Source organism: Polyodon spathula, chromosome 16 (genome assembly GCF_017654505.1).
Source record: "Polyodon spathula isolate WHYD16114869_AA chromosome 16, ASM1765450v1, whole genome shotgun sequence".
Classification (NCBI taxonomy): domain Eukaryota; kingdom Metazoa; phylum Chordata; class Actinopteri; order Acipenseriformes; family Polyodontidae; genus Polyodon; species Polyodon spathula.
In genome coordinates this window covers 14,997,780-15,141,958 of record NC_054549.1, presented here as the reverse complement: position 1 = coordinate 15,141,958, position 144,179 = coordinate 14,997,780, and the positions used below count along the sequence as shown (strand labels likewise).

The 144,179-nt window shown below is 39.8% G+C and overlaps 3 protein-coding genes across 9 annotated transcripts; 1 reads left to right on the top strand and 2 right to left on the bottom strand.

The window, feature by feature from the left end:
* Positions 1-44,161: 44,161 nt before the first annotated feature.
* On the bottom strand, positions 44,162-115,956 carry LOC121328522 (rho guanine nucleotide exchange factor 10-like protein). 5 transcript variants are annotated; one of them, XM_041273218.1, is made up of 27 exons: positions 115,664-115,956; positions 102,211-102,546; positions 101,810-101,837; positions 96,589-96,695; positions 94,865-94,957; positions 93,627-93,760; positions 91,805-91,921; positions 90,622-90,730; positions 89,453-89,556; positions 88,673-88,750; positions 87,945-88,124; positions 86,870-86,986; positions 86,545-86,637; positions 84,406-84,576; positions 83,017-83,162; positions 81,878-82,053; positions 78,152-78,267; positions 77,558-77,685; positions 74,013-74,113; positions 66,729-66,850; positions 56,223-56,309; positions 52,653-52,867; positions 52,224-52,381; positions 51,519-51,661; positions 47,298-47,469; positions 45,915-46,037; positions 44,162-45,391 (listed from the first exon to the last, which is right to left on the bottom strand). In XM_041273218.1, the coding sequence occupies exons 2-27, from the start codon at positions 102,539-102,541 to the stop codon at positions 44,853-44,855; spliced, it is 3,888 nt and encodes a 1,295-aa protein (XP_041129152.1). In that variant the 5' UTR covers positions 102,542-102,546; positions 115,664-115,956; the 3' UTR covers positions 44,162-44,852. The 5 variants fall into 5 exon arrangements, with proteins under 5 accessions (XP_041129152.1, XP_041129151.1, XP_041129153.1 ...); XM_041273217.1 differs by having other exon boundaries at positions 115,668-115,956; XM_041273219.1 differs by lacking the exon at positions 91,805-91,921 and having other exon boundaries at positions 115,668-115,955.
* LOC121328525 (protein RCC2 homolog) lies at positions 113,304-126,572 on the top strand. Of its 3 annotated transcripts, none has more exons than XM_041273225.1 (13): positions 113,304-113,668; positions 120,813-121,021; positions 121,357-121,450; positions 121,619-121,762; positions 122,448-122,579; positions 122,713-122,801; positions 122,901-123,015; positions 124,024-124,190; positions 124,422-124,602; positions 124,927-125,032; positions 125,149-125,221; positions 125,510-125,587; positions 125,971-126,572. In XM_041273225.1, the coding sequence occupies exons 2-13, from the start codon at positions 120,818-120,820 to the stop codon at positions 126,073-126,075; spliced, it is 1,488 nt and encodes a 495-aa protein (XP_041129159.1). In that variant the 5' UTR covers positions 113,304-113,668; positions 120,813-120,817; the 3' UTR covers positions 126,076-126,572. The 3 variants fall into 3 exon arrangements, with proteins under 3 accessions (XP_041129159.1, XP_041129160.1, XP_041129157.1); XM_041273226.1 differs by lacking the exon at positions 113,304-113,668 and adding an exon at positions 118,449-118,633; XM_041273223.1 differs by lacking the exon at positions 113,304-113,668 and adding an exon at positions 118,449-118,974.
* On the bottom strand, positions 126,401-143,727 carry LOC121328524 (protein-arginine deiminase type-2-like). Its single transcript, XM_041273222.1, has 16 exons — positions 143,535-143,727; positions 138,361-138,529; positions 137,569-137,638; positions 136,679-136,740; positions 135,649-135,766; positions 134,861-134,986; positions 134,330-134,508; positions 134,004-134,107; positions 133,671-133,782; positions 133,409-133,516; positions 132,855-133,006; positions 132,405-132,552; positions 132,182-132,275; positions 131,992-132,068; positions 129,952-130,080; positions 126,401-129,646 (listed from the first exon to the last, which is right to left on the bottom strand). The coding sequence occupies exons 1-16, from the start codon at positions 143,624-143,626 to the stop codon at positions 129,413-129,415; spliced, it is 1,974 nt and encodes a 657-aa protein (XP_041129156.1). The 5' UTR covers positions 143,627-143,727; the 3' UTR covers positions 126,401-129,412.
* Between the last annotated feature and the right edge of the window lie 452 nt (positions 143,728-144,179).

Here is a 144,179-nt window from a genome sequence, read left to right as displayed (position 1 = left end):
TAAAATGACCCTTAAAAACATCTGTAAATTATTCATATCAATAAATTATTGAACAGTGCCTCTAATCCTATTCAGTGTGCAAGGACTCCAGCTCTGCACCCTGCAGCCTAACTATATCAATAGTGGGGAATTAATAATGTTACCATCCAGCTTTATTAAAAGTGGACTTTGATTGCTAATGCAATTTATGAACCATATAGTGAGATCCCTTGCTAGATATGACAAATACAAATAAGCAAACCATTCTAGGGCCAGAGCCCTAGACAATTACATTGTTCTGTAATTTATTCCAGCAATGGTGTGAATAGTATTAAAGGGCTTTTCATATGATAAATATAGAGTTCTTTAATTGCTGGTAATGCTGTGGTCTTATAATAGCTCAGCTGGGCTTTACTTTGGCTTGTACACTGTAACCAAATATATTTCTGAACAATAATCAAGGCACCACTTCCTATGTGATGTATAGCATTGATATAGCAGCATAAAAAAAAAAAACAGCACTTCCTTTTTTTGTCATAACCGCAACCACGCACGCACACACACGCTGCAGTCACAACTCTCAACAGGGTGGTAGAAACTGGGAAACGATGGCACTGAACTGTACCTGCACAGAAACTTACGGCTGCCTGTTTTCATTGAAGTACATTGAGTTTCTGTACAGTTTTTAAGCAGGTTGATTTACATACTGCTGAAATTCTCACGGTGCTACAGACAGAGCATTCCGCATCACACAACACACAATGAGACACTTGCAGCTGCAAGGGTGTCATTTGTGTGCTTAATAATCCACATACGCAGTGCATGTGTTCACACTAAGCACAGTGTAAAATATTCAAAAAGATCTGTTCCTTTTGCTTTTGTCCATAATAAGTGGATGCACACATTACCTGTGTGAGGAGCTCAGTATAATCCCATTATAAGCTTCCTGTAAGGAAATACTTGCTATTTCTGCTATTAAGACAGGCTTCCCTGGAAGTATGGTTCTTGTTTAGTATTGAGTAGCACTGCAGAACAGCAAGTCTAAAAAGCTGTTCCACAGGTTATTTACAACCCCCCTGAGCGAGCTGTAAATATAGTTAAAGGTGAACTGTTGGGAGACGGAACCCTGACTGTATATTTCTGAATTAGCTTACTTTTTAAAAAGCGTTAACTGGTGAACTATTCAACTGCTTTAACAGCATCATTAAAGGACTAAAAGCTGATAAATAACTTAGGAAACCTGAAATGCAGGGCAATTTGCTAAGATTTATTGAAAGAAACTTTTCTTTGGAAAGTATGTTATGGAAATTATTTTGTGATGAAATATAAAAAAGAAATATTATATAAGCTCTCTCTTCTCTAGATATATATATATTATATGATATATATATTATATATATATATATATAATATATATATATATATATATATATATATAATAATATATATATTAAAAAATTTTGTTTTGAAATTTTCAATTTGCACTGTACGCCGAACTAAAAGCATTTGCTTTAATTGCAAGATTGTAAAAAGGTAAATAGTGTATTGTTCACAAAATACAAAGCCAGCACTTCACACTGAAAGCTTTTTAAGAGATGTATAATTAAATACTGTAGTTGAAACAAAGTTTGTTTTGGAGTGACACAAAAGCCTGTAGCTATAAAATCACAAACTTAATGGATCGCAAACACATAAGGAAAAAGGTTTGGTAAATGGATTCGAATCTGTTTGCTTTGGTCTGCAAATTAAATCTGTGTTCCCCTGTCTATAGCAGAGCCTTGAACATATTTGGTCAGTCAATGCATTCTGCTGCCCTAGGGTAACAGCTAAGTAACTTGCATGGGGACTGGGCTGGATGTTGAAATATGACGATTATACCATAGCTCTATTATTAATTTAAGAGCAATGATCTGTTTTAAATAATGTATAAAATATTGATGAATGTTTTATAGTACACAGTGATCCTTAATTCATCATGTTAACTGCCTGGTGTCATTTACTTATGTTAGTGTTCTAAACTGTTTTAATTCCACTTGTATAAAGGTACAGTACTATGCAACAATTATTCCATGATTGAGCAACATAGCTTTTATTTTGAAAGCCTTTGTGATGGTGACTTAGTTGGAGCATCATAATCATTATCTCTATACGTTTCAGAGGAAGATGACACTGTGGATCCATTGTGCTCTAGTACGCTTAACCATGAGCTTTCCCCCCACCTGTCTCACCAAGCAGGTTTTTGCATTACTGTGCTTTTTAAAACTTCTGTGCTGCCTGGGTTTTATTATTCTTGAAAACATGACAGTATATTATTGCCTCATTATTTAGCTTCTGTAAACTGATTACAATTTGCCCAAAGCTTGTTTCCTCAGCAATGTGTTGTTTTGTTTTTTCTCTCTCAGCTCCCACATTGAAAGTTCTCATTACAGTCTGACACTCGAATTTAATTCTGCCTGGGATTTGAAAACATGGATTTGATAACTATATATATATATATATATATATATATATAATATATATATATATAGATATATTATTTCTCTTATATATATTTTTTATTTTTTCTGTCAGTCATCGAAGCAGCATAACCATTCTTCTCTTGCATTTTAAAACAAATGCTTTATTTTGAGTGGCATAAATTAATTAATATGCATGTAACAAATTTAGTTGAAGTTTAGTTACATGTTAATAACCAGTCAATAGATTTAATACAACATTGTTTATATTTTATCCAATATAAATAGGCATTTAATGGTATGTTAACAGCATTATAAAACATGTAATAAAGGCATTATAACTAATTGCACGGTCTGCTTGATAGATTGCCCACAACCTCCCTTCATTTCATGACTGGGTTGCTGTCTATATGGATTGACACCTTTCAGATGTGACTGTCCTCTGCAGCCATCACCTTCCCCTTTCAGTCACAAGTCGATTCACACCACACCCAATGTGGTCAGTTGTTGTCTTCAAAGATGTTTTTTCATTACTTAAATGCTTGCCCATTTTAAATCTTGCTTACTGCTCTAGGTTACATGGTACAGGTACAAAAAAATGCCTTGTGATTACTTTCAAACAGTTCATAATAAAAGCTACAGTGAATTTGTCTTTATATACAGTATTAAATCAACACACATTACTCTTCTAACAAACTCTAACTGTTGTTTTTTTATATAAATTTCAATTAGAGTCACTGTGTTTCTTATCCTGAACTGAGCCCAGGGAGGGTGCATTTAAAGAAGCTTTGACAACCACAACAACACTGCGGCAGTACCTGCCCTTCCAAGACTATATAAAACAAGCATACAGTATAAAGCCACTGCTCCAGTCTCTTTGCTTACAACAAGGCACATTTGCTATGCTAATCCAGAAAAAAAGCTCTTTGAAAGGGATACATAGTCTGCAGACAGCTGCATCACATGCTCCGATGACTGAGCTGTGTGAGGGAATATATAATCAAACCTCCATCTGAACACCCCGCTTCTCTGCTGTCTTTCTTTGAAGAGCTCTTTTTTGTGTCGACAGGCAGTGCTGAGGGATTCATTACTGAACGCTCCTCTTAAAAGTATTCTCAGACTTTAAAAAATATTTTAATTTTGTTTATAAATATACATTTTATTTTCATACCAAAAACAAAACAAACCTATCCTGCAGGATTTTGATAAGTCTGAAAGTGTTATCTCTCAGAGGCTTGTATCTTTGCAGTGAGGTCCCCCGGAGACTGAAAAGAAAGAGCTCAGAAGAAAATAAAGATCCTGCTCAGAATAGGAATGGCTTTCGTGTAGCCAGGAGGCATGGCTGCTGGTACAGTACAAGCATCACATCAGAGCACTCACTGTTGCAGATCCCAGATAGCAGGAAAATAAATAGACTGCATGCACAAATTAAGCACTGTTTGTTTTATGCGTATGCAATATTATATAGGTGTGACTAGGTATTGCATGGGCGTGGAATATTAGTTACCTGAAATAAAGTATTCCTGTTGTTTTAGATTCATTTTTTAAAATAAAAAGAAGACATTTAAACATCCCTGTTGCCTCAGTTGAGCAAAGAATCATATCCAAGTAAATGTGATACACTAGAAATGTTATGTAGAACAAACAAGTTATTGCTTACTAGGGGCAGTGTTGCAGGGGACAGGTTAAAGCTGAACAACTCAAATCCACTGCCCATGCTGAAGCCCAGGACTATGTGTAACCACTGAGCTCTCAAGCCCACACTGTGGCCCAGCACTTTCTGCTGGTTATCCCTAGGGTCAACAAAAGCAACACGAGAGGAAGGGCTTTTTCTTGTAGAGCTCCTAATTTCATGTAATGCTCTGCCTTCATTTGTAAGGGAAACTGGGACCATTACAGTTTTAAGGACAAGACTAAAAACCCACTTTTATAAAATGGCTTTCTTATCTTAGTGAGTTTTAATGTAACTTTAAAATTGCTGCTTTTGTATTATTATGCGTATAGTGTTATTTAAATGGTCTGACTGCTTTGCGATACTTTTGTATAAAAAGCACTATTAAATGATATAAATATAAATATACAACTAACCACTGAGCTACTCAAATACAGTACCATCTACACTGTATCTCAACACTTCATCCATCTACTGAGCTACTCAAATACAGTACCATCTACATTGTATCTCAACACTTCATCCATCTACTGAGCTACTCAAATACAGTACCATCTACACTGTATCTCAACACTTCATCCATCTACTGAGCTACTCAAATACAGTACCATCTACACTGTATCTCAACACTTCATCCATCTACTGAGCTACTCAAACCCACTACCTTCCACACTACATGTACTCCAGCAGTAAGCTCACTAAAGTACCCGTGTATCATTAGCAAAGATAAGCTTCTCTTTGTGTTCTGAGAAATGTAAGTAATGTTTCTTTCATTATATATAAAAGCAGCTTTTTCCTTTATGTACTCCTCAGGGTCTAAGCCTCACACATACAAACAGACGAACACCAACCTTTAGCAGAAGCACTGGGGCCCCGAGGTTTCACTTTGTAAAGGCACATCCGAGTGGTGTGTTGGATGAGTCATGCAGTCGGGGGATGCAGCTTCTCATCCTGGCTGGGTCAAGTTCTCAATTGGCTGGGGATTCAATATGTTCTTGTTTGTGAGTTTATTTTGCTTTAAAAATGTACTGTATTGTATGTCTACATTACATCAACAGTAGTATATTCAAAATATTAGATATTAAGTGGGGAAGGACGTAGGATTTAAACAGTAAGCCAGGTGGTTTGATAACGTGAAAAGGCAATGTTGCATGAACAGCATTGAACATGTATATATATCATATACTTGGTTTAGATATGTAAACTAAAGATGTGTGATGGCAGGGGTGAAATGCTACCGGTACTCACAGGTACCAGGACTTATTTTAATGCCGGTACTGGGTACCAGGACTTATTTAATCTGCTTTTCATCCAAAGTGGATGCAGTCATCCACTCAAACAGTCCACTAGTGCAACGTTTCTCAAATGCCCTTTCATTCAGCTCAGTTCATGCTGCTTCTGTTTCTGTTAGCTGCTATTGGCCACCATGAACGTCAGTATAATCACTGCATGTTGATTGGCTGAGCTTTCATTCTGATCAGATTTAATTTTGGCATGCGTAACAGTTTTTTTGGAGGAAGGTTCTCAAGGCTATTCGATCTGTGGTTGGGATAAAAGTTAACGCTGAGTTAAGATCATTTTGAAGGAAGGGTGAGAGGGTAAACTGTTTGATTGGATTGTGCTGGCAGTTATTTTGCGTCACTGGAAAGATCAAACCCCAATCCCATATGAGGAATAGTACAATACCTTAGCTGAGACATCATCCCATGAAAGACTGATATATAAAATACAAAACAGAATGCAGGCTGAAGAGGTGTGGAACCCCTTTGTAGTCGGAGTGCAGAGTACAGAGACCACAAACAGAACCTAGAAGTGGTTCGATTAAGTTAGATTACTAGGGACCTATTCTCTTGTACCACTGCATCCAGTACAAGTTCAAGATAGGTTTCACTACTGGTATACTTAAGAGATAGATATAGATAAGAGACAGATATAATGATGCCATAGCACTGGGGGGTGGGAGGGTGAAAGTGTTAATTTTTTTTCTTTTCTTTCCTTTTATTGCTGTGGGGTTGATGGGGGGGGGGGACAACAATACATGTGAAAACATACAGCGCTGTATATTTGCAAATGTTCCGTTTGATGTATATCAGTACAGCAATTAAAAAGATGATTAAAAAATTATCACGTTTTACCATGCACCAATTTCCTTGCCAGAATTGGTGCGAAAGTTTCTAAAAAAGCAAGTGATGTGTGGCACAGTTGGGATTAACATAAAACAGGATCAAAGTGCTGCTTTAGATTTAGCAACGAGTCAGAATTGGGATATAGAGGGAGTGAGGTGTGGTTCACGCTTTGCAAACACTGGCCCAACTTGCAAGGTGCATGTCAAGCATAGCAATCCACGTTTTGTTTTGTTGTGATCCTAGTATTTTCGTTTATGAGGACTGTAAACAAAACCCAAAATGGTGAGTTTTTTCTTTGTACAATGCCCCCATTTCTACATTTTTTAAGAGTATATTTAAGTTAAATATGAGTTTTTATTGGGTGTACATCTAAAAGCAGATGGTATTACTTTATGAAAATGTGTCTTTTGCCACTTTGCTTGTTTTGTAGGAACCACAGAGCCAGGGATTTCAAAATTAAAAACAACAGAAAAAAAACAGGTTACTTTTATACTGTTTCTAGCTGAAATACTTTCTGGAATAGATCATGGTAATTAATCTACACAGAAACACAACAGAGAAGCGCACAGAATATATTATTGTAGATAAGTAGTTAGTACAAAATAAAAATAAAAATAACAGGGATCTATGTTCTAATGCAAGGTTGTCATTGTAGCATGGCCAGGTCCTGCTGTAGGTGAGTACCCAGGGTCTGGAAAGTATTGTACAATAAAAATTAGAGGGGTATTTTAGCTCAAATTGTACCTTGTTTGTCAGATAACTTTTTCGTAGCAGAATTGCTTTTATATACCATCATCCCTTTTTAAGGATATCTAATAAGAAACCTCACGCTCTAGAGCAATTATTGCAAGGTGTAATATGTCTTAATCCTTATCATTTCAGGTTTAATTTAAGTGTTATATCACAGTACATGTCATGAGTGATACATGCAGAGGGTACAACGCTTTCAGTATTTTCAACTTCCTTGTTTATGGTGAATTGGTTATATTTTATCAGTTATTTTTTTAAGGCTTATTATGTATTCATAAATGTATCGTGTACCAATAAGTATACCTTTTAAAACTATTTATTAATTGTCAGTCGAAATGTCTTAATTTTTGTAATGTTTACACACCATGAATGCACGCAGAACAGATTCCAAGGTGAAATCAGGTAAATAAATAAATCCAAACTTCGGGTTGTAACATTTAATATGTAAAAGATAGGTAACAAGATATATTTAATCACTTGTCATAGAAGTGATTAAATATAAACTATATCAGAAACATAACCAAATACATGTGCAGTGTGTATATTTAAAAAGAAGGAAAAAAAACTAATGTAAGTACACAAAAATATGAATAATTGATTTGAAAAATCTATTACATCAAGACATTTCAGACTGCAAGCAAGTAAATATATATATATATATATATATATATATATATATATATATATATATATATATATATATATATATATATTTTTTTTTTTTTTTTTTTTTTTTTTTTTTTTTTAATAACATAATATTTTAAATAGCATATTGCTCACATTTATGGTCTTGCTAGCATGATCCCTGTGTGTATATGAGACTATAAATTATTTAATTTACTATTATTTTCAGTACAAACACATAGTTCTTTTAAGGAGAAACTCCCAAAATGCATGAGCTAGTTTACTTCCCTGAGGGGATCCAACATTGCCAATTTCCAGAACTTATCAAGCGTATCACAATTTGTTTGTTGTCTGTCTATCATTCCTAGAGATGACATCCTCGAAAGCATTTCTTTATCCCTCGAGAGACGTCTCCTTTGTCATTTGTAATTAAGCAGCACAAATCCGACGCAGTGAGTTACATCATTTCATTCTTAATAAGACATGTGTTCAAAAGTATTAGCAAGCATCATACTTCTAGTATTTTTTTTACAGTAAGCTCATTACTTCAATCTGTGGTCTTGATTTATAATTGAAACCAGCAATGCAAGTATCTGGAGTTATGTTGTGTTGTTTGTAAGTGTTTTAAATGGTAGACACAGACATTCATTTGCATGTGTTAAAATATCAAACCACTGGATTTACAGGTCTCAATCAGAGCAAGAACAAGTTTTGATTAACCTTTAAGTGTCATTCAGGGAGCAGGTGCTAGTTTATCAAGCCAATCTATCAATTAAACTAATCTATAATGACCCTCCCTATTTAAGCCCTGGGTTGAACACTCATTCTCTGTTTGTTTTATTGTATTTCCTTATTGTCACGCAACGCTGCAGACCCCACTTGTCGTTTCATTTCTGCCATCTGTGCTTCCCTATGCATCCCGGTCTTTCGCTTGCGTTGTTGTTTCTCTGTGCATGTGTTTTTGTTTGATATATGTGTTTATTTGTTTACATAGCTTATTTTTTCTGTGCTCTGGTTGTGAATTTTTTTTTTTTTTTTTTTTTTTGAGGAATGGTTACCACTGGTTTGTTTTAATTTATATGCGTTATTTGGAGGGCTCCGATTGCGCTCCGCCCTGCCCTGTGTTCTGTCAGTAGTGCTCTGTGTTTACATTATCATCACGACTGCAATGGTTCTGTCTACATTCATCATGGTGGCATGTATTTAAAACACCTTCTCGTTCTGGCTTCCAGTGATTCCCTATGAGATTTTGGTAGTTGGTTTCTTTCAACACTAAAAATGAAAAGGTCAGTTTGTGCTTGTTTTGATACCATTCGTGGTGGTGTGCACACTGAATCATGGGATAGCAGGATTGTCCTATCCTGTTCTGTTTACTTGTTTGTACAATCCCATTCAGGCTCCTAAATTAGTGGCAACGCATTCATTAATGTTAAAATATTTCATTACCTCTTACGCTCACAACTGTGTTTGTTCTGTCTACATTAATTATGGAGTGGCAATGCTTGTTACCCACACCTCTGAGTGGGCTCCAGTAAAGGCGCTTGTAGTGTTACACTCATTGAATCATGGATACCCCATTGAATCATGGGATTGCACAATCAAACGGTTCAGACGTCTGTTTTGTCCTATCCTTCATTTGGCCTCTCTCGTCCCGGCACTGCAGCTGCCAATATTTCACGCTCATGTCATCTTGTTCTATCTTATAATGCTCCCTATGCAATTTGCTGCACCTTGACCAGGCAATCCATTCCACATTATTCTTTCTTTCCTTCAGCAGCAGCCATAAGCACCCAACTGAAGCCCACTGTAAGCTACAAGCTCATTGTCACAAATCGAGCTCACTGTGGCGCAGTCAAACAGTTGTCAGTTTCTGCCGTTAGAGATCTCCCTTTTCCCAAGAGTGAAATTCTCCAGTTCTCTAGTCATATCAGATTAATATCACTGGTGATTAGTTAATTTAAATATATTTATTTTATCTATTTTTGGTGTCTTATTCAGTTAATATCTTATATGTCCCCTATTGGGGTGGACCATATATATTAAATAATTCATTTTTCACTTTCCTCTGCATCGGGATCACCAGAGGTTTCCTTCCAATTAAAGGGTTTTTAACTCTCCACTGAGCTGGTGAGTATGTTCCTTTACTAACCCTTATTTTTAATTCTTTATTTTTTTACATTGGTGGCGCAGATGCGGGGAGCTGGGGGTCCTTTTTTGGGGGCAAGAGACGTCACTTCCCAACCTTAGGCCCAGTCGAGCTGGCCTTGACCTCCGAGAGGATGGTTCTCCGAGTCAGAGTGGACCCCCTGCCAAATCTTACCAATCTCTCTATCATTCCAGGTTTCTCCCCCAGGGCAGCATACGTGCTCCCCAGGCTTGGAGGCCAATCGGTTCGGTCTCACCTCCTCGAAGGCAGTATCTCTCTGAGCCAGAGGGCAACCCTGCACTTTTCTCAAATCTGTTTTCAATCACTTGTTCCCCATGGGGTCAGCATACATGTTCTCCAGAGCCTTGATCAATGCAGTTTCTCCTCTGAGAGGGCAGCTCACTGAGCCAGGCGAAAACCCTGTATTCTTTGGTAACAAACTTGCTTTCATCTATGCTAGCGTTCCTCTCTAGCCCCATTGCATGTTCTCTCTTTCAGAATTCCTGTCCCCCGGCGTGCTTCTGTCTCAGAAGTCTGGCCGTGCCGATCTCCTGAAGTGTAGGCATTCCTTGTTAGTCAGAGTGACTTCATCTAGTCTTCTCAAATATATCCTCTATCCTTTGCCTCCTTTCCGCTTGGTGGAAGTAATGTTTGCTTCCCAGCCTTGGATGGGTTCAGCCTCATCTCCGCGAGGGCGGCTCCCAGCTAGCCAAAGGGAAAGCATATCATCTTCCAAAGAATGTCATCTTCCTAAAGTCACAAGTACATAATTTCTATTCCCAGGGCTTATTCCTTGCAGCCCTTGCTCCTGTTCTGTGAATTACACTACAATCATATGTTTCACATGTAGTATTGTACAGTGACATACCTGGAGTATGGCAGGGTAGTCTTTTACGTTGAGGTATAAAGGGTTACATTTTGAAAGAGAGTTGGGGGCTTGTTACAGTATAGAGAGGTACAGATTGAGAGAGAGTTGGGGGCTTGTTACAGTATAAAGGGGTAGAGAGTGAGAGATAGTTGAGGGCTCTGTTACAGTACAGAGGAGTACAGGTTGAGGGAGGGTTGGGGACTCTGTTACAGTGACAGGTATAGCGGGCAATGCATTAACTGAGAGTTGGGGGGCTGGATTAAATCCAATGACTAAAGAATCTGAGGGTCACTCCCTACACTGTACTAAGAATGCGATGTTTAAGGTTGACTAAATAATAAACAACTGGCAGCTAACTCAGTTGGAAGATAATTAATACAGCTTTGAACAGGCAGAGTGACTAAATGCTTATTTGGAGAAAACAAATCAATAGCGATTCTGCAAAGTCAACAGAGCAGTAAATGGAAATAACTCCTTATTAGGAATACAGGGTGTGGCAGAGCAAAGCTCTGCCCTTTTTAAATTGGCAGGGATGGGGTTCATTTCCCCTACCTGCCTGGGTTTATTATGTTCAGGTGGCTGGGGTTGATTAGTTGATTAGGTTAATTAGCGATCAATCAGCGCCCAGCCACCTGACATAAAAGGAGGCCTCTGCTTCTCATTTGGGAAGAGGGAGTTGAGGAAGCAGGTTGGTTTTTTGGTTGTTTGGAAAGTTTGAATCCAGTGAAGGCATTGCCCAGCCTGGAAATTGTTATTTTTGTAAGTTTTGCTTTTTGTCTTTCTTTTTGTGTTTAAATCGCTTTGTTTTGGCCCTTGTGCCCTTTCATTTTTGTGTTTATTTATAATAAAATAGTTATTTTTGAACTGCAGTCTGTCTCTGGGCCTCTATCCACTCGCCAGCCTGCCACACAGGGTCTTAGACCATATAGTTCCAAATAAGAAATTCCAGTGACTTGAGTTGAGGTTTGTGGATATATAAAAAGGTAACTGTAGTACTCGTGTCCAGTCCTGTCGGTCAATTCATCCCTGTGGAAGATTGACCAGGGTAACTCAACCTCTTACATCAATGACTTGTTATCATTATTGGAAAGTTGGTGAAACAAGATTTGAAATGACAATAACGTTATTTGTCATCTATACATGCAAATCAATTAAGTCGAAGGTCATAAAATTGGCATCCTTTCCACATGCGCTGGAGAGCCCCCATAGTGGGACAAACAGGCCGAGGGTCTCCGTCTCCAGTCCTGTCATTCCCAGGCACTTATGAATGTCTTCTCCCCATAATCAAAGAAACGCTTTTGTGAGAAGATGCTCTATAAAAGCAAGCTGTTTTTGATTGACTGGAAGATGACACGTTGGAATGAAAAAATGTTGTCCCTGTACAGTAACTGGATGCATTTCCCCTAATGAGATACAGCTTTCAATGCTTAAAGAATGCTACAGTAGCATTGGTACAATAGTATAATAACAGTATGAATAGATCCATCAGAAATTTCATATATATATATATATATATATATATATATATATATATATATATATATATATATATATATATATATATATATATATAGTAGACCCTTGATGGAATTGGTGCCTTTCTGGCTGCCAGTGATGTCCTTACACCCCATTGACAGTGCTATGGCAAGTGGTTCTAATATTTTTCACTAAATATTTAGTAAACGCAACACTTTTTCATCCACTATTCAGTAAAAATTCTCAGCTCAAGAACAGACATAAGCCTCCTCATGAATTCCTATGCTACAACAAGACCTATGAAACATCCCTTCTGCTTTTGTACTCTTAGGTTACTACACAAGTCATTTTTAAGGCTCTTTGTGGAAACTCTGTTTGATGCTTCCATAGGTGCACCATTCTCATTTTAAGGCCCAATATTATGAGTCTGATGTAAAGATGGAAGCCCTATTCCCCCATGGCCATGTTCCACACGTGGAGTGAATCTCTAATAGAGGAGAGCCATACTCTGCCTCCTAAGTGCAGTGATTCGCAGTACCTTTCAAGTAGCTTTAGACTGCAGTGCTGTGATTCTGTAATGAGATTAAAATAGGATGACTGCCATATCCCAGGGGCTATGCTTTATTAAGGGTGCTGGAGGGTATCTATGAGATAGGGCTGTTGTCTTTCATCTGGTTGAGGTCTATTGCTCTTACCTGCAAGTCTTCAGCACTTTTGGTCTTGAATATGTGTTGAATGTCTTGGTTTCCTTTTTAGAATAGCAGCAGAAACAATCCAGACAGTTACCATAAGGTTCAATATCCGCAGTTACTTTGAAGTTGGTGTGAGTGTGAATGTTAGTTAACTTAGCTAGAGCATTTGTAACTTACTGTTTAGAGTCACTTTGTATAATTTTCTCCTTCAGTCATCTCATCCTGAGGATTTATTAAAACACAAAATGATGAAGGTATCCACATGGCCTCAACAGAGCTCTTAGAATCATGTGTACCGTAAAACTTCAAATAATCACCAGGTCTTAAATATTACGTCTGCTGGCAAATACATCTGCTGGCAAATATTGTAAAGAAACGCCGGATCTCTATTAAACGCCAGGTCTCCGTCATTGCCATTGAAGCTGAGGAAGAGTTTAGGATTAATAATAATAATAATAATAATAATAATAATAATAATAATAATAATAATAATAATAATAATAGAAAAGGTAATTTAAGATAGGCCTACATGTAATCCATATTTGTTTAATGCAGTTATCACGTTATTAAAAGTTTTGTTAATTTTAAGTGTGCTGAAAGTAGGCCAGATACAAACCTCTTGGTGTGTTTTAACATGTTTTGTTGTATTAACAATGTACAAGTTTGAGATTAAACAATAAATAATTTTTTGACAGTGATACTTATTGCTTTTATTGTTCATGTTTAAAAACATTTTAGAAGTTTGTATTATTATTATTATTATTATTATTATTATTATTATTATTATTATTATTATTATTATTATTATTATTATTATTAACAATGGTAGATCTAATTCAGTTTTTAAATATAAATTCATACTTCATTTTCCAAGCGTTTTGCATACCGTGTCCTTGTTAACCAAGGCATATAAAGAGATTATTCTTGTTAACCAGGGCATATATTTTCGCTTTATACTTGAGGGTGTACAATACAATGGAATTTTGTTGTAAAACAACACTGTTACTTGGTTCCCACAGACACACAACCTTTTAACAAAGTTGCTGGAATGTTTAAATTAAGTTACGATGTTGCTACAAGGTTGTGTGTTCGTGGCTTCTCAATGACAACATGAAGCATGTGAAGCATGTGATCTAATATAAATGCCGGTCTCCAATATTCGCCGGGTCTGCTGGCAAATATTGTAAATTAACATCAGAAGTTTAATTGAAGTTTTACTGTATGTAAATCTAGTGCACTAGAGTGTAGCCTATTTCATGGCAACACGCTAGTGTATGTAAGAGATGCTTAGAACACATGTGGTATCTCTTAACATAACAAACTCAAGTTTGTTATATTCCCCCAGTTCCCTTTGTATGGATTGCCTGGGATCAGTATTCTTAACAAATACAGTATAGAAGGTAATGTTTGAGGATCAACTCGAAACAGCTCAGCAAATTCAAAAAAGCCTAACGACCAGAAAGTGCCCATTTATTTTAAAAATCCTATCGGAAATTCAGCAATGTTACAGCAAGAACTAGAGCATGGAATAGTGCAATTTTATTGGTGAATTGAACCCTATACATTTTGAATAATACCTTTATCAGCCATTTCTTCAGTATATATTATTGAGTGTTTGAAGTCGAGTATGATATTTTAACTTCTATATTCAACGTATATTCGGCCGTGCCCTCTATCAATAAATGTTGATTTCAAGCACTGGTGGAACTGAGATCCAAGCATGGCAATCTTGTTAAACAGAATGTGCTTTTCCATTTGAAAGGAATTGTTGATTTATTGTTGTCACTACTGAAGCCTGATTCTGAGCTGCATCTGTTGGCCCTCTGGCAGCCATTAGTACCCCAAACAGCTGTAATTTCGAGCCAGAAGCGCTTGTTATTATTTGAAGATAATAATGGAGGACAGGCCATGTATGCTCGCTTTTCACAGAGTACTTGACGTGTTAATGGCATACCCTTCCAACTCATTTTAGTGTGGGATCAGCAAGGGAGAATTTCTCCCAAAAAAACTCTCTCTTTACCAAATGATCTCCAAACAAAATGCAGGTTGCAATGGTAATGCAACGGTTATTTTCTAAACGGAAAAAAAATGTGTGGAAAAATTATCAGCAATGGCAACACAATCCTGATGCTGTCTGGAAATAATATGGCACAATAATTGATTACCAGTGTGTATCTTACAGTACTATTGTGATAAGGTGTTCACATTTTAATATAGTTGCACGTTCTACCAATAACATAGTGCCATAAGTTCAATGTTGTCCTTGAGCTGTCATTGCCCTTTAGTAAAACAACATTGATTGTCTGCATCTCTATAGAGGAAAATAGATCATAAAGGTTAGCTCTTTGAAAGTGTGTCTCTACTCACATGCCTCTACCCACGGACATTCCACAAAGAATAAATGTGGCAAGGTCACTGGCTTTAGCAACCCTTCTACTTCCAAAGAGTAATGTGGATAATTCAGTGCCCTGCAAGGCAGAGTTAGCGTCCCGAGCAGCAAAAGGAATAACTTGTGTGACCTTTCCAGGATCGCATTTCCTTTTCCATTTGCAATCGAAAGCATTTTCAGCCTCCATAATTAATCCAATTTAAAAAACTGAAAAAGGTAAAATACAGGCCAATGTAATAAAAAAAAACTGCTTTCAATATTAATTTAATGACAGGTCCATGAGGGACTGTGGGATTGCCTTTTCGTAAAGATTGCCATGGCTCCATTGCATTAGGAGCACAGAGGAAGTTGCTTCAGGGTGGTGCATGACACTGCATTGCACTGCAGATCATTGTCACTGTGGTTAGGAGCACAGAGGAAGCTGCATCAGGGTAGTGCATGACATTTCATTGCACTGCAGATCATTGTCCCAGCTGGGCTTCAGTGAAACTGATGTTTGTTTGTTTGCCATGACCTTGCAATACTGAACCATGCTGTGAAGTTTTTGAATTTCCAAATGCTGTATACTACTCAAATAGCCTCACAAGCCACTTTCTAAACAAAACACCCTGGTGATGGAAAACATAAAGAAAAGCAATTACTTTTCTTTCATCTTTAAGAAAGTTGTTACCACTTGGAAAAAAAAAACCCAAACCATCACACTAGCTCAGGTTCCCTTCCGCTCCATATTTTTCATTTCTGCATTTTTTTAAAAACAGGATGTGAATGATAAACACCTGTCATACGCAGGCCATACTTGTGTGTAACTGTTCCCCATATCCTTTGTTATTCAAATGCAATCCTTTAGAGTATTCTGTATTATATAAAAGCTGCATCTCCCTGTTTCAAGAGGTTTGTTTCAGAAGCTTTATACAACTCAGAGGATGGAAGAATTTTTGTCTTTTTAACCCTTTGCGGTCCTATGTCGGACCAAGTCCGACATTACGATTTTCCCTTTCCTGTACAATGTAGGACCCTGACCGACATCATCAAAAAGACGTAAAGCAGAGATCTCTAGTCATTTTTTCTCTGGAAAAACCAGAAAAAACCTTTCAATAGCCGAGTGAGACCGATTGGAGCCAAAAAAAAAGGGTGTATCTCATAGCCCCATGCACTACAGAGATAAAACGGACATAAACAAAGGAGATAGCTGCTTCTACATCCAGCGCTCAAAGAATATCACAGACATTTGCAGAGCTTTTTGAGATGTTATAGTAATAAAATAATGACTTGAATCACATTATTGAGGATTTTGGTGATAAAACGAATGATCGGGAGAGGATTTATCAGTATGCACGTCTATAAAGATATGTGAAAAATACAGCGAACAAGCGGTGGTGGTTGGCTGGAGATATAGTATTGAGTACGGTACTACGGTACTGCCCTTTTGCGATTCAGTGCCTTTTAAACCTGTTTTTCAGTGCATGCAATAATAAACAGCGCATATGAAAATAAACTGGACCTGACGCGCCTGACAAGCGCTGAATAAATGGAGCACTAAGAGTTAATACATTGTAATAAAATGTATCAAAGCCTCAAATGTAACTTCTTGTGATAAATTTCATTTGAATTTATTTTACAAATATAGCCTATAATTTGAGACTGTGTCATCTAATTTCCAGCTGTGCCTCATATGAATCATTCATGCATTGCTCCACAATAGAGAAACTTGTAAAGTCTTTGCTAACTTAACTTGGAATAAGTTAGCTAATAGTCTTTCAAGTTCTACTTAAAAACAAGTTGATTCACCAGGGAGCTGGGTCTGTACTTATATGAGAGGCAGTGGCAGCTCTGCTGAGGTTACTCTATCAGCAGTATTAAAAAATGAAGAGGCTTTGAAGTTTTTAGACGCATTAAATGTTATGGATCAGCATCTAAACTACCTCACTAGGCACAGCAGTAGGTTGCCTTTAACATCTACTTCGGTTGATGATGTGAAACAAAATGAGAAACAATGTGATACTAGGACTAGAGCCACATTCTATAGAGCTGAGGTGTCCAGTCACGGTCCTGGAGGGTCATTCCACACTTTAACAGGTAAAATCAGATGATGAACTACTTCAGGGTCTGGATGGAGGTTTAATTGGTTCGATTAAACAATTTAGAACAGGGTTGGAACAAAGAAGCTGCCTGCAGAAGAGTTTCAGGGGGTTGTTGTGAAACAACTGCATCACAAGCGACCACCTCAGTTCTTTATTTTACATTTTTTTTATATACCTACAGTGAATATTTTGTAGATAGTCGTGTTAGGAAAGTCCATTAGATTGAAGAATTCTACACTGTTATTGTTCACTTATGTGCCGGTATAGATGTATTTCTATAATGTATTAATAGTATTAGTTGGGTTGCAACAAAACCAAGTCACTTCTAAGGGAGTCACAGTGAGAACAATTTGGAGAAGCACTGGCTGAAACGAATATGTTTATATCACCTGCATTTTCCTAATATTGAATTTAAGCACCAATTTAGTATCATATCATGTATGTTCTGTACCTATTGCTTACTAGCTCTCAAGGCTAATTTTCTGAATTGAGGTGGGAAGCATATCAGTGTTACACAGGCTTCAGAGCACAATGCTTCACCTAAGGGCTTTGATGCACAATGCTAATATGCAATCCCCCACCCACCCACCGTCAATATTTTTTTGTCCAGATCAAAAATAAGCAAAGCAAATATTGACCTAAGCAGAAACAAAAGCTGAAAAGCAAATAGGTCACACATAACAGGCAATTAAACAGGAAAACAGGAATTCTGTAAAGTATATTATTCCTGCTGCAAAAAAAATAACAGTGATAGCATTGATCTTAACCTGATCATTCTGTAAAGTTTAACAAGGGGGCATTAGAATGGTTTGTTTCCTATGCTACTGTTAATTTACAATCCACAATGAAGTCACACAATACTGTTTAAGGTCTAAAGTGACAGATATTGGGCTTTGATGTTGGGCCAAGTCTATGTGTGGACCATGTCCTCAGTGTAGCAGCATCCTAAGCACTAGTTAGTAAACCTGTCACTTTTGTATTTAATTAGAATTTTCCATTTCACTGTCTGAGTGGCTGCAGCATCACATGCAAGAGCAGAGTGACTTCAAACATCTCATTATGCCCGCCTTTGCAGAAGCAACAGTGTTAAAACAAAACAGCTCAGTAATTACCTTTCAGGAATCATTTTGGGGGAGTATTTAATATCTATGGAATTAAATACTGTGAAGCGAGCAGACGTGGGAGCTAGCAATCTCTGTAGCACACAAGAGGCTTATTCAAACCCAATACTCATTTTGAACTCCCCCATGGCACTCCCTCCTGCCAACTGGAAGCTAGTCCATGTACAAAAAGGGGTCTTCTTGGTAATGCTAAATTTCCAACACATGTTTACTAATCAGGAGTCAATGTCAAATAGTTATTAGTACCTCATACTTAAGTAGTCTGGTGTATCTAAGCACTGCTAAAGTGTAATAACCATGACTTTAAAAACCAGCGCACACACATACGATGGGCCCTCGTAATCTACATTAATCTACAGGTTAAAAAAATTATAAAATCAACAGTTTATCTGTCCATTTTTAAAGAGGACCCAAAACTAGATGAGTGGTTAGCTGGTAACACTTTATATTAAGATGCTGCTTATTAATGTTTTATAAATGCTTTATAAATATATAATATATGCTTAATAACTATATTATAAAGTATTAATAAAGCATTATATCTGGTTTATAACCATGCACTAGCCATAGCTGGAATTACAGTTTTTTAAAGGGGATTGTTTTTAGCCACCTATTGTACTTTGGGATGTTTAAACATAATTCCGTCTATGGTTAGTGCATGGTTATAAACCATATATAGTGCTTTATTAACATTCTTTAACATAGTTATTACGCATCTATCATACATTTATAAAACATTAATAAGCAGCACCTTAATCTAAAGTGTTACCAGTTAGCTTAACAAGTATCTTTGCTGTTGGTCAATTGGTTTTCAAGCACTAATTACACAAAAAATTTAAAAAGTTTAAGCAGCTGTTCCCTGGTAGGGCCTATGTAATCACGTATTCTGCTGTATCACATGTCTGATTGCATGTTGACTATATTATACCAGTATATAATATATAGCAAAGCCTTATATTGATGTAATACAGCCATTTGAAATCTTTGTATCAGATTGATCTCATTTACATTCGGAAAAGCCCATTGTGGACAACTGCTCTGATCTCTGAGGTAGTGGATATCTGCTTGAGTTTATCCATATTTATCCATAATACAGTGATTTTTACTGGGGTTTATGGGTCTTGCCTAGACAGGTGAATACTGCATATTCTCAAACCATAGTTCCACACATGCCAACAGTCCCTATATGGTCGGGACAGTCATGATTTCCTAGTTAATGTCCCGTATTGAGATGCATAGGAGGAAAGTACAGATATTTATTTATAAAAATCATTTATTCTGCACAGTAGAGTTAAAACCACACGCTGTGCTCTTCATGCTGCTGACTCATCTGCTAATCATTAACTTATACAAAGGGAAGAACACTTCATTATGCCTATTTTTACTGTCATGGTGGTTGAGTTAGGGGGATACGTCTATTATATGATAATAAGTGTTTTTTGCATATGAACGTAATGACAACACCACCCCCCCCCCCCCCACACACATACACACACACACACACCCCCGGGGGAAGGCGGACTGAGATGAGCAGTATTCTGGCGCTGAAGAGTTTTTAGTTTAATGATGGCCGGTATGTAGTTCCCTGACTTCAGGTCAGATAATTTCTAAGTGCAGCAACTGAATATGTTGAACTTATCATGTGCACAAGTTCAGATATGAGTTACATCCAGTCTTAACCGTCTTTAACTGCAGCAAACCACCTCCAGCTACAGAATCTACATGTGCACAGTTTCTATCATGGGCTAAGCAGCTTTGCCATTACAGGGATGAAAGACATTCATAACCTTTCTCTAACAGTCCTGCACATCTCCTCCTGCTGTTCATAAACACAATCACTGTTTGTTCAACGCAAATACAAAGACAGTATACGAATATCGCACTTCTTTTAAAGCCTTTTCTTTATCTGATGAAGGTTTGTTACAAGAAAAAACATCTGTTAATGCAACCTAGAAAAAAAAAAAAACAGATGGTTCATTTAAGAATTGTAATATTTCTCACATGTCTTGTAACTGATTCAGAACCATATGGGAGACATGGGTGTGAATGTTGTTTTTAGAACTAGCCGCCAGCTAAGTCTGGTGGAACTTGTTAATAGATTTCTTGCACTCTTTTGAAAGCTATTGCAAACTATACTATTAGAGTAAATAGCTTACCATTGTGCGATGCTTGGATTGTCATTGTGATGAATGGTTCTGAACTTTATCCAAGTTTCTTTGGCTTCAGCTAAATTGACTTAGTATCAGTATACTAGCTAAGTCCCTCATTGCTCTATTCCAGAAAAGCATGTTGTGACCTCTGCTATAGAAGAGTCAAAGTGTTTTTCTGGAAGGAGGAATGACTATACAGAATGCAGGCAGCTGACATGCTTAATGTTCAGTGAATTTAAATGAAATGTAAGGTTGAGATTCAATCACAAAATGCAATATATCAAAAGATATAACGTTCCGCGTCCCCATGTGTTGCTACTACTGTTGAAATCACTTTTTAAAAAGAGCTCAACCTTCGGTCACGTAATTTATGACGTCACAGAAAACCTAGATAAAATTATTTTCCTGGAACTCACTGAAGCTCATCTATTATATATATATATATATGAGTGTGCATGCTGTTTAGACCACTGAATGGAATAATGCACTGACCTTTTCATCTCTTTTCAGAAGAACCCACATTCTTATCACCACTGTTCTTTAACCAGCATAGTCAGTATAATTCCTTTTTCTCCTATTCTACTAAATGTTTTAAGCAATAATTGTGTCTGAGTGGCCTTCTACTGTGCTGGAACATGGGGTTCTATTTTCTAATGGCACTTACATGTAGATACAGTGAGAAGAGATCAGTGAGCAACCACTTACATTTCTGACGCTTTGTAAACGCAGCTGTAAAATCAACAAGCCATTGTGTTCATCCTTGATTTGCTGCCTCCTGGTTGCATTTGCAGTGTAATTAGGGTCCCAATAAGATTAATCTGTCAGTGTCACAAGCTAAACTGCTCACAAAGAATGATGTGCAATTTCGCTTTTAACACTATTCAAAAAGGTAAGACAGCACTACAAACTTCAGTACTGAAGGGAATGTGATGATAGGCAAGGCACCCATGTTCTGTCTTTATCTCCAAAAGTTTATTGTAGCATTTTAAATTTGAATGAAGCGCTCGCTACTGAACTGACACAGTGTTTCATCTTTTGCTTGCGGATTAGTAATAAGTGATTCATGGAGCTAGCTCGGGTGCACCAGCTCAGATTGACATCAATACAAGCTTTCAGAACAAAAAAGGAATAATCGCAGCTGTCTTTGTCATCGTGTCTGGCCACCCAGGTTCTAACAGGCTTGACAGCATCATTGCAGGACAGCAGGACAGTTTCCAGGCAATGGAAGCACCACGTAGAATGACTGCGGCAATAGATCATCTTCCCCTGTGTACCCTACTTTCTTTCAGCTCTCTGTGATGCTGCAATCGATGAGAGGAATGTAAGAGAAATTATAAAGCAATGTGAGAACATTTTACTGCTGCTTCAGTTAGTATATTATTTTATTCTCTAAAAACCCATTTAGAAAACACCTTATACACAGTTCACATTTGGTGGCCAGAGTTTAAATCCAGCTTAATTGAATTAAGTTTGGTAGAGAAGAAGAATGTATATCCCTGCTGATGGAGATATATTGCATATAGAACTATGCATGCAGGTTTTTCAAAGCATATGTATTTTTCATTTCAATGGCAAGCTTGTGGGGGTGGATAACAAGTCACAATCAATAGCCATGATCATAGATATCTGGGAACCTGTCCATCACGTCCATTTTTGAATGTCCATGGACGCACCGCAATGGCCGAAAGTTGTGAATGAAACCTGCTGAATAATCTTGCGTTAACATATTGAATTAGATAAGGCATTGTAGTTTTCCATATACTCAACAAAAATGTTTCGAAATCCAACATGAAATACTATACTACAAGTATGGCTTCCGATGATACAAAACTTTTGGCCGCAACTGAGCTACTGTTTTCATGATAGCTGTAATCTTATATTTACAGCCGTCGTATGGAATGCTCGTTACTGGTCCAGATGCTTGTGGACCAGGGATTCATTTGTAAATAAAAAGGTACCCTATATCATAATTCTGGAATAGCATGTTTGTTTCTAGACCTAATATACTGATGATCTGCAGAGGCTTCCATAGATGCTTGTTGATTTCGTGTCATATTGTTGATGTCGGTAGCTGAAAGCGACCATTGCCTAGCTGTGCTTTAACATAATCTTCAGGTTTAAATAATACCAGCGGAGGGCTGACTAATCTGATGAGCAGGAGTGACAAGCACTGGTTTTTGGCTTTTTGCTATTTGAGTAAATAAAAATTAATTTTCTTACTCGCAGATGTTGCATCCTGAAATACATGGAACAGAGAAGCTTATTTTGTTGTTGCACATGTTATGTGTTAGAGTTATTTTTTTGGAACAGCTACCGTAACTGCTCCTAATCAGAAAGTCCTGTCAGGTGGGGTCATGTAAGGTCAGAACAAACTGAATGGAACTGCTGCTAGGCTGATGGAGCATTTAGATTGATTTTTCATTTTCATGATTGCACAGTAAATTCATAATTCATGGTTTAAATTCATAATTGATATTTTATTATTGCGTTATCAGTAAAGATGTCAAGCCAGGGTCAAATGACTGAGCTGGTGAATCATTTTAAAGCTACACTAAAGCAGTAAGGAAGATCTAACTTAATTTGAGGCTGTAAGTGCCTCGGGGGGAAAAGCTGTTGTCGAGCTGCTAAATTCTTCCATCATTTAACTTATGGTTCATTCAGTCGGACTGCAGGTCTGTTTGTTAACTCTTTTGAAACCTCATGACAAAAAAAAAGAAATGAATTGAGGGGAAAAATAACAAGTAGAGGGACCGTGGTGCACACGGGAAGGCTTCACCTATCTTGATCATTGGACCACATTCTACAATGAGGACTATCTGTATAGACGGGATGGACTGCATTTAAATAACAAGGGAACCAGTCTATTCGGAGAAAAGATCCTCAAGCAGGTTCAGAAGCATTTAAACTAGAAAGGAAGGGGGGAGAAATCAACAACAAAACAGAAGGGAGACCGCATCAAAACAAGAACAACAACTCAGGTAAGACAATGTCACAAAGACGGCCAAGTGGGCGGCGTCAGAACCAGGAAAAGGAATGAAATACACACAACACAGGACGGATGAAATGAAATGATGAAGACGCCTGTTGGCGCCGGTTTAATACAAAATAAAAGGTTTAAACAAACACGAAAAACACAGGACACGGCACTCTACGCCAAAATAAATAGACAAACAAAAACAGACTACACTTAACAAAACGGTACACGGACAGACACTGACAAACACGGTGAGCAGATACTTTCTGTTATTATTATTATTATTACTACTATTCTTATTTCCTCCGTCTCCAATCCCGTTCTCCGCTCACCGAACACCCAACCGCCAGTATGTGACAACGTGCATCTATATATACTATTGTGCTGGGATTCAATTACCAATTAATTATTCACTTGAATCCCAGCACGTGAATTAATAAAGTGCAATTCCCCGTGCTCACATATTACTACATTTTACTTGCACGTGAAGTGCTGTGCAATCCTCGTGCCTAAATACACATATACATTTTTAAACACTCGTGTTACACAAACCCGTTTATATCCCGTGTACCAATGTCTATACACCAACATTTAAACACACCACACGCAACACATAACAGATAATATACACAGGGGCGGGCACTTTGTTACATATACCCCCCCCTGTGCAAAGCACACATGGCCTCAATGGCCACCTCCCCCCTTAAAAGCCCAAAAGTCCCGCCCAAAGTCCTTGGCCAGGACCAGAGGCTTCCAGGGGCCCACAGGTCGTAATGCTGTCAGCGGGGTAGCATTCTCCTGCCAGGGTAGTCCTAGCAGCGGAAAGGCTGCTTGGGGTGTGGTCTCCTGACCTTCCCCCTTCTTCGGCGCCGGCAGCTCCCCTTGGTGGGGCTTCAACCACCGTTCTTCCTGCAGGGAAGAAACTGCAGAGGGAGCAGGTCTCCGGACCTCCCCCACGATCTCCGGCGGCGAAACTGCTGCTGGGGTTGGCGGTCTCCAGACCTCCTCCCCCTTCTCCGGCAGTGAAACTGCTGCTGGGGTTGGCGGTCTCCAGACCTCCTCCCCCTTCTCCAGCAGCAAAACTGCTGCTGGGGTTGGCGGTCTCCAGACCTCCTCCCCCTCCTCCGGCAGCGAAACTGCTGCTGGGGTTGGCGGTCTCCAGACCTCCTCCCCCTTCTTCGTGGCCGGCAGCTCCCCTTCGTGGGGTTCCGGCCACAGTACTTCCGGCTGTGATGCGGAGCGGCGGGCAACCCCAGGCTATGCGGAGCGGCGGGCAACCCCAGGCGATGCGGAGCGGCGGGCAACCCCAGGCGATGCAGAGCTGCATCCTTGGGCGAAGCGAGGCTGGCATCCTTGGGCGAAGCGAGGCTGGCATCCTTGGGCGAAGCGAGGCTGGCATCCTTGGGCGAAGCGAGGCTGGCATCCTTGGGCGAAGCGAGGCTGGCATCCTTGGGCGAAGCGAGGCTGGCAGTCAGGACAAGCTGGGGTGAGGGTGTTGGCCCTCTTCTCGGCCACTGCAGCCGGGAGGTTCTTCCCCGTGCTTCCCTCAGCAGCCTATGCAAGGGCTGCTGAGGACCACCAGCATCTAGTCCTGGCCCTTCTGGTGCAGGGAGAGGCAGCTCCTGCTCCTCTCCCCCTGATGGAGGTGGAGGCAGAGGAAGCTCCAGCTTCTCTCCTCGTGATGGTGGGGGAAGTGATACCAACAGGCTTTCACCCTTTGCTGGTGGACAGGGACCCAGCAGGCATTCACCCTCTGCTGGTGGACAAGGACCCAGCAGGCATTCACCCTCTGCTGGTGGACGGGGACCCAGCAGGCATTCACCCTCTGCTGGTGGAGGAGGCAGAGGCAGCTCCTGCTGCTCTGCTCCTGCCGGTGGAGGTGGCGGAGGCAGAGGCAGCTCCTGCTGCTCTGCTCCTGCCGGTGGAGGTGGCGGAGGCAGAGGCAGCTCCTGCTGCTCTGCTCCTGCCGGTGGAGGTGGCGGAGGCGGAGGCAGCTCCTGCTGCTCTGCTCCTGCCGGTGGAGGTGGCGGAGGCAGAGGCAGCTCCTGCTGCTCTGCTCCTGCCGGTGGAGGTGGCGGAGGCAGAGGCAGCTCCTGCTGCTCTGCTCCTGCCGGTGGAGGTGGCGGAGGCAGAGGCAGCTCCTGCTGCTCTGCTCCTGCCGGTGGAGGTGGCGGAGGCAGAGGCAGCTCCTGCTGCTCTGCTCCTGCCGGTGGAGGTGGCGGAGGCAGAGGCAGCTCCTGCTGCTCTGCTCCTGCCCATGGAGGTGGGAGCGGCGTGTAGTCTCCTGGTGGTGGAGGTGGGAGCGGCATGTAGTCTCCCCTTGTTACAGGGGACTGGTGCGGCTCTCCCTCGCTTGCAGGAGACTGGTGCGGCTCTGGAGACAGCGGTGGGACCTCTGCCTTCCTCTTCTGTGGCAGTTCCTCCTCTCCCTCTTGGTAGGGGCAGCGGAAGGGACAATTGGCAAAGAGATGGTCCTGGTTGCAGAGGAGGCACCCCGGCAAGGACTGGTTACATCGCCGGGGATGTCTGGCCCTTAGGCGGCACTCCTCCTCCCTGTCCCTCACCTCTTTATCCTCTTTCCTGCTTCTCCCCATTTCTTTCTTTTTTTTTTTTTTTTTTTTTAATCCAAAGACGCCCCTTTTTTTTTTTTTTTTTCCCACACAAAAAAAAAAAACTCTCCTGGTCTGACGCTTGGAGGCGCTGTTAAATCCCACGCAGGACACCACGTGTCACAGAGACGGCCGAAGTGGGCGGCGTCAGAACCAGGAAAAGGAATGAAATACACACAACACAGGACGGATGAAATGAAATGATGAAGACGCCTGTTGGCGCCGGTTTAATACAAAATAAAAGGTTTAAACAAACACGAAAAACACAGGACACGGCACTCTACGCCAAAATAAATAGACAAACAAAAACAGACTACACTTAACAAAACGGTACACGGACAGACACTGACAAACACGGTGAGCAGATACTTTCTGTTATTATTATTATTATTACTACTATACTTATTTCCTCCGTCTCCAATCCCGTTCTCCGCTCACCGAACACCCAACCCCCAGTATGTGACAACGTGCATCTATATATACTATTGTGCTGGGATTCAATTACCAATTAATTATTCACTTGAATCCCAGCACGTGAATTAATAAAGTGCAATTCCCCGTGCTCACATATTACTACATTTTACTTGCACGTGAAGTGCTGTGCAATCCTCGTGCCTAAATACACATATACATTTTTAAACACTCGTGTTACACAAACCCGTTTATATCCCGTGTACCAATGTCTATACACCAACATTTAAACACACCACACGCAACACATAACAGATAATATACACAGGGGCGGGCACTTTGTTACAGACAACCATTAAATGTATTTATCTAAATGCTAGAAGTATCAGAAACAAAATTCTAGAACTTGAAGCTACTGCACTAACAGGTAACTATGATGTGATAGGTGTTACAGAAACGTGGTTGTCTGAGAGTGATGGGGACGAATATAATATTTGTGGGTATACACTGTATAGGAAAGACAGGCAGGACAGAAGAGGAGGAGGGGTAGCGCTATACATAAGAAACAGTCTTGAAGCCCAGGTGTTAAAACTGGACAAAGAAAATAAAACCGAATCAATATGGGTCAGAATAACGGACAAAAATTCAAAGGGCATAATAATAGGAGCATGCTATAGACCGCCAGATTCAGACGGTGAGCACAATAATCTGTTATACAATGACATTAGAAATGCATGTAGCAAAGGAGAAGCCATACTAATGGGGGATTTCAACTTCCCCCAAATAAAATGGGAAAACCCGGTGGGTAGCGCAAAGGATGAAATAGAAATGGTGGAAATGACAAATGACTGCTTCCTAACACAATTTGTCAAGGCACCGACTAGAGGGGAGGCATGCCTTGATTTAGTCTTTTCAAATAACGAAGATAGAATAACTAAAACAGAGGTCAGAGAACCACTGGCAAACTCAGACCACAACATGGTCTCATTTGAAGTGTTTTTTAAATCCCCAAAAGTAATGACTAAAGCTAAGGTTTACAATTTTAGAAAAGCAAACTATGAAGGTATGAAACAGAGACTAACAGAAGTAGATTGGAGTAAAATAGAGAAAACACCCACAGAAGAAGGATGGTTGTTCTTCAAAAATGTAGTACTAGAGGCGCAAAACAATTATATCCCTAAAGTAGACAAATCTAAATGTAAAACTAAATTGCCAAAATGGTTTAATAGATCAATTTAAAAAAAATATTCAGCGAAAAAAGGCACTTTACAGAGCATTAAAAAAGGACCAAAAAGAAAGTACGCAGAAAGAGTACACAGAACTGCAAACGCAAGTCAAAAAGGAAGTTAGAAAGGCCAAGAGAGAAATAGAAATGAACATTGCTAAGGGAGCTAAAACCAATTCCAAAATGTTTTTCCAATATTACAACAGCAAGCGAACATTCAAAGAGGAGATTAAATGTTTAAGAGATACAAATGGCAAAATCGTAGATGAAGAAAAAAATAGCAAATATATTAAATGATTACTTTTCACAAGTTTTTACAAAGGAAGATACTGACAACATGCCCCACATGTCATCCAGTTCCTATCCAGTTTTAAATAACTTTAGCATAACTGAGGCAGAAGTGTTAAAGGGACTAGGAGCTCTTAAAATAAACAAATCCCCTGGGCCGGATGAGATCCTCCCAGTAGTACTCAAAGAAATGAAAGAAGTAATTTACAAACCGCTAACCAAGATCATGCAGCAGTCTCTTGACACAGGGGTGGTACCGACAGACTGGAAAATTGCAAACGTAATACCGATCCACAAAAAGGGAAACAAAACTGAACCAGGTAACTACAGACCAGTAAGCCTGACTTCTATTATATGCAAACTTATGGAAACTATAATAAGATCCAAAATGGAAAATTACCTATATGGTAACAGGGTCCTGGGAGACAGTCAACATGGTTTTAGGAAAGGGAGATCGTGTCTAACTAACTTGCTTGATTTTTTTTGAGGATGCAACATCGATAATGGATAATTGCAAAGCATATGACATGGTTTATTTAGATTTCCAGAAAGCTTTTGACAAAGTCCCGCACAAAAGATTAATTCTCAAACTGAACGCAGTTGGGATTCAAGGAAACACATGTACATGGATTAGGGAGTGGTTAACATGTAGAAAACAGAAAGTACTGATTAGAGGAAAAACCTCAGAATGGAGTGTGGTAACCAGCGGTGTACCACAGGGATCAGTATTAGGTCCTCTGCTATTCCTAATCTACATTAATGATTTAGATTCTGGTATAGTAAGCAAACTTGTTAAATTTGCAGACGACACAAAAATAGGAGGAGTGGCAAACACTGTTGCAGCAGCAAAGGTCATTCAAAATGATCTAGACAAGATTCAGAACTGGGCAGACACATGGCAAATGACATTTAATAGAGAAAAGTGTAAGGTACTGCATGCAGGAAATAAAAATGTACATTATAAATATCATATGGGAGATACTAAAATTGGAGAAGGAATCTATGAAAAAGACCTAGGAGTTTTTGTTGACTCAGAAATGTCTTCATCTAGACAATGTGGGGAAGCGATAAAAAAGGCTAACAAGATACTCGGATACATTGTGAAAAGTGTTGAATTTAAATCAAGGGAAGTAATGTTAAAACTGTGCAATGCACTAGTAAGACCTCATCTTGAATATTGTGTGCAGTTCTGGTCACCTCGCTATAAAAAAGATATTGCTGCTCTAGAAAGAGTGCAAAGAAGAGCGACCAGAATTATTCTGGGCTTAAAAGGCATGTCATATGCAGACAGGCTAAAAGAATTGAATCTGTTCAGTCTTGAACAAAGAGGACTACGTGGCGACCTAATTCAAGCATTCAAAATTCTAAAAGGTATTGACAGTGTCGACCCAAGGGACTTTTTCAGCCTGAAAAAAGAAACAAGGACCAGGGGTCACAAATGGAGTTTAGACAAAGGGGCATTCAGAACAGAAAATAGGAGGCACTTTTTTACACAGAGAATTGTGAGGGTCTGGAATCAACTCCCCAGTAATGTTGTTGAAGCTGACACCCTGGGATCCTTCAAGAAGCTGCTTGATGAGATTTTGGGATCAATAAGCTACTAACAACCAAAAGAGCAAGATGGGCCAAATGGCCTCCTCTCATTTGTAAACTTTCTTATGTTCTTATGTTCTTATGTATCTTTATTATTGGGAAGTCTATGATGGACTTCCTTATAAATGACTAGTCTTTAAATAATAAAAAAAATAGAGGTTCTGTAAATCTTGTATATTACAAACAGATTTTCATAGAAATTGTAAAGGATTGTGTGTTATAATTTTTAAAAGACCATAGCTGCTTATTCCAGTTAAAATCGCTCAAATATAGAAAAATTGTCAAAATGAAGACACCGCCCCCAGCTTATAACTCATTTAAACAAAAGCTTTACAAATAGTAGAATTTCATCTTGTGAAAGAAAGAATGTAGGGTGTTTTTATAATCATATTCAGATCACTGTTTGCTGTATTAGTTACATGTTTTTACTAAAATTGCTAATAATTACATATAGTAGCCTCCAATATTTCCCAGTTGAAATGGTTCAGTCAAAGTACCATACAGACACAGTACTCTAAAAATTTCCTTCACTTGTTCTCTGGAATTTTGACAAATAGCCAAGTAAAGTGCTTTTATAGAATGTTTTACACAATAATGACATGCCAAGTACAGCACACTCAACAATGTAAGTGTAGTTTAGGTGACTTGTAATCTGAAAACAATATGAAACACTTCTTTATCCAAACACAATCTGTCTCGCCTTATAAAGTAAAAAATATATGAAATGCAGCCTTTCCCTCAAAAAAAGATTATCGGAATGAGGTGTATACCCCTTAGTGTTCTGTATTAGTAACTGTAAAAACCTTTGTACAAGTCATTTTTCTAGGTACTTCTAGGGGATCCTAAAAAGGGGGGGGGGGGGGGCGACCTATACACCGATGTAACCTATAGACTTTTTCCTGAAATTGTTGTCTCAAAAAAGGGAGGGGGGGGGGTTCCACCCCAACTGATATACTGGTGCAACTTATGCACTGGCTTGACTTATGCACTGGTTTTTACAGTGTATTTTGTGTAGCTTAGGACACTGTGGTGCTGGATAAGTACGGAATCAGCTGTCATATTCTGTATATCCCATTGTGAAATGAACTAACAACCACACTATTCAAATAATATACACAGGATTTTAACAGAAAGGGGAAAATAAATTACAGTATTTAAACATATAAAAAGCCATCAATGTTTTGGCATAATAAGGGGGTTCTGTCGGTTTATGTATGAAAGGATGTACTAACATTCAAACCAAGGCTGCTCTTTACTGTCTGCATAGCAGAATGCAGAATAGCTTTGGCGTATATATACGGTATATATATAAGAAAAAAAAACAATATGCCACATCTGTCAAGAGAGCAGCGCCTTTGTGCAATCGGCATGTTGGAGGCTGGACTAGGGCAGCGTATTGTGGCTCGCAGTCTTGGGTGCTCACAGCTAGCAATTTAAAACCTGGCGAGACAGTATAACCAGATACTCTCTGTCAATGACATGCCACAAACTGGGAGACCAAGAGTCACAGCACCTGCCCAAGATCAACAAATCATTTTGCAGCATCTTTGTGATGTCAATTGTTAATTAGCACAATAAAAAGTCACTGCACCTGCTCAATGTTTTGGGTTTTTTATAAATTTTATTTTTCGGTGCTTATTTTTAGCTATTTTCTAGTTTTATGTAAATCCTTTTTTTTTTTTTTTTTTTTTTCAGGGTTTTCTTTTTTGATATACTGTATGAAATGAGTGTTTTCGGTTACTTTCCAAAATGCTTGAGCATTTTTTTGTGTGTCAAAAATATATAGCAGTAATTCGACAGTACTTGTACACTTAAGTTGTACCTTCTTTCCTTTGCTGTCTTCCGTAAAGAAATCCCTATGATCACGGATACATTCTCCTAGGGTTTGTGTGAAAGCATTTTTGTACATTTCACCACAATTCTGTTTTAAATTCCTCCGTATCTTAACTGTAATATAGCTTTAAATCCCGTTAAGGGATGATCAGGAAGATGTGACATTGCCCAGAAGCACTGGGAATTTTTTTTATTAATGGGAAAAGGGTAAAGTCAACGTGAATAGATTAACCATTTCCACAGTTTTTCCGGTGTTTTCTGGTGTTTATTGGCTGTCCACCAATTAAAATTCTGATTTAAATATGTGCCAATCAGCTTAGTGATGTAAGTGAGGATGTTTTCATTCCATTTTTGCAGTCTCTATGCAACACATGAAAACAGCAACATGCATGTATAGATTTTCACTACCTACAGAGACCTGGAATAAACACTCAAGTTATTGTGCTATACATTAGTTTACATGATGCCATCACGAAAAGAAAAAGCATTGAATTTAACTGAAACAGTGACTTCTGGAAAAGGTTATTAATTCTCATGTTGGTGAAACAGAAATCAGTCAGAACCACTCAAATGACCGTAAATCAATGTGCTTTTAATGCAGATTTTAACATATTACAATTACAATTTGAAATTGAAATGTACAAGGATAAAACTAGCAGTGAAAAACAGTATAGAAAATAAACAAACAGATAAATAAGAAAAGTACACCTTTAAGAAATGTAACTGCTGGTAGCTGTCTTTTCAGGTCTACATAGGTTTGAATGTTATTGAGATGGAGGTGGGTGTTACCTAATCTGAATAACACTACAGCAATTATTTCCAATTTCTTGTAGTCTTTCTCCTGCTGGGGATTCCACGGGGAGTGTCACATTGGCTGTGGTGCTACTGTGGGTTAGGGAAGCAAAATCAGCAGGCACTGTTTCACCTCACCGCTCTACAGCGGATCCTACTGGTCAGACGCCTGATTAGCTCAAAATGAACACCTGTAGGGCTGGCCTTTGTCTTTGACTGTAGAGCTCCAGCGTGTGGCGAGGTAATTGGCTTGATCATGAGACCAGAGGATACTCACTGACCTTCAGCTGTTCTGAGCTGTTGTGCTGCAGTGAGGGGGAAATAATTGGGCCAAAAAGAAAATGTTGAAGAAAGAAGTAAACAACCACACAGAAAACACATTTTACCATAATAAAACTGAACATGATTATACAGTAAGATATAAAGGTTGAAATCAAATGCAAAGTACTAAGCAAATGCCATATGTGATTAATGCAATTCGTAGTCATAGAAAACGGTTGTGTGATTATATTAAGCGTATAAAAGCAGAACATTATAAAACATTCATTCAATTAGGATAATGGACCTGTTTCGCAGGTTTCAAAAGTTGATATATATATAATAGATATATATATATATAGTATATATATATATATATATATTAATTATGTACAGTTAAATTGTAGTAAGTGTACAGTCTGGCATTTTTCAATTTACTGGTAAACCAAAACCAGTCAACAAATTACTGTTAACTGCTGTCATCTGCTGCATTTCCTGTTAAACATTGCTTGTAATTAAATGTAATTAAACTCTAAATAATTGAAAGCCGTTTCATATTGGTTTATCGTGTTAGGAATGGGATAGGCGGGTCATCCCAGAAGCCTTCCTTCCCTGACGATAAAGCTATTTCAAGGCTTTTAATTGGAGGCCTGTACAATGATGGATTTTTTAAAGGTATAGTCAACTATTACTCAAAAAGTAATTAATTCAAATATTGCTTAGTTACCTTTCTCGAAAGCTCTCTGAAATGATCATTGGAGGCAAATGCGCTGGCTGGAGTCGAATCCACATGTTTTGGAATTAAAAATAGAAGAAGGATCTGCTTATAAACCATTTTCTATGAAACAAAGGCTGTATGTAGTCCAAATCGACTGTTCAAAAGAAAAAAGTAAGAGCAAACCATGGATAGACTTACCAGTGAGGAGAAATATTTTTTAAAAATATGATGCTTACTAGCCGATGTAGTGTCCTTAAAAATCTTAATTGCCTTCTCTCCTTTACAGACTTGTATCTATTGTGTCACCTTCCCTTTACTCTACAGTAATTGGATTATTTGAAATGTATTCATTACATCAAAATGAATAGCTTTTCTTATTAATTGTTTTTATTAAGATTAATTAGGATTGATGTGAGGAAAATGAATGACTGAATATAATTTATCATTTTACTAATACAGATGGTTGGACTCTATCTGTGTTTTGATTTCCCCTCCTTTTTCAATCCCTCCCCTCTACAGACTCGTCTGCAGACTAGGTTTAAGGTTTAAGAACTCTGTATAAACAATGAATGGCAAATAGTCTTTGGAAATTTAAAAGCGATTCTTGATTAGATTAAGTAACAGACATAGGAACAGATACGCATCTGGTCCTGGAAGATACAAGTTATTTGAAGTTAAGTGTCTCCTAAAAGATAACAATGGTCTGGAGAGATCCGAGTAATTTATGGTTCAGTTCTGAGCAGGGGGAACAATGGGATTGCAAGGCAAGCATGCTCTGAAGATTAAAGCATTTCTCTTAAGAGAAATTAAGAATTATATGAGAACACGTGACATTGATGCAAGATCTTATTAATCAATAAAGTTTGATGAATCTATTACAAATAAACCTGTTGGTATTTTGAGGGATTATAATGATGTAACTGTTTATATGGAGAAAATACTGAAAACAGTGATTTAAAATATTATAAAACATTTTTTACATTAAACTAAATAGATATATGTATTGTATATAGACTGTTAGTAAAATGTTTTCCTAAAATGTTATAGTACAGTTAAAAGGGTAAAACAGTGTATTGAGGTGACAGATTTGGTTGTGTAGCTCCAATCTGGTATCAAAATACTGGTATTGGGCTGGGCAACACAAATCCAAGTCAGATTAAGGAAGTTATGAGAAAAACAAGTTTTACCTCATTCATTTAAAAATTAGGTAATTAACTTAAAAAAAAAAACCTTTGAAGTTAAAATAAACCTCTTTCTGATATCAGCCACCAATCAAAGAACTTCTTTTGAGAAAGACAGTGATTGGCTGAGAGTGCAAACACACTCCTTTGGCGAAAGTTTAAGAAAAGGTTTTTGTGCACCAGAAAAAGGATCTAGAAAATTCCATCTACCTGTGACCGTTTGATTTGAGGATCAACCTACCCTTTCGTGTGGATGCTCAATTTTTTTTAAAACTCTTGGAAGAAATCTTGAACTATTAAAGGAAACTTTGAAAGCCCTGGAAACTGAAAAGGTAAAACAAATTTTGTTTAATTTAGTATTGTCAGCGGAGGTAACTTTGTGGGGTAGCATAAGCTCCACAATTATTATATTTATTCACCATACCTTACAATAAAGAACGTTGTTATTAAAAACTTGAAGAGCAACGTGAGATATTCAAGAACTTTGATTCTAAGAGAACACGACCTCCTTCTTCAAAGACGCTCCGACAAAACCTGGCACAGGTTCGAAACTTTTGGCTAACCATTGGGATTTTTGCTACGCAAGTGGAATTCTTCATTGACTGAGTTTAGACCTGAGTTGTTGCAACCAGACCTTTTCAACCTTTTGTATTTCATCAATGGTAACTTTACTTTTCATTCTGTTAGTTAAATGTATGTTTCTGTTTGAAATATTATCTAGAGATCTGTTTTGTGTAATAAAATAATAAAATTCACATTGTCTGTGGTTTGTTTTGTTTGAAAGTGGGCACTTTTGTAAGCTTTAATCAAAGCTTTAATCATTAAAAATGTAGCCAGAACTGCAAGTTATTATTGGTATAGGAAGTTTACAGTGGTTAATTAATATTGATCTATGGTAATGCATGCTTAAATAATAACATGTGAGGCTACTGGGCTGTGTATAACCCTCTAGACATACAGAACGTATTTATGCACGACAAAAACTGACCTTGAAAATATTCCCAGTTGAAAACACAAAGGAATATAAGAAAGCACCTCCACCACAATGACTTTCCTTATTTTCATTTGTTCCTGTTGGTATTGCGGAAGGTTGGATCTAAAATGAATGCAGAGTACGTTAATAATTTACTTTCTCTAGAGGAGCACTCTTCCTGCAGGGCTGAGCTAAGGGAGTCTCATAGACTTGCTGTTCGGCAAAGAGCAAATGTTTTTTTTGGTTTGTTTGTTTTGTTTTGTTGTTTTTCTTTTTATGTAAAGCTTTCTAAAGTTTCAGGCAGGAAACTCTTAATACATCTGCAAATGTGATCATTTGATTGACAGAACTTTCCTTGGTACCATCCCCAAAAACGATGACAACACTGGAATTGATGCAATCACGTCAACCATCAACGGCAGCTACCGAACACATTGCAGTCAGGTCAATTTAACCCTACCTGTTTTTTTTTATTATATTGTTTTTTTTTCCTGTCTGAAATACTCAACAACATGGTAAAATGCTACTTATAAGAAAAGAGAAAGATTGAACTTCAGCTGCAGCCCAAGAACATCTGCACCTACAACTGCTGTAGAGCTCTTGGGTCTGAAGAGGAGACGCATTGACCTTCAGATCAGCACCATTAACAGAGCATTACCAGCAATGGCCACACAATCAAAATCTTGCACAGTAGTCCTGATGACGCTGATACTGGTATTGTAACTTTTGATTCCTACCATTGTGATACCAGAGATTATTCAAAACGCTACCTGTAATATCGGGCCAGTATTCCAATATCATTATGGCTGCCCTTGTCCTACCATAGTCCTTTTGTGCTGTACATAATTGCACTGTCATTCAAGATGTGGTGTTGGCACTACAGAAACAGTATAATTCAGTTGTAACCACTAAACATTCCCTCGCCTACAATTTAAATAACCCTGAATACATTGTGTTGTGTAAGATTGCATGGCAATGAGCACTAAAGGACTCTATTCTCAGCTCCCTAGCGCTTTGCCACACTCATATTTACACATACTGCTTTGTGTTAAATTGTCGCGGCAGCTCTGCGTGTCACTTTTAATACAGAAGTCTCACCTCACGAGGCCTGTGCAGATTTAATTAACACACTGCTGAAACTCGAAATGAATTTAATCTCGCTTGCCGAGGACCTGTAAAGCAATTGTGCTGACTAGCAGATGGGCTTGTTACAACACGAAATGATTTGGAAATTGCATCATTTTTCCTTTATGGAAATCAGCTACTTCAAAATGCACTGCGGCTGTCAATCATGCAGAGCGTGGAATTTTTAAGCTGGTGTTTACTCTGTTTAACCAGTTACTGTTCTACCTTTGAATAGCGAGTATGGAGTAAATAGGGTAAGCTGAGCTGACAATCAAGAGTTAATAAAAAAAACTGGAAAAATAAGCTTTAAAACACAGAAGAAATGTTGCTGTAGGAGTAAAATATAGATATTGAATTTATTACAGTTGTGTTCAATTATAAAAACATCAAAATACAATACAGCGACCTCCTTGTTATCTTATCTTATATTTTCCATAGTGATATTAAGCAGGGTAAAAACACTATGTAACACAATTTTTGTTCCTGGGTAGTAAGTGTTATTTCCTAATTGCTTATGCCTCAAAAGTATAGAAAATGGCTAATATTCCCCACAAACTTTGCTTTTGTGACCAGGACAGTGATATTTTGAAATTTACCTATTTACAATGAGAAAACGGGTGAATTTGTGTCTTTTCGTTCACATAAAGTCAGAAAAAAACAACATATGAATCCAAATTAACATGTATTTATACTAAAGTAATACAAAAATGACTACAAAAGATTTAGAAGTGAGTGGTTTTTCGAGATTTACGATTATACTGTAAATCAATTTCACGAATCAGCCCCCAAATGTAGTCTCCCATCATGTTCTCGTTATACTGTCCTTGGTAGCGGCGTTCAAAGTCCAGTATATCCTGGTGAAAGCGCTCGCCTTGCTCCTCCGAGTATGCTCCCATGTTCTCCTTGAATTTATCAAGATGAGCATCAAGGATATGGACTTTGAGGGACATCCTACAGCCCATTGTGCCGTAGTTCTTCACCAGAGTCTCAACCAGCTCCACATAGTTTTCGGCCTTGTGATTGCCCAGGAAGCCCTGAACCACTGCGACAAAGCTGTTCCAAGCCGCTTTCTCCTTACTAGTGAGCTTCTTGGGGAATTCATTGCACTCCAGGATCTTCTTTATCTGTGGTCCGACGAAGACACCGGCTTTGACCTTTGCCTCAGACAGCTTAGGGAAGAAGTTTTGAAGGTACTTGAAGGCTGCCGACTCCTTATCTAGAGCTCTGACAAATTGTTTCATAAGGCCCAATTTGATGTGCAGTGGTGGCACCAGCACCTTCCGGGGGTCCACCAGTGGCTCCCACTTGACGTTGATCCTCCCCACAGAGAACTCGGTCCACTGTGGCCAGTCTGCAACAAGTTCCATTGCTTGAGCCTAGACGTCAAAAGCTCAACATTGGACTTGGTGAGACCAATATCTCTAATCAAGACATTGAGGTCTTTTTGGTTGGGATATTATGGGTTTCTCTCCTCAGCTCCACCTCTGAAATTGTCATCTGGATCTACAACGTCTTCCTCGCTCTCTGACTTGCTGCTCTTTTCTAAAGACGGCTGCTCTCTCTCCGGAGGAGTGGGTATGGGGAGCTCATGGCAGTGTGGCACCGGGGCGATGGATGAAGGAAGGTCTGGATACATGATAGCAGGTGCATTCTTGCCAGTCCAACCTTTGGAAGGGTCCACCATGCAGAAGTAGCAGTTGCTTGAGTGGTCAGTGGGTTCCCGCCAAATTCTTGGGATAGCGAACTTCATGGCTCTCTTTTCCCCTCTGTACCATCCTACAAAAATACATTTATTTCACCCATGACTAATGTGTAAGAGATTCTCGCAACATTTTTCATATACGATATATTTTTTCAATAACATTGAAAATTGTAAAACATTTTAAAATTAAAAACTTTTACAATTTTAAAAATGTTAACAAATTTTATACATAAAATTCCGAGCAACAATTGTCCATCTTACCTTCCAGAGTTTTTTGCAGTGCTCGCAGGTGAAATGAGGTGCCCGGGGTTTGTCTTGATCCCCGACAGTCATGCCGAAATATGCCTTGTAGGCCTCACACATCTTAGCAGATGCTTCCACCGAGTACTTTTTCGCTCTTGACTTGATAAACTGGCCGCAGACATAGCAAAATGCATCTGCCGGATTCTTGCAGCCTCTTGATGCCATCTCAGAAAAATGCAGATATGTATCCATTTAGGCAACTGGAACTAAACTGAACTGGTGGGCTTAAGGCCCCTGTATTTATACTACTATTTATATTACTGGAAAGTTCTAGAAGTTACTCAGCACTGAAATTCACTAATTCTGGAAAATAGGTAAATTTCAAAATATCACTGTCCTGGTCACAAAAGCAAAGTTTGTGGGGAATAATAGCCATTTTCTATACTTTTGAGGCATAAGCAATTAGGAAATAACACTCACTACCCAGGAACCAAAAATAAATAAAAATTGTTACACGGTGAAATCAGTTGTACGACTGTTAACTGTGAGTGATATTAACAGTGATAAAGTGATACTATCAGGAGCTTCTCCCCATTGACTCCCATTATAGTCTGGCTGGGACATACTGTAGTGTAATGTGATATTAAATGTAGGTTGACATTAAGGAGTGATATTAAGCAGGTTTGACTGTAGTTATTTTTCAGCTATGCAGCTATGACTTCCACTGTAATATAAATTAGTTTTTTTAAGAACCTGTATCCCATCCAGATAATACCATTGTAATCTGAGTGCATTACCCTGAAGAAAGCCCGGCAAATATTGTACAGTGGTATGGTGCACAGTTTTGTTCCAGATAAGCATCTCCTGTAATATAAACAGAATGGGACAGTGCATGATCTCTTTGCAAGTGCTGCAGATTTGCTTCTGTTTTATGTATTTAACTTTGCTTTGTCTAGCTTTGCTGAATCCCAAAGGACTCCAGACCACTGCCTGTGCGCCTCTCTTACCAGCGAGCTCTCACTGTCTACTCCTGTTCTTCCAGCTCAGACAGTTGCTAAATCACATCCCATTCAATGGTTTGTCCAACTTGTTGAATCCTAAACCGGCTTCAACAGTATTTTTGTGTAAATGTGATCATTTAAGCCAAAAGATAAAAAGAGAACTGTTGATTTTGTTTGAAAATCTTAGGAGATGATTTCTTGAGCAGTTGTGATGGATGCCAGCGATTACTGAAGCGGATTGCATCCCACTGCATCTCAGCAATTTGAAGATGGAAGGAAAAAGGTAGCTCCGTGACTTAGTATAAAATAATTACACACAAAGCGAGCAGCTCAGTGCTTAGGCTTACAGGGAAAGCTATTAAACTGGAAGGTCACAAGTCCAAATCCCACACTGAACCGACTCAATGAATTGTAAATCTCACCACACATTTGCTACAGTGCAGGTGTAAAATTGAGTACTTGGTGGCTTTATATTAGTAAGCACCTGTGCCATCTAGTGCACAGCAGTGTATTGCCAGGACAACAAAAGAAAACTTGATTCAAAGTGGATTACTCCTGTAAAGCCCCTTTGGATTATCTAGCTTGTGTTACATACAAGTGTATTTAAAGCAGGCGCCTGGAACTGAAGAGCAGATCCTAAACTCAGCTGAAAGCATCTGAACACAGACATATAAATAATCATTTAAAAAAGTACTTGAGGAGCTCCCGAGTGGCACATCCAGTAAAAGCACTCGCGTGCAGTGCAGGATGAGTCCTATAGTCTGGACATCGCCGGTTCGAGTCCAGGCTTTTCCTTTGTTGACCGAGGACAGGAGCTCCCAGGAGGTGGCGCACAATTGGCCGAGCACCACCCGGTCAGCCAGGGTGCTCTCGGCTCACCGCGCACCAGTGACCCCTGTGGTCTGGCAGGAAGCCTGCAGGCTTGCCTGTAAGCTGCCCAGGGCAGTGTTGTCCTCTGATGCTGGAGCTCTGGGTGGCTGCACGGTGAGTCTGCAGTGTGTAAAAAAGCAGGCAACTAATGGCACGCGCTTCGGAGGACAGAGTGTGTTCGTCTTCGCCCCTCCCGAGTCAACGCAGGGTTGGTAGCGGTGACAAAAATAATTGATCACTGCTAAATTGGGGAGAAAATAATGCAGTAGGAATCACTCAAAATGACTGAACACATAACATAAAAGGGTAAGTAAAAAAATATGTTTAAATCTATATACACGTTAAAGTTTAATGTGCTCACACATCTAGCACCATTAAAAATACACAGCTAGACTGAACATCTGTTAATCACACTTACTGTAAATCCATTAAAATCCAGACTGGGTGAGATAACCTTGCTATATACCTACCACATACCTGTCAACATGAGTTTTCAAAATAACAGTGCTTTTATGAAATGAAATCTTAGTGAATACCTACATAAGACAAAGGCATACTGTTCAACTTTATTATTTGGTAGAATGGTAGACACACAGTGATCCTTCTAATTACTGTTAAAAAGGAAAAATATCAAAACAGAAACGCAACCATGAGAAGCTTCACAATCAAATGAATCTCTTGCTCCCTGTGGTTCTCATTTTGCTGCAGCTGTAGATGGATGATTTGGCAGCAGCCAATACTTTGTAAACAGGTCCATTATAGTTGATTTTCAAAGCAAAGCATACAGTTAGCACAGTTGCTTCTACTGCACATTGAAAGGTCAAGCTATGGCACCTACTTATAACAAGAAAAAACTTCTGAATTCAATAAGTCATAAAAAAGATTAAAAGCCAAATACGCTACAATGTTGTATTGCAACATTATCCATTGCACTCCACATATATGGTGGATCAATATTACCACAGGCACTGTCATTAACTTTTCATTGTCAACTAAGATACAGTTGTAGAACTTCCAAGGCTGCATTACATATGCTGTTTGTGCCCACAGCACAGAAAATAAGTTGGGTGTATCAAAGCTATTTTTACACTGAGACAATGACAGGGCGTCAGTGTTAGGTCATAAGGTTTCTGTATTGTAAGGATGTAAGAGAAATATTAGATCTGATGCATTGTTATACAAGAGAGTACAAACATGTTTTGATGTTTAAGGCCAAGGATTCCTCAGAGTACAAAATATACACTGCTGTGCAAAAGTCTTACACATTTTTTTTTGGGGGGGGGGGTTTATACAATATAGAATCAACCTGCTTTAATACTACCATAGAATCAACCAGTGCTACCTACAGAATGTCATGTCACCTGTACATTTTAAATAATACAAAACATTTTTTACTTTATTTGTATTTATTTTTTGGACACTTCTCGCACCCCCTTGCTCGAGAACGACTGGGTAAATGTGATGGATTCGCTACTATAACACTTCTTGTTAGCTGCTCATGTATAGCTTACTTTAAGTTGTTGTGATCACAAGTTTTTTTTTAAGATTCTGATCAATGTGAATTAAAGATTGTTAAATGACAAGCTTGGTTTGTTCTCACCCAAACTAAGCTGTATTAATAACAATCAAAGTTGTTATAATAGTGGAAAACACTAGTGGAGGCTTTGAGTAAATTGTTGATGCTCATAACATCAATATATACTGTAACTCCTGAATGTGTCTAAGATTTTTGCACTGCAGTGTATGTAAAAATGTTTGTCCTGTTCTCAGCCTGAAAAAAGAAACAAGGACCAGGGGTCACAAATGGAGTTTAGAAAAAGGGGCATTCAGAACAGAAAATAGGAGACACTTTTTTACACAGAGAATTGTGAGGGTCTGGAATCAACTCCCCAGTAATGTTGTTGAAGCTGACACCCTGGGATCCTTCAAGAAGCTGCTTGATGAGATTTTGGGATCAATAAGCTACTAACAACCAAACGAGCAAGATGGGCCGAATGGCCTCCTCTCGTTTGTAAACTTTCTTATGTTCTTATGTTCTTATATAAACCCAGTAAAGGACTTCCCTTTTTTAATAACTTAATTTCCCATTCTTCAGCTCGACAAAACTCAGGACTGAAAGAGTTAAAGGCCAGTGTGGATCTTATGAGATCTCAGCTTGATTGACTGTTTTAAATTGTGGAAATGTTGGTGCTTCTTTTCATCCATCACTAGCAGGAGAAAATATTCAGGAAGTTTTCCTTCTTATAACATATACTGACAGTAAAGACTTGACACAGATTCCTGTACATCTTTATTGAGTGTTTTTACAGTCAAAGGTTTGTCACAGAAAGAGTGACAATTGTTTCAGGTTCTAAACCTGGGGTATATACACTATTACACAATTGTGTGGCATTGCTGTACAGCCCTTATTCAGGATGCACGTGACAGCAGTTGTAGATTCAGCCTAGGTTAAACAACCTAGGTTCTAGACGAGTTTCATAGTTTGATACAGTACATGTGTGGTCTCTGTGTGAGAGAAAAAATGACTACACGGGTACAGAACAGTTTGTTTGTGTTAAACAGTTGCTAGGGGACGTACCGCGTTGCCCGTCAAGGCAGCATCTGCAAACTTCATGCACAATTACGGGAGTAAGGGATTATATACAAATGACCAATTTGAGGGAAAAAAAACTAAATATTAGTAACACTTAAATATTGTAAATAATGTTTACAATTGTATTGTTTGTTTTTTACAACCCTTAGCAGTGCAAATAGAAGACGCTCATCCTTCCTTCCCTTTTTTTGATCCTTTGTTTCTTGTCAAAGCAAATGTATAGTAATCAATATCAGATGATCACTCACCAGCCATGATCTTTGTTAATTCAAACCACTTTAATATTATTAAAAAACGGCTTGACAAGGGTGAGATTCATTACATTTTAAAATAACCTATTCATAAATTGTAGAATGGGATTACTTTGAGCTTTGATTACTGATCATTATTTTGATAGGGCTCAACCGTCACATCCCAGTCTTTGATGACGTGTACATAAACGCACAGCACACGTATTCATACTGGCGAGGAGATACCGAGCTTTAGAATGAGTACAAGGCAGCGTCGTATAGCAGCTCCAGGAAAGAATAGACAGAACAGGAAGGAATGCATGGCAATCTGGATACAGAAAGCCTTACAGCAAGTCATAAATTCAGTTCAATTAGCTATGAAATTCAGCAGCACTAATAACAACACCACAGTCCACTTGTGTGTTAAACATGCCCTTTGAATGCAGCATGTTTACCAACCTGAAACAGGTTCTGACCAGGGCCCTCTCCTGTGGTCTTGCCATGACAACCACTGCCAGGCCAGCAGGTGAAGGCAACAGGGAGTGGTTGAGAGCTGAAGGAGTGCTGGGCAGAACGGCAGGCCAGCTGGCATCACTATGGCAATTCAAAAAGGTGCCACCCGAGAGACCATATTGTTGGTTTGGACTGGAGTGTGACTCTGGTTTCAGACAGAATCGCTTTTAAGACCAGCCCACACAGTTGAATGGTATGATTTAAAAAGAAAAGGTTTTTTTTGTTTGTTTTTTTTTTTTTTTTAGTATAAATAAGTTTTCTTTTTGGTGTAGGACTTTCAAATTCTATTAACTAGTAATTATTTTATCTAATTGTATTTGAGGAAAATTGTACCAAGCAAGACAAAGCAAATATTGCATTTATAATTGCCAACACCATGCAAGCCTTCCTAAAAATGGTTTCTAAATAACTTAAGATAGAACTTTAGAAGCACTTTTATTTCTTCACATTTGCATTACATCTTACAGCTCTCACTATATTATCCCCTGCTGGTTACCAAAACCAATTAAAACAAACTTGGTTGATTAAACCACTGAAGACAGAAAATCAGCTAATGACGGCAATACAATTCGCCTCAGTAATCTTTGTAGAACAGAACAATAAACAAAAGCCTACTTGTTTGCTTACTTTTGTGGGTGTTGGTTTTCCCTGTGCAATAAATTGCACTTTTTGTTTGTAACATTTGTGAAAGATACCAGGTGTCAAACTTGAAAGGGGTGTGGTCAATGTGGGGCATTTCTGGAGGAATTAGAATAGATCAAGATCCATCAGATGATGAAAGTGGGAGGGGTAGACTTATATAGGGCGTAGTCTGGTGTAAAGGGGTGTGGCTTAAAGGGGATGATGACAGTGTGATAAAGAAAATACACAGACCCTATGACACCGTCCTCTTGCACCCATTGTTCACCCAATGGTTCATATAACCGAATATTGGGTAGTGGAATCACATATTTAAAATTTTCCCAGATCATAATTACCCCAGTCCACTCTCATTACAGGTACTGTGCTGTCTTTCATAGCATCAGTGTCCTCCCTACGGGTGCCAGCTACACCACCCCATACCTGTTCCAGGAGCACAGCCTATTGAATTCCAGGGGGCCTCTTTCCAGAGGCTATGGAGACCCCATCTGCATCTGGCTTGGAGCGAGAGTGACTGATGCACAGTTTCCTTGTAGCATACAGGCCCTTGCCTACACAGTGAGAGGGAGCTGCCAAACCATGAGAATGCTCTCTGACTCTCTGCCTGTGCTGCTCTCGCCACCCCCTCCCAGGCTACGGAAGCCTCTCCCCCCGGAGATGACGGCAGCCGAAGTGACCCTATCTTTCCGGCCCCCCTCCCGGGCTGAGGGCCTGCCTCGCACCCACACCTCTGGGTCCTCGCTGAGCTCGTAGATGGAGCCGTCCTCCACACTGTGCTCCAGGGACTCCAGAGACGAGTCCGACGCTCCCTCTGGTTTGCTGCTCAGGGGTTTGCCAGGGAGCTGGGAGGTGGAGCGCAGGCGGTACTGCAGCAGGACCCCCTGGCCCTTGCCCTCCCTCCTGGAGCTGCCATTGACCTGGTGCAGGGATTCCTGGGAGGAGGTGTTGGTCTTGCCCTCCCCCCGACTAGGCGAGTCCACCTCATCCCCCATGGAGTCCCTCTTGAGCAGCTGTGGGGACAGCGTGCTAGAGGTGGCCACCAGGAAATCCACCGGCCCGCAGTGAGCGTTGAGAGAGGTCATTCCTTTCCCTGGAGGCACAAGAGGGGAATGATGGTGACATTTCTGTACTGTACAAAAAACACACAGGTCATAGCAATTTCCCTTAAGGAGGAGTGACAACCAAGACTTTAGAAACCGTTTTATTCCCTCTTATCACTGTTCCGCTTCTATTTTGCTGAAGATCTTCTGGTTATTTTCATCGTATATATTTTTCTAGAGATTAAAATGTTTTAACTACTGCCTCCTGTTGCCTAATCATTACTGGAGTGAACATAACCTCTAGGAAGCAACTACACTTAATATTATTTGTTTAATTGGCAGACACATTTATCCAAGGTGACTTACAGGTGTACAGGGCAGTACAAGGTTACAAGCAAGGAAAATATTTAAATACAGTATACTTTACAGTAAGTGCAAATTTAAAAAAACTAAAAGTACAATATGAAATAAGGTGCAACAAGTTAGGTTTGCAACAATGTATATCTACAACACAATTATTGAATGAAGATTAGGTAGAATTGACCAAATAGTATCTTCTAGAAAGAAGTGTACCTGTTATTTTGGGGATGCCCTCCAGCTTGGGCACTGGCAGTGTGACTATGATTCCCTGGGAAGTGCCGACCCACAGTAACCCCTGGCAAACCAGCAGACTGGTCACCCGCATGCTCTTCTGAGCTATAAGGAGCACAAAGGGAGCAACATTACATTCAGTTGCAAAAAACACCATTTACTTGAAAACCCTGTTAACTACTATAACTATCCATTAAATGCCTCACTTGTTGTAATTCTGATGGTGGAAAGCAAAAAAAAGAAACACACATGCTTTTTTTTTTTTTTTTTTTACCATTAATCAATGTTTTAACGTGTTCAAGTTACAAGCACCTCAGTGGAGTTTCGACCGTTTTGACAAGCAAGAAAAAAAGAGACATTTAAAAACACATCAGTTAGCAGTCGACTGCTTCAAACCTTCACCTGTCCTTTAAATTTTAATTGGGATGAGGTGAAGATGTTTCCATAGAAACCAGAACTTCACCTAGTTACCAACCCTCCCAACCCCTCCAAGGTCACATGAAAAGGGAAGTATTCATCTCCACCTTTCCTCTAACCCGCTTTTTCGACTCCCGTACTTTATTAATTCATTCTCCTGCCCTTGTGTCTTCATTACCATTTGTCTTTCTGTTTAATATATTTGTATTCTTCTCAGTGAAGCCAACCCATCCTGCTATGGAGCAGGAACTGAAATTGTAGGACTGGGAAAAGAGGTCCGTCTTAATTGGTGCCTCACTGTAGCTTTCACTAGAAGATTTGTTCTTAGCCAGTCTAGTAACTCTAATCTGATCAATGCGTAGTCTTTTACATATAAAAAGGGGAAACTTTTGAACAGATGCTTGATTTCATTCATAAAAATAAAGCCCAGAGAAAGCTGCCATTTCCCAAAAGGTACAGCAATGCTCGCTTTTGTCACAAGATGAGAGCGAGGGTCAATCATCGACAGAAAGGGCATTCATTTTTATGAAAGCACTGTTTTAGGAGGTAGCCATTTTAAATTATGAATTTGTGTAATAATGTACGGACATTGTCATTTAAAAACTGAAATATTTTCAGAGAGAAGCCTGGTGGAATCTTGTTAGACTATGCAGGCTAGATCACTATTAAAACAAATCAGATTATTTATATTATATTGCGTAAGACAGTAAATAACTTGCTTTAACCATTTAAGGGAGCCCTAGTTGTGTGTGAGATACACCAGTAACTTAAAACCCTGTGGAGATAAAATTGTAAGAAAGTCAAGTAGATAAACATTTGGATAAAAAGGCAAGAAAAATTGTGTGGCTTTTTGTGATGTTCAGTTCAGACCACCAATCTCACTTGATTAGAGGCCTCCAGAAGTGAAAGGCGAGAGTCTAGTAAACCTTCCCGTTCCCGAGGACTTGCCTGGGCCGAGGAAGGTGGTGCGGGCGGAGATGTTGATTTCCTGGAGGGGCTCGAGCGTCTCGGTGTGAAACAAGCGGATAGACGAGCCCTCGGAAAACGCCATCCAAACCCCGCCCCCGGCGCGCGCCATGTGGGCCACGCTCACCGCCTTGTCCTGGTGTGCTTCAAAACCCTGGATGAGAAAAGAAAAGCCTCTCATGAACAAACAGCACCTGGAGAGGATAATAACAGGATTTGCATAGTGTGAAACCAATCCCTGTAGAGCACTCTCCCAATTCATTCAGAGCTTGGACCAAGATATTTCCGGTCTCCTTTCACTCTATATCATCTGAGAATAATACACAATATTTTAGAAGATCTAAACAGGGCCGGGAACATTACATCTGGTGTAAGCCATTTAACATAGTAGTCATTTACACAGATTGTTCTATCCGATTTGTATATCGACTCACCATTGCAAACCAACTTTCGATATTAAAATTGGATAGAAAAATATTATAAAAATATATTTTAAAAAAAAAGATGTAGGACTGAAGATTATCTCTACAGCAAACCAACGACCTCTTTATACCTAACCAATAGCTGTTAACAGGTCCACAGAATTTTTTTATTGTATTTAATAATTCCCTAATTTAAAAAAAAACAAAAACACTTTTTTAAAAAGCAAAACACAGAAACATAACATGGGGCCTCAAAGATGTGTCACATATCCATTCTCTGTGTCCTCACACACCCCCACACAATGTAAACTGGGCCATTTCAATGTTACACAATCCTAGGATTTTTATTTTTTTAAATCCTCTATTCACTCCCAATGAGTACAGACACACACACACACACACACGCGCGCGCGTGTGTGTGTGTGTGTGTGTGTGTGTGTGTGTGTGTGTGTCGACAATCAAATTCCATCTCACACGCTTAATAAAGAGAGTTCTCGATTTGTACAATAGCCATTCCAAAGGTAGTGATTATTTCCAGATCTATAATGATAACAGACTGAAAACATGAAAGTCTCATCTGGTGACCAAAGAGGTCTGCTCACTGCCTTGTACACAACTGAGTCTGTTTATCATCAACCAGTAAATTAGCAAGACTCTTAAAACCACACAGACTCGAAGTAGTAAGTGATCTCCATTTAAATTAGCTTAGCTATCATCTCAGGCACCCAATTGAAATAACCGTGTTCCATACTAAGCCTGCTGACTTGCTTAATACCCCACAGCATGTTTGTGGCTACGTGTATGAACCCAGCTCCTAGCTTCACTAATTACCATTATTTCTTTTTTTGTCTCTCCTTTTTATGTAGTGTCACCAGAGCGGCTTAGCACCCAGTGAGGCGAGAGGAAGTAGGCTGTGTAACTAGTGACATGAGAGCTGACTGGGAAACATGCTCTGCTTTTTTGGTTGCTAGGTAACCAATCACAGCAGGCTTGTGCATTCTAACTTCTCCCATCTCAAAAGTGGTGTTTATTTCGGTTGTCAATTAGGTCTGAGGAGCCACCTCTCAAACATGTAACAATTCTGCATTTTTATTGATTTATTATTTTAAAAAAGAATAAAACCTTCCTACCAAACTGAAAATAACAATATACATTTTAGGCACCAAGACTGCAGGAGTTGGCGAGACGTTGACTTAAGCTACATTAAAATGTAAACATCACAATAGATGTCATTTTACTTGATAAACTGCACAGCAATTCTGTCCAGATTTGGAGTTGGCAGTGACTGGATTAAACTGACAACCTGGAGATGGAGAGATAATTCTTAATATTGGCTGAATCTCAGTTGCATTAAAGCCAACTGAACTTCGGGGTTAAGCACCCCATCGGATTTACTGAAGTAAAGGTCTCTCAACAGGGCAGAACTCTTTTTAAGTCATGTTGACAGGCTTGTGGAAATGAGGTATTCTTAAGCTTTTCAGTCCTAGAAAGGATTAACAAAACAGGCACCCTTTTCAGAAACAGCTACTTAAAATCACGTCCATGGAATGACATTAAGCCTTCAGCACCTGTTCTTTATTCCTTGTGCTTTGTTTAGTCTTAAACGTCGAGGAATAAGAAAACGTTTGGATGAGTTTGTAACTTATTTTAAAAGGTAGCTGTTCTTTCAGGGCCTTAAAAACAACAACTGCGGCTTTTAAATTGCCATATTAAATGTGTACACCCAAATATCCTGCATGACTTCTTAAAAACTTTTTCTAGTCACACTTAAGTTTAAGGATCCTTTTATAAAACAAATGTGATATTAACAATGATCTAACAAGTGGAATGTCTCAGACATTAGCTTTCACGTCACAAATCCTGTTATCCTGCAAAAAATGCCACCAGAGTCACATTGACGGCATAGCGACAGCAGCCATCGTCGAATAACTGATTTTGTTTGAAGTCAGACTCTGAGGAAGCTTGACGTAACTGACTATTAAAATCTTTAAAAAAGGAAAAGACCAAAAGACTACAATTTAATTTCAGATTTGATCCACTCTGAAGACTTATTTCCTTGTCAACAACACTCTCTGTAGCAACCGTTTATGCAATTCAGTGCGATAATATTTTCCTTTTGCCTTGCTTGCTCTCTAGCCCATTAACTTCCAGGCTCACACTTCATACATTATTCAAACAGAGACACATGCAGCAGGATCAGCTCTCCAGGAGATGTGTTCTGCAGGAGCTCCGAGTCCCTCCTTCCTGACAAGACCCTCACAGGTGACCTGTCATCCTCACACTAACATTACTACCCATTGCTCGGAGCAGCTAATCTATCAGGCTGGGGAATATGTAATGGGCCATAAAACTCAATTCAGAATAAAAAGCACTGATATGATTTTAAAAGGAAAACCCAGCACTAGAGAGTCCAGCACATCTCGTGTGGTAAACACATCTAGTACTACATTAGGATTAAAGAAATCTCTGTTTCCAAGCCATGCATTCAAATAATGTTGTTCTTCGTTGGTCCCTGTCATTCAAAAAGCTGCTTCCCCTATGACTGCTTTCAGCCACTTACATGCTTTGAGCATGTGACACTGCTGAGGTGACTTGACCCAGAAAGGGCAAGAGTAGCAGATTTCCGTGAGTAAGGCACGAAAGCCGAGAATTTTCTTTAACCTAATGTAGTACCAGACATTTTTTATATGAAAATACACGCAGGCTTCAAATCAGGTGTTCCTTTCCAAACTGCACATTTGAGACCTATGTAGCGAAGGGTAGTGCAAACCAGATCCAATATATTGAATTATTTTGTTAGCTTCATACAATGTAATGCTGGGGCAGCACATTTAATACAATAGTGTGTAAAGATGCAGTCTTCAATTTATATTGAAAGAGCTGGGGAAAGGCATTTAATCCAAGTAGAATTCAGAACTGACAGAGCCAGCACAATAAAGAGAATAGTGAACAGGAGACTGGGAAGCTCAGGAGGACAGACAGACGGCTTCAGTCTCCAATGCCGCCAGTCCCTTTCACAAACACTAAACTCCTGTCAGCTTTATCGCCTGTCTTCCCCAGTGTTGTACTGCATCTGTCCAGCACTGATAAACCCTGCTCGCAAAAATACTATCATCGCTTCAGAAAAAAAAAGAAAGAAACTCCAGACAGAAGGGAAAGTGTGTCTGCTAGTGTCAGCCTGGGGTGTGCTTTGAAGATAAACGGTAGTAGCATTGCATAGGCTTCGTGCGAGGGAGTCGGGTCAAGAGGATTGGCGTAGGGTGGCGGGGTCCTTGTAATGGCGTGTTACTGCAATAAAATCCCATTTCTTTATTTTCTCAATGTCATTTAGCTTCACTGTGCAGCAATGTTATATATCCAGAAGCTCTTTCTTTAAAAAAAACAAAAAAACAAATAAACCACCGATGACGCAGTAATTGTTTAAAAACAAAGTTTTTTAACAACGTCCTAAACCACTCACACGCTGGCACTCAGAGGACATCTGCAGTTATATCAGCTTCTAGGCAGACCTGTCTTAATTTTTCTGTTACCCATTTAAATCACACATTCTGCCGTCCAACCCTTTTTACAGCAGTTCAAAGCGACACAGCAAAATGGTGAAAGTTATCAGGAGTTCACAAAGAACCTGGCAAAATAAGCAATAAAATACACAGGTGTTCATTTCTGCTATGATGTCAAATATAAAACTAGGTATTGCATGGATTACTACAGTGCTTATTGATCAGACTTGATTGTATTAGCCCATGGTGAATACTGTGTAAGGCTGTGGCTGGTGACTTACCAGGGTGTTCATGGTGGCTCCTTCAATGACAATGATCCTGTTTCCACAGCTGGCCCACACAGTGTCCTCCAGAGCCAGCAGCCTGCGGACCGGCTCTGTGCCGATACTTGAGCAGCGAGGGGACTCTGGATCCCACAGCTTCTCTGGAAACAAAGAGCAGAATGAAAAGACCTGTTGAAACATGTGCAGCTATAGTAACACTGTCACCAAGCCAGATCATGACAATTACCAATCTGGGAGCTAACTAGAATTCCTGATTTACAGATTGTGTATTCTCTGTTCCGTTGGTGTAGCGTATACTGTAGGCTAATTATTCAAAGTTATAATGTAGTCGACCACATCTCTTTTGGTATTCTCATAGTGTGCCTTGCATGACTGAACCACCACGGACACTTTAACCATAAGAGACACTGTGTTTGATTAATCCACAATTAGTCTACAATTTCCGTCAGTTGTTGATAGTATTAAAGTCAAGACCAGACCCTGCTCTGTTACTATCCAAAATTGTCAAGACAACAGGATGTGATGTCATGTCATATTGACCTCAAATGTCAAGGCGGCACTTTTTTTAAAATAAACTGTACTGGAATATTCTGAATTGATATTAACTGTAAAACATGTTTTACAGACTAACTATTGTCTTCTAACCATTCTGCAAGCACCGAAACAAAACAAAATGTAAAAATCAAGTAAACCATGTCTCACCACTGCTCTTCCGTCTGTAGACGACAACCTTCCCGTCCTTCAACCCCGCGAACAGGAAGTTGCCGGAATGTTTCAGGCACAGCACCGGGCATCCCTCGGGGTTACGGAAGGTTAGCAGGCACTGGGCGGCCGTGTCCACACTGCCATAAACTAGGATACTGCAGAATCAAGGAAAGAAACCAGGTCATGTGTGTTACAGACCTGTTCTCCTCAATACAATACTGTTTTAAAATGTCCTCCCCTTTTATTGCTTTCAGGACACTGTGCAGTTGAAATTCATTTCTAATGAACGTTCTCTTTGAAAAGCCTATGCTATATTAGTATGCACTGTTTTAGAGTCCTCTATGCGGTTTCTGTTGGACATCACATATTTGGGTACTCTTTTTACCCGCGGACCAACATGGAGGAAAGGGCTGCTGGCAAACCCACCTGCCATCCTGTAGCCCCAAACAGATTGTGTTGCCGAACATGGAGGTCCGTTCAGCAGCCCCACTCTCCCCCTCCTCGGACTGGCTCTCCTCAGGAACATACTCCAGACACAGCACTGGTGCCCCCACCTGGAAGGATTTGACAGCACGGGGAGTAGACCTGTTGAGGGAGAAGATCTCCACCTGACCGTGAGAAACATCACCCCCACTGGCCACCTGTAGACATAGCAACACAATTTATTTCCACACAATTGGGAAAACACTGCAGTCTCAACAGCCAAGAAGGAAAAGGATATGTACAGCTGGACAGTTTGATATGGCTTTTTCTTGTCTTGTTTAAAGCCAACAGTTGACTAGAGAATAAAATACCAAAAATGAATAAATATGCAATTTCTTTTATTATAATAAGTGATTGATTTACTTATCCAGCGATTCTTAAAGCAGTTAACTTAGGCAGAACACCCTGACTAGCAAGTATATTATTTCAGTCTCCTGTGCCATGCTGCACAACTGGTGGCTCATTCTTAAGAGGAGGATGTTATTTTCAGATGGCCAGTACGGTATTATATCACAGCGTGATTGAAAGCAATTGAACACTGAAAACTAGTAAGGAGTATACAGTCCATAAGGACACTCCAGACAAAAAATTATTTAAAATCAGATGTAAGAATTATATATGTTCATCATGTTCTGTGAAGAGAGGCATTTAAATATAGCACTTGAGAATCACCTCTTCCAGTAATCTGCAGAATCTGTATAGTAAAGGCAACTGGGCAGAATGCTGTTAAAATAATTCTTGTGAAATGCAAAATGAAATGTTATAAATAGGAGGCAATCCTATTTATATAACAAAGCTTGTGGTAGCCATATGGCAAGTTTTTAGCAAAACCTGAATCAGAACCATTAAGGATTTTGAAAATGTTTGAAGTACAAATTGCATTCAAAATAATTTTAGGAAGTGAGATCATAATGTGCATTTATGTTAAAACATTTTGGTTGGAGAAAATTTAAATTTATCAAATGCCACGCCCTCCCCCTCCAAACTTTCACTGCAATAGAGGGTTATTTTGTAGCATGAGTACCTTGACAGTTCTGCTTCACTGACATTCAAGATACAATCAGAAAACATAAATCCCGCATGAGAAAAACAAACCACTGTTATGGATTGGTCAACATTCCAGTAATGATGTCATCCTGTGCATAGAACACACAGCATAGTTCTAAAGCTAAAAATAAAGCACTCCATGCTTATGTAGAAATCCTTTAACACAGTTTGAGCAGCTCGGCTTCGATCACACACTCCAGAGACACGCATGTTATTTCAATAAATAAAGGGCTTTCAAAGTTTGTGACTCTACTTCTAGTGCTTTATCCCCATATGAGGGGAAGTTTGATTGAAACAGGGAAATGGCAAACGTATTTTATAATCCGGTACCTCTGGTGAGCCAAATGGACATACTTCTGCTACTGCTTGCATCAATGGGAAGTTTAAGAGCTGATCTTTAGAGTTGCATTATAATATAGCTCAAGCAAAAGATTTAAAAGGATGTTACAGGGGAAATAGCAACATCTAATATTTTCTAAATGGTCTTATAAGGCAACAACTGTCTCTCAAACATTTGTATGGAACGCTGCAGCATTAATTGACCACAGAGAATGTTTTTATTAAAACAGAAGGTACGTAGTGGCACATTTGCTCCCCGTTCAGATTTTCTATGACAAATGACACTATCTACATGCAACACAACAAGTTATGTCAGTTATGGCTGTCATGGTAACCCGTGCTTTATCATCAAAGCACTGAAACTCAGATGTGCCACAGCAAAAAAAACAAATGATACTGCATAGTGAGCATTCATTAGCAAGCTGTTGGTGTAATAAAAACATTACTTTCTAGCAGGCTCATTTTGTTTTAATAGAAAAACAATTCAATTTGTAAAAGTGCTTTTCATGTGGAGATACCTCACAACAAACCACAAACACAACCACAAATTGTGAATCCCCAAACGACTCTGAACATCCCAGGGGTCCTTCGACAGTTTTAGAGGGGAATTCAATAAAAAACAAACTGCAGCGCCACTTTAAGATATTAATTCTTCTTCTATTTTATGGTGGTACTTGAAGGGCGGAAAAGAATGTGTAGCTCGCACAAATGGGGGGAAAAATGCAATGAAGAGGCAATCAACTTCCGAGTCCTACTTCCACTTTTTAATGTCTGCGATAAAGAGGTCTCTTCTTTTTACGTTTCTCCTTGTCCAAAGAGATCTCAACAAATGCACAGGAGGCTCTGTTTTGATTTAGTGAGATTAAAACGCAGGTGTCAAATGCTGAAGGGAACTGCCCCCCCTCCCCTCCCCAATGGTCTGCTTCAGAAAACAGATGACATGTTTAAAACATAAATAAGCTTTCTTTGCTATATACTGTATTTGTACATGATTTGACAATGCTGTTTCTGAAACAGAGTGTTAAAATCTGTCAAAACTCAATTCCTTTTTGTACTATAGCATACCAGGAGAGATACAGGTAGTGTTCATTTAGTCAAGTGGGTTCAGTTCAGTATAATTTTACCTCAATTTAAATTTGTGTAAGTGGATTTACTTTTAGTGGTGCAGCACCAGAAGCAAGACTCCCATTAAAGTACAGAGCAGACCCAACTCTGCCGGTATCTTAAGTTGGCACGACTACAAGGTGCTGTGCTAGGCCTACTGAGCTCAAAATGTCAAGTGTTAATCTTTCCCTTCCATTGTTTTCCAAAGAAAGAAACAAAATATGTATGTAAAAATATGTATATCGCTTTAATCTTCTACATCGGCATTATGCAAATCTGTATCTAATTGCTTCACAAGGTAAGAATTTGCATAAAATATCTTGATTTTTCCACTTCATCCGTATCAATGCAGTGCTTAGGAGGTCCGTCCTTCAGAGGTGTTTAATCTGAAGTTTTTGTTGTCCTGATGTGATGAATAAACATCCACAGGAATCAGAGAAAGATAGACAGAACGAAAGCAGGTTTCACATGCTAATTAGAAGACAATGAAATCATGCTAAATCACAAGCCATGGAAGCCTCAGTGGCTGATCACTCTAAAGTGATTTAGTGCCGTCCCGAATTGGAGCAGCTTGTTCAGGTTTATCCAGTACAGAGGGACACACAGTGGTGCTGCAACAAAGAACTTTGAAATTATGCCTTTTTGCTTCAAGTTGATGCCCATTATGTCTCAAAAGCTTTTGTGTGTGTGGAAAGCAATGTAGTTTTTAAACTATAGGTTTATTCGAGGTCTGGTTTTAAAAGTAAAATGTGATTGTTTTGACACCAGGAAGAGCAGAGATACATTACACCAGGAGTAAATGTGGTTTTAAAAAGAAGGCAAAGGCCGTTGATGAAAGGTTAAGATGGTTATGTTTCTGACTAACTATAGTATCTGTCAATGATTGCTTGTTAACCTCATTTTCTTTCAAGATAAACCTTGGTGACCCAATTGTTTTTTGCAAGGGTGCCATTTGCACCGATGGCCTTGGCAGCCCCCCGCCTCCCCTGGTCTTTTACTGATCCAGAAGCACAGGTGACTCACCCAGAGGTAGCCTTGTGGTAGGGAAGTACTGGCAGCGGAAAACCCCAGAAGTGCACACTGGACCGGATTATGGAGGGCAGCTTCCAGCTGGTGAGAGAAAAGAAAGAAGGAACACTTTAATAATTCATCCAGTTAATCTTTGAGGTCTGTTGTCACTACAGGTAGCTGGAATGGAATCGTTTACTGAGAAACTAGACAAAAACTTAATGACCCACTTAATGTGCTCTTTCAATTTGCTCTTGTGGTTTATCATGTCATCTGTACCCCTTTGTAGAATTGCAGCCTTTTTACATGCAGTGTTTTTAGGGTCCTGGCTCAAAATAAGGGCACTCAGGCACTGATCATGTCTGTCACACTATACATGGTGAACAAGAGAACTGCTTTTTCATCAAACGTTAGTCTCCTTAGACTGCACCAATAAAGGTGCTCCAATAAAAGTTTTTTCATAGCAATTTGTTTACATTTTCCATAGCCTAACACTATGATAAATGCTCTCATGTCACTGAACGTTTGTTGACTTTTGTCATTTTACGCATGGTCCCTTGGAATGACTCGTCATATGAGGCTTAATATAAATGTTATTTTGTAGTTTTAGATCCATTATAACCAGGCGGTGATCCAACAAATCCATTACACAGAGTTTCCTATTGTCTGCAGCTATCCATATGCGGTGGTTTGTAGTTGGCATTTAATTACCAATTTGACTTTGTTGTCGTCAGTGTTAAAGGGAAGAAAAATTAAAGACGAGAACTGGGAGTGCATCTGCTGTAGGAATAGAAAATAAAAAATAAATAAACAAATAAAATTAGCTGGACAGATGGGTTGAAAATAACCGCCTGGCTTTTCTTTCTATACAGCTGCATGTGCTTGTGGAGAAAGGGGCTTAAACGAAATGCAGCCGATTTATACTGATCTATAACTGAACAACACTAAAAGCCAGCAGGCGGCTGCCCCTGCTGAGCAATTAAATTTTGCCATCCGACACAACTCCCCCCCCCCCCCCATTCGCCTTTCATTCCAACACAAACCGAGCTGCCGTCGCCCCCTATCAGTGTTCCCAGGAGCCAGAGGGAAAAGGCTGTCCGCTTTGTCACTGGTGTCCCAGGGAGCCTCCGTCTGATTGCCGAGGATGCACCTGGGTGCAGTTTTACTGTTGCCACATTTACTTTTAAAAGGCTCATCTCCACTTTCATTCCTCTCCGACTCCATCCAAGCTCTGAAAGTTACTAATCTTGATAACGGTCTTTCTGTCTGCTGTTTGTGTGGGAGCATTTTACATTTAGTGGGTATTTGGTCAGGAAACTGTTGCCATGTTCAATATTAAATATCTAAACTGTCAAAGGCAGGGGCAGACAAAACTGGACCTTAAAGTCCAGGATGTTGTTTTAACATTGTTCTAAATTGTTAAACCTATATAAATGCCCCAAGATCGGAACTGGGCATCCCAGGTCAAGAGGAACACTTGGTGGTCTGCACTCCCCCTAATTTATTATCACAGCACTACAGGAATATCATTAGGGGGCGCATTAAGCATTTTGTGTTTGAGTTCATATAGGAACATTTTAAACCCCTGCAGGGGTTGTTGCAGAGTTGAGGTAGCATGTTTTGGAAGTTATCACACCCACACAAACCTGCTGTTTCAGTGTGCCAGACACTATTGTGTAAAATACATGATGACATTTATTAAAAGGAAGAAAACAGAAAGCCTGGATGTGTATAAAGCTTCCAACAAAACAAAAAGGGGTCATGCTGTAATTTTTAATCCAGATCCAAGTGAAGCAAGTTTGGTAGTCTCTGCTTCCAGTGTGCAAAAAATAAAGAGGTTGCTTGACAAGTGATAGGACTGAATGGTAGAGGTGTTCAGAACAGGATTGAGAAATGAGGGAAATTTCTCACCCCCCCCCCCCGCTTGCCAGCACTATGCTTTAGCCAGCGTCATTGTCACATGTTCCAAAAAAGTGTTTATTTAAAAAAAAAAGAAAAAGTCAAACATTTAATGGAATGTGAAATAGTTTATATCCCGCTGTAGCTCCAGGTTACCTTTCTTAATCAGATGCAAGTCTCAAAGGTTTAATTATCTTGGTTAAATAAGATGAGGTGCAAGTATTCAAACGTAATTGAAACTCTCTTATGCACACACTACCTCCTGACATCGCATAGCAGAGCAGAGACACAAACACCAAATATTAAAATGAATCTGGTGAAAATCTCATACTGCCAGAAAATGTGTTCATTTATTCAGAAAATACATACGGTGTTACTTGAATTTGGCCCCGTAGCGTTTATTTTAAATTGATCAAAATGACTGCGGCCCTTAAACAAGGGCAGCCTTTATTAATACAATGGATTTACAAACGCTGCAATAGTTTATTATCTGATTTAAGGCATTTTAGAAGCGGCGCCACAAGATGATCCGATCTGCACCATTATACTCGTATGTTTTGGGGGCTTGAATACAGCACGCTTACTGACAGTTAACGAGAGCCTATTGGGTGGGTGTTGGGAGGTCAGGGGAGTACTGTACCAGCGAATCAGGAGTGTGTATTGGTTGCTATGGGACAGGATAAGAAGAGGAGAAAGAAGAGTAGTTGAGTGTGATGCAGTTTTTCTTAAAAAATATTACCTCAGAATATCGGTTTGATTTCTAAAATAAAAACTAAAATATATCTTACTCTTATTTTTTGCTCACTGTAATTTACCTGCTTGTGTAATTTCTACTGCAAGAGAAACCGAAACTAAATCTTCTCATAGATAGTAAGCATTTATATATATATAGATAGAGAGATAGATAGATAGATAGATAGATAGATAGATAGATAGATAGACAGACACACACAGCCCTTGTTTGTTTTATGCCCTTGCTGTGTTGGCACTGAACTCTGATGGAAAAAAAAAAAATACTAAGGAGGTTTGTCTTGGATTGTCTTTCGGGACTGTACCATAAAATAAAATGTGCTCACCAAGGTTTGTGTACATTAGCTTGTTTTACATGCTGGACTGAGGCTGCAGTCTCTTCGGGTGTGTCACATGTACATAGCCAGAGTTGCACATTTCTTTATTTCTTGAGCAGGGGTAGAAAAAAAAAAGTACCTTTATGTTTCTATATTGAGAGCACAGTTTATTCAAGTGCGGAATCAATTAAAAAGAGAATTTGAGTTAGGAGTTAATTCAAGGGCAGCATCAATTAAAAACAGGATATCTGAGGGAGACGTTAATTCGAAGGTGGTGTTAATTCAATGTAATACAGTATTTTTTTTCCCCCCAAGAAAATCCCCTTAAATTGGATAAAATGTCATTTTTATTTATTTTCAAGCCTTCTGTTATTAAGTGACGTTATTTTTTAAGTGTCAAATGTGTTAAATCTACTAGGCAATATCGCAAAAATCTCATTGATAACATAAATGTTTTAATAAGACACTAGCTAAAACTGACTTTTTGTATTAGTCAATACCAAAACAATACAAAAGATGATTCAACATACTCATTATGGAAAATACAATACAAAACAAACTTAAAATGTTGTATACAAAAATAAATAAATAGAATAATATATGCAACAGAATATATTTGCACACAATATGTGTGAAGTTTGTCATTAGTACTACAGTATATTATATCATCTTTTTGAACCCATGGTATTCGTGTCTCCCACCATTAGGATTCTGTTTAGAGTGTCATCTCACACACAAAATGTCAACAACTAAAAAAATTGAAAGATTTTTACACTTCATTACCAATGGAGCTGTTCAGCATTCTAGGTCAACAATTTAAATCAGTAAGGTTAATTAGCTATTGATGGTTTTGGTTCTTAAATACCAGACCTCCTTCTGTTTCTTTGTTACATTAGGACTAATGTCTCCATCAGTGTTATGAAGTCTTAGTCAAGGTCTGATATTAAAAAAAAGAGAGAGACAGAGAAGCCTCGTTTTACAAAGTCATATAAAGCGTTTATTTTTATATAGTTTTATCTTGCATGCTAACCCAAGCATGAAGTGCTAAAACGATACTTCAAAATCCATCTTCACCTTATTTTTATATAATAGCACTGTAAGCTATTATAGCTCAGAATCTTTTCACTAGAGAGGACTATACACATTATTTGATTCCTGGTACTTTTTTGCAGGTCCTCAATTGCAGCTGGACCGTTGGTGAGTTTAAACTGTAGCACATGAAGTAATTAGGTACCGGGAAACAGCTGCAACGCTACATCTATATTTTTGTCTTTGTACTTACTAGACTCTATAGTGGGAATATGATTATATTTCAAAAGAACCAAAAAGATTTTCAGCATGTGACAAGAGCACCAGCGATAATGCAATGAATGCTAAGAGGCACTGCCTTGGTCAAGTGTTATTGAAGATATTCAGTGCTTAGTCACTCTGATGTGAATGTTTTAGCTGCATAGCATTCTTCAAGGGCTTGGCAGAAACGGTAAGACACCATTAGCAGATAAAACTGTTCTTTTTGCAGCTTGCTTACTAAATCAACTGCCTACTTTCTTAAAAGTAGTCAACTGGCCCTTTAAGCACGAATGGCCTTGGGCAGGAGAGCCCAGGAATTGACAAAGTTATCCCTTCTCATTCCATCTCCCTGATTGATTTTGTCACAGCATTGATTAATTTGGTACTGTGTCACTTAATTTAAAGAAAATATAAAACAAAGCAGTGTAATAATAGACAGAAGGTGAGATTAAGTAGCGGGCCTGGGCTTCTGAATCAATCATTTTGTGTCAGTGCTGAGTCAATGCAGCTAGCCTCACGCACATTCATTTAAACACAAGAGGGCAGGGTTCCAACAACAGGGAGCCAGGTGGAAGTGTTGACTGCCAGGGAGAAACCCAACAATAGTCTATACAAAGTTATAGATCTGCAGTCAAACTATTGAACTATCACAGGGGCTGAGTGCATTAATGGTGACAATTAAAATGACTATCAGGAGCACCTGGCAATGCATGTGTTAATATAATAAACAGGCCTGTTTTGCAGGGGAACTCAGATAGAGCACTAGCTATTGTATTGTTCGCAGTAGGGTTCACTAATAAAATGTAATCACACTGAACATGTACAATACACTGTAATGAATAAACAGATGGACATTTTCTCTATTTCTTAGTGTTACGTAGAGTATGCTTTACTGAGACAAGTGATATTAAACGTGTCTGACTATTATAATGAACACAGACATTAATACACCCCCAATCCCTGGGTATAAAGAGAGCGTTAGTCCTACGTGTAATTTACACAAGCATGCAGCAGTTCTGTTCTAGGCATGCATGAAATCTTTGCATCTCCTTTCCCTGAAGGTGAACGCATGTGTATGCAAGGATAGCACTACAAGTACTACTCTTATTTATTTCCCTTAATATTTCATAGGGTTTCATATAATTGAGTGGTTCTGCTGCTCCAGTCATGTTTCCCTAAATATTTACCTGGCTTTGAGCTTGCTTTTACTATAGCTTGTCCAGGGGATCCAAGCCTTCCTCGTTCCACTTCAGTAGCGTGACAATTTGTCCTTTTAACTGTGCTCTGTCTGTGTAAGCCAGCACAAGAATGGAATACGGAAGGTCGACAAGCTCAAAGCAGCTCAAAGACTTAAGTATTTCTGTAAATCCTAATACTATACTCAAGCAATAGTTCCCAGAACACTCAGAATATTAAAATAAAATAAGGAAAATGTATACAAATAAAAAAAAATCTGAACTATATCCTTTAATCATCTAAGCATAACTTTTTTTTTTTTTTTTTTTTTTTTTTTTTTTTTTTTTAACTGGGAGGAGTATATAAAAAATGATGAAGTGAAAGTGTACCTGTGCTTTCCAATTAACAAGTTAAGAGCAGTATTTGCACATTGCTAAGCCTGGGGGGAGTTTCGGAGGAGGATGAGGTGCTGTGAATAAACAAGAGCAAAAAAAAGGAAACACTTAGCATTTCAATGCTTCAGAATTCAAGGAAAGCAAAGTGGAGAGGATGAGTAAATGTGAATTCAATAGTGAGAGGGTGGAAGGAGGGGACTGTCAGGATACAGGCCTGAGAAGAAAAAAAAAAAGGCAGGATTTCCAACCAAGAGCCGGAGAGCAAGTCTTTTTAATTAAAAACTCAACTGTATGCACCAATAGACGACACTCTAAAACACTGCCAGGTGGCACGGCTTTGTTTTCCAAGTCCATTTATTCATTTAATTTTCTTTTAATTGTACAGGTTTTAAAAAAAAAAAAAAAAAACAGTGGGAGTCAAATCAAAAACAATATTACTGCATAATCTGCCTTTACAATGGAGTCGCCTGTCAATAGGGCGATGGCCTCTATGGGTAGTCATGGAGATATGGGATTAAAATCTTCTGTTTCAGTTCTGAAGGGGTGTGATAATTTATCAATGATGACTACTGCAAAGGGAAGCTCGGCCATTGGCACCTACTATCAACCCTCTATCTGCTGTCTGGCCTGTCGTGCCTGAAGCGGACCTGCAACATGTAGACGCGGCTCTTCTGTATTACAGAATGCATGTCAGGGTGTTAACCCTATGGGTGCTACACCTATGCTGTATGGTATTGCTATGGATTAAACAAATCCAAATTTAAAAAAAAAGACTACAACATTGGTTACTTCAGCCTCCAGTGCTGTTTTTCCCTTGTAATGTATAAAAAAAATAGCTTGGATATCTAATTTTAGACAACAGCACTTCTACCCAGTTCTAGCACTACAAGATCACTAATGAGCTGACAAAATTACACTAAATTTTCAAGCCAAAACTGCTGGGAAAGGGTAGTAGGAGACCTGGAAGACAATGTCCAAACAAGACACTGAAGTGATGCAGCCAAAACGAACCACAGCGAGTATATTGCCCCCACCCCTGACCTCTTAGAAGTACTTCATTACACAAATCACACACAAGAGTCTGGCTAGAGCCCTCCCTTAAACACAATAGAGAAATCAAAAATGCCCAATAAAAAACAGGCTGGGGCTAGTCTAGCGGTGAGAGCACTAGGTTTATAGTCTGAACCAGCATTCCAGTTGATGAAACTTGGAACATATGCACCGGTATTGATAGAGCTGTAATGCAAAACCAGTGTTTGTGAATTACCATTGGTATGTATATAAAAGTTATCATAGTGGAACCATTCTACTAGTGGCAGCCAATTGTAGCTGACCATGTGCTAAAGCTGTCTCTTAGTACAGAACCATTATAGTCACTGAAGCATTGTTCCTTATTCCCCAATTTGATTAGATGTTGCTTTGTCCTTGAGCTACAGTACAACAAAAGCCTCCTGCAAGTTCACAGTGTGACCGACAGTCAACAGGCAATTAAAAGAATGAGGAGGCAGAAAACTACCTTGGGATGTACACAAACTGGAAAGCAAACAATAGTGCCATTCCTGAGGAAGCAGAGTGCACAGAACGGTGAACGACAGATGAATTACTGTTAAATGGCAACGTGTGGTTAGTGCAGAAGTGGTCAAGCAGTCTTGTGCCTGGGGCTCAGCAACTAGAAAGCCAGGCACAGCAGCTATTGCTTCCTTGAAAGTATTGCTGTAATATTAAGGAGACAGATTGCACCTTGCAGGCAACCTGCCGTCAATAGAAGACATGCTTTGCTGCTTTTGACAGCCTTGTAAGCTCAATGCCAATGGAACAGTGCCCTCTGGTGTTCAGGTGTTCACAAAAGCACAACACAATTTGACTAACCCTTCTAGGTTGCAATCAGCTTCATTTAGTAGAAAGACGACAAGCTAGCTTTCTGTTAAGTACAAGAAGCAGGTGACAGTCTAGTGAATTAACCTAGCCCCCAGAATTTACTATTTAAAATTAAGGTTCCAAAACATTTTTTTCTAAATTGATATATGCCAAATCAATATTTGTCTAAATTAATATTTTATTCCCCCTCAGGTAGTACAAGCGTAAAAGAAGGACCTTTTTGCTTTGTCAATTAATGAAATGTATACATTAATAAGGTGACACAGCATGACTTCTGAGTTTTTCTCAAAGCTACGTACTGGTGCTGTAATTTCCTGCTGTTTCCATCACAGTGCCACAGGGATATTTCTCCAGAGGAAAAAATAAACAGAGAGAGAGAAAGAGAGAGAGAGACTGGACTTTAAGTGCTTTGTATAATATCTAAACTTTCCACCAGCCATTTTACTTTAAGAAATATTTTCCTTATTATGTCATGAAGTTTTGTAATACTTTGAGTGGTTCTGTGTTCTTTTTCCCGACTTTGAGCTTGTCTGAAGTGCCAGGATTATTCCTCATACCGAAATTGTGTGACAAAGTAACCTTTAAACTCATTATGTGGGGCTAGCGGAGGTGAAAAGTCACACACACGTGGTTTACATGGAACGAGGAAGGGTGCAGAAGACTCACAGAAACATGAGAACTCAATATTAGAACAGAACCCAGAACACCTGGCTTCCAAACCACCTACAGAAAACAAAGGCAACCTTTTTAATACCATAAAAACCAATGCACAACAATCTCCAGCAATGCTGAACAAACTTCGCTGTGTCTTGGTTGTAAGCATGTTGAAATCTAAAGCCAATTGAGTCAGTGATCGAATTCGGCATGGAATTCTACAGTGGTTGTTCGTAATGGTTGAAAGCCTAGTGCTGGAGACAGCAAGCATTGAGACCAGGAGGAAGCATACTGAGCTTAATTAGCTTGATTAGGAACCAGCAGAAACTTTTCATCTGTGCTGTCTTTGAAATATCTGCATATTCTCAATAGAAGGACAAAATCCAAACAAAGAACCAGAAGACTTTGAAAAGAAGAAAGCCAGTGATATTACAAGTGCTAACAAACTAAGAAAACAGATCAACAATACTCCTGTAAGATTATTCTCTTTCAAAAATCAACAAACTATATACTTGGCATTCATAGAAGAAGTGAAATCGGAGGGGGGGCACTAGACTGTCAGGGAACCCAGTTTCTCCAAAAAAAAAAAAAAAAAAAAAAAAGGTGCAAATTTTAAATTACCAGCAATATTTTCCAGATCAATATTGTCAATTTAATTATGGTTCTGCGGCAGGCTGAGAGGCCTTTTCTTTGAAAATAATGAAATAAATAAAACAAATAAAAGGTGACAAGGCAGGACAGATTTTTCAGAAGTGCTGGTACTATAATTCCCCCAATGGCATTTTGTCACACAGATAAATCATATATATATTATATATATATATATATATATATATATATATATATATAATCTATATATATATATATATAGATATATATATAATATACACACACACACACAGGAGGATGACAGTGAGAGGGGAGATTTTGGATGTTCACTTCAAAAGAAGCCTGGCTATTACCATTATTTTATTTATTTTCACTCTGTATGACATTTCTTTGAGCATCCCTGACTAAAGATGACAGATTTAGCACCACTGATTACGCTGTGCCTGCACACGCAGATGTGTTTTTAACATGAGTTTATAATAAAGGTCGGGAATCATTTCAGTTGTGCTGAATACACACGTGGTAGTGTAGAGTACTAACCCTAACCCTAACCCTATAGAGTAACGATCCATGAAAAGCCAGAGCAACTGTTAGTTTTGTTTTTTGTTGGGTTTTTTTTTTTTTTTTTTTAATTGCTCTTCCTGCAGTGATTTAGAGGACAAAAGAGATTTGAAACAGACTTTAAAGTTCTAAGTGTAAAAAGTTGGCAGGATGTTAACAATGAAAAGAAAAAATGACAGGTAAGTTGTAGCAACACGTGGGGACTTTATATTTTGAGGAACCCCGCTACTTTCTCTTTAAGGCAGTGGTTAACGAACAAGGTTTGCTTCCTCGTGAAGTTTAGTGCACAGCAGCCTCTGGAACAAAACTTGTAAACAGACCACACTGAATTTGAGAAAAACCAAAAGCAACTGTTAGCAAATGAAAGCTAAATTTAGTGAGAGGTTTGGAAGGCTAGCAAGCATCGCTTCCCTGTCTAACAAGACTGCCCTCTATCCAATTTAAAGCGTTCTTCTGTTTAGCTGCCCTGGGCCCTTTAATCATGCGTTTATAGCAACTCATTTGCCCAGTGGGTAGCAGAGCAGGAGCACACAAGTCGTGATGCAGGAGGCTTTCAAGTTGAGCAGCTTGCCTTTTCACAGATGCATCTGTACACGGCAGCAATGTAAACTGTTATGACTGCAGACAGCTGCGCATACTGATCAGTACGGTCTAAATCACTGGCTCCACATACCCCTGCCAACAGGAGCGGTTTGCCACTGCTCTCTTAGGTTCAAGCTGCCCCCTCCCCACATTATCCACAGACCCTTCTCGCTATTCCTTTAGGGGAACCAGGAGCACAGACTGAAGTAGATGTCTTCCTTGTACAGATCTTCTAATTGACTAAGTTTGTCTTTTCTTGACCTTACCAATATGGCACCAGCTGTTTCAATCTGGCAAGCTTCCAGACGCTTGATTTCTGAGTAATAAATGTGAATCTAGTTTTTTAATGTGTTCTGCAGGACATGAAAAAGGTGTGGAGAACATTGGTGTGTGCTTGCAAAATGTCTTACTTTCATTTCCTGAGCTTTTGAAGGGAAAACCGGGACACGGCAGGCAAGAAGTGGGCACCAAAAAGGGGCTTTGGTCTTTACATCATCCTCCGCGGAGAACCAGCCTGGCATATTCTCTTCTCCTGAAAGAAAACCAACAAAGCTGATGAGAACATGCAAAACCACTGCACAACTGGCAGTCTCTTCTTGAGAGGGGTAGGACTGAGGTGCATTCACTTGGATCTCAGCTTAGAAGGGAAGCTCATGCCCGTTGGTGTCACGCCAGATTTGTAGCCAACTCACAGTAACCACCCTTCACCTTTCCTGAGCTCTACAGCCACGCTCTCAATATCAACGGTCACAGAACTGTGTTTACCGTACCATATATATTTCATTTAGCGTCCTTCATGCATCCAAGCACACTTTCCAAAACTAGAACAAACTTTATAAAAAGAGCTCTGACTGCACTAGTAAAAGGCCAAAAATAAAAAAATAAAAAACCTTTTAAAGCTTAGATTTAAAAATATTGTTTGAGTCAGCATTCCATGACCTGGAAGGGAGTTCCAAAACAGAGCTTGAGAACTAATTGAGACCGTTCCTCTTCACACATCTCCAGAGCAGGTGCTGGTTTGTAAGGAATAAGTAACTCACATTGGACCAACTAGGCAGGACCAGACCCACAGACAGCTTAAGAAGTGAGGAACAGCAATTTAAAATCAATACAATGCTTCACACGAAGCCAGTGAAATAATCTTATGCTAGGAAAAAGTGACTGGTATCAAGCCAAACAGTAAAGTGCTTCAAATGTCAAGTTAACAGGTTCATTACCTTGATTACTGTGTCTGTGTGGTGTTTAAAATCACTGTTGCTCCAATATAGACTTAAATTCATTTTCTCAACTTGCTGGCTTTCTGTTTCCCCAGATTTTAATCTACAAGCCCTTCAACTGTCTGCTCAACCTACTGCAACTTGAGGTCAACAGGTGAGTCAGCACAGTTAGAGATTCAATTCAATTGGGTAGACCGGTCCTAATAAAGCGGCCAGCAAGGATAACACTTTATTTTGAGTGGCATGAATACGTACTTAATTAATATGAATGTAGCCATTTCCTGAAGTTTAGTTACATGTTAATAAACCATCAAAAGATATGACAAGCACGAGCGTATCTATCATTAGACTGCCATTTCAGTTCATCATTCATATTTGTGTTGGGCATGAGACTTGCTAGTTTCTTGATCCGGTAAAATAAAGACTGGTATGTAAAACTATTAATACTTTGTTCACACAATCCCCAATTTAAAAACGTGATTGTGAATGGCAGTCAAGCTGTTTGAAAACCCATTATTTTGGCAGCATGGATAGCTTATAGAAATCGATAACACAACATGTAAGTCTTCGTATGTTTTTTTTTTTTTTGCTTTTTTTTTTTTAAACTGGCGCAAGAAACTGCCAAGTCTCAAAACCTTCTCAACATGAAATACAAGCTTAAAAATGGCAGTTTAATGATATAGTAATGATTACTTTTGTATAGAATAGTCCAATTAAGAATGTGTGATTTGCTTACGTTTGGCTTGCTCTGTCCTTGACATCTCGGCTAAGTTGCACATGATAGAAACACAAGCAGCAGTTAGATTAATGATACAGTGTTTACATTGCACTGCACCTGTACATATAAAACAGCAAAATATATTTTATAGTCCTGATTGTTTTGACACCTTCATTTCAGACATCATGGGCAGATCAACTAGAGAACTGATCTTTTCAACTTTTACTGCAAAAAATTAATTAGGAGAAAGAGAATTGAAACCATCGCTGCGCGCTCAGAGCATTGCTTCCTGCTGCAGCAATGCTGGTTTTCTTCGATTGAAGTGCTGTGCGAACACCAGCATTGTTGCAAATCTGTGCGAAAACAAGCATTGATGCAAGAGGGAGTGTGAGCCCAGAATCACAACGCATCCCGAAGAGAAATTATTTTTCTCCTGGTGAACGCTCCACAGAAAACATTGAGCCATTTAGACCCCAGTTGATTTGTGACCTATGATGTGTGAATACAATGTCTGCAGTAAGTTTAAAATAGAACGCGGAGATACAGAAAACAAGGGACACAGCAAAGAAACGTGTTTCTGGTAAACACTGAAAACTGTTCTGACACCAACATGCTGCAGCAGCTCTTTTGTGGTGATTTCCTTTCACATTGGGAGAGCAATTTTACAGTGTGTTAACATGTCTTATTTTAAATGTTAAATATTATTATGGTCTAGGAAAATTGCTGATTTTATTTTTAAAATTTGCTGCAGCATGCAGTCTGTTTCACTTTATCCCCAGCATGTGAGATGTGAGAAATGTTACAAAAACTTGATCATCCTGTTAAAGTCTGACTTATTAATAATGTGCTTTTAAATTCATTTTCTAACATTATCACAAGTCCCCATAACGCTGTGCTGAAAATATTTGTTCTGTTATTAAATTATTTTGTATTTTTACTTCATGCTGGTTGAGACATTTCATTATACGTGGATTTTCTGTTTCCATAGTCTCAATCTCTCTGGAAACACTGGAGTGATGCTGACCTACAGCACAGGAAGCAGCAACTTTCTAAATCTAGTGATGTTTGAAAAATCTGCACACCCTTAATTAAAAAATAAAAACAAAGATGATAAAGAGCTTCATTCCAACGATAGGGTTTCCCGTGATGGAGAAGGGAAGTAAATAGTTTTCATTGCTAAGTTTCTCTACTTTAACATTATAATTGCTGTCATTTTAGAAAGTCATTTCAACAGCAGCCAATTGTGGAAATAGGAAGAAAAAGTCCAAATTAAAGTTTCATATATGAAGAATCTAGACATTTTAAATGATGTTGAGATCAAAAGATTACCATGTGCTCGACAACTTAAATATGTTGATAATTGAAGAAATCAACTTTACATTTGTCAACTTGCATTTACATGAACATTTTCCAACTGTGTGTTAGTTTCAGTGCCATCGTCCCCATTCTTAAATTACTGAAATGCATTTAAATCTATTTCAAATGTTTCTACCAGCACAGCCCTCCTGAGATTGGGATGTTCTCCGAAACAAAACCATTAACAGCAGCAGGCGAAGGGATGTGAAAATGATACATTGTGTGATGGAGCAAGGAAATCCGTTTACGTACCCACAGATAATCTTAAGAGTTTTTAACAGAGGCAAGTTGTAGAATAAACCAAACCCAGGAATAAATCATTGTAAAAATAACAAAAAGGATTATAATAAACTGCACACAAAACTGTGTTTATAGTTAATTTACCATTTAAACTAATTTAGACCTTGCCAGAAGTAAAATTGGTCCTTCTAGTCCAGTTTATACCGAATATGCATTCAAGTCGTGAAGGAGATAAATATGTATTTATCCCTATTAAAACTTAACGTGGAATGGACCTTGACATATGACAAGGAGGAGGAAAAGAGGTCAAACAAATCCCCAAAGTCTATTTTAAAGACAAGATAGGAATGAACAGTGGTTAAGGTAATGAAAAAAAAAAAAAAAAAAAACAACCTCAAAATTCCAAACCCATTCTACACACTACAGTTCTAAAGCGGCTCATCCCAGCTGTTGGTTATCAAAGTGATTTCCGAGTCCCAAGCGACTACAATTAAGCAGAGTTGGCCACATTACATTCTTAACTGCCTGTAAATATTTGTTAAAGAGCAACAGTGTATACTGGGCAAATGGTCCTTGAGCAATTTAACTGCTAGTCAACACAGAGAGAGAGAGATCCTTTTTCAAAGGCTTTATTTGGTCTATAACACACATGCAGAACGGCAGGCAACCCCAGGCGATGCCAAGCAGCAGGCAACCCCAGGCGATGCACAGCAGCGGGCAACCCCAGGCGATGCAGTATATATAATATATATATATATATATATATATATATATATATATATATATATATATATATATATATATATATATATATATATATATATATATATATATATATACACACACACACACACACACATACACACACACAGCTCTGGAAAAAATTAAGAGACCACTGCAAAATTATCAGTTTCTCTGGTTTTACTATTTATAGGTATGTGTTTGGGAGAGAGAGAGAGAGAGAGAGAGAGAGAGAGGAGAGAGAGAGAGAGAGAGAGAGAGAGAGAGAAAACCAATCCTCAGAGTTGGGGAACATTGTCAGAGCAGAAGGAAGCAAGTTTTCTTCCAGGACAACCTTGTACTTGGCTTGATTCATGCCAAAGCTGCCCAATTCCAGCCTTGCTGAAGCACCCCCAGATCATCACCAATACTCCACCACATTTCACAGTGGGTGCGAGACACTGTGGCTTGTAGGCCTCTCCAGGTCTCCGTCTAACCATTAGATGATCAGGTGTTGGGCAAAGCTGAAAATTGGACTCATCTGGGGGTGCTTCAGCAAGGCTAGTATCGGGCAGATTTGTCTTTGTGAAGGGCGCATGAATCAAGCCAAGTACAAGGTTTTTCCTGGAAGAAAACTTGCTTCCTTCTGCTCTGACAATGTTCCCCAACTCTGAGGATTGGTTTTTCCAGCAGGACATTGCTCCATGACACACAGCCAGGTCAATCAAGGTGTGGATGGAGGACCACCAGATCAAGACCCTGTCATGGCCAGCCCAATCTCCAGACCTGAATCCCATTGAAAACCTCTGGAATGTGATCAAGAGGAAGATGGATGGTCACAAGCCATCAAACAAAGCCGAGCACCTTGAATTTTTGCGCCAGGAGTGGCATAAAGTCACCCAACATCAATGTGAAAGACTGGTGGAGAGCATGCCAAGATGCATGAAAGCTGTGCTTGAAAATCAGGGTTATTCCACCAAATATTGATTTCTGAACTCTTCCCAAGTTAAAACATTAGTATTGTGTTGTTTAAAAATGAATCTGAACTTATTTTCTTTGCATTATTCAAGGTCTGACAACACTGCATCTTTTTTGTTATTTTGACCAGTTGTCATTTTCTGCAAATAAATGCTCTAAATGACAATATTTTTATTTGGAATTTGGGAGAAATGTTGTCAGTAGTTTGTAGAATAAAACAAAAATGTTCATTTTACCCAAACACATACCTATAAATAATAAAACCAGAGAAACTGATAATTTTGCAGTGGTTTCTTAATTTTTTTCCAGAGCTGTGTGTGTATGTGTATATACATACACACACATACACATATACATATATACACCGTATATATAAAATAAACAAAGGAGTTTATTAAAGAACTGAATAAACACTTGGGGAAATATGTCCCTCATCTTCAAAGATTACCTTTTACATAAACATATATGTTTTAGGCACTGCAATAAATCAGAATTTGAGTCAAAGTTAAGAAAACAACATTCACAGCCTTTTAATAGTCTGAATTCCTGTTCAAAAGACATTATTCCTCCATTTAAAAGGAGTTTGTGTGAATCAAGTTGTACAAACAAGATGTTTATAAGCCTAAGCCTTTATATAGTCATATCTTTAATAGTGCTAAGATATGCACCCCCTGATCCTTATTTGTAATGAGTTTCAATAATGTTTTATTTCTAACATTTGCAGTGCCCAATACGTCATCCGAAATGCTATCAAAGGCTTCAGGGCAAATTAAAGCTAATCAAAAGTGGTTGCTGCTGCCTCATTGGTTTCAATTTGAAAGTCTCACTGCTGATTAAAACAAACTGACTCGGTTAATCCACCCCGTGACATTAGAGAATTGATACAGGCTGCATGAAGAAGGACACCGTCAATTGACATTTTCAAATCAATAGAGAAAGGGTAATTCCAATTAGAAAATTCAAATGTTTAGTGATCACTTATAAGTCTGTGTCACTAGAACATGGTAGCTACGGTGTAGTATTTTTTATCTAACGTGTGTTTTGTTTTTCAAAAGGTTATTATTGATATGAATTAAATCTGTATGAATTATTCCCTGGTAACAGAACACCCAGCAGGATTGACAAGAAACGCATTGCTGTTACCTTAGACGCTTTGGTCCTGCGATAAATAAGAAAACATGTGGGTGCCTTTTACTGGACCGAAACAGACGTTGAAAATACAGAAGAAAGGGTTTCGAGGGTTACATTTGAAAAAGGAATTAGAAGTTAACAAAATGGAACACAGCAGAATAATTACATAGGGTGTCTCAGAAGTCAGTCATCACAGCAATAATTGGCAATGTTCACAGTTTCTCTCTTTCAGTTTTGCAGTAATGATGTGTGCTGAAGATAGTCAGAGTGTGGCTGCCTGATCGAACAGAGAACATCCTAAATCAGCATATATGATATTGCCTAGGATTCCTGACTTAGTATATTCACGGTGCAAAAGGGTGTTCCACGATAATTGAACCCATAACTGTTTGGCATTACTTAACATATGCAAGGCTTCTATTAGAGCAGAATTACTGGTAATGAAAGTCCAAATCGAGTTAACCACAGATCTGGAGATCAGAGCAGCTCTCCCTAATCCATTACTCCCCTGACATCAGCAAAGGGAGTTCAGTTCAGGACATGTCCATTACTTTTTATACATTACTACCCCCCACCCCCCATTTTAATCCCTTTCTAATCATTTCCTATGAAACATTTTACAGATTTGCATACAGAGGTTTAACAAATGATCCTCAGAGCGAGATGTCCACTGGGATTAAGGACGACAACAGCATGTCGGCAGAGGACCTAATGCTTAATGCAGAACTTCCCCAACATGGGGCATTCACAAAGACAGAGGAAGCTGCTGAAAAAACAAGTGCACTTGGCAGAGGCTTAAGGAAATCTGCCCTCTTGGTGAAGGAGGAAGGAGACAACAGAATGCCATTGAGATCTCCTGCCATAGCCACAGTCTGACCACAATACTGCTGATCCAAAGGGGATTAAAAAGCCTGTAGGACATTTTGGGTCACTGCTGCGGAAAAACATCCATTGAACAATAAAAACTGTCAAGTATATGAATTGCTTAAGTATATGAATGCATTCAGCTTTAATACAAAATTAAAAGGAGATGAGAACTAAGTTTATTTTACAGAGCTCTATAGATGTGTTTTAACAATCTCAGATCACCTGATCAATCGTGAACCTTATTCTAGCAGATTCGTATTAATGTTAGTAAGTGAGGGTCGGGACGTCAAAACTATCAGGAATAATAATATATTGAGTGCTTTGGCATCTAGATTTGTCACTGTTTAGCATTACCATAGATCTGCATCAAGGTAAAAAGAGAAAAACAAAACCAAAGAAAAACCAAAGAGGCATCAGTGCCAATGTTACTATGGCTGCAACAAGGTAATATAATGTACTGTACTCACTCTGTGCAATCTTGGCGAGGTGTAGCCTGTTGACCCAGGAGATTTTACTGAGGGGGCTGGGAGTGTTGAAGACCACCATGAAACTGACCGGCCGTCCAGACCTGTACGGGAACACGAACGCTCAGCATTTCAGATTGGGCAAGCGTCTTGGGACAGCATTACTGACCAACAGGGGCAGCACAGCTAGAGGGCAAAAGCAAAATCAATCTGAGAATGCAGACTTAAAAAAGACAATGGTGCTGATCACACTTTTACATGCACTCTTCTGTGTATAGCATGCTGGAGTTTAAGTTATGATAGACATTAACTTTTCTAGACTGTTTAGTTACTACAAATGTAACTTAATTTCTTAATTGCTTACTATTTTACACCACGTGTGATCGATCCGAGTGGTTCTGTTGCTCTAATATTGAACTATCATTGTTCTGTAAAATATGCCTTTACCTGGCTTTGAGATGCTTGGCTGGAGAATCCTAAATGCCTGAACTGAAGAGACTTTCTCATTCCAGTCAAAACACACTGTGACCTTTAGAACTCTGCCAGCCCCACCCATTCCATATAAAAAGTGCAGATGGGATTGCCAGAGCTGAACGATCAGTGTCACAGGATTGCAATGGAATGAGGAACAGTACCTGTAGCTCAAGCTAGAAGGCAGGTAGATTAAATAATTGGTATAAATCATTGAATATCAGAACAACTCCCAATGACTGCAAACACCACAGCATAGTAAGCTGCTTACTCTTAAACATTACAGTATATCGGTTTCATAAATGTTTTATTCATCATACTTGGAATGCATTTAAATGCGTTGAGCTTGTGAATTGCGGTCTTGTTTCAAGCAGAAGGGATCGTGTGCTATTTTGTTGAAAACAAAACAACTTGGATGGCATACGTAGTTTCTCTATTTGGGTGAAGAGTTCAATGTTTTAAAAGGGGATTTCTTCCGATCCCAAGCAAAGCCAATTGCCTCTGTACACTCGGGTGTTTGACAACAGATGCAATCTACCAGCATCTGAAGGACAAAGACAAGCCTGGAGGTGTCAAGCTAGTGGGGGGCGCTGGAGCGTGGTAGTGGTGGTGGTGGAGTAGCATGGGCCTACATTGTCCTAATATTTTATTTCTTACCTGTCTCATATCCTGTTATGATTTATATTATGCTCTGTTCTACATGGGTGATGATTAGCTTATTAACAATTGCAGAAAAAATGTCCTTATGAAAAGAAATGAATGATATACTGAATGGAGGCTTCAGTGCACAGTGTTTAACCTGAAGGCTGTAGAAGCTACTTTTACTGAAAAATAAACAGACACAAAAAAACAGGAGAACAAGACAGAACATACATAACTGGATATTAACCAGGTAAATAAAATCAGGAATATTGAGATCATATAAAGTAAAATGTACGACAAATGTGCGTACGTAGTCTTACTGCAGTTTATTGGTGCATGATATTCCAGCCTTGGTCCCCTCTGCCCTTTCCTGGTTCTGTACACAGCCTGATGGATTCCTATTACAGCAGCTAGCAGCTTAAATCTGCTCATTTGTTATTGCTGCTAATGCCATTGGCAATAAAGAGGTTCTTTGTGCTGAACGCAATGCAGGCGAATGGCATTCAGATATCATTAGGGGGTAATTGACTGGAGAATGACGCTTGCAGAGAATTCACTCCCATCACCCCAAACTCTGTTTTGTATTCCTTATTACTCGGGGAGGAGTAATAGTGAGAATGCTATTTATTAATTTAATTTCTGTGCCCTTGCTTCCAGCAAACAAAAATCTGTCCTGAATTCTATTAAATCCCTCGCTCACGGACTGTGTATTTAACATGAACAGCAACCATACGAATGTTTTGAAAAGCAACACACTTATGGCAATGCAATTTTGTAGCCCTGTTTAGTGCCAATGCAACGCTATAATGGTTATATTGTTTAGCGCACTAGTGGGAAAACTGTATGGCAATTAAACCATGCAGGATTTGCAGCAATATATCATGAAATTGAGGGGAACAAGTGTGCCCTTATAAGAGGGATGATTTGTCTGACAAGATTAAATCTTCTTGAATAATGTTAAGGGTAAGCATTGAGTAGATGTTTCATTTTGCAAATCTTTTTATTAATACCGTTCTGCAATTCGAGGGAATTTAACCTGGTTGCTTTTTTTTTTTTTTTAAATACTTACTTAATGTATATATGAATGAAATAAAAACTGTGTTTCCAAACAGCTGAGTGCAGCTATCTGGTCATGTTTTGCATCTCATACTTTATACTTGAAAGCAAAGAACTTGTTAAACTGAACAATGTTCATCCTGCTTCAGCACACAAGACAAATGTCTGAAGTCATATTGATTTTTTTAATTTATTCATGATATACGACAAAACCTGGCTGTTTGTTTGGCTCTCATTCCTAACCAGAGTCCTTTTAATTTTGTAATGAGCCTGTGGTTATATTTATTACCGTCGGTTTATTTAAAGAAAAATACAATCCCACAATCCCCCAGTGACCTTTGACATTTCCAAGGTTGGCCAGGTTTGTAAAAAGCACTGAAACGATCTTGGTTTTGGTGGCTAGCCGTGGGCAGCTGAAGCCTGTAACGCCAGGCAGTGGAAACAGGGCAACATTCTCTAAATAAATGCAAGGGTCATAGTGTAGCTATAATTAACTGTCCAGTCGCATCACATTGGTGTAGTATGATGTAGCAGCATTACCATTACAGCTCTCCATTACCATCATACAGTAGTTTTGCTTTCTCTAATACCATGCATCTTATTAATATACCTTACAACACATTGCTCTGCTTTTACAATGGGATAACGATTGTTCAAAGAAAATCAGAATCTCGTTAGAGCATAATAACATCCATAAGCTCATTAAATTGCTGCCACATCTGTCCACTCAGCACAGCTCTGAAAAGCAGACACCTTGATGCTCACGCAGTCGATACGGTCCATTCTGTTCTCAGAGCTATTCAGAGCAGTGCAGTTCTCTGCCCATCCCAGAGATCTCCTTCGTCTGTTATTACCGAGAGCCACGGCTGACATTGTGCAATACAGAAGCATTCAAGACAAGGTCACCCGCTCAGCTTGTTTTCTTTTTTTACAAAAATAAAAGGAGAAACCTAAAGAGCCCAAAAGCTGGGGGGTGTCTGTAAATAGGACCTCAGCTCAAAACAGAGAACATTTAAGCCAAGAATAACATTCTTGTGGGGGTATTTATATAAAAGTAAAAAAAAAAAAAAAACACACACACAACAATTCTACAAGTTTTGTTTGTCCGGAGTCTTTTGAGAATAAATTCTACTAACTTCTTATCAAAATATGTGAACAGTCACCATCAAACTTAAATCCCTAAATGACTGCTTTAAAGGGGACCCTCCAAGCTCTGGCTGTGCATATTGTCTCGTGGATCAGGTTCTGTTTAACAGCCTGCAGGCAGGCTCTTTATGGCTGTACATTAAGTGGGAGCTTCCCCACCCCACCCCCCCTTCACTGTGCTGTGTGGCTGGAAGATACAGAGTCCCTAGGCCCGACTGTGACCCCCTACTCACTTGTCTGACTTCCCAGGTACCAGCAGCCGCAGGCGGCACTTGTTAGCGGTCTGGATCTCATCCTCCTTCATGCGGATGAGCCTCTGCAGGGACAGGCTCCAGTCCTGGGACACTGCAGAGTTCAGGTTCTGGAGACAGAAAGAGATACACACAGAGCCTTTATTTACAATCAGAAAGATACTGCTGTACATGCAGACCAACAAGGGAGAGGAAGGCAGACAATGAGACAGTCACCTAGACTGTCACACTGTACCTAGAAGGCATGGGCTGAAAGGCGAAGGCCGACAGACACACTGACAGAATCCTGCGCAGTAGTGCCTGGTAGGCTGAGACCAACAGTCCTAGAGTGCATTCTCTTGTAGAATTAGACATTATCATAAGCCCATGTAACACTTGGCAACATTCAGACAACTTCAAGCAACTCACTGTAGTAGCTTTCAATCAGAATTGTTCAGATCTTGTACTGTAGCTTGAATGACAAGCTGCTTCAAAACCTCCCAAAACTTTCACCTGTGTACTACCTGGCTGGCTCAGAAACACACAGGCAGTATTGCAGTCTGCTTAGACAGACGGGAGGGAAGGCAGGCTGTTTACCTGATAGGTTCCCTGCAGCGTGCGGACGAGCTGGGAAATCTGATCCACCACATCCAGGTCATGCTGCATCTCCTGCAGCTCCTGGTAGAGTCTGGGGGGCCCCAGGAACACCTTGCCTGCAACAGAGTCACACAGCGTTGGGCATTTGCTTGCTGTGTCCCCTGGTGATGTTTTATACTGCCGTAGCACAATAAAGAGCTGACTTGGATTGCGAGAATACTTCCTATTTAGAGTTTCAGGTGTTAAAGAATAGGAGTATTGATCGTTCTTAGTCAAAAACATGCAAAACAACATATCGGTTTTAGAAAAGGAGGTCTTATCAAGTACCAATGGCATCTATAGCAAACCGCAGAACATGGCTAATTCTAGCATGAGGAAATATGTCATGATCTTGCAGATAAACGGATTATTACAGCTAGAGGATGCTGTTAGGAGACTCAGAACCAATTTACACTGGTGGATCAATAGATGATAAAGAAGCTTTGAACAGATGGTGTTGTTTGCAGTAGCAAAATGCAATGTAAAAAAGAAATCAAGACGGTAGAGTGGCTCAAAACACAACATGCTCCATTGGTTTCAATCAAAGTGTTGTTTTTTTGACGGATTCTCCATGACCTTTTCACCAGCTTACAGAGAAAAATGTAAATCGATAACAGTGTGTGCAATTTGACTTCCCCTGTGTTTTGAAATGCTATTAAATGAATAGAGTAATTCATAACTGATTGTATTTGCAAGTTCTCGTGTTATCATACTATTTTACCAATGTCATAAGGCAAAGTATGGAAGTCGTACATTATAGTCTGCCAGCCTGTTAGGGGGCTGATAGTAGATGCAGTACTCAAATAGGCAAACGATTAAGCAAGACTAATGGCATCCATTTACTCACTAGTGAGATATGTATTCATTTTACCCTCCAAAATGCGTTTCTATAACGGTGGCAGCCAAATTCGATGTTCAATGTGATAACACGAAAAACAGTTATTCTGCATGCTAGTGCTGCAAACAGATAGAGCTGTGCTATTCATCTTAGTTATTTCTGTTTTTCTCATAGGTACATCGCTTACCCTTGCGCGCCAATTAAAATAAATCGCATTCAAACCAACTACAAAACCTTTGCTACGTGCATGTTCAAAAATGCATCTTTGCAATCCCCATTGAAAACAACATTACACAGAGAATAAAGTGCACAGCCCCTAAAAATATCACATTTTTCTACCAGGATTGAGAAGAAGAAAAAAAAGCCACTGGCATTCCCAACAGGCTGCCCTACTCCATCTGTAAATTAGGACACCCAGACCTTCAGGAGATGAGAAATGAGTCCCTTTAAAATGGAAGCCGTAATGTCTGGTAACCAATTATGGCAAGGAGTGCAGGCTCTGAGTGACAGGGCCTCAGTCTTGCTGCATCTCTATAAATACATCAGGGCTCGATGTCTGTCTGAAAACAAGGAACTTCTCTAGCCACTTTCCACGAAGCACAAAAGAGATCGGGGAAATGGAGAATCAAACATCACTGCTGTTATACATCAGATTCAAGCTTGTGACACGAATCCGAACTGTATTGTTCTCTGTTCTATGGTGCTGTTCAATAACATTACCTATGTAGTGTTGGATGCATATGCAGAAGCACTAGCATAAGTGTCTAAGCAGCCCACCTACCTGTGATGTTGTTGACAGAGGGTGTCTTGGCACTGCAGTGCTGGAACAGTGCCACCTGCAGCTAGGGGGCGCTCCCCTCCACAAGCCCATAGATGAAGAATTGTGCACTAAGCCTGTGCAATGCTAATATGCTTCACTGCCTTGAAGAACAATTGTTGGTTCAGGTCTTTACTTTAACTAGACAGTAAAGGAAAAGGTCCCTTTTCTATTCAGCGATTGCATACATTGACAGTTTAGCTGCGTCGCTGAAAGACATCCAGCGATCGGTTGTCTAAATAATTCTGAACACATTCAGCAGACAAATCCAAAATAGCAAACCATCTGGTCCACATTCTGAAAATATCCAGTAGTCATGAACAGGTGATTGACAAGTATTGTTAAAATATCAGCAGAAGGAAACTCAAGCTTTTAGCAAACTAGTATCTTCTCCTGTTAGACGCCAACTAATGCACTTCTAAAAGGCGGTCATTATGCTACTCGAGGCCAAAAACCTGCGTGCTACTTAAAAAGGGTCTTAAAGATTTTTTACAGACTTCAGAAAAAAATCATTGAGAAGTCATTTGAGAGGCAATGTGTGCAGGAGCAGTTAGTAAACACCGATCCCAGCAAAGGGACTAGAGAGACTGCAGATGATATCTTAGCATCCCTTTAAGGCTCTCAATAAAGAGGTGTTCTGATGATATCATAGCACCCCTTTATGGCTGTCTCAATAAAGAAGTGTTCTGTCTCAGGCTGCATGTTTATTTTCATCCCTGACCTCCATTTGGAAGACATTAACGAAACCTCTTTTCTGCTTGAGTTCAAGCCCCTTTGCAATTACTCCTAACAGTATCTGCAAGTGCTGTAATTGAGCTGTACTACTGAAATGATTAAAGTGTTTGCCATTTTTTTTTTTTAAGTACTAAATGTAATTCTCACATAAAAGAAGTCCTTGTGGTAAATCAAGTGACCCTGATCCAATAGGTCCAAGTGTCTCAAAACACCTTGTCATTTTTACAATACCTTATTAATTGCTGTTGCGGCTATCTCCAATTATGATTTTAATTTAAAACAAAATAAAGTTTGCATGAAGCAGCAATTAATTTTAATTGAAAGAAGTAGTAGCTAGGGCTCACTAAGCTGACATTTCAACGTGCAATCAGCTTTGGTATCCGAGGACATCAACATCCCGTCTGAACAATATGGATTATACCAATAAAATGTACTTATTGGAAGTTTTCTATTGTGAGTGCTCTCACTACCTAGCCTTCCCAGAGCAGTCTGAATAGTGAAGTCTTCCTGGGTAAGCAACCCGTTTTGAGAGAGAGAGAGAGAGAGAGAGAGATTCAAGGACGGGGATTTGGCTCGCAGGATTTCGTTATTTAATATCCATAGTTTTATACAATATATAAAATTGCTCCACTTCTGTATTTAGTTAATGTAAGCGCTCCTACGTTAGCACTGGTTTTCATGCGATTTTTAAATTAGCACACAATGATATCTGTGTGTGATCTACTTGTGCGAGAAACAGGAAGTGGACAAAAAAAAAAAAACCTTCCTCTTCCACATAAACAAAACATTAAGAGCACAATTCTGAAACTATATGAGCACCATAGATATCCAAGAAACACAACTCAGTATCACTGTACATTGAGTCTAGATTGTGCAAAAAGATTTACACAGCAAGTAACTATGAATAGTAACATTGCAGTTATGCAAGTACACAAGTAACTATAGTAACTATAATAAGTAACTATAAGTAACTATAACTATAAATACATAAGTAACTATAAATACACAGTAATTTGTGACTATAATGTAAAGTGTTACCCAGAAATCATCAAAATAATCACACAAGAGCAGCAGAGAAATGTAGATATGCATTCAATCTCAGGTAACACGCGCCAATGCACCTCTCAGGTAGTGATGCAACATTGAGAACATAACAGCCAATGCATGAAAGTGTTCAATTTGCACTCAAATTGAACTGAAATGCTTTTTGGGCAGTCTTGCCTCAAAATCAACTGTCTGATATCCACCTGGTTTCTATGCAGTCTCCGTGGAGACAGCAAACACTACTGCCCCCTACCTGTGATGCTTGTGCCAGAGGGTCTCCTGGCCCCACATTGCTGGAACATTGTCTCCTGGTTCTGGACACTGCCCTCCTGCCCCACCTCCACCACCTGCACCTGCAGCAAGGGGGCGCTCCACTTCATGGTGTACTTCAGCCCAATGGGAACAAGACTGCCGAGGTCAGGGGGCCCCCTGGTGGTGAGAACAGATATAACAGAGTTGCTATAAAAAGCTTCCTCAATAAGCTGTCCCACAAAGGCATTGCTTTGTGCCCGCAAATGTGCTGAACTCATATATGCAAGTTTTACAATAACTGGTGTGAAGGACTATCATTTTTGTATTATTAAAATCTAGTTCTGTATTGTTAATGTTTACAATTTGGTAATGTGTAAAACAAGGCACTGCATTACATATTAAAACCATTATTAAAAATGTTAAAACGCAAGGTCCTTCCAGCTGAAACTAACTAACAGAGGCTACTCTCCCTCCAGTCAATTACTTACAACACTTCATTATTTTTGGTTTAAAAGCCCTTGAAAATAATGTTCCTAGACATAAAAAAAAGACCTTGAAACAAATTATAACGTTGTTTGTCTCCAATATCTTTTTCAAGCACACGACAGCCCTGGAATCCAAATGTGGTTTACTAGATGTATCTTCAACCAACAAAAAGGAGAAATCACCTCCCAGAATTTTGGTCTACTTGAGCCAGAATGACACAAGTAAGTTATTTATTAACTGTTACCAAAATTACATTTCTTAAAATTAACAAATAAAATTATATCAGAGAGTTAGGTTGCTTTTATAATTTTGATTTAAATTCTGGAAAGAAGAAAGTGCCTTTTGAAGAATGTGTCAGGTATGCATGCACAATATATAGCAGAGCCTGTATACAGCCATCTGAAACGTCTTGGTATCAGATGGAGATGATACTACATTAAAATTAGGAACGCTGTTAAATCTTTCTGTGTAAGATATAAGCAGATTGTCACTTGTCAAGGTCAGAGCGGCCAGTAAGCCCACTTATGGTTAACCACTCTGACCTCTCACAGGAGTAGACATCGGCTTGTATCACACACAACCCTGGAACATCTAGATTTGGCTGGCCCTGTTCAAAGCTATCACAGAATGAAGACTTCAGTAAGAATCACTGACTTGATGTTGATGTTGGCACAGATGAGGGTGTCATTGAGGAGAAACACTTTGCGCTCCTTGGACTTGAGGACCTGCCCCCGATCCCCGTACACCATCTCAATGAGAGTCTCGCACAGGATGAGCTGGCGTTGGCCTGCGCTGAGCAGCTGAGAGAGAAAGTGAGCGAGACAACGCTTTAAGCCTTGCACTGCGGCAGGAAAGCGCATTCCTTAGAAACGGACACTCTAAGAAGACGACATATCTACATATGCCCTTATCAAAGGGCAGTCCTCCCTGTTGGTCAATACGTGCTCTCAGTCTGCAGTGGCAGTTAAGTATGCCTTGTCTCGCTGTGGTGCCTCAAGCAAGAGCTGAAAATTTTGAGCAAAACCAAGCCGATCTGGAACACTAGAATTTGTTCTCTAAAAAAAGGAACATACATCCCTGGCTGTAAACTCTACATTACAGCCATCAGTACGATAAGAAAGTTGCTGACATACATAAAAACTGCATGTACAGAATAGAGTAAGGAATGGGTCATTCGGTAGACACAGGTATTAGTAACATGGTAAAGTATATCACAATTACTTATTTACAGTACCTGCAAGATACAGTACAGATGAGAGGCATAAAGACTGATGTGCAGACTAACGACATTGCCACATGTAATCTGATACATCCAATAATGCTAAATAATGGGATATCCCATGGGAATTCTGTGTTTGTTTTGTAGACTACTGGCAATGAGAGCCAAGTGGAGAAAACCAAACTTATTTAAAAAGGTGATTTGCTCTATATTTAGCAATCTCTCCCTCTATGACTGCTTAATGGCTTGTTACTATGATAAGAGCACCCCCTTCAGGCAGAAAGTGGTTATGATTCAAAAGAAAATATTGTAGGGAGCATATTGAGTCCAACATCTGTTGACTGATTCTGATATCTCCAGGTAACTGACAAACCGAACAGAGATCAAAGCTACTGAATTCTATGTCTTCGTATCTTTATTCATTGCATGTCATAGGAGCCAGTGTGACTCGACGCATCCTTTTGATTTAAAATTTCTACTATCCATCTCTGTGGACAGAGACAACTTTTCACACCGTCCGAGCTTGCTGTCATGGCAACTATTCAATCCATGAAATCTTCAAGCTCATGTAAATTTATGGCACTCAAAAGAAATAAAAAAGGACCATTTTAAGACCATTTGAATAAATTCAAAAGAAGCCTGCAGTCCACAAAACATTTTCCAGGATGTTTATAAACACTGTAAAAACAGTCCCTAAAAATATTCCTTAAAATAGGTTAGTGAATAAGACCCACTCTTTCAAAAAAACAGTGCTTAAAGTTCTTAGTTCCCTTAAAAAAACAAGACTGTATGCACACTCTCAAGCAGACGGACGCACAGGTTACCTTGTTCAGCGTTCGGTCACTGACGCTCTTGGCTAGTTGCTGGATCTCTGCAATCTGGTCGGCCACGCGTTTCTGCTCATTCAGTTTCTCAGCCAGTGTCTCTAGCTCCGTGAGGGCCAGCTGCAGAGGCAGCCTGTCCTGATGTCCCTTTGGAGTGTTCTTCAGCATGTCCTGAGAAACACAAACCATGGTGCAGGTTACAAACCAATCCTGGAGGTGGGTTCAATCAAAAAAGATATCCAGAAACCACTTTTATGGCGGCATTCAATGAAACTACCAAAAGCCACACACACACTTTCTAAGGGCCGGTACTTCATATCGGGTTGGGCCGTTTGTTCAGTCTTGATACCAGATGGTACAGACTCTACAGGGTGCTGGAAGCTGCCCTGAGAGAAATTCATTCAGGTCATTATTTATATAGTTGACAAGCCTCTCAAACTGTCTTTCCTCCTAAGTGTTTGCAGCCACAGCTGTCTTGGTCACTACTTTAACTTCATTTGCCATACTCTGATGACTTGCAGCAGAGTAACCAGCATGATTGCCCTTGCTGTGTGGCGGTGAGCTCTTTCCAGTGCTGTTGGATCTTTCCTCATTTCTGCTAGACTGCAATTGTCATCCCACATCTTAATAGTGCAGGAATGACCTTTCATCAAGCATCATCAACCTAATCTCCATCTCTAATTCAGGGCCATGACAGATCCAATCTGGCAGCCAGGTCCGAGTACAGCAAGGCAAGGAACAGAGAAATAATGTGGGTCAGAGTGGCATTGTATTGGTTGATTGAGTGCATATATGTGTAGAGATTGATTTGAAACCAAGGTTGCGATTGATGTCCCAGCTTAACAGCCTCAAATACCCTTCCACACCAGTAAAATACTTTGAAATGCCGTGAGATATTTACTTGGCATGCGATCAGACTGCCTCCATTCACACTCTCTTCTTCACGACTCCCAGATGACAGCTTTACAGCGCACACAAATCCACAGCTGTACGATCAGCCTATTCCTGCCAGGGCGTGCTTTGTAATAGTGGAACGGCAACAGGCTGCATCCCCATCGCTGGAATAGCCAACCAGGGGAGCGGCAATCCTACCCAAACCTCTGGGGGTTTAGAAACTGTGAGACTGACTGTCTCTGAAACCGATCAAACGTTTCTCCCATCTCTGTATTCAAACCCTCTCGGGACACTTGCAATGGGAACCAATGTGCTGCTTAAATGCAATCAAAAATAAAATGCAATGTGTGAACTGAGTTAACAGAATGACGCAAGTGCTGCAGGGCTGCAAGTATAGGGAGTCGATTGGAGTACAAAAGAAAATACATTAGAATAACAGTCTATTATATAGAAAAATGTATTGCACATTGAATTACACCCACTCCAGATTCACATGACATAATGGGTCATATTATAGATTTACTGCATTATTAAAGAGAGCTACAGGCTCTTCAAGAGGCTGTTTATTACCTATAAAAAGGTAATGATTAAGATAAACAGACCCCACAGTAATTCATTGAAACTCACTAAATAATAATCTTTCAAAATCAGTTTACGAGGACACTACTGGTGGGTGGTGACATTTATATAAACATTAGGATTCAAAAATTGATTGTACACAAGAGTTTGCTTTAATCAATGAATAGTAATTGTGAATCAATTCATTAAATCTGTCTATATTTAATTAAATACTAAAATCACCCCACAAGTATTTTATCGAGCGTGTACAACATTTTTTTTGTGTGTTTTTTTTTAATTTGATGACAAGCAAACGCAATTACATTATAGCTTTCATACTTTCTATGCTCCTTAAGCCTGATATCTGTATTAGCTGCTGCTACTATTGCACGTATCATGTTACTATCATGTGTTCTGCACTTTCCGCTGTATTTAGTGTACTATTTCATGTATTATGCTACTATCATGTATTCTGTACTGTCCACTGTAAATAAAGTATTATGCTTTTTACTGTATCATGTATTATGCATTTCTCTGTGTTTGAAGTATTATGGATTTTCTTATATTCACTGATGGTGTTCCACTATGAAAGGCGCTATATAAAAGAAAGATTGATTGATAGTTTCTGTTACCCAACTGCCGATTACAGTAGAGGGTGAGGGTGACCCCTGGTGGCGATGTACTGACCTGCAGCAGGAGGATGAACTGGGGGAATCTCTGGATGGGTTTCACCATCAGGCCATACAGAGTGATCCGGTCTACACTGGCAGCCTGCTTTTTCTGTAGGTCAGGAGAGATGACAACAGATAAGACACACACACAATGACGCTCCTGCATTTAAAGTTCTTGTAAAGGAATGTTTCCTTTTTTTTTTTTTTTTTTTTTTTTTTTAAATACATGTTGAAACGCTACAGGGATGACCTTCCAATAAGGTATGTTTTGTCAGGGTCTATAACCTAGTGGGGGACTTCTTTGACCCCTCAAGCATGAGCTCACACATCCACACACTTACCTTGAGAAATTCCAGGAAAGCAGGTTTGGAGATGCAAGCCTTTTTAATCAGAGCCATGGCATTCGTGAAGTTATTGACGTAATCGCTGTACACATCCAGAACCATGGACTTGGAAAACTGCGGTATAAAACCAAACACCAAATTAACAAATGACATGCATTTTCTAAAATGTCACAGCCCTCAAAACAACCAGCTGGTGTTAAATTTATGGAGAGCGCTTTTGCATGGGGGCCAAGTACTAGCAGCCCAGCCCGCTCAATTAAAACAGCTGCGTCATTACACATCTGAAGCATTGTGGGAAGAATCATTTCATTGTTTGGTAAAATAAGGTCATGATAAAGCGAGGTGCCCTTTTGAAGTCTAAACACTGCCTTTAATTATACCAGATGATTAATTAGAGTAGTGATTGATCACGGTTATATCAGGAACTGGAGTGGCTCATTAATTCAGTCTTACAACTCGCTTTTTTTTTTTTTTTTTTTTTAATAAATAGTTTATGGCTTTAAATCTGATATGCATTGTACTTTAACAGCTTTTAAATAAAAAATAAAGCAATTAAAAAGTAGCAGGAGAAAATGACACTGAGAAAAACTGTCAAAATGCTCGTCGTTTGAATTTACAAAGTTGCTTTTAGTGTATCTAAAGTGCTTAAAAAAAAGATGTATGAAATGCATGGGATACAGCAAAAGTAATGTGGTTTTTTTGTATACCTCAAATTTGCATTGAAGTCAAGGTGAACAGCAACATCTTTAAAGGGGGTGGGGTGATTTTAGGCATAACGTTATCTCTGCAGGTAGCATACCTTACAGCAGTGACACTACAATTGCAATGCTATAGGGACAGCCATAGCACAAGAGCAATTTCAAGAGTATAAACCATTACAGCATTACCACAAATGAAATGCCATATAGAAATATGGGTTAGAACCCAGATATATGGATAAACCAATCCACACAGGTAATCTACTGCAGTAGCATACAGTGTTCTACCACTGTACAATACCTGTTCCATTAGTTGACATACTGTTGCTAATTAATGAGGGCTATCCAACTCTGTGACACCCTGAAAGACTCACCGATGCCACAAAGAGGTCACCTATCATCTCATTGAGGTCCCACTCGGCCACGCGGGACGACAGTGCGATCTGGAACATGGAGTGGCACTGCAGAATCTCACGCAGGCGGAAGAATACCAGCCGGACCTTCTTTGTGCTCAGCATGCGCGGTTCCAACTCCAGCAGTGGCTTCTGGTACTCCTGAACGCAGAGGAGAGAAATCCACAGGTGCCCTTCAGAACAACTCCAGTCAGGGTTCAACCAGTTGAAAACCACTCTACTGCCCAGCCTCTGCTTCTAGGACTTGACATGGTCTGTGATAGGAAGTCTCTGTGCATTAGACTACATTTTAAAATCAGCATTGTATTAGGCTGTGGTACAGCATGCTGGTAGACACAGAGCATAAAGTATAGGGACTATTTTAAAGTGCCAATGCAATATCTCTTAATTGGAATGGAATATATTGTATAATACAAGCAGACAGGAGTGGTTCATATCATCCTTTGCAGCTTTATTGGCTTGCATATCTTCATGTAGCTTGGCCTTTATTGCTATTGTTAAGTGGCCTTTGCAACAGTAGTTCTGTGTTCTATTTGTACAGCACTGTCTCAAGACAAGTTTAAAAGTCAAAATTTTTGTTTTGTTCTACCTTAAACCAAGCGGTTTGTGTCTCTCCGCCTGAAAACTCGGCGGTCCATGTATATAACATTTAAACTGTTCTGTGCTTGGCTAACTTATTGCAGCCTCACCTGCAGGATTCTCTTGAGTGATTCCAGGTAGTTGCGCTCACTCTGCACGATGGAGCCCAGGATGTGACGTCTTATAATCTGTAGAGACAAGAGGAACCATCAGGATTCAGGCAAGTCTGTGTGTAGTTTAACATGCTATGTAATATCTGGTGGGAATTCCAAAGTGGTAACACCAAACCACATAATGGCAGATGAAAAGAAACAATATTACTTAATACTGGGGGAAAAGAACCCATAACCTCTCAGAATTATTGTACACCATTCAACACCATAAAAGATTAAAAATTACATTTGAAGAGAATTACTCTTTCACTGAACAAACTAGAACATTAGAGTTGAAATCAAACGTAAAGCATATTTATACTTTATTATAAAATTGAGTAAATCCACATTTTGAAAACCACAAATGGGATTGCCATACAATGCATTTATTTACAGGTACATTGCCTGCTGACAATGTCATGTTTTAGGAAATAACAGCACACCTGTATTTTGAATGCATTTCAGATATCTTGTATGTACTGGTAAAATACAAAATCACACTAATTTATACAAGAACTGATTATTGCATTAAATGCCAGGCCCTAATCAATTTCTACTCAGAGGATAAACAAAGCACTCTACTGGCCTCTGCTGGTGGTTTAAGGAACATGGTCCTGCTTTAAGGCTTCAACAGCTCTGTCAATTGAATTTTCCATCGCCTCCTGGGGGCTGTTTCCCATGGCTCTCCCCACCTGGGGGCTGTTCGTTTCCCCCCGGAATGGTGAAGGGCATACTGACCTGCTGATTGGTCAATCCATCTGGCATGGGGCACAGCTCGGGAGGGGGGTGTTTGGACTCTGAGAGGGCAACATCCAGGTAGCCAGCGTCATCCTCCATCTCATCTGTGAGCCAGTACAGCACAGAGAGAAACCAGGACGAGAAACACACAGCCTGAGCAATTCAAATCCTTTTCTGGTCAACTGAAACAAAGCTCATCCCGATGTCCTAAACCAAATCGTTTGCCCCTATAATTGAGACCCAGGACACACAGACTTGAGGTTTCAAAGCGCTTACGCGCACTTTTTAATAATACAAAATAAACAAAAACCAAATAAACGAAAACAAACACAGAGCTCCCTCGAAGCACTAACTAAACAGTCAGGATCGACCTAACTAACACACCGGATAGCTATGCTGTTTACCGGTACACAAACACACAATTTAACTGCTGACTGCTCAGAAACAGGGCACACACCTTCCTGCTTCTTTATTCACAGCAGCCCTGCCTTTCCTAAATACCCTGCACCTGGCTCTAATTTACAATGTTTACCAGGTGCAGGGGAGAATTAACAAAACAATTAAACAAATGTGCATTTGCACATGTTTTTTGTTTTTGTTTTTTCTCTCAGCAGGGAGGAATTAACCCTCTCCCTGCTCACAGTGGGCATGTTATACAGGTACTTTATTTTTTTATGCACTCAACACCTTCCCTGGAACCCTTTTTTCCAACACATGGCTTTCTTTAACCACAGCTCCTCAATTTGGTCCACTTCAAATGACTCGCAGGGAGGGGAGTTCTATAAATCAGGACTGGGCACAGGACTAGTGAGAGTTTGGGTAGATGTGTGATTACGCAAGTTTCTCACTTGGTGCATTACACACAATGCAGCTAAAACTAAGAAAATTAAGTGAAGTAAACAAACATTATGTCTGGTGTCTACTAGTGCCACCTTCAGTGTATTAAACACACACACACAAAAACAAGAGACTTCCAAGAATGGGCGTGACCTAAATTAAACACTTTAAACATCTTCAAAAGAAATCTTCAAAAATGTCCACTCCGCGTCTTTCAGAGGAGAAGTGACTGTAGTAAAAGGTAATGAAAGGTATATCTTTTGTTTTTTATGCTACACCTTCGGAAACGTAGAGACAAAAAACCAGCACAGGGTTATTTTCTAAATACATACCTTGAATATCCTTCTTCAGTAAGAAGGGGACTTTTCTCATGACAGCAATTTTTGTCTTTTCCAGTCCGTCTTTCGTTCCATTTCTGGCGGCTTTCATTAGCTGATGTACCTGTTGGCAACAGAAAAAACATATATTATTTTAACTAATGTGAGATAAGAGTCGGTCTCACAAACGTGGTGAGAAAAACAGGCCTGCATATCACAAAATAAATAAAAATAAATTCTTTAGATTCTTGACCAGCAGTTCCAGGTTTTTTGATAGCTACCAAAACCTGGAATTATGATTGTGGATTATATTTCTAAGCTAATAAGGGAAAGATCTCGATCCTTAATGCTGCAAAGCATGGCAAGGCAGAGTTTCCTCCCCCTGATCATTTGCCGCAGTCAGAGGAAACTGGAGCACTTTACTGGCTAACCCAACTCAGACTGTCGAACGCGAGGGCTTTGCCCATAGAAAATCAATCACGGCAGCAAAGTAAATACTGTTCTGCTCAGCCAAAGGACCAGAGCACTGCAGTAATAAATTAGAAAGGTTTTAAATCGCCTGCTCCAGGGATACTGCTCCTTCAGGATAAATCCTTGTGTGGAAAGTTTCTGTCGATTTGTATTGACGTCTATTTATTTATGTATAGCTGACTCACAGAATTATTCTCTACGATATTGCTCTTTGGTGTCTTTTTTTGCAATACTTACAGTAGTTTAGCCTTCTATTTACTCTACTTCAAACACCTCAGACTTTGTTGACCATACAGTTTGTCTACATTCCCCAAATGTCAGTCTAGCTAGCAGTGGGCGTTTCCCTGTTGCAGGAACACTTTTGCCTGAAGGAAAAATTGGTCATCGAACTGAAAAGAAAATTGAGATGTTAAGACCTGGGGAGAGGTGTTATCCTACTATGTATGTAACGCTAAAGTTTGTTACTATTTTTTAAAAGTTTGCCAGAGTGATAAAAAATCATATCCAATAAGAATTAGCGTCTTATTTTCCCATTTGAAAGACACGAACATTATCACAAACCTGCATTTGATTTTTTTTTCCTAGCAATTATCGACCAAAAGCAATAGCAATTGAGTGTCAAGAAGAACACGAGGACTCCAAAAACGCTTCTGTTGTCCAAGAATCGTTTGGTTTAATTCCGCACCCACACCCTGCCCCTAATTCCAAGCCAGGCAGCCGGCTGTACCTTCCAGTCATAGCTCTGTTTTATCTGGCTGACGTCACGGCGCCCCAGCCTCATAGCAAGAAGCTCGCGCTTGGTCCGGGCGCACCGTTCCTTCAGGCCCCGCACGTCTGGGGAGAGCTGCAGGCATCGCCACGGTAACCGAATACAGGGAAGCAGAGAAGAGAGAGACGGAGAGACAGGAGAGAGGAGAGGGGGAGAATGAAGGCAAGCAAAGCAGCAATAAACACAGAGTTTGTGAGCTTTCCTGCAAAAGAGCAAGGGTATTTTAACCCTGGTGACAAGGACCCAGTCGAGGAGGGTTATACCAGGACTGGGGGAATGCCTGACCAGTTGGTGTCACAGATGCATGATAGGAGACTCTCCAGACATATTTCCCCCCTGCAAAGGGCCAATCCAACCTGCTAAAATTGTCAACTTGCCACTGCAGAATGCATGTCCTGCACTCCAAATGGCTTTAATGAGCCACTCTCAAGATAGATAACCAAAAACAGCAGAATATTTCCTTTTCAGAGCTTCAATATTTAGGCTGATATTGTTGCATTGCAGACTACTGTTGAAATACAATAATTTTCAACACTAAACCTCTTTTGCTATGCATTTTGCAGGGTTACAGAAAATATGAACAGCTTCTGGCCTAATCATGTGGATTTTGCATTCCCACACTGTATACGCTCCCTCTTTATTCTTAAGCAACCTTCCTGCTTTTACAGCCCAATTTCAGATCAGCAGAACCATCCATTACAGTAACAAATATCCTTGAGGTCCTGTGACGGAATAAGCAAAAGTAGAGGCTAAGTGATGGAAGATCTACCAGTACCTTGAAAAGCGAGAGAAGGCTCAGCAAAGCTCCCAGGTGTTTTTAAATGCCAGCATTCACCACAGCACAGAGAAGAAGAGAGAGGCAAAAAAATCTAGCAGAAGCACGACAAGTAGGGAAATCCAAAGAGGAAGAGAAACTAAAAAGAACTTTCTGTTTGAAGGAACCCCATTCCTTATGTCACTTCCAGGCCAAAGACCAGCCTCCATAAAGCACTTACACTACCCCTGGATCTGAACATCTCCCTATACCAGCGAACTCACCGTGTAGAATGGGACACCCTTCAGAGCAGGTTATTCATTCTTCTGCTAACACTTAGCCGTTCCCCTTCCCTAAACCCCACATTCAGCTAAAGGAAGAGAAGAGACACTTTTCCAGCAAAGAACTGTAAGAGTATATTGGAGTTGTAGTATTCCCCACCTAGATTACACCAGGGCCACCTGACCACAAGGACCACGGGAGATCATTATATTATTGTAAATGAAATGGTTCTTCATGTGGAGCATCCCGGGGAACTTTACAAAAAAAAAAAAACACACACACAAAATATCTATGTGCGTTTTAAGAAATAATTGCGAGTCACGCATCTCCCTAGCTATTGTAAACTATTGTAAAAATTTCATCCTTGCTCTGTGAAGAAGACAGTGGACAAAAGTTTGTAGCAATTTATTTAACCTTCATAAGGTAAGCTGGGGTCCATTCGCACCCCACAGCGCTTTAGTATTTAGATCTCGTGATTTTTGTTTCCTTTTAGGCAGTTGTCATGCACTAATTCTGTTACACTATGCAAAGCATAATTCTTTTAAAAGGATAAGTCCGGGTAACCTGGTTGAATTTAATTAAATTGTTTTAGTTTTGGGGTCCGTATGGACCCCAGGCATAGTGTATCGCCGGTTACCAGGAAATTACGTTTTCCAATGTGTTCTCATGAGGGTTAAAAAGTTCTTTCTATCTATCTATCTATCATTTTAACTCCAATAGAATGCCTTCCTCCCCCAGCAGTACCTTGCTGCGCGCGGAGAGCTTGCTCTCACTCTCCTCTTCAGACTGCTCATCGTAGCTCTCGAACTCACTGGTGCTCCAGCCATCCTGGGGGCCTGGCTCCTCCTCGTGCTGCACGTCTTCATAGACCAGCTCATCTAGCAGACACGAGCCAGACAAGAGCACACAGGTCAGGGCAGCGCGCTTCAATAGAGGGCCTGGATTCCACGGTGAGCCGAGCTCCACCACAGTTAATTATAAAAGCGCTTTTTATTTTTTAATAAAAGACACAGAAATTACCAAATTAAGAAATGAAAAATAAAACTATTCTGAAATAAAAGGCCTGAAACTGTAACAGACAGCTGTGTAACTTTAATGGCTCTATGTCTCATATCCTTATATCATTGTGTTTATATCTCTAGTTTTATTTTGAAAGGTAGAGCTAATACAACTTCATCAGTTGTATGTTAATTTGTGGTCACGCACACAAAGGGCTGAAAGTGTAACAGCATACAATTTGCTCAAAGAACGCGGCTGTGTTAGATATAACACTGATGCTGACATTTCTTGTGAGCTTGGAGTCCTGTACTGCAGTATCACAGTTGTTTTTTTGCTAGACCAGTGTTTTTATACACAGGTGTATTTACTTTTAGTTGCTAAGTGAATGATGGCATTGCAGTGCTGTCTGTTTTGTCTAGTATTGTAATAGGTGAATGTATTTTTATAGGGCAGGTTATTTTTAATTATTCAGAATTGCTAAGACTTGGCATTGACCTCCAAAAAGGTATGGACACAATAGGTATCAGTCACAATAAACATTATGTACTCTTACTAGTTCGTTCACGTTTAAATGACATATACATGTTTGTTATAATGGGCGTAGGCACAACTTTGAGTGTTTTGTTATATTAAAAGTGGTGTGTTTTTAAACCCATTTTGTTTGTGAAACCCTTTTCAATGTTTTTAGAGGGTAAAATACATCTTCATAAACTCTTCAACTACAAGTGCTTAAAAAAACGGCCCTTAAAAACAAGCCTTATTGCAAACAGGGGCCAAAATAGTCCACCAAAATACAGACAATAATGATGGTGTCGCTATACTTCTAACAGCTAACAAAAATGATTTGACTGGATTCAGAACTGCAAGCGGGCTATGGATCAAGAGCCTTGAAGTGTCCACCCAGTGTTAAAACGTTTCATTAAAAACCAACATCCAGAAACACATTTCAAGGGTAGCTATTGAATGAAGGAGTCTGCTCTCACCTTCTGTCTTGGGCTGGATATTCTCACAAGGAACATCATCATAGATCACTTCAGGGCTCTCTGTCCCAGGCTCCACTGCTGGCGTGGACTGGGCTAAAATAAAACAAATAAAATTATTAATTTAGGTTTGACAAGATGTATTTATAGAAAATGTATTTGTTCCAGAATATGACAGACATTGGCTTTGTGTCTTTGTATAAAAATGTTTGTCTAATTTTATTCTGAAAAGTTTGACTGCTTCATTTTCCAGCAGGCATTTTTTTTTTTGGTCCGAAGTTGTTAAATGTACACAAAGACTTTTAGGGAGATATTTGAGATCAATTTTGTTTGTCATATTTCATAGAGCTGACTCAAGAATCTTGGACAGCACTTCGAAGTGTGAGGAATATTTCAAACACGGACACTTGCAACCTTTTTCCTGGCACAAACAATTTAAAAGAGACCCTGGTTTTTAGCTTAATATAGGCAAACTGGGGGTTAGGGAGAGTGAGAGAGAGAGACTCAATGGTAAGATATGTAGTAATACAAAGCAGCCTAAGCAATTCTTAGAGAAATGTTTGAAATAGATCAACTAGACACTAAGAAAGACTTCTAGTCAAAACAATTTCCCAATGTTTGCATTCCCAATTTTCTTTCAAATCCTTTTTGTGTTTCAATTTGAGTTCAAATACAAGAGGAGAACTGGACAATTAGAAAAGGAGCGGTCTACTCTACCCACAGTTAGAAACCGGACTCCCGTTGCTTAGTTTGATCCGTACCAGGCTTCACCCACTATACGGTAGTCCAGCACAATGGGTAGTTAATCAAATAATAACATGTTCAAAGTGCTACACAGTGAGAGTCTTATTTCTGCTCATCTATTGTACTACTTTACAGTACAATTGAATTTGGAATTGCGTTACCAAAAACTAAAAAGATATAGCTGAAGCCAACTTTTCATTATCCGTGTTGAAGTCTCACATTTTCAGCGTGTACAAAACGGTTTTCTTGTTCAGAGACGGGTAAAAAATACTTCCTTTCCTAATTTGTGAGCCAAACCAATCCTAACGTCCCAATAACATATAAATAAAAAAACGCTGTAAGAATTGGGAAAATAACAAAAGCAGTACCAACGCTAGTGAAAGCTTTTGGGGAGGGCTTTGTAAATGGCTACACATTTAGCACATTGGTAACAATTTGTTTTGTTTTAAATAAATATTTGAAGCTAAAGTGGGTTCATTTTATGGTGGCACCTCACAGGAATTATAGGTTAGCAACAATCAAATGTTCACAAATATATTCACCTCAAGCCAGTCAGGGCATGTCTTGAGGTTTAAAAACAACATTTTACTGGTGTTAAAAAGAGGCGAGCTCAGCAGGTATCTCTGCAATTCTGACGTGCTTGATGTTGGTGCTCGGCCTCACCACTAACCCACAAGACCTCCAAATATCTCATTTCTAACCACTAGACCACACTGCCTCTTAGTCCTTCAGCTCTAATCAGGAGGCCACACTACCTCCAAGTGCCTCAGCTCGAACCACACTGTCCCAGAATCCCTCAGCTCTTACTATAAGCACTGCCTCTCATCCCCACAGCTCTAACTACTAGACCATACACTCTCTCCCAGTCCCTCAGTTAAAACCACGAGTCACTTTGCATGCCTATAATAAATCCATCTTAAATCATATAAAACAGCCACATATTGTAACAAGCATTGCCAAGATAATGAAGACCACCTCCTTACCATCATAGATGCTGTTTCTCTTCCAGGAAAGACCCTCTGATTTGTCCTTAGAGACTCCCGGAGCCTCCTCTTGCTCTGAAATCTTTGGTTCAGTGGAAGTTGAAACTCTTAAAAAAATAAAATAAATAAAGGAACAAACTCAAGTTCAATACATACCATTTGACTGAGAGACTCTTGCAGACCACCAACCTTAAAAAGAGTTGTTTTATACTATTAACTTCTCAGAGGCTTCATATTGAAGAATGCTTATTAATAATGGAAAGGACACCTTGCAAAATTCTGATTGAGTTACACTGCAGTCCAGTTTTTACGATACTGTTAGGACTTGGAAGCTGCATACAGTATTATGTTCCATAGCTTAATGACTGTACCGTATAGTTCATACCATACCATAGATACGTAAAGTATGTTGAGTAAATAGAACTGCAACAGTATTTGTTGGCTGTCTTTTACTTGTGTGTCTTAATAAATTGCACCCCTTGGTGTTCAGCAGATTTATATTGGTCTCCGACACCAGAGATGAACCAAGGGAGTACAACCACAGTCCTCAATCCTCACATCCCAATAAGGCACAAATATTTAACAGCGTGAGACTAAGCAGAGGTGCTACAGGGGTTCTATATACTCATAGGGGTCATATACTAGAAAAGCAATACCAGTAACAGATAACAGATTAAACCATCCAAGGTCTTGCAGAAACCCAACACACTTCCTAGAAAGTCTGGCCTTCCACCCCTGCATTGTTCTTAATTACTTCCTTTTAGAAATCTTGTAGAACCACATCAACGCCTAACAGTTAAGGAGCCAGTATCTTCAAATGTCATTCATATATCTTTACATTGTCCTTACCACTGTAGGGGGTTTGCAATCATTCAGAGTTGTTCTGGGTTCTGAGGTTCCAATATTGTATTTTTCTCAAAATCTGCCTTTACCTGGCTTTGAGCTTGTCTGGAGAATCCTAAATGCCAGGACTGACCAGCCTCTCTCATTCCATTCAAATAGCATGACAATGTGAGCTTTCAACTCAGCCAGCACCATCTATTCTATAGACAAGGAGAGTGGGTGGGGCAGACAGAGATGAAAGGTTGTTTTGTCACATGACTTGACTGTCATGGGAAAGGTTGTTAGTCCCAGCAAGTAGGATTCAAGAAAAATGGTAATTCAATATGGAGCAATACAGAACCACTTCGAATGATTGCAAACACTCTAAAATAGTAATTATTGATGTTACTGCATCTTGTAAAGCGCTTTGTGATGGTGCTATATAAAATTAAAAAATGATTTCAAAATGATTGATTGATTGATATTGGAGACCATGGATGGCTTTAAAAAATAGAGGATTGAGAGCTAATATTTTGTAATTCTTAAACACTTTCCAGTACCTCCATATACGATATCAAACAAATCTGAGAAGGAGGTGGGGACTGTTGATCCATTTAATGTGGAACAACCCTTATATGACTCCTTACAGAACAGCTGTCTGTAATTCAAAGAGAATGGTATATTCAGGTATAGACCATCACTGACAGACCGTAGCTCAGAATTCATGGTTGAGGCACTAGCACTTTCAAGCAAGTTTTCCATTTCCGCTTCACACAAACAAGCTATTTTTATTTTATTTATTAACTAATTTTACCAGGCTACTTACTAGAAAAACACGAAGACGAGGAACCAAACAGACCTTGATAAATTGCTTTTCTAACTAAAGGTACAAATATTCAACAGCTGAACGTTGTCCCTTGCACTGTCTTTACTGAAAAAAGTCATTTACATTTCTTAACTATTCTTGAAAGGGTAGTGTTTGACAGGATATTCCAATGCTGCATTGTCTTTTGCCAGTAATAGCACATTTAGTTTCTTTTAAAAGTTGTTTGTTTTGTTATTTACTTAAAATGCATTCATAACCCCCTCACAGCTAGAGGAAACTTAGAAAAGAACCCATACGTTTGGTCACGAACAACATGACATTTTATGGAAATGCTAGTCTGCTTGACTTGGTGTAGAGTTTGCCTCAAATTACTGCACAGTAAGCATTACTTGATTAAATAAATCAAACAGTCCTTCTGAGATTCACACCCATTTCTTACGCACACCTGAAGAGGCTTTTGAGGTCTTTAAAGACAGTTGTTGAAACAATTAATCTAGTAACAAACCACTTCAGTTCTTCCAATCAATTATTTTAAATATCTGGTTACTTCATTTCACTGTTGTCCATGTATCTTTGGAAACATTGCACATTCTTCAACAATTCTTTGACAGTAAAACAGGTTCAGAACGACAGCAGTATTTAAGGCAAGTTTCACGGCTAGCCTGCTTGATTATCACACCCCACAGACCAACTTTCCTCAGGTGAGAAGCCAAGCTTGTTTCTATTTTACCTGCCTCTCCAAGACAGTCTCTTGTACATGCTGCTGGCATGGCAGGAGTTAATAGTCCTGATGGTGAGTTTGTTGTATACCAAAGCAATCCTTTTCAGATTTATTGTTGTTTTCTATCTTGTATTTGCCACAGATCCCAGAAGTGCCTGTATTGTTGCAGATTCTTCCCTTGGAAGGTGGGCCCAGGAGACCTCATGAATATATAATAAGCAGGAGGAAGGTAAAAGGTCAGGTTGGGTGTTCTGCAATGTTAACCCTTAAGGTACTGAATTTAGAGAATGAACTGCAACAAGGGAAGATGCTGCTCAAGTTTGAACTTCTACATTTTTTTTTAAACAAAGCAAAGACTATATTAGGTATTACTTTGTCAGCTTGAACAGGATGGACTTGTTATGCAAGACAATTGATTGTAATGAAATATTATTAGGCCAATTTGCACAAGCTGTTGTTTAAAGGAAAGTTCTATTGTTTGGATGCTATTTTGAAGCCACAGCAAATGCAGATGTACTCGGAGGAATCAACTGAATGGATCACAGGAGATTAAAATGGGTTTTGTGAGTTGATGTGAGCAGTTTCTTTCCAGTTTCGCACAATTTAAATGATTTTAGTCCACATAAATGGGCATTAAACAAATGTATAGCTTGGTCTGATTTTACAGAGGGAATTATTAATTTATCATTTTTTTATAGATTCATAACACTTCCATCTGGTTCTCATCTATATCTGTAAGTGCAAGTCATGGATTAAAAGTAGGTCATTTTACACACACTGCCTCATCCATCTTCCCTTTTGTGTCATTTTTATAGGAAGTAACTGCAGTCTGTAATCATGCAACCAGACTGATATCAATTATACTGAACTACAGTATAATACAATACAATTGATTTACAAGTTGTGCCTGTTGCTCTAACTTAAGCAGGGGGGGTGGTCCAATCTCAATCCTGGAGGGCCATTCCACTCCAGGTTTAACAAGTAAAATGAGGTAATCCACTGCTTCAGGGTCTGGATGGAAGTTTGATTGATTCAATTAAACCATTTAGAACAGGGTTGGAACAAAGACCAGAACTGGAAGAACCAGCTTGGGCCACCGCTAATCTAAAATATTGCTTTCATTAAAGAGCAAAACAAAAGGAGAATTTAGTTAAAAATACCTTGAGCCGGTTAGTTTGGTTCACTTGAGACCATGGCAACAGGCAAATGCTGCTGTGTGTATGCAAATTGAGTATACCACAGGCCTTTAATGGGGTACATCCTTTGAAATCATAGTACATTATCATTTTTTACAGTGAAACGTACCAGTCCTTTAAGCCCTATGGAGATGTAATAACTTTAGCAGAGACTAACAAAATGGGAAACATGGTCATTTTGACATCAGTGAGGTTCTGATTGACCACACCTGTGAGGATCATTTTTCAGGGAGGTGTGGTCAAGGTCTGCCAATGAGGAATGCTGGGTGTTTCCAGGGACGGGGTTGGTTAGACCCACCTTGCCTTGGTCAGCTGTTTGTTTTGTTCTGAAATCCTGTCAGGCTTTTTCATGTCCAGTTCCTACAGAGTTGGTTAGTGTCATGTCTGAGCTTGTGCGTGTCAGTTCAACAGAGCTTTTAAATGTTTTTTCTCATTTAAAAGAGTATTTGAATGCATTCATATGATTAAATCTTTACAGTGTGTTAAAGCACAGCATTTGATTTGGAACCATGAAGCAGCAGCACTTTACAGCTATAGCAATTGATTTGAAAACAAGACCAGGGAGCACAAGGATAATGTTAGTAGTATTAATCATAATTAACAAGATGGGTTTTAAAGCATTTCTCAGTACTCATTGAAGCACTCCTACAGTATTGCCACAGCTTCTGCTTTAAGAGATACAAATGAAAACAGTTTGCCTAGTTTGATAAGTGCCCGTGGGGGTTCACTTTGAGGGAAAAACAAGCTGAAAAAGCTGACGCAGCACTTACAAGTTTTGCTTTGGTTACCAGCACATCCTCACAAAATGGAACAAAAGCTTCACTGGTAACATGTTTTATTTTTATTTTTTTTTTATAATGTTTCAAAGCAGAAATATTGATGATGTCTGTGTTTCTGTCCTGCACCCTTTTTCGAACCAATTAATTATCTTTGTTTCAAATTGTTCACATCTTTCTTTAGTTTTTTTTTTTTTTTTTTTTTAAACAAAAAAAATTTAAAGAGTAAAAGAGAAATCCAGTACAGCTTTAAGTGAGAATTGTTGGGTTGTTAACATACTGTCAAAGTTTAATCTCCTTATACTATCTAAAAATGAGCAAATATGTACACAGGCTTGAACCTTCTGACTGTATAACTCCAGTCTGTCGAAGTTGTTTATAATAACATCTTAAAATATAAAACCCAGCACAAATTCAGTATTTCATGAATCCAACTCAGACCGATTTCAAAGCTAAAATACAATGATGCATAATATTGTGTTATATCTCGTTTCCACTATATCCCCTGTGGATGATAATACAGTTAAACAGCACTAATGTGCAGGAACAATGCTCCACAGCAATCGTGAGGCAGATCTCAAATTCCAGGGATTCAGAGAGTCTTTCTGCAGGCAGCCCACGGGAATGAACACTTTGTCCCCTGGTATTTACAAACGCTTCCGATTGCGCTGAATAACAATCTGGAATGCAGCCTACAAGGTGACGAGATGAAGCCCAGGCTTTGAGTTCTCAATACAGTCTCTTTGAGTGCTTCACTCTGTGTTGTTGTATGTTGTTTGCTCCTAAGCCCATCTTTCTGTACTTGAATGTTTTTGTAACAGCCCTTGGTTGGGACAGTATGTCTAATCATAGCTTCCTGTTATAGTGAAAGATAACTTACCCTCCTGTTGCCTCACTAGCTGCCAAGCCTGTTGAACAGATTGCAGAAAGCAAGAGTGAGTTTAATAGAAAATTAAACAGGTTTCAAAATATAGGATAGTATCAACAATGACCAGCTAGTGGCTGCAATAGCTGAAAAAATAAAAGATTACAGAAGAGATACATCTAGTAATACATAATGTCGATCCTTTATTGCTATCATAGTTGTTACTGGTCGATATGTAGATCATATATGTATATATAGTATATAATAATATATTCTATTTCCTATATATATATATATATATATATAATATATATAATATATATACGTATACATAATATACATTTTCTCATTCTCACACTCTCATTGACCTCTCAAAAGTAAATATTACTGTGTGTCATTTTTTAATGCGCTCTTACTTGGGCCGGCAGGTTGTACAGAGGAGATTGGAGGTGCTGTGGGGTCCTCCTGACCAGCAGGGGGCGAGTCAGATTCCGGGTTTCTCATTCTGGAAGGCTGTTGTGCTTGTTCAGTGGGAGAGGTTCGCAGATCTGTCTGAGGGTTGGGGTCTGAGTTCAGTTCCACCGTCTCTTGTGTACCATGGACAGTCTGCTCATTGTCTTTTTTCGTGGGACTGCCCATTTTGTCGTCCTCGTTGGCACTCTCCTCAAAATCAAACTTCTCCCCCTGATCTTCATCCTCCTCTTCCTCCTCCGACTCCTTCCTGTCTTCTGAGGGTTCTGTCGCCATGGTGACTGTGAGGGAAACAAATCACTGTCAACACTTTGGCTGGCAGATTCACTGCACAGGTCTGTCAACAGACTAACATTCTTTAGCTGGTGATTAGAACCATGCATACCTGTACATCTATATGTATTACAAGCTTGAGGGCTCAGCTGATCCTATAGAAACTGAGGGACATTTTTTCAAAACGTTACGTTTTTTTGTAAGGAGAAAACTCTTTGTTAATGCTACCAAAAAAGAATGTCAGTAACATAGCTATCTGTATCAATAACTAAAAAGTTAATGAACTTGATGGATACCAACAGTATGTATAGAATAGTGTGGAATAAGAAATGGCAATGAATAGGTTAATGAAAATTGTAGTATTTAAGACCTAGATGTCATTAGGTAAGGAAATGTGACATACAGACGGACAGATGTACTGATAGACACCTCCATCTGATACTCCCTGTAACTTATTCTAAATAACGTTAATACCAAGTTTCATCAAAACTGGATCTGTGCTTTTCCAGATATATGGAAAAATGTGAAGTGTCTCCCCTCCTGCCTCCCCTGCTGCACATCCTCCCACATATTGCTGGCAAGTGACAAGTGAGTTGTAAAGCAAAACAACAAAGTTACCTTTTCATTGCTCTTGTGCAATTTCTATATTTTGAAAAACATTTGTGTTTGCAAGGACTAATCTTATTCACAGCCCCTTGTATTGCACTATAGGGTTTCATTTTAGATCCTGCCAAATTCACATTACAGGGCTGGCAACAGAGCAGGTAAACACGAGGTATCCACAGTCACATGTTTCACTTTATTACACATACTAAACATTTCAAGAGGTGTGTATGTATTTAATGAGGAAGTTCATCTTTAATTAGAAGACTTGTTGATTTTCAGGTGACATTTAGAGCATTTCATTTCATCATGGGACAACGTGTCAGCTGCACCTGCCCTGTCACATTCCGCACTTGACTCCTAAAGCAAGCTGAAGAGCTGGATTGTGTGTCATGTTATGCAGGAGCCTAGGGTTGTTTAATCTGTAGCTTTACCATCAATGATCACAGCTTTCACTACTGAGTCAGATGATTCAAGGAAGGCATGCCCCTTTGCTTCATAACAACTCCAAGCTGTTTCATTTCTCCTCCCCTACATTCCTACATTTCAAGCACAATAACTAAACACTCAGTGGACAACTATGGACAAAGGTTTTGCATTGCCTAAAATTTTAGGATGGAGACATCATTTTAAAAATCTATACGAACATAATTTCGATTTTTTTATTTAACATCATGCAACTAAAGACATTATAAAATTATATCTCGAAAGTCTACCGGAAACCAAAACAGTAGTACAGTATTTCATGTTAGACTTCGAAATGTCATTTGTCAGTTTTTTTGTTATATGGAAAACTACAAAGCGGAATGCAATTCAACATGTGGACGTAACATTATTCAGCAGGTTTCATTCGCCTTTATGAAGCACAATGATTCGTTCTATAGGAGGATGCAAAACGTTTGGCCATAGCTGTACAAGAATTTCAGACCCGTTGTCAGTCTTGAGAGAGGAACAGGATTAAAAGAACAAGAACAACAACTCAGGTAAGACAACCATTAAATGTATTTATCTAAATGCTAGAAGTATCAGAAACAAAATTCTAGAACTTGAAGCTACTGCACTAACAGGTAACTATGATGTGATAGGTGTTACAGAAACGTGGTTGTCTGAGAGTGATGGGGACGAATTTAATATTTGTGGGTATACACTGTATAGGAAAGACAGACAGGACAGAAGAGGAGGAGGGGTAGCGCTATACATAAGAAACAGTCTTGAAGCCCAGGTGTTAAACCTGGACAAAGAAAATAAAACCAAATCAATATGGGTCAGAATAACGGACAAAAATTCAAAAGGCATAATAATAGGAGCATGCTATAGACCGCCAGATTCAGACGGTGAGCACAATAATCTGTTATACAATGACATTAGAAATGTGTGTAGCAAAGGAGAAGCCATACTAATGGGGGATTTCAACTTCCCCCAAATAAAATGGGAAAACCCGGTGGGTAGCGCGAAGGATGAAATAGAAATGGTGGAAATGACAAATGACTGCTTCCTAACACAATTTGTGAAGGCACCCACTAGAGGGGAGGCATGCCTTGATTTAGTCTTTTCAAATAACGAAGATAGAATAACTAAAACAGAGGTTAGAGAACCACTGGCAAACTCAGACCACAACATGGTCTCATTTGAAGTGTTTTTTAAATCCCCAAAAGAAATGACTAAAGCTAAGGTTTACAATTTTAGAAAAGCAAACTATGAAGGTATGAAACAGAGACTAACAGAAGTAGATTGGAGTAAAATAGAGAAAACACCCACAGAAGAAGGATGGTTGTTCTTCAAAAATGTAGTACTAGAGGCACAAAACAATTATATCCCTAAAGTAGACAAATCTAAATGTAAAACTAAATTGCCAAAATGGTTTAATAGATCAATTTAAAAAAAATATTCAGCGAAAAAAGGCACTTTACAGAGCATTAAAAAAGGACCAAAAAGAAAGTACGCAGAAAGAGTACACAGAACTGCAAACGCAAGTCAAAAAGGAAGTTAGAAAGGCCAAGAGAGAAATAGAAATAAACATTGCTAAGGGAGCTAAAACCAATTCCAAAATGTTTTTCCAATATTACAACAGCAAGAGAACATTCAAAGAGGAGATTAAATGTTTAAGAGATACAAATGGCAAAATCGTAGATGAAGAAAAAAAAATAGCAAATATATTAAATGATTACTTTTCACAAGTTTTTACAAAGGAAGATACTGACAACATGCCCCACATGTCATCCAGTTCCTATCCAGTTTTAAATAACTTTAGCATAACTGAGGCAGAAGTGTTAAAGTGACTAGGAGCTCTTAAAATAAACAAATCCCCTGGGCCGGATGAGATCCTCCCAGTAGTACTCAAAGAAATGAAAGAAGTAATTTACAAACCGCTAACCAAGATCATGCAACAGTCTCTTGACACAGGGGTGGTACCGACAGACTGGAAAATTGCAAACGTAATACCGATCCACAAAAAGGGAAACAAAACTGAACCAGGTAACTACAGACCAGTAAGCCTGACTTCTATTATATGCAAACTTATGGAAACTATAATAAGATCCAAAATGGAAAATTACCTATATGGTAACAGTGTCCTGGGAGACAGTCAACATGGTTTTAGGAAAGGGAGATCGTGTCTAACTAACTTGCTTGATTTTTTTTGAGGATGCAACATCATTAATGGATAATTGCAAAGCATATGACATGGTTTATTTAGATTTCCAGAAAGCTTTTGACAAAGTCCCGCACAAAAGATTAATTCTCAAACTGAACGCAGTTGGGATTCAAGGAAACACATGTACATGGATTAGGGAGTGGTTAACATGTAGAAAACAGAAAGTACTGATTAGAGGAAAAACCTCAGAATGGAGTGTGGTAACCAGCGGTGTACCACAGGGATCAGTATTAGGTCCTCTGCTATTCCTAATCTACATTAATGATTTAGATTCTGGTATAGTAAGCAAACTTGTTAAATTTGCAGACGACACAAAAGTAGGAGGAGTGGCAAATATTGTTGCAGCAGCAAAGGTCATTCAAAATGATCTAGACAAGATTCAGAACTGGGCAGACACATGGCAAATGACATTTAATAGAGAAAAGTGTAAGGTACTGCACGCAGGAAATAAAAATGTACATTATAAATATCATATGGGAGATATTGAAATTGGAGAAGGAATCTATGAAAAAGACCTAGGAGTTTTTGTTGACTCAGAAATGTCTTCATCTAGACAATGTGGGGAAGCTATAAAAAAGGCTAACAAGATGCTCGGATACATTGTGAAAAGTGTTGAATTTAAATCAAGGGAAGTAATGTTAAAACTGTACAATGCACTAGTAAGACCTCATCTTGAATATTGTGTTCCGTTCTGGTCACCTCGCTATAAAAAAGATATTGCTGCTCTAGAAAGAGTGCAAAGAAGAGCGACCAGAATTATTCTGGGCTTAAAAGGCATGTCATATGCAGACAGGCTAAAAGAATTGAATCTGTTCAGTCTTGAACAAAGAAGACTACGTGGCGACCTAATTCAAGCATTCAAAATTCTAAAAGGTATTGACAGTGTCGACCCAAGGGACTTTTTCAGCCTGAAAAAAGAAACAAGGACCAGGGGTCATAAATGGAGTTTAGAAAAAGGGGCATTCAGAACAGAAAATAGGAGACACTTTTTTACACAGAGAATTGTGAGGGTCTGGAATCAACTCCCCAGTAATGTTGTTGAAGCTGACACCCTGGGATCCTTCAAGAAGCTGCTTGATGAGATTTTGGGATCAATAAGCTACTAACAACCAAACGAGCAAGATGGGCCGAATGGCCTCCTCTCGTTTGTAAACTTTCTTATGTTCTTATGTTCTTAAAAGTCAGGGTGTTCAGGGTGGGGGTGCGCTCACCTCCTTGCCACAGTCAGTCAGTGTCGTTGCCCCTCATCTTTCAACACTAAGCTAACGCACGACAGACAGGAATTCTACATTTCTGGTTTAACATGCATGCTTGTTGGGTAAAACTTTATAGAATATGAAACATTATCGTATATCACAGAAAGCATTTGGGTCTAAAAATATAGTGGAAACAAATGTCAAGGTTTGTGAAACATTTCCTGTGATACGGTACAGCTAAGGACTGTGAAAGCAGTAATTGTGAAACTGTGTTTATGTTATCACATATGAAAGTCATTAATCTGTATTGATAGGTACAAACTGAAAAAAAATAACCCATCCAGTTTGATAAAGAACCCATGGTTCTCACTCAGTAAATGTCTGAAAAGTCCCTTTGGGACCAGAGGAGAGCCGCTTAGTCATGAAATTGGCATAGCTCTATGCCCACATCTCTACAGTTTAATTCAATGGGGGCTATTGCCAAAATGTTTAAAATCATTAAAACGCAAGATGTTAAATGCGGATTGGCACAAACTATGGTATTTTGGCGGTGTTTGTTTCCAGAACTATTGCCTCTTTTTTTTTTTTTGCCCTCAGCAGCAGAAAACTTGTTGTTTTCATGGTTATTTTGGTAAACGGTTGTCTTGCAGGGTTTTGTTTTTTTCAATTCAGTTCTCTTTATAAAAGTTGACATGTTTCTGCTCTCAAATTCTAGTCCCAGAGCCTGTACTGTGTCAGGACATTTTCTGGCCTGAAGTGGTTATGGTTTAAAGGGAGCTGTTCATCCAGACTGAAGGCTTGCTTTATAAGCTTATAATTTGTTCTGTGTTTAGATCTGGATTCCACACTCTGACAGCAGTGGTGAGCAGCACTTCCTTTGGTCTGCTATTAAACTCTTTTGGAGAATAAGCTTCTTTGCATTAATAATGCCATGACAGCGATTAATTATCATCCATTGCAGCCATTTAATTTTTTTACTAAAAATAAGAAAGCATGAAATTAGTCCTGTCTTTGTCAAGATTGGACATTGGAATGGAGTTCCAAAAACTAACATTAGATGGGGTCCTAGTAAGGTTTAGTTCCATTACAAAGTCTACAGTACCTTGTTGAATATTGTAACCAGGGTAAGCTCTCCAAGGAAGGCTATTAAAGTGGTTGTTCTGCACACTGGAAGAACTTGGACCTCATCCATTTTCTGTTTTGGAAAATAGCGTTTATCAGAAGGGCTATTTCAGTTTTGCATTGGCTTTTCCTAATATGGCAGTGGAGCCTTTGAGATCTATTGGGCCGGCAGTTTGAGTTTTAAGGTTTCTACAAATGAAAACTTGGATAAAGGTGTAAACAGAAAACACTGTGCCGAGGTGATAGTCTTTAATGGACAATGCATTAAAAGGATTAGAAAGCAATGTAAAATGTGGAATTGATGCACTGCAGCAATGTGAAAGTTTTCTAGTCATTTATATTTAATTTTGGTATTATTGTGCTTACTTTGTAAATTAACAACAACATTGTATTTATTTCAGATGCCATTGATTGTTAAGTGTCTATGTGTGGAGCTTGATCTCTGCCTGACACTGTCTGCCTTAGCTTGGAGGCAGAAGGAGCTTGCCCAGTCCATGATGCTGTAAAGAGTTAGTACATTCAACATACATTGCTTTGTGTTTTTATGATTGCAAATATTGTGGGAACTTTTTTAAGTCTCTGTTAAGGTGCTTTGAGTTCAGAAGCTGTTCTCCAGGTCTAGTTGCCTGTCATAGGCATATATAATACAGGCTACATATAAAGTGTCTTGATATTAGTAAGCAGCAGCATTACCTAAGCTCATTGCCAGAAAAACTGAAGGAAACTTGTTTGCAAAGTGGCAGGTCACTAGATGGCGCTGGCTCTTACTTCTAAGGCTTTTTGGCGGATCTAGTCTATGTTACATGTATCTATGGTACGCAACTAGAACTAAAGAACAGCTCCTGAACTTTGAACTTCTGAGCTTTGAAAAGCCACCAAGATGTGATGTGTGAAACAGAACATGATGTACACAGTAAATCTAAAGAAGAGAGATACATTACTTTAACAGGGATATGTCGTACGCATACCAAGGTATTTCAGGAATACATTTTAGAAAGCTTTAGTTGCTAAGTGGCCTTTATCCACTTAGCAACAATCAGTCATCCAGAAGCAAGGTTTTTTACTAAATTTCTCACATTTGTTTTTTTTCCCCGATTTTTATTTGGAGCCAATCTGGCCTAGAATGTGAAGCCTGCCCTGGTGACAGGCCTGAGCTTCAAAGAATTTGGCTGCTGGGAGACTGAACTGCGCACAGACACCATGCACACACTTTCCAGTCAAACACACATCTCCCAGTCAAATACACATCTCAGTACATCACAGCTACAAGAGATTTAAACTGCTTTTAAATTAAATTCAGCTACTCTCTTCCAGACACCCATTCTCAGAGCTGTAACTGGATAAAATGAAATGATAAATGAAACAGTTCTAGTAATTGTTATGTAGGCAACTTTACCAACAATATATTCCTGAATGTCACACTGGTTTATTTAGAATATTAGACTCGTTCATTTCCATCAGCACCATATCGAGATCAAATTGATTTCAGTTGGGACTCTCTCAGCCCCAGTTAAAATGGTTTCTGCAACTTGCACTGCAGGGATGGAAATAAGACTCCTATTGCATAGCAGTTTCATCCATTCCATGTTTTAATACGAGCTTGATGAGCCATAGTGTATAGGTAACAAGCAGAGGTGTGTTCAACTCATAGTACCAAGAATGGATCAAACTGCTCTGTGATAGGAGTCTTATGTCCATGCTAGAGGTGGGTTTTAAATTTCAGACTGCATGAAGTCTGTGAATATTTTATAAAGTCAGGGAAATGTTTCAAGTTGGTGAAATTATTTCTACAAAGTAATTATACAAAACATTACAGGTGGTCTTTGACTTTTGTGCAATGTCCGATTGCGGATTGGATTGTAGATTGTACACTGCGGATAGAACCGGCTGCAGCCCCAGTTTGATATTGGATCAAGCTGGTTTGATGGAAATGTGGCATAAGGCAAGCAAAGCAAGAAGTCTGTATCATTTCCAAGTTCACGTCCCCTCTGCCGTGCCTTAAAGCGACAGGTTGACAATTTCACTTTCCAGGTGAAATGACCAAGAAAACGCAAGACTACCTCTAAACCAGGCTTGCAAACAGATATCGCTTTAACCAACTGTAGTGTAAAGACATATAGTGTGTTTTAAAGTGAAAATACATGTTTGCTATAACATATTTTTCTTTCAAAACTGCACATTTGAGACCTTATATGGAAGTGCATAACAGGTAGGGTTTGTAGAATGTGAGCTCAGAAGGTATGGAGGATTGCTACTCAGACAATAACCAGAGAAACCCTGTAAAAGGTTTACTGCCTCTGGCTCAGATCAGTTTATTGGAGTGTGTTAGCTCCCACTCCCCTTCTTCCTTCTTCAATGTTTAACTCATTCCAACGAACAACTGTCACCATTATTAGCTGCAGATTGTCTCTACTGACCCCTTGTATTTCACTGTTTTTATTTGTGTTGATGATAAAACTCCAGAAAAATACACAAGCCCTCGCTCCCACATCTTGGAATCGAACCCTCTTCTCTGCATGCAACATCTGCTTTGTATTTCAACACTTCACCACGGAAGAACACAGCTGAGGGAAAACAAAATTTCATCACAAACGTCTACTCCAGTTTTCAGAGGATTTATGTCATCCAAAAACATTACTATTTTCTCAGCCTTTAAAAGGAGAGATAGCTAACACATGCAATCGAGATCTTTGCTGGTCATTTTCGGGAGTAAAGTTAATCTGCTAAACTAAAAGAAACAAGTAAAACACTGTTTCCCCATCCCTCAGCTCTGAACACTAGACCACACTGCTTCCCTGTCCCTCAGCTCTGAACACTAGGCCACACTGCTTCCCTGTCCCTCAGCTCTGAACACTAGACCACACTGCTTCCCTGTCCCTCAGCCCTGAACACTAGACCACACTGCTTCCCAGTCACTTAGCTTGCATCATCTGTAGCCCAGTCAGTTAATAAGAAGAAATCTTCCCATCTGGTATTTCAAGACTGATTGTGGATCTGTCAAGTCTGGGGTTGAATCTCTCAAACGGAAGTAGATTACACTTTTACAGCCACCAAGAAAATATGGAAATCTGGGTTCATTCAGCACCCTTAAGAAACTTCTTTCAAGGTAAAAGACTGACCGACCGAGAGCAAGGTGAATGAGACTATAGATTTGTCTCAAGGCTCAGTCATGACTCCAGGTGTCTACATCTACAGACAAGCTGAACCCATGTGAACACAAGGCTCCTGTGCATACACTGTGCAAACACTGAAACACACAGTGAAACACACTCCATACACTGATAACTCTTTCCTGAGGGCGCTCTCTCCAGTTAAAACATTTCCTTGACCTAATCTTATGAATGGAGGCGAGACAGCAACCCAAAGCTTACAGGTATGAGTAATGTTAAGTTTCTGTGTGGATACACCTGAAGGTGTAGCATTTTCCTATAGTGTTATCATCTCTGGGCTGCAACTTGGATACCAAATTCCCAGCACTGAATTTCCCTGTAGATAAAGCCAAAGCCTAACACTAAAGAGGCCCTACATTGTATCAGAGCCTATTAACCACTACTGGGCATACCAATTGGGCCATATCAAAAACCCAACCCCAAATGCTTTTATGCCGCCTATAGTATATTTTTCTCTTTATTTGTATTACAATCAAAGAAACAGCTATTACCAGTTTTAGACAGTACTTTTCAATACAAAAAGCAGAAACGCAGCCCTGCCTATACGTGACTGTGTCAACTTTAGTTAACCAATACTTTGTTAAGGATGACCTTGTCTAAAAGTATTATTAATAATAAATATAATAAATTACATTAAAATAAACTCCAAACTGAAATACCCAAATGCAAAACAATGATGTATTGTAATAATAAGGCACATTTAACCAATGGTTTTAGGTTTCCTGCAATTCAGAAGCATATTGTTTCCTGCAAAGACCAATAGATTACCACCACCAGCTAACCTTAGTACTATTACCCTCCACATGGTGAACAGAAACGACACAGAAACCAAAAGACAGGTCAGGTATATCTTTAATAGAAAGGATTTGAAATGAAGTGAAACCTTAAATAAGTCTATGTGAAATTGACACTGGTTGGTTTTGAATTTGCATGTAGGTTCAAGACCCTCATTCCTGACTCCGGGGCTCTTCAGCTGTGTATTGGCAGCTCTCTGAGGTAATGATGTGTTTGTGAAATTCCTTATTGGTGTGTGCTGCAGATCCAGGCTTGCTTCAGCACTGTTTTCCCAGTATAGGCAGGGCTGTGTTTTAATGCAGGGAGGCAGCTCAGAAATGAATCACAATGGTATGAAACAATTAACCAACACAGACTGGTCATCCATTGCAGTTCAAGGTACCATATCAGTCCCACACAATGTACTACTGTATCAGGGCCACTGTGGAGTACATTGCAAATTGTTGGTAATGTTGTGGCCCTGGTAATACGCTGGTATTAGACTATATTACGGTCCCAGTAGTATTTTTGTACTGGAGAGCCCAGTCTCACATAGCATTCCCCCCCCCCCCCCCCCCCCAATTAACCCACTGCAGGTTCATAACCCTAACCCTCACCCACTGCACAGAGGTCAGGGCGCATTAATAATTTACAGCCCTGCTGCTGGTTCTCAGGAGAAAGGGCTAGGCCACGTCAATATACAATAGCAGAAACCAGCTTGTGAAATGCACAGCAGAAAAAGCCAATCTGGGGCTGACTCCTACTGCAATGAGACAGGGGCAAGGTACAGTAACATATATACAATGCACAATTAATGGAAATGTCTTGCTAAATTGCACAGTTTCTGGATACAGAACAGCATATCTGTGTAATAACTGTTGTCATAAATACTGCCACTTAGAGGGCTTTGATACATGGAACTTCTTTACCTGCTGTCTACTCACTTACTTGCAATGACCTGTACAGTACTAACACCGATAGCTGCATTATGAAATGGATTTCCCTGGATTTTGAAGACTGTTTCTTAGCAAACCTCAGAAGTCCAGCCAATGTCATAATGGTGCAGGGGTCTATGCCAACGTTTCCATAGGCCTGTCTTCCCATGAAGAAATCCTTAAGAATTAGTCAAATCGCTGTGGAAATGCAGCCAAATCATTGCAACACATTTAAAGTTCTGTCACCGCCCCTGGAAACAGCAAACAACACACTGTAACATCCAGCACACATATTGTACCATCACACACCTAGTTTGGCTCTGGGAGTGTGATATGTAAGGCATTCTGGATCTTGGGTGAAATATTTAGCAAATCTGACAGTTTTGCTCCAGCATACCTAATAAGTAATAATATACGACAGGATGTACCGGTACATTCAAACTATAATACCCAGACGTTTCTAGTATTTTATTTTTTATTTTTTACAATTTCTTTTACAGTATAAAGTATGTGATTAATTAAAATTCTCATGACTTTAGCGATACACATATATGGCGCAAAAGACAGTGGCAAATAAAGTGTTTAGTGTTACTGTAATACGATTTGGTGTTTAAAGTTACAGAAGAACTGCCAACAGAATCGCAAGAGCCACTTGACACAAGAAAAAACAAACACAGGTAAGCACTGTTTTATCTATACATACCAAATTTAGACAGTAGCACACTGCCTCACAAACACACACCCCATTACACCATACTTAGAGACACCCAGACACACAACAGCAGTGTCACACATCCACTACCCTTACAGTACATTCCATTGCTCTGACACATAGTTGCACCCCTGTGCCACCAACGCCTCATTCTCACGCACACTGATCTTATTGTATTTAAGAGGACTCATCACAGAAGCCTGTGTTACTATGCTGGAATCTCAATGACCCCCCCCTCACCGCCCCCCCCCCCCCCCCCCCCCCCCACTAAACCAATCGCTATAACAGTGGAGGGAATCATGAAACAAGAATTTAGGGACCAGAAAGGAATTCCATAGATTCCATATATTTACTTTACTTGCAGATTTCAACATAGCAAATACAGATACACAGTGCAAATACAATCAATATCCTCTAAATTACATTTCTAAATAGCTTTTTGCAGGACTAGGGCTGGTAACATGTATTAATTCTGATATAAAACTCCTGGTCTAATCGCTTTAAGCGTGTTATGGCTTTAGCCGAATGGTTTGTCTTACTTTTCTTTATAAAGTTTGACCAGAGTTTATTGTAGTAACACTGCAGTGTAAGCCACAGATTGTGGAGATATTGCTCTGATAAAAGGTAAACGTGGTAAAAAATGAGTTTAGTTTGGGTTTAAGGGACTGAACCAATCTTCAGGGGAATAATTCAAAGCCCTTGCCCTGATTGTGGCTCTCAAACAGTGGGACAGTGGAGAGAGGGGTCCAGGTACACCTGACAGATATCAGTTCTGAAGAGAGTTCTCTCAGCACCCTGTCATGTCTTGACAGCACCTCAGACATGCATGCATGTGAGGCAAAAGGTGCAGTTAAAGTGATTCAGGCTGAGTAATAATTCCACATCTCTGCAAGAGTTAGTAAGAATCTCTTTCAGACAACGTGAAGCTCACTTATTCCTAAGAAATAAAAGAACTATACCACACATTATAAAGCAACATCTCTCCTATGTATAAAGGATCTGGGACAAAATCTTTAGTTGGAAAAACTTTAGTTCTGGTTCATCCAAATAGTTGTCCCAATTTAAGTTTTTGATAACCTAAACAAGGCTGTTTTAATAGTCTTTTCTAGACGTTACTGTTTTTTGCATTAGACAAGGTAAATTCCAGTCATTGTAATGCCACCTCTTTTAAAGAATGGTAAAGAATCTTCTGTAGAGGGTTGCCTCGTCCCGTCTGCTGTGTAGTTTGGAAAGGGGAGAATAAAACCTGGTAGGAGGTCATGAAAGGATTTTACAGGTCAACCCAAATTCTAAGATGTGGGACAAAAAAAAGGCCAGTGACAAAAGTGAGGTCGTGGGGAAAGTGGAGGCCAGTCTGGGAGCAAATATTGTCCTTTTGCCATGGAAACAGAGGAATGAACTTCCTAACAGTCTGAAGCCTCACTTTCATTTTGAGAGCCATGTGTTTCTGAGTTAATATTGAAATTGTTTTTGCCACATTTCAAAGCTCTAAAGTTGTCTATTTGTGCTGGATTCGAACTGCTGTCTGTGTTGCACTGCCAGGCCTCGCCCTCCTTATTTTAATTCATCTATTGCCACTAGACGACACTTCTCTTTTGTTTGGCCTGCTTGCTGCACTAACTATATAGGACAGCATAGTTGACAGCAAACAGTAGATTCAAAGATCAGTCTCCAAAAAGCTGAATATAAAAGCCTCCCTCAAAAGCCAGCATTCCCACTTGTTTTTTTTAGCTGATGTACTGCATGTCTGGCTGACAAATCATTTAGAGGTTGTCACCAGGGGAATTAATTTAAAATCGTTATATAAAGCTCTCACTACGGTGCTCTGAGGCAACTAGCCTCCATTCCCACGGTACAAGCTTGCATGTTGCCCCACAATGAACAAGTGGCCCCCCACTGTTCATCCCCCAACAGGCACCCCAGCCTTTGTTGCACAGAGAGGCAAAGAATGGACACTTACTCACCTCCTCCTCCTCAATAGGACTGCTACCAGCTAGTAACAGCAGCTCCTTAGCTTTTAATCCCAGGAATCCCCTTGTCCTCCTAGGTCCTAAGCAGCCGGGCTCTCTCCATCTGCCTCCATTTCTTTGCAGCACAAGCCCAGCTTGGTGACCCTACCCCTCTTCCAAGATGCGGAGAAACCAGCAAATAAATCCTGTGTTAGGGTGTGTGTGCGTGTGTGTGCGTTCCCACAAGAAGCAGTGCTGTAGTATCATGTGCAAGCTGCTCAATCTAGGAACCTCCTCTCTCTCTCTCTCTCTCTCTCTCTCTCTCTCTCTCTCTCTCTCTCTCTCTCTCTCTCTCTCTCTCTCTCTCTCTCTCTCTCTCTCTCTCTCTCTCTCCGTCCCTCCCACCCTTGCAAAACATAAGCCAAGCCAAAGCTCTTAGCCAATCGCAAGGCTCTGGGTCTCTTTTGCACCAATCAGATGCAAAGTGCGGGGCGGGGAGGAGAGAGAGAGAGAGAGAGAGAGAGAGAGAGAGAGAGAGAGAGAGAGAGAGAGAGTGAACGGAGTGACTCTACAGGACTGAGAGCCTTAAGACAGACTCCGGCTGGGCAGTGGATGGCTATAATTAGGACACATTAACAGATGACTCCCACCACTATCAAAGAACAAAATTCAAAGATCTGGGTCAAATCTGAAAGGAAATGAGGTTGGGAAAAAATGTTTGGACTTTCCTTTGAACAGAAACCAGGCCTGGTGTGGAAAGTCATCTGGAGTGCTCTGATGAGACTGCTCTCAGTCACAAGCAAACACAATTATACCATAAACAAGAGATGAATAAACAAACAATCAATTGAAGCCATCGGTTCTAGACTGTAATCGACGTGACCGCAGCAAGGCTGTGTGTCTTTGATTCAATTTACTGCAGAACTAATTCAGTGACACTTTGTATGAACAATCATATTGCCAAGAAAATAACGCTCTGTTAAGGGGCTCTTGTTCTAAAGCAAAAAAGAAATGAAAAAACTAAACCCTAAAGAAAAGAAAACACAAATTGATAAGCCTTGTAAATAATGGAAGACTTGAGGTAAAACTCATGTCAGGTAGACAAACATAGTTTCCTATAGGTTACACCTTACTATCTATGTGTGATTTTTAAGGTATGAAAGCAATAAAACACGGCAGGGTCCAATATCCACGTGCCCAGGGGGGCTGTTCACCACTGGCCTGTGGATTTTGGACCCCCATCCTATCTTTTACATTGTAATACTCCAAAGAAAGACTGTCAAAAGGGAATGTTCACATGCAGATCCCCCCGTAGGATGACATTGGTTAACGCTGTAAAAAGCTAGGCTGAAAATTACATAGTCACCATTATGAATCAATTTCAAAGTGAAAAACTTACCGGTACATAAAGAGTGTTCTCTTTGAGACTCATCATATTACCTTCTGTCTGGTGGATAGCATGCCAGGCAAGTAAGAAACAACTGTACAGCACACCTGGCTGAGAAAGACAGGAAAGGAATGGATAGCGTGCTATCTGTCTCATAAAAGCATATACCTTTCTTACAGTACACTGTACAGCACGGGGTTATTACCCAGTTTGCTGTGAATTCCAGAGATTGCCAGGTCTGTTCTGGTCAGAGCAGGTAGTCTATTGGTTTTCAGCTGGTCATACTGGTTCAAGAGACATTATATTATTGCTATTCCTATTGGTTTATAGAAAAGGTGCTACATACGTACATACTACATAATATCAGCTTGATAGCTATATACAAGATATTAGACCATAAATGTCTTTTCTTCAGGTGATAAATGGAGAGCTAAATGAATTTTCTGAGGGTGAACTGGTCTTACTGGAACTTCCTCTGTCTCATTTCCACTTCCACAACTTCTACAATTCTATTGCTGGGATTTTCAGCAGGGCATTCTTTACCAGCCCTCTTCACAATGCACATGCTTTACCGTGGTTTTACTGTGATTGTCTATTCTTTGCATTGCTTTCAAACACCCATTATATTTGTACAATTTACGGTACAATCCCTTGATTCCAACTGTCTTCAGTCCACCTTAAAAGTAAGCTGCCTGACTGGCTTCCCCCCCTCCATCTCACACATGTTTCTGACCATTACAATGAATCTATTGTGGCTGCAGCTTTAAGGTGGTAAGATGCATACTTTGCATACCAAGAGAACAGAGGACATCTGCCCCACCTGCCGGGACTAACAGGGTTGTGAAGGACCACGGATATGCGATGTCTATTTGTAGGTGTAATACTGCCGTCTAATCTACATAGTGTAATGCCGACACCTGCTGGTGAGATGAGGCAAAAGAGGCACAATATTCAAAAGCATCTCGTTGCAATTCCTGATGACTAAAGTACATAAATCAAAACGTGATTACTGGTTTCCAGATGTAGCCATCAGCCCGTCATAGCCTTTCTTTAAAAGTACACAGGTTATTTGTTTTTCTTTTTAGTGTCACCTAACTAACTAAAGCTTACCATAATAAAAACATTGAACCACAGTGAAAGCATGTTAAAGCGTAAAATACGATAGCTTTACCATGCTTGGAACAAATGTGGGTTCCATAACCCGATGATTCATATTTAGAACTTTTAGGCGTTGCGTGTAAATCCCTGAAATTGAGAACCTCCCAAGCCCTTGTCTGCGGTGCAATTATGCTTCACTAGTCGCGCCTCACACAGCACAGAACTGCAGCTTTAACCAACTTTTCTTTAGTCTTCCTTCCAACAGAGGGGCGCTGTTTTCGCTCATTGAGTTGTTTTCCACTCTTTTTCGTCTCTCAAGCCTTTATTTTCCCGCGGGTCCCCCATGTGTTTCTGTTTTGTGCGTTTGTTCTCGCCGCATATTTACATTTTTAACAAAAAGACAGACTGAGACAGAAAGGGGGCGCGCTTTTGCTATGTATTGATCTTTTTAGACGTAATCAGATATCTTTGCTTGCAGTTTGCTGGACAAGAAAAGGTAGTGGACACGGTGTGGTCGTTATTAAGAGGATCGGTTTGATTATTTTTGCTCATATATGTTTTCTATCAGTACATGTTATTTAACCGATAGCGAAACTGACTTTATTCTAGGAGTAAATGAAGGCTTTACCCACGTGGTTTGATCAGACAGACTGCAGATTCTTTTGTTCAAAATCGCTCAAAATAAAGGAGGAAGACAGGCGGCTAGGACAGAGAACCAGGAAGAAGTAGCGCTCATTTAAACCGAATAAAACAACCGCGCTACCGAACACCAAAGTTTATTTCTTCAACTTTTCGGAGGGAGTAAGTTTTACTTTATTATATTCTTGAAACCTTAAGGTATGGCATGGGATTGGGTACCTTAATTTATTTACCGGTTAATTATTAAAAAAAAGATTATTATTATTATAGACAAACGTTTTGAGACCATTTTATATTGTTAACCAATAAATTATAGCTATATTATTATATGTGTGAAATGCGTTTTGGAAATGTCGGGTTTTGATGCATTAGTGAACCAGCTTGGCAGAACTAGACAAAGGAAACGGCCCTGAGTCTGGACTGACACAACATGCATTAACCTGACTTGCATTGCTTTACACTCTATAGGCCTGTCCAAAAACGTATACAGTTTTCGTGCATTTTGCTAGGGGGTTGAACTGCGATATACTTGCATTAGGGGAGGAATAACTTTTTTTCTTTTTTTTTTTTTTTTTTAAATAAAACCGTTTGTTAGTATGTAAAGTGCTGCATGTTAACTGCTGTAATAACGGGTTTTATATATCTAAGTAATGTTTATGATATGCGGTCATCGGTGTGTGTGTATGTGTATATATATATGTATGTGTGTGTGTGTGTGTGTATATATATATATATATATATATATATATATATATATATATATATATATATATATGCGACTTTTGTAATTTAAAAACCTGCAGCATTTCAATTAAACTAAAAAGGTTTCGAGAAGTATTCAGTTTTCTTTGTGCCATCGCCGGCTTTTTGTTCTCCATCCTACAAATCAACCGGAATATCCCTGAGGGATGTGTGATCTAGGATGCTAACATTTAAACAAATCGCTTTTCGTACACTGTTTTCATACTGTAAATATTACAGTACGGGAATTAGGAGAAAGAATGATAGTGGAACCCCATTAGTACGTCATAGACAAACCATCGACTCTGTTGATGAGATGCTAATGTTAGAAGGAGTGTGTGCTTTTAGATTACTGGCACGCGTAATCCTGATAAACCACACTGTTTGCAAGTGCGTTTAAAATGGACTCCATGTCTGTTTGCATAGCAGACGGTAATGCCGCCCCCATTCTGCTGCAGTAACCCTCGGGGCTAATGCTTTGTTAGGGTGAAGTACCATCTTGCCCGACTTAATAGTGCCTATCTTGTCTAAGACAGTTTGAGTTCGTTATTCGCAGTACAGTTCATGGGCTGGTATCTTTCACTTCCCAGAACTTTAACTCATGCAAAACAGGGCTGTTCTTCCAAGAAATATATTTAGTTTTTGATAAGAGAAATTCAGATAAGTGAAAAACAGGGTTAGTTGTATAAAGCTGGCAGCTTTATTGCATTTGAACTCTGCATGTGGCTGATGTTAGAAGCATGGTTAACAGTCCCTGTGTGCAGTTCATTATGGTGGAAAACTTGTCTCAAGACCTATTCAGACAAATCTCCCTTTACATCTGCTAGTAGGAATCCTGTAGCCAAATTGAGCCATTTTAAAGCATTGCTTTGAGCTTAATTAGTCACACCAGAGATTAGTCCTGCAAGCTGAAGACCAGGGTGTAACTGCAATGGGAGTCTGTACTGCAGTAGTGCACATGCAGTCTGATGATGGTGGTGTTCTGTTTTCATTTATTACCTACCAGAATTCAGCAACCTTGTTTGTAATCTGTAGGTCTCATTAGGTGTCCATGTTCCTTAGTGGATTGCTTTAATTCAGTTAAGAACTGTTTTTTCCAAAGCAGCAGCAGCAGCACAAAGTAGAAAGAAATCAAAACTAAGGAGATGTTGGCTTTCATGGTGCCCAAGAAAGGTTAATTTAACAATCTTCCGGGCAGTGGTGTTGCGATCTACCCTTGTTTAGATCAGTTCCACACACCCCAGTGCCTTTACTGGCCATGCCTGACAATATCACCCCTGCTTTCTGCTCTGTAGACACGATGCCACGGAAGAAGGTGAGCGAGGTCTCTGGGAATGGAGGGATGAAGAGGAAGAGAGGGGGTGGCAGGAAGAAGGAAAAGGAGTTCAGCAGCGAGGACGAGTTTGACGATTTCGAGCAGGAAAACGCCAAGAAACCCGGCAAACCGTCCAGCAAATCCGGCCTCCAGCCCGTCACGGTCCCCGACGACGTCAAGGAAAAGATCGTAAGACATTCCTCGCTGGCGTTTCGCAGCAGCGTTCCGTACTCGTGAACAAATAGGAGGTTAAGTGAAAACTAACCTGTTTTCGACCTCAAGTGACCGTCCTTCGCGTTTTAAGATCTTGCACGTTTCCAGGGATATTTATACCCAAACGATATAATTATACAATTAAATACCGGAATACACAACTGCATTTTATCTAACGATAAGTTATGTTTTATATTTAAAGAAAAGGGACACCCGTTACTGGGTGAGTTTTGTATTTCACGTTCCTTAAAAGTACAGTTGCTTGAATGACCTAATTCAAGGTCCCTTTTTTCTTTTTTTTTTTTTTACAGAAACTTGAACGATCCAAAGCCAAGGGTCAGCTTCTAATTTTTGGAGCCACCAACTGGGACCTGATAGGCCGTAAAGAAGTGCCAAAACAGCAAGGTGGGGTCCGGGCTACAGTAACATAGTTGGTTTTTCTGTACTTACTTTGACTATGTAAAGACTAGGTTGTGTGTTTGTTATTTTTGTAGTTGTAATCCAATACATTTTTGAAAACCAGATTTGTTGCTGGAAGGAGAAAGCTGCTGACTGTCTCTGTTTTTCTGACAGCTGCCTACCGGAACCTGGGTCAGAACCTGTGGGGCCCTCACCGCTACGGCTGCCTGAGTGAGGTGCAGGTGAGCACTGTGGTTTCTGGGCCGTGCTCCGCACACAGCCTGCTCATCACCACAGAGGGCAAGCTCTGGAGCTGGGGTAGGTACCGGGTAGCAACAGCACAACACCTGGCCGTTCTGGTTTGATGTGTTTCTCAACAGTGAAGTGCTTTGAAGTTGGGGGGGTGGGGGGGGGGGGATTCTGTAAAATGAAACATTGTTTTAAATATACAGGGGTGGTCTGAGAAATGAAGATAATGTTTTATAAGAGACCAAGTCAAGGAGACACACGTTTTGGTTTGTATCTTCATCAGGAGACATTAGCGTAGTAGTAGGATACGAGATTCACGATAGATACCAGTTTTTGTGCATTTCCTGTACGTACAGCTGTTGGACTAATATAGAGATTTTGCATGTACCCAGAAAACCACATCTCCAATTGTGGTGAAATCTGGTAAGGACATTCTTTAGCAGAAGTTGTTGAGAGTATGTCACACTTATATTTTTACAGGCTGTAGATCATGGTGGTCCCTTTTTCATGATGCTGACCATCCAACATACTTATTGGAGAGGTTGAAGTGTTGTGCTAGAACTCATATAATGTGTGGTAATGGCCTTCAACTGGATTCGACTAAGTGCAGTTAAACCTTATAGGAACTATTTGCTTATGAGTAAAGTCCAGTAAGAACACATAAGTATGATAAATGGGTGAAAATGATTTCTAATAAGCACAATTACAGAAAACATGAGTACAGATGCTGAGCGAACGTTTGCATTTCCCTCAGGCCGAAATGAGAAGGGGCAGCTGGGCCACGGAGACACCAAGCGTGTGGAAGAGCCCAAACTGGTGGAAGCACTGGAGGACGAGGTGATCGTGGCAGCAGCCTGCGGGCGCAATCACACCATGGCTCTCACAGGTAGAGGGCGCTCTTGAGTGGTTGTTTTTTTTGTAGTGCTGTGTTTGAAAGGTGCTGCTCCAGTAGAGTGAGTGATGTAGATTACTGTCCATTGTGAAGGAGTGTGAGTTTTCACAGCTGTTCTTTTGTTCAGAGGCTGGCTGCGTGTTTTCATTTGGGGAGAATAAACTGGGTCAGCTTGGGCACGGCAACCAGACGGACGCGGTCCCTACTCCTGCTCAGGTCAGTGCTTTTCGATCTGTGTTTTCTGTTTTTTTTTTTTCTCCACTTCATATATCGTCTATTCCCCATCTGCCTCTTGCTGCCCCTTTCTCCCTACAGATCCAGTACAATGGGCAGCCCATCGTGAAAGTGGCATGTGGAGCAGAGTTCAGTATGATTGTGGATTGCAAAGGGAACCTGTACTCCTTTGGGTGTCCTGAGTACGGACAACTAGGTAAGCATTAGGGTAGTCACCTATTGTCTATTAACCCCCTGCGGTCCTATGTCAGTCCAAGTCCGACATTACAATTTTCCCTTTCCAGTCCAATGTTGGACCCTGTCCGACATCATCAAAAAAACATAAAGCAGAGGACTAGTCATTTTTTTCTCTGGAAAAAGCAGAGAAAACCTTTCAATGGCTGAGTGAGACCAATAGGAGCTGAATGAAGCCAAAAAAAAGGGTGTATCTGGTAGCCCTGTGCACCACAGAGATAACACGGACATAAACAAAGATAGCTGCTTCTGCATCCAGCGCTCAAAGAATATCACAGACATTTGCAGAGCTTTGAGATGTTATAGTAATAAAATAATGACTTGGATCGCATTATTGAGAAATTTAGTGATAAAACGAGTGAACAGGAGAGGATTTATCAGTATGCACATCTATAAACAGGTGTGTGAAATACAGCAAACTAGGGGTGGGGCTTAGCTGGAGATGCAGTACTGAGTGTACTTTTGCGATTCATTGCATTTTAAACCTGTTACTCTGGGGGAATATATATATACATTACATTTTTTTTTTTTTTTTTAAACCGTGCATGTAAAGTAAACCGGGCATGTGAAAATAAATTGGACCTGACGCACCTGACAAGTGCTGAATAAATGGACCACTAAGGGTAAACGAGCCAGGATAACTGTCATATTGAAGTGGCTGGCTTAGGCAGAATTTGAGGGTAGTTTTCGCTGGAAGGAAATAACTGCAGTGTTCGCTAGGGCAGTAGATGAATATTTAGCAAGGTGCCAATTGTAGCACAGGCCAAGTGTTTCTATATCAAACAATGACTGTTTATTATACACTGAACCTTTCACACTGCCTCTGCATCTCTAGTAATAAAACGTTTCTTTTTAAACTCCCTTCAGCAGCAGGTTTCACAGTGTACATTGTGAAATTGGGTTTAGTTTGAGCCTCCTGTGTGTGATCATGTATATTGTGAGCTCACCTGCTGTTCCTTTTAACCTGCAGGGCACAACTCTGACGGGAAGTTCATCGCCCGTGCCCAGCGCATAGAGTTTGACTGCGAGCTTATCGCTAGGAGGGTGGCTATCTTCGTTGAGAAGACCAAGGATGGCCAGATCTTGCCAGTGCCCAACGTGGTGGTGCGGGAGGTGTCCTGTGGGGCCAATCACACGGTGAGGAACCTTCCTAGAGCAAGGAAATTCCACTCTCTAGGGCTGGAGGTCAGATCTCTGAGCAACCCAATAACTGAATTGTCTTAACCAAGTCTAGCCACAAGAGGGAGACAAATCCCAACTTTACAAGATATAGACAGCACATAATCTACATTTTGAATAGTGCTCTAGCTAGTTTAACCACCCAGTTTGTGGCTGCGATTGCTGAGTGCCTGATCTGTCTCTCTTCAGCTAATCCTGGACTCTCAGAAGCGAGTGTTCTCCTGGGGGTTCGGAGGGTACGGGCGACTAGGGCATGCAGAGCAGAAGGACGAGATGGTGCCACGTCTGGTCAAGCTGTTTGACTTCCCGGGCCGAGGCGCCACGCAGGTCCACGGGGGCTACCAGTGCTCCTTTGCAGTCAGCGAGACAGGTGAGAGGAGGGGAGGGACCATGCGATGGCTCTCAATGTTCATTCCAATCCAGACCTTTCCAGGTCCGAAAGGACTCCTCAAATCAGTCACTGAGAACGTGGTTGGAACAAGGTAGTGGACAGGAATGTATTGAAACAGACTATGTATAACTTACTGACACTCTTGCACTAGTTTCCTAAACTAAACATCCGTCACAAAAGTCAAACCTGGATGTATTTGCTTCACATGACTTGAATTATTCGAAGGTGGAACCATTTCTGAATGCTAGTCACTTCCCAGGTGACTCCTGGTTAAAGCCTGACGTTGATGGGTGTGTTTTGCAGGGTCTCTGTTTTTCTGGGGTGTGACGAATACATCCCGTGAATCGACTATGTACCCCAAAGTTGTGCAAGACCTGTGTGGCTGGAAAATCCGGGGCCTGGCCTGCGGGTAAGTAAAGGGTTGATTTTGTTTTTGCTTCCATGGAAGCTGTGGTAGTTGGTACAGACATCCCTTGGCTGAATCTTGGCTATAACTTTGTGACCGCTTTGGCATTACTCTTCCAGGAGGAGCAGTATAATCATTGCTGCAGATGACAGCTCAATCAGCTGGGGACCTTCTCCCACCTTTGGAGAGTTGGTAAGATTGTCTGGTGTTCCTTTGCTGAAATATTCTTTATACTTGTATGAAAAACAGTTTGTACATGGACTAATTGAGTACTGCAAACACCCGATCAAAAGTTAAAACTAAACAAGTACGTTTGACAGAACTTCACGCGAGTATTCTTGCATCTCACAGCGTAAGCAGTGTGTATAAAATATGCAATCGACAGAGCAGAAATCCCAACAAAACTGACAGGCTGTATGTGGGTGCTTGACTCGCGGGCAACGCTTTAACATGCACATTGTGTGGTTTTGCTGTTTCCAGGGTTATGGGGATAACAAGCCCAAGTCGTCCACCACAGCCCAGGAGATCAAGACACTGGATGGGATTTATGCTGAGCAGGTAAGGGTAACTGATCTGGAGGAGACCGAGCAACAGGGAGGATCCTCTGTTAACCTTTACGGCAAAAGACCAAAGCTGATCAAATCCGCTGCTGGGAATAATTCAAACTTTGATAAATTCACTGGTGCTGTTGACTGTCAGGCTCCTTTTCGTTTTGTTAATCTGGTGATCTTTTAAACGGTTGGACAGAAGAGTCCCACCCAACGCCTGGTTTCTTGGCATTAAACAGCAGGGTGAACTTTGGCTAAAAGATCGTAAATAGCAGGGAAGGGAGTACATGGAACTCGTTGATTTTACTAATACACTGCTGTAGTGTGTTGAAAGGGTGACATGCTGTTAAGAGAGAGCGTGATTAACTGTCTTGCATTGTGTTTGTGTCCCAGGTGGCAATGGGTTACTCGCATTGCCTTGTGATTGCACGCAGTGAGACAGACCAGGACAAAGAGAGGCTGAAAAAGCTACCAGAGTACAATCCCCGCATGCTCTGATAGGACGCTGCGCTCCACTGCTCTGACCTTCAACCTCCGAAAGGCAGCTGATTCCATTCCTAGATGCACTGGCTCCCAGCCTCTTCCGACACGCCACTGGAGGGAGTGGGGAACAATCGGGCCTTTAGAATATCCCGTCCCTTTAACCCTTGTCAGGGCAAGCAGGGTCTATTGGACCTCAGCAGCTAAAAGCAAAAGCTGTCAAATAGAGATGGCCTTTACAAACCATGTTTGACCGCAGACCTTGAGGGCATGTGTTGTACAGCTTGCCCTGATAAGGGTTGGAAAGAAAATACACCTGTTGACACCACTTATATTGTTTATTGGGGGGGGGGGGGTATTTTGTATTTAATAAAGGTGAATCAGGTGAATTTCCACGGCACGTTTTGTTGTAGCCCTCTTTGCCTCCTGATCAGAATCAGCGATCACCTTTTGTGTCTTAAATTTCAATGTGTCTTCAGCTTCAGGTGATTTTCTTTTTGTTTTTTGTTTTTTTCTTCTTGAAAAAGAGATCCCAGGTCTTATAATGAAGCCCTTGGTACTCCTGCAGCTGGAATCTCATTGAACCTGATCCAGCACGGGGTTTGTCTGAGGAGACAGATCCCAAGCCTGATATAGCAAACCTTAGAGAAAATGTATGAACAAATTAGAAATGTTGTTAGGTAGTTTTTAGTATTTTGTTGGAACAAAAATCCATTTAAAAAAAAAAAAAAAAAAAAAAAAAACTGTTTATAATACAAAGCAAAAGCTCAAGTTGCAGCAGTTTGCATTACCTCAGCGCTCTGGAATGAGACTAGGTCTTGAAGTCCAGAGAAGTCTCTGAACACAGATCGTAGACCTTGACTGTACTGTGTAAACTTTGTATACAGAAAATCTATTTAAATCTCAGGTCTAACGGGACCCTAAACCAAGAGAATAGTCTTGTGAAAGGGGAATCGCTGTGCTTCAATACTGGATGCTTCCTGTGTCCTTGAGATCAAGAGTCAGTGTTGTACTTTTTACTTTGCCACCTAGGGTGTACTTTTATTACAATCTGTTAACTAAATCTAAACTCCTCTTTTCTAAACTCATATTTCTACCAAACTTATTACTTCCACCTGGGTGGTGTTTGACAAAAACCTACAAGTTTTCAATATGAAAGTCATTAAAGACTCCAAATCTAGTATTCAGTTGTATGTTGACACCTGTACTGGAGATCCTTGATGTGATTTCTTATACAAGGTTGCTACAACGACGCTTGCTCTGTCAACTGGTGGTTTAGAAAATAGACTCAAACTTCTGTCTAACCTAAGCCCAGACTTGTTGCTTGTTTCACTGCTCCTGAATGCTGTTTAATACACAACTCTGAGGACAGAAGCGGTTAACTTGCAGTCTGCTTCCTCTATTCTACTGAGACTGGAAGGAAGCGGTGATCTGTGTTTTAGTGCTGATCAGCACAAGCAGAGTTAAACTCTCCCAGTGTAGCTGGCTTAGTTTTATTCTCTGCCAACTTCTAGTTTTATGATTCCTGTTCACATAACTTTGCCAAACTCTTCTGTCAGTGGCAGGTTGAATACTGTGCCTACAGCAATCTGGTACCTTTTACAGTGGCTGCAACGTTGGTTTCTCCTGTTGCCCTGGTATTTGCACTGTATTAACATGCAGTCTCTTCCAGCTTCAGTGCCCAGGCATTACTGGCACCTGCCGGGTCAGTGCTACAGCTCCTGCACAAACTCTTCTTCCTTTAGGTGCATTACATGTATTGCTGGTTGTGGGAGACGAAAAGAAAAAACATACCTGCCAAACACATTCTGTCTGTTTCTATGAATTGAATCCTGTTGTGTGGGGAGACCTTTTGTGTTTGGTTTTTTGTTTTAGTTTTTTTTTTTAAAGCTGTTCATGTTCTATGGGTCCTGTTTCACTTGTTTTTTTTTATATATAAATCTTGGAAATGTTTAATAAAAGGCTTATGTACTACAATATCTTATTGTGTGCTGAGTATTGTTAGAAACACTGGAAATTTTACATGTACTGTATAAGTATTCAAAGAAAAGGGTTGACGAGCCTTTGGTGAAACCTTGCTTATTGAAACACAAGGCAGGTGGAAAATTGATGGCTGTAAGTTACTGTTTCGAGGTTGTATTTGTTCAGTAGGGGAGAAAAGCAGATCTGCTGCAGGTAGTCAGATTATTTTTGTACTCCTTTGTTATTGCTCCATAAAAGGAAAAGTCTGATCCAAATGCCGCACATCCTACATCTGCCTAGGTGTGGCGGTTGTAGCTGTGAATTTAAACCACTTCTTGTTTTGTAGTTACATAGTGTACCCATTGTTAGACATGAGGAAAAACACCTACCTAGCTCCTCATGCAACAGCAGGTGTGTCCCAGCCTGCTGCCTAAACACCCACAGTACATGGACAGTGGTGGTTTATTTTAATGAACTGGTTACCCCAGAACATGGAAGTAAGAACAAGGTGGAACACTCAGAATCTTTAATCAGCCAGTTTAATTGCTTAACAAAAACACTGAAACCTTGACCCAAATGAAATGTTTGTTTTTATGTTTTATTCCCCCCTAAGGTTAGACATAAGTCCTGGCTTTCAAAGCGTATAACCAGTCCCTTAGCTAAACGCCTGAAGTGATACTCAATACAGGCACATAGTGTCCAGGAGAGATTGGAGATGCATCCACTTGCTTGCAGGTCTGAGAGTGTAACGTGTCTTTGTCCCCCCATCTTAAAGAGTACCAAAATTTTCCAAATATATATTAAAAAAAAAAAAAAAAAAACTTTCCCATTAGTGGTTAGTTGGTAGATACAGGGGATTAGATTACACATTACAAACAAAACTACTGACAGCAATCCACTTTCCTTGGGCCAAATTCATCAAATAACTTTTAAAAAGAATCAACTGTACTGGTTTTCCAACTTTAAGGATTCCAGTGTCTGCTTTTCATTACCCAGGTGTAGTAAATAGTATTTATTTTTAGCATTATTTTTTTAAAATGCAATTCCACCACTTCCTCACAAAAATATCTGACAACTGCAACATTTAAACCCTTAAAAAATAAAGTTTACAAAATAGTCCTGTTCTGGCTTCCCTGGGTCAACATATTTCAGTGTGTGCAGATAGCATAGCTGTGCAGTCTGATTCAGGATCAGTCCTTATGAGCAAAGTCTATCTAGACCGTTCTTCACTACACCCTGGGTAATGTATCTGGATAAAATCAAAAACCGCTGACCGATCCTTCCATGCAGGAGGCATGACTGGGAAGACAAGGTAGAGGATGCTGGAGCTGCGCTGCCGTCTGAGTTGGTAACCTCCCCTTGGAGGAGGCCTGTGGCTCCCATCATGCAGCCCTCACAGGGCCATGTTCCACCACTTGTAGCTGAACGGTTCCCGCTGCACGTTGGAGCCGCAGTGCACCTCCCCCAGCAGCTTGTGGTAGGAGGCAAAATCATCGATGAAGAAGAAGTTGAGACCCAGGCCTCCTAGCAGGGAGCACACCTCCTTCTCCAGAGCACACACCCCGTTGATCTTTGGCCCGTATGGCTTGGGGATCCCCAGATTCTTCCCCAGCACGATCATGTTTACCTGACCAAGGGAGAGCAATCATCACAGTTAAGAACTCAATCTACTAGTGCCTCAGTGGTGGTTGTCTTCATCACCATAAGTGTTTGCACATTTCTAGTTTAGCAATGCAGGAGCCAAATCAAGAGTACCTGGTTGATCACTGCAGTGAGGTTCTGCCCTGTAAGCCAGTGCGTTGGCATGGGCCTTGTGTCTGGCTGTTGCTGTGTTTATCAGTCATGGGTTTGATAAGGATAGGGAGGTCAATGCTGTCTAAATAGGCAGGGGCTTTAGGTAATCTGGGGAAAGGGATGCGGTCTGGATCTTACCATGTCAGGGTAGTAGGCAACTGCCCGCTTGTCCGGCATGAGGCTGAAGAGAATGGGGAGGTCGATAATGTCTTCCTCCTCCAGACCCAGCTCTTTCTTTAGGACGTCCCGGTTCCAGTCAATGCAGCTCTGGGGAGCGGGGCAAACAGTTATTATCCTCTGCCAGGAGGGATGTACTGAAGGCATATGTTTATGTCCCTAAGTCACAGTTTTGCAGGTTACAAGAGAACCACTTGTTCCATTGCTAAGGGCCTTCTTTAGCACAAGTCATAAGCACATGTTTTTACAAAACATCTTGAGAACAGTTTAACTAAATGTGAAGAAACTTGCTAATGTAAGTGATGTTCAAACACCTTACTACGTTTACTAATAGATAGCATGCACAGTGCTCTTTAACACAGAACCAGTGTGTGATATGAAGTAGCTGATAAATATTAAGAAATGTCATGTTTAGCCCAGCCCTCGACTCGTACTCGTGCTGCTGGGAGCTGTACACATTGCAGAGAGAATGCAGAGGAGCACCATTACTGCAATCCTCAACAGGGAGCTGGAGCCCTTGCGTGCCCGGTCTATTAAAACTATTCCAGGAAAACTGCACAGAAGAGCTTAACGTTAAAGCAAAGTGCCGTTGCTCAAACAAAGGCTGCATGGATTAAAGATACGATAGAGTGCTGGAGACTGAAGAAGACTGCCGGAATGCAGCTGCTGCGTTCATGGGGAACCGTGTCGTTTCATACTGCTGCTGCCGTTTCATTGGGCACCAAGAACCGCTTTGCTTTCTACCCGAGATCAGAGCCTTGAAAGCTCTAATAATTCAGAATGATTTGTCCATGCAGTTATTAAGTGTCTCCCTGTCAGTAGCCATACACTTATTCAAGCAACGTGTTATTGCTACTCGCTTAATTATCGCCTTTGGCAGTGTTCCACTTAACTATAGACACTTGCTTACACCAGCAGGGTGGAATGGGATGCCCCAACCCAAAACATTTCTCAGAAAAACTGCAACTTGTCTTCTTCTACAAACCTCCTATCTTAGCTTAACACGTCTAGGAATGTCTGTTGCTCTGCAGATAGTCTGCCTTCCTTACAAGAACAACCCTTTCCTCTTCAATTCAGTTCCACAGAACCACTGACTCTTTTCATCTCTAGCCTTACAGCTTTACCATCCCCAGGTTCATTTGCACCCCCCATGTCATCTCAGGATGTTTCTCGTTTTCTGTATACTTTTCAAGTGCTGTACAGTGAAATCTTTTTGGTTTATCAACAAGATCTTTCAATGCTACTTGCTTCAGTGAATGCTTGCATGTTAAATGTTAATGACATAATTTTAGAGGGTTTTACCACAGCTAATTCAGCTGATGATGACACTCATTTATATATTGCCTTAAAGTCATTAAAGCTGAAGTCTGAGCAAGGTTCAAGACACTGTGCAGTGCATTAAGAATGTGATGCCACGAAAAGTGAAAGTGCTTAGTTTTACTAAGTAAAACACATATTTATTTGTAGTAAATACAATCTCAGTAGTTTAAATATATATTGTATTGATTGCTGGCATTTGTTAAACCGCATTGGGGTATTCACTCACTCCGTAAGCTTCAGTGGGGAGATCAGGTCGCTACCCTGCTTTGCATTACAGTATCATTCATTCAGCATTTTTAAATCCTGCCGCTTGTCTTCTGAATAGGCTAATATAAAAGGGTCACTGAACAATATTTAAAACTTTTCCTGGCTTAGAAATGGTTAAATGTGAAATGTAGGGAAATATTTATAATAAAACTAAGATCTTCTGCACACTCTAGCCGATAACGCTATATAAAATACTGTGGCATGAATTAAAAGCAGCTTCGATACAGAAGTGAAAAAAAGGTAGTTTTGAATCACATTTGATCACAACTTGTTACATGATCTAACCACCCAGATCTGAAAATGATATGGACCTAATGCTGCAGAACCTTTACATAAATAACTACAACTCGCCTGCTCCTCTGGTTACAAAGAGTTCAACACTACAGTGAATTAGGAAGGACTCAGAATGCTTACCTGAACAAAGGCGTTCTCCTGCTGAAACTGTTTGCTTGACAGAATCTGGTCCACTGTAACCTCTTCATCTTTCAACCCTGGTGCAAGCAATAAAAATGATCAGAGAATGTGCCCATCTTAGTATACTGCTCACAATGTTAACACCCCAGCCTGCTAGATGCATTTCAATTTGGCTGTTTACAGAACGTACCCTCAAACATTTTAGCTTTGCCGTGACCTTTCTTCTGCAGCCCTCGGAAAAACATGTACCCCGCATCTGGACTGGCCAGGACCAGCCGGAAACCCTGGACAAGCACAAAGGGTTAATACATCCAATAAGGCACAAACTGGATAAGTTGCAACAGCTAATCAACTATTTTTACAAGCCTGGTTTTAATGTCTCTGCCCCCCAATATTAAAGACACATACATTACCTTTCTGTTAGGAGCAGGAACGAAGGTCATGAACTCGTCCACATGACCAACGAAGAGCCAATCAGAGAAGACTGCAATGGGAGCCTGAACTTTCTGAGCCCACAGGAAATCCTGGACAACTTTCGTCATATTCCTACCTTTAACCGTGCTGAGAGAGAGGGGGAGAGAGGGAGAATCAGGATATTCTACTCCAAACTAAATTTGTTTAAACAAAAAAAATTGATATACATGCTGCCAGATTATGAGAATTAAACATCTGATAGTGCATGTTTCATCTTAACTTCAAAAATGAGTAAATTTACTCAAAACTGCCCTTAGACAGAAGTAGTGTGGTGCCATACTTACTTCAGGAGAGTGGAGATTTACTGAATTTCTAAGTACAACCATATGACCACCTACAAAACGTGTTGAAAAGCGAATACGTGATGAAAGTGGGGCCTCTATACTCACGTGGGGAAGGCACAGCCAATGATGATCCTGCCCAGCGGGTACTCCTTCCCGTTCACAGTGACTGGGGGACTCACCTCCAGGTTCCCAAAAGAGTCCAGACTGGTCACAGTTTCATTGAAAGCCACTCGAGTCACGTAGCCAAAATCCGGACCCTGCAACACACAAGCAAGCAAGTTATGGTCAGCAATATAAATATCTTGCACATACTTAACACCAATTAAGACATTTATTTGTCTGCTTGACTTAAAGGCTCCTTTTCAAGATTAAAGAAATTGGATCCCATTGCTTTGATCAAATTTCTTACACCCCTATTCCTAGTGGCTGGGCAATTTCAAAACTTTGTCAAGTCAGACCTTAAAAGAACCCCAGTGATTCAGCATGAGCAACATACCACTAGGACTCTGTAGGAAGAAGAAGAAGAAGAAGAAGAAGAAGAAGAAGCAACCTACTCTGGTTTCTCTGCTGCGCTTAAAAGTCTTGTCTTGGGTTAACATTGTCAACTCCTTTTAAGATTTGAAAGACTTCAAAATCACATTCCCACGCATGATGCTTACCAGCAGCTCTTTGTAGGGGAAGTCTTTCAGGTCACCGTCACGAGGGGAGTCCAGCACCACAGGAAAGCGCTGGTGAGGAGATTCAACATAACCAAACTCCAGCTCATCCTGCAGGAGGGAGGGAGGGGTACCAGCAGAGCCCGTTTAATCATAGTGCTATTGATGTTATCACGTATGCACTGTCTATTCGTACACTAATGAACGCACTAGCCAAAACTCTCGCCTACTTGACAGAATAGAAATACAGGATATTGAAGACTACCTGCATCCAGCGGTCCCCACGATTCATGTACTCATGGCAAACCTTCAGCTTGCAGCCACTTTGTTTTACTAGGTCCGTCATGCCCTTCAAGAAGCTGTAGTTATCCGGGGTGCTGCAACACAAAAAGGGCAGAGCTGTTTGTAGGAGTTTTGATTGGTTAATCTGGGATTCCTGTAGAAAGAACTAAACTGACCTAAACTGGTCGCTGTGCTATGCTAGCTAGTAGCCAATAACTGTTCTTGATGCAAAGCACAGTAAAAACCTGGAAACAGTACGCAACAATCAACACCCATAGCTAAGAATCCAAGTACATGGCATGGATGGTTTTCTCACCTGCACACAAACACCTGCACTGGTCTCAAGGTGTTGGGAGTCATAATCCAGGGAGCCATGCGGAAAACCACCTTATCCGTAAAGATGGGCGTCTCAGGGAACCCCTACGGAAACAAGCTGGTTTTATTTGCTTTCTGAAGTACAGAATGTATTGGGTTCCCTTTGTGTGTGTGTCTTTTGTTATATGTTGTATGTTCCATGTTACATGACTGAAAAGAAACTTAAGGAATTCAGGCCTTCTTCATTATGGTATTTACAACCAGAAGCACACATCCCAGAGGCTTCAGCCTCCCCCAATCTGCTCTTGTAATAAATTAGATGCTGACCTTGGTTGAAGGCTCCAGCAGGCTGAGATAGATGGTCACCAGCCCCTCAAAGTTCTCGTCCAGAAACCTGCGTCCCTCCACGAAGAACTCTGTCTCTGCTGTGCCCCCCTCGTACTTCACCACATAAGACAGGGTCTTGCGGCCCAACACCACTGGGTAGCTTTTGTTAAACATACTCTCTGTGAAGACAAGTGTGTGTAACAGTGAGTAAGGACTGCAAGAAAGAAAGAAAGAACAAGATATGTTAACTGCTGTTGGCTGCTTGGGGGCACCATGTGTCGATTTGAAATATAAACCAATGAACTACAAAACACCTGTGCTCATAGCTTCCCCTGTCACTGTGCATAAATCTACCCCTCAAAAATGCAGGCCCCAACAAACACACCACATTGGATATTCCCTGGCTCTTACTCAGTACCTGTGTGTTTAATAAATGATCAGAACAGGTGATAAATTCCTAAATACTGTACCAATAACAAACCAATCCTGTATGAAATTCCAGCCTCCTCTCTCAGAAAGATGATGACTTACTGCCTGCCTGAAAGACACCAATCTTGTCTGCATCGCTCAAGGAGATGTGCAGCAGCAGTTTATACCCCGGGGGCAGGTGGCCTGGGCCGTTAGTCCGCAGCACCATGCGGGACATGTCCTTCAGATCTGTCTCAACACAGAGAGAGAAACGCAGAGTGAAACAATGTGTGCCAGACCAGGGCTGGAACTAAAAGCAAACTTGGGAGCTCCACCTCTAGATCCATTCATAATTCAAAGCATAAGAAGAACTTTTGAATGGATGCTTAATTGATTTCATAACTGTTGTATTCTCCGACATGCAATTCAAGATCTACTGATGCAGGACTTATCATCTTACCTAAAACCAGACTACGCACTATGGGTGATACAGCCTTTTGTTGTGCAGCACCACGACTGTGACATTCTTTGCCCAAAATGATCAGAGACACTGACAGTGGATATTTTTAAAACTTGTTTAAATACTTATTTTTTTATTATGGCTTTTAAATGTATAATTTTTTGTGGTTGCTTGGTTGATGTTCTGTGTGGTTTTTATGCATTGTCATGTGTTTGTGTGTGTATCCTTGTACAGCACTTTGAGATTCTTGAAAAGAGCTTATATATCAAATGTATTATTATTATTATTATTATTATTATTATTATTATTATTATTATTATTATTATTATTATTATTCACTAGAGGGAGACTGATAAGAGAGTTGTTAGTACTGTGTATGCAAACTGATTCACCCTGGAATGAATGAGGAACACATTCTGTAATATCTCGTTCAATCACCGTGGTACCATACCTGACAGCCTGCTGACAGAGTCATCGTCACAGTCTCGCTTAGTGCTCACCAGAGACTCCATGTCACAGTTGACGAGGACAATAGCCCCATGCCCATTGGGACCCCACTTCCACGACCCCTGAAAACAAACAGACACACCACACCCTGTCTGCTATAAGAATAGAACACAGCAGTCAATCCTGCTTAATAAAAGTGTGAAGCGCTCATATAAAAGTGTTCTGTGCTGACAGGTGGCTTTACACAATGAATCATTACCACTCCAACAATTACATTTCTAAAGGACCGTTCCGCAATGGGTTTAATATGAAGAATTAGAAACAGTTCCACTACTATTTTCTACACCACTGCTGCCATAGTCAAGCCATAACTCGCATAATAGGCAAGCTAGGTCACATGACTCACATCTCCCGCACAACTGTCTGATTCAGACAATAGTCCTGTTGAAGCAAAGAGGAGAGCACTAGGAACTTCTAATACTAACTATTTCTTTAAGAAGGTCAAAAACGCTTAAGACGACGACAGCAACAGTGTAGCAACTACGACTGTGGACACCAACACAAACAAAGCTGGGAAAAGATACCTTGTGGAAACTTGTAGAAATTACTGTACATGTGTTACTAGGACTTCAGTACACAAATAAAATGAGAATTGTATAAGAATTCTTGTTTAAGAAAATCTCTATTTTAGTGGTGTTCCAGTAGCTTCTGATTTCGCACACCACTGATTATGTGATTATAAGTCGGTCTAATTGGAGCATTCTGGGACTGGTGATATGTGCAGGGTACTGATATTAATCTGTACCATAGCAAAAATGACTTTGTTTCTAACAATAACCCTTAAACAACAACTGCTTCAAATGTTTTACACGCTGAAAATCATGAAATGGTGAAGTTGCATGGTTTTCAATACGTGCTTCTAATAAAAAGGACCCAAACGCACACATCAGAGTCATACTTTGCTGCCGGGTTTATCGTGCTCCTGATCCATTTTATTAGAGACCCCTGTTGTCAAAAAAGAAAGAAACACCTACCTTGTGTGGGTTGTTCTTTTCAACCACACCATCACGGTCGGCATCAACATCTAGGGAGAGTTCTGTGCGAGGAAAAAAAAAAAGTCATTTTAATTTATTTACATACATATTTAATTGGCATGGGCTTGGGACTGAAAATGCCAAGCCTGTATAGGAAAGCCAATGCAGTGCCTGGCCTTTAAATTGGCATGTTGGGTTAAAAAAAAAAAAAAACACATCTGATTACAGCCACTCCAATGATCCCCCTATTTCTGTTTATCAAATCCTAACAGGGTATGTTTTTAATACAAGTACTATACTGAATATCAAAGCCCTGAAAAGTAGTTTGTTCATCTTACCTGGTTAAACATTTCAATAAAAAGATGTTCTGCGTGTATGCACTATATTGCATCTCCTACTCTTAGGGGCCAATCCTTTGCCTCCCTCACCTTGTTTAAAGCATATTGTAGGCCCTTTTCAAAACTGAAATTAGTTGGTACAAGTTTACAAAAAGCAGAAGGAATTTGGGTTAATTAACTTTGCAGTTTTTGGCTACTTTTGCTTATGTTTGCCAGAAGGCAAATTATTTGCTTTGTTCATACCTCTTCTTTGAGTGTCGTTTTTAAAGAGACAGGGTGTTAAATAAGGCTAATATGTACTGTTGTGTGATTCCGCTCTTGCCTGCTTACCATTCTGGCTATCCATATTACTTATTGCATCCAAACAGGTACAATGGATGAACCTAAACAGTGGTACTACTTTGCAAACTGACTACCCCTCTGATCAAGCAAGTTAATGACTTTTCTGTAAAGCATTTTGGACAGGGAGAAAGCTGCCTTCCACTGAACAGCAAAGCCTGATCCATAGTAGGCTGTCACACTACTTCAGATCACTCCTGTGTCCCAACTTACCCACTGCAGTGAGATGAAGGATGGCTTTCCCTACCTCTTCCAGGTTGTCTCCAAAATACGAAACAGTAACCTGCAAGAGAAGAATGAACACTTGCACATGCTCGACAGACACAATTACATCATGTCTCAGTAGCCAATTCAACACAGTTTAATAATTGAAAAAGGCATTAAAGCAAAATCATGATTACAGTCTGGAAATTGTTGGATCATATACTTTTGATAATGAAAGTTTTACATTCATGAAACTATTCCAGACTAACAACAAGCTAAAAACAGGTTCATGGACTAAATTGTCATTTTATTTATAAAAACAAGACAAGCACTTCCTTCTTTTTTTAATTCAGCAGCGTAATTAACTGTGACATTTAGATTTTGTAAAATCTTACCACGACGCGGTCTAACTTGAGTCTTTGCAAGCACAGAGGGAGATAGCTGCTTGTGTGCTTGCAGACAGCCCTAGCCTATTCAGCTTGGCAGTCATGCTGTTTTAGCTATTACTGCTTTACCAGTCAAGTTTACAATGCGTGCCTAGAATACAAAACCTAATTACACATGGGAGTTTTGGAAAATAAATTATAGTAAATGCACCACCCTCAGGGCGTATTGAAAGGTAAATAGCATTTCTGGGAGAAAGCTATTATAATGCAATTAAAAAACCTTTGTGTTGTAAACCTGGTCCATGCTTTTAAAATGACACACACTATGTGTCATTAACGGTTAAAATGTGGCCATAAAACTTTACTAATAATAAAAGATCATTAGGGTTTGCTAACCAGCCTGGCTAATCTTTACCTTGTTGTCACTGGCATCCTTACTAGGAGTCATGATTGCAATGGACAGAGACAATGACTTCTCCAATGGCAACATGTTATTGGAAGTGCTGGGGACCTTGGGTGAAATCTGGTATTGTACAGCATTGGTGCACTTGACTTGGAAGAATTGGCTACCAGGTGGTGCGCATCTGAAAAAGAAAAAAAGAATGGAGAAATAATTAGCGCTGCTTTGTAGGAACTAATAACGGCCCCCCCTGACAATGTAATTAATGAGGGCCGTACTGAAGCTGGGGAAAGGTCCCAGTCTTTGTTCCCTGTATTTTTCCATTGCAGTTGCTACTCAGATAGTATGCAGCTGGCAATGACAGTACCAAGAAATTCAACACTGCTGAGTTATGGTTATGGAAAACAATACAGTCTTTGTCAAAAAAGTCGTTGGTGTTGCTTTGCAGTGTATTGCTTGGTTTCAATCCTTTGTTCTGTTTTTGCCTCAGTGTCTACTGTGTTGAGAGCCCGTGGGTAGGAAAGCAGTCTTGGCTGTATATGTTTATCAGGTTCAGTCTCAGAGCACTGCATTTTTTCCTTTTATCAGACTACTTAAATAACATTATACACAATACAAAAGCAGCATATTTAAAGTTACATTAAAACCCATTAAGATAAGAAAGCCATTTTATAAAAGTGTGTTTTTGGTCTTCACTTGAAAACTGTAACAGTCCCAGCTTCCCTGACAAATGAAGGCAGAGCATTCCATAATATAGGAGCTTTACAAGAAAAACCCCTCCCTCATCCCATGTTGCTTTTGTTGACCCTAGGAATAACCATCATCCTGTGATCTCAGAGTGCAGTTTGGAAGATACAGGGTCAGAAACTCCTGCACATAACTAGGTGCTAATCCATTCAGGGCCTTGTAAGTTAACAGCAAAATCTTAAAATCAATTCTATACTGCACAGAGAGCCAGTGTAATCAGGCCAAAACATAAGTGATATGTTCACTTTTCCTGGTTTTAGTCAGAATTCTAGCGGTGGTGTTCTGAACAAGCTGCAAGCGGGGTACCACATGTTTTGGGACACCAGAATAAAGTGCACTACAATAATCAATTCTAGATGAAACAGACATGCATTAGTCTCTCGGCATCAGACATATAAGTATATCGGTCTAAGTTTGGCTATATTTCTCAAATGGTTAAAAGATACTTTAGTATCTTCCCTAATATGAGTCTCAAATGAGAGATCAGGATCAAAGACAACCCCCAAACTCTTAATTTCTAGATTAAGTTTTGATGAGAAACTGCAAGGGTCAAGCTCATGTAATCCCACATTTCCTTTTAGTTGGTTCTGTGAGCCCACTAGCATAACCTCTGTTTTATCTGAATTCAAAATTTAAAAATTCTTTAAGACGACATGTACACTCTGCTCACAGACTCCACTCAACAGACACGACTGCAAGACAGCCAACCACCACACAACCCCCAGCCTAATAATAGCTTCCTTAAGATAACATTTTGCAGACTTAGCACCAGTCACGATGACAAGAAAGCTTTCTGTGGGTAAGAAAGATCACAGTATGATTTGATGTTTTCTAGTGCTGGTACTGTTTAATTCAGCCCACAGAATGCATCAGATCACATTACAATATACAATACTCCCGATATTGACATGATGCAGTCACATTAAGATTTGCCGTACTGTTTAATAATTGTTATACATCAGTCTAGTACTTGCAACTCTTAATACAGAAGACTACAAAATGAATTTGGGGGCTCTTATATACAATATGGTGTTTCCTAGAGCTCTACGGCTTTGTATTGTTTTCTTATAATGAAACACAAAGGGTTTGCTGTGCAATCCGTAACTCAATTCCAAATCCAACACAACTGAACTGTTCAGAAGTTACAGGACAGTATTTGATTCACATTGCATGACTGGTGTGTGGACAATGGAGAACAGTAAGGCACCCCATGCCAGGCAGTGATCAGAGACAAGCCAGGGAGGCAAGGAGGGAAGACCCATGTGAGACACAAACACAGTTCCATTTAAATCTATTTGAAAAGTAATAAATATTTTGATATAGTTTAATGCACCATATGGTTGGTATGCAAACTCCAAAGTGCAACTATATGGATGGGGAGCTCATATGGGGACGGACACAAAAAAACTCTCTTCTAGTCTTTATATGGGGACATATGGAAGATGCAAAGGCATGATGACCTTAGATGGGGATGCCATATTTCCCTCATATAAAGCATTAAAAGGGATTTAAAAAGGCTCCAGAAAATGGCTTAAATATAAGGCAGAACAAAAGAATGAAAAGCTAAATGCCTTCTATATACTGTATCTAGGTAATCATTCATTTTTTTGCAAATGGAAACTACATATAAAGCTAACATTTGAACTGTTTTGCAGTGTACTGTTATTTCCACAGATTTTCTGCTTGTATGCTGTACACACACCAAGATGAAACCTCCTTATTTAACTAGCAGGTGCAACAGCAAGTTTCTTTATTTAGTATATACTGAATGCTGAACATGCCGAGCCTGTTCCTCAACTGTTTGCATCAGATTTTTGTGCAAGTTATTTGCTTTGTCTTATTTGTATTGCCTAGTTGTCAGTCAGATGACTTCAATAAGGCAGTACACTTGAGTTACCTTTTAACCATTAGGTACAGTACATATAGAACATGTGTTGGGTGCTGAGTCACTATTATGACTTTTTATGCATTTCTACTTTATACTGTATAAATGAGCTTGTGAGAGATGTGTATAAGGGCAGCAAACCCATGTCACCTCAAAGAGGATCCAGCTACAATAAGTTTGGAACAGCTGCTGTAAAACATTGAAAGAGATTCAAGATGGAACATGCCAGACTACCTCTTTGCATGTGCGCCTCATGGGTGCAACTCAAAATATAAAGACTCTTCTTAAACAAGAGGTTATTAACTGTGTAAATAACGTACCTGTCATTTATTTGTAGTGTTAACATCCTGACAAGTTTTTACACTTATAAAGTCTGTTTCAAAGCTCTTTTCAAAATGTCCGCTCTAGTGCACTGACAGTGTCAGGATTATTGCCCACATTGTCAAACGGGTAACACAGCAATAACGATCCATGATGTGGTACGGAACAGAAAAAGCAGAGCACTTGTTAGATTCTTTTTTACTTACTCGTTAACAATGTTCATTTTCTGCTTGATGAAAATGAAAAACTACACCAAGCCAGACAGCTGACCCAGTATTTTTTCTGAATAACTGAAAGCCATGCGAACTTGGATTTGTCTCCAGTATTCTGCACTGGTGAGTGCCACATTGATCAACAGTGCCTTCTGAATTTGTTTCTTGAAACTAAAAAATTAAAATAATAATACACAGCCAAGTTTTATGTACACACAGAGACATTGCCTGGAAAATACTGACAATGCAAACAATGCCTGTGGGGAATTTCACAATAGAAAGAGGTGTCAGGTGTACTCTGTACCTGATGAATGTAGTGCTGTTTTATGAGGTCATTTTGTTTTCCTCACTAACAGTGGTAGGAAGAGATAGGCTTTAATGAGTAGCTATTGTGTGGCTCAGCAAAGCCCTCTCATTTGTCGCCAGCGTTAATTGCAGAGTACAGTAAAACATCAAAAGACTAGCGCTCACTTTAAAATGTTTAGAGACAGGGTGGGGATATACTTCTTTAAGAAACCAAGACCAACTAACACAGCAACAAAAGAGCTTCAGGAACCGGAATAGAACCACTGAGGCATATCCTAACAAGATTTACATTTCCTGGGGCTTATTGGCAATACATTCTGAAAGTCCACAGTAAAACTACTGGAATTTTATTACACAGATCCAGAGTTAGATAAAATTAAACCTCTTGCATGGGCATCCTGTGGATTGTAATGAGAGAATTAGTTCATTAAGGAGTCAATTAGATTAGTGCGTGTCACTGTAAACAACACACAGACACAAAGATGGCAGCGATGGCCTGGGAAATGCTTTCTGATGAAGCAAAGAGGGTACACTAGGTATGTAGTTAACACAGGCACCAAGGAATTAGATTTCAGTGCAATCGCTAACAGGATTGTCGAACACAGCAGCTTTAAATGAGTGGTCTACTTTTCTTCTTGCCACCTCGTTATTAACTGATTTATATTAAACATAATACGTCACGGGTAGCATAAGGGCAGGAGTGCAAGAGAGATCCTGCATCTCATTCGTGTTTGAAGTTCAAGCAGAAATCAAAAGGTAACTGTACGGGTATTGCAAACACATCAAATCAGCGCTAAACTGCAATTTCAACTTCAGATGCCCTTGCTCAAGCCATTATCTTAGCTCTAACTGCCGGACTCGGCAGACGGTATATAGTTCCTCATTCGTGTTCCTGTTTATGATGCCTTTTCACTCTGGATGCTCCCAGTGGGAATATTCACTCTGTCTCGCCACTCTAAAAACTGCGAGCAGAAAACTCTCTTTCTCTCTATGGCTATCAGTTTAAAAGTACATTTCTATTTTTGTGTTTGTTTTTTGTATAATCTTCTCAGGCACTAACGTAACACTATCACGTACGTTTTCTAGTTTATTTCGGGAATTGTGTCACGTGATACGAAGAGCCCTACCACCACTACCACGAAACTGTCAGCGATCGAGTAGACAGCAATTAGGAACCGCAAGCACGACAATCATCTCTTTACAAGTCATCAAAGAGAAGCTATACACATGACACAATGTTTAGCTGCAGGGTATGACTTGATTTTTACAATCAAATCACGGTTTACCTAAGGAGTGTTCTATCATGTTATTTACTGAAATTACAATAAACTGCTTTTCTTATACGCTTCGCTTTGCCACCCACATCTCTCAAAACAGATGCACCGAATGTTGTTTTTCATTAAACAAGAACAACAACTATTGATTGCATTGTGCTATAGTACTGTGAACCATATGGGTGGAAATTAGACTCCCGTTGCATAGCAGGAAAGGCTCGTACAGTCACTGAACCATCTAGCATTACACAAGGCTTCCTATGCATGTGAGTAAATATATTAGAGTCATTCATAACATAAGTTTAGTAATCAGACACGAAACAATTCTAAGTCATGTTATACATTATGCAAAAAATATACAGAAACTACATTAAAATGCTCCGCTGTACTGTATTCAATAAAAAGAAAAGTTACTGCCAGTGTCATATCATGCATCGACCATACCTGTACAACTTCACATTCAGCTGAGTCCCCAACACATAAAGAACATGAGTCGCCTTTCCACATTCCAAACGCACCGTCCGTTGCTGAAACATGTTGCAGGTTATTTTGTATTAATGTAACAGTTTAATTTCAGCCAGCGCCTTTGTCTATATACTGTAACGTTGCACTGTCTGTCTCACCAGGTGTGTGTTTCTATCATCTCAAGCAACCCTGGTCATAAAAGCCTAGAAACCACTCCCACCCTTCGCTGCTTACGCAGCAACGATTTACATGCCCGCCCACTAGGGTGGACTCAAGTAACTACAGCTGCTCCAAAGTCGTAAGTAAACAAGTAAATAATACAACACAGTTGTATTTTGTACATTATTCAGTAAACATAAACCCATACAATTATACCTCCTTTGTTGTTTAATGTATAATTGTATTACGCATAGTATACTGCTGAATGTAACCGCTACAAAAACGGGTAACAATATAAGCTATGCAGAATTGCAGAGGAGAGATATGACCTCTAAGTTTACAGTTTACGGGCATTGCAAACATAGAATTTCAACTTCAGATGCCCTTGCTCAGACCCTTAGCTTAGCTCTAACTACTGGACTTGGCAGACGGTATATATTTCCTCATTTGTGTTCCTGATTCACG

Coding starts and splice junctions, on each gene's coding strand:
- LOC121328522 (XM_041273218.1), bottom strand. CDS start 102,541: ATGGCGACAGAACCCTCAGAAGACAGGAAGGAGTCGGAGGAGGAAGAG. Junction 84,577..86,544: donor AGTTCATCCTCCTGCTGCAG/GTCAGTACATCG, acceptor TGTGTTTCTCAG/GACATGCTGAAGAACACTCC. Junction 77,686..78,151: donor CGCTGCAGGGAACCTATCAG/GTAAACAGCCTG, acceptor TTCTGTCTCCAG/AACCTGAACTCTGCAGTGTC.
- LOC121328525 (XM_041273225.1), top strand. CDS start 120,818: ATGCCACGGAAGAAGGTGAGCGAGGTCTCTGGGAATGGAGGGATGAAG. Junction 121,451..121,618: donor AGAAGTGCCAAAACAGCAAG/GTGGGGTCCGGG, acceptor TTTTTCTGACAG/CTGCCTACCGGAACCTGGGT. Junction 121,763..122,447: donor GGGCAAGCTCTGGAGCTGGG/GTAGGTACCGGG, acceptor CATTTCCCTCAG/GCCGAAATGAGAAGGGGCAG.
- LOC121328524 (XM_041273222.1), bottom strand. CDS start 143,626: ATGTTTCAGCAACGGACGGTGCGTTTGGAATGTGGAAAGGCGACTCAT. Junction 138,530..143,534: donor CTGAATGTGAAGTTGTACAG/GTATGGTCGATG, acceptor TTTCTTTTTCAG/ATGCGCACCACCTGGTAGCC. Junction 132,069..132,181: donor CAAAGCTAAAATGTTTGAGG/GTACGTTCTGTA, acceptor TGCTTGCACCAG/GGTTGAAAGATGAAGAGGTT.